General features: G+C 47.5%; 4 protein-coding genes across 6 annotated transcripts; all 4 read right to left on the bottom strand.

The window, feature by feature from the left end:
• Positions 1-2,563: 2,563 nt before the first annotated feature.
• On the bottom strand, positions 2,564-66,995 carry LOC112236681 (trichohyalin). Of its 3 annotated transcripts, XM_042320063.1 has the most exons (21): positions 66,847-66,995; positions 65,909-65,958; positions 61,876-62,099; positions 61,649-61,773; positions 61,311-61,569; positions 60,831-61,034; positions 50,260-50,436; positions 49,903-50,058; positions 49,589-49,660; positions 43,985-44,136; positions 39,828-39,900; positions 39,467-39,734; positions 38,745-38,913; positions 35,159-35,273; positions 34,629-34,875; positions 33,922-34,102; positions 33,371-33,576; positions 29,864-30,036; positions 29,007-29,226; positions 12,934-13,120; positions 2,564-2,744 (listed from the first exon to the last, which is right to left on the bottom strand). In XM_042320063.1, exons 1-21 carry the CDS (start codon positions 66,949-66,951, stop codon positions 2,739-2,741), a joined length of 3,369 nt encoding a protein of 1,122 aa, XP_042175997.1. In that variant the 5' UTR covers positions 66,952-66,995; the 3' UTR covers positions 2,564-2,738. The 3 variants fall into 3 exon arrangements, with proteins under 3 accessions (XP_042175997.1, XP_042175995.1, XP_042175996.1); XM_042320061.1 differs by lacking the exon at positions 2,564-2,744 and having other exon boundaries at positions 12,738-13,120; XM_042320062.1 differs by lacking the exon at positions 2,564-2,744 and having other exon boundaries at positions 12,738-13,120; positions 38,745-38,910.
• Positions 66,996-70,046: 3,051 nt separating this feature from the next.
• LOC112236678 (uncharacterized protein KIAA2012-like) lies at positions 70,047-83,512 on the bottom strand. The gene is made up of 4 exons (XM_024405277.2): positions 82,600-83,512; positions 82,113-82,403; positions 70,356-70,559; positions 70,047-70,184 (listed from the first exon to the last, which is right to left on the bottom strand). The coding sequence occupies exons 1-4, from the start codon at positions 82,702-82,704 to the stop codon at positions 70,047-70,049; spliced, it is 738 nt and encodes a 245-aa protein (XP_024261045.1). The 5' UTR covers positions 82,705-83,512.
• A 13,873-nt stretch (positions 83,513-97,385) lies between these two features.
• On the bottom strand, positions 97,386-98,220 carry LOC121846224 (caprin-2-like). Its single transcript, XM_042320060.1, has one exon. The coding sequence runs from the start codon at positions 98,142-98,144 to the stop codon at positions 97,476-97,478; it is 669 nt and encodes a 222-aa protein (XP_042175994.1). The 5' UTR covers positions 98,145-98,220; the 3' UTR covers positions 97,386-97,475.
• Positions 98,221-113,722: 15,502 nt separating this feature from the next.
• On the bottom strand, positions 113,723-114,636 carry LOC112236679 (caprin-2). Its single transcript, XM_024405278.2, has one exon. It carries the CDS (start codon positions 114,548-114,550, stop codon positions 113,882-113,884), a length of 669 nt encoding a protein of 222 aa, XP_024261046.1. The 5' UTR covers positions 114,551-114,636; the 3' UTR covers positions 113,723-113,881.
• Between the last annotated feature and the right edge of the window lie 5,486 nt (positions 114,637-120,122).

Here is a 120,122-nt window from a genome sequence, read left to right as displayed (position 1 = left end):
CCGTCTCTCACAGTTGAAGTGTACCTATGATAAAAAAATTACAGGCCTCTACATGCTTTGTAAGTAGGAAAACCTGCAAAATCGGCAGTGTATCAAATACTTGTTCTCCCCACTGTATATCCTGTTCCATTATAAATGCTGTTCCATTATAAATACTGTTCCATTATATATGCTGTTCCATTATATATGCTGTTCCATTACATATCCTTCACCATTATATTATGTATATATATTTTACAGTGCCTTGCAAAAGTATTCACCCCCTTGGCATTTTTCCTATTTTGTTGCATTACAACCTGGAATTAAAATGTATTTTTATTTGGATTTCATGTAATGGACATACACAAAATAGTCCAAATTGGTGAAGTGAAATGAAAAAAATGACTTGTTTCAAAAAAACAAAAAAAAATACAAAATGGAAAAGTGGTGCATATGTATCCACCCCCTTTGCTATGAAGCCCCTAAGTAAGATCTGGTGCAACCAATTACCTTCAGAAGTCACATAATTAGTTAGTTTGCACACAGGTGGACCTTATTTAAGTGTCACATGATCTCAGTATATGTACACCTGTTCTGAAAGGCCCCAGAGTCTGCAACACCACTAAGCAAGGGGCACCACCAAGCAAGCAGCACCATGAAGACCAAGGAGCTCTATAAACAGGTCAGGGACAAAGTTGTGTAGAAGAACAGATCAGGGTTAGGTTATAAAAGAATATCAGAAACTTTGAACATCCCACGGAGCACGATAAAATCCATTATTTAAAAAATGTAAGAATATAGCACCACAACAAACCTGCCAAGAGAGGGCCGCCCACCAAAACTCACCGACCAGGCAAGGAGGGCATTAATCAGAGAGGCAACAAAGACACCAAAGATAACGCTGAAGCCATTGCTTAAAGAAAAAAACAACAAACACATTTGGTTTTTGCCAAAAGGCATGTGGGAAACTCCCCAAACATATTTGTAGAAGGTACTCTGGTTAGATGAGACTAAAATGTAGCTTTTTGGCCATCAAGGAAAACACTATGTCTGGTGCAAACCCAATACCTCGCATCACCCCGAGAATACCATCCCCACAGTGAAGCATGGTTTTGGCCGCTGTGGGTATGTTTTTCATCGGCAAGGACCGGGAAACTGGTCTGAATTGAAGGATGGCACTAAATACAGGGACATTTTTGAGGGAAACCTGTTTCGGTCTTCCAGAGATTTGAGACTGGGACGGAGGTTCACCTTCCAGCAGGACAATAACCCTATGCATACTGCTACAGCAACACTCAACTGGTTTAAGGGGAAACATTTAAATGTCTTGGAATGGCCTAGTCAAAGCCCATACCTCAATCCAATTGAGAATCTTTGTTATGACTTGCTGTACAGAAAGATTGCTGTACACCAGCGGGACTCATCCAACTTGAAGGAGCTGGAGCAGTTTTGCCTTGAAGAATGGGCAAACATCCCAGTGGCTAGATGTGCCAAGCTTATAGAGACATACCCCAAGAGACTTGCAGCTGTAATTGCTGCAAAAGGTGGCTCTACAAAGTATTGACTTTGCGGGGGGGGGGGTGAATAGTTATGAACGCTCAAGTTTTCTGTTTTTTTTGTCTTGTTTTTTGTGTGTTTCACAAGAAAAAAATATTTTGCATGTTCAAAGTGGTTCAAAGTGGTTCAAAGTGGTTCAAAGTGGTAGGCCCGTTGTGTAAATCAAATGATACAAACCTCCAAAAAATATAATTTAAAATTCCAGGTTGTAAGGCAAAAAAATAGGAAAAATGCCAAGGGGGTGAATACTTTCGTAAGCCACAGTATGCTGTTCCATTATATTGTGTGTAGATTGATGAGGGGGGTAAAACGATTGAATTAATTTTAGCTTAAGACTGTAACGTAACAAAATGTGGAAGTGGTCTGGAAACATTCTGAATGCACCGTATATGCTGGTCCATTATATTTGTTGAGGCACTTTTTTACAAGGTTATAAAATAATCACCTAGTGAAGTCGATGTGTGATCAGGTTAAAGAGAGGTCTTAAAACAGGAAGAGAAGAGAGAAGAAGAAAATGGATTGATCTAACGATCAGTAATAACATGCATCCCAAATGGAACCCTATTCCCTATATAGTGCCTTAGGGCTCTGGCCAAAAGTAGTGCACTATATAGGGAATAGGGTGCCATAGGGCTCTGGCCAAAAGTAGTGCACTATATAGGGAAAAGGGTGCCATAGGGCTCTGGCCAAAAGTAGTGCACTATATAGGGAAAAGGGTGCCATAGGGCTCTGGCCAAAAGTAGTGCACTATGTAGGGAATAGGGTGCCTTAGGGCTCTGACCAAAAGTAGTGCACTATGTAGGGAATCGGATGCCATTTGGGAAGCATATATAGACTGCTCCTGTGGACTTCTATGGATACTGTATAAAACAGCAGATTGACAATAGAGAATGTCTTTGACACTGGGTTGGCTGCACATTGTTTTTCAATACGTTTATAGTACATTTATAATTTTTATGTATTTGTTTCAACTAATCTGTATATTCTACATTTTTGTATGAAATAAAAACGTGCAATAGGCTTTAGCTTTTTCAACTTCATTTTTATTGTGGTTTTAAAAAAAAAATCCTGCGTTTTTTTGTTTGTTATGATATTGTAAACACTTATTGTTATTACTATCAGTAGGGGTCCTACTTCCTGTCACATGTCCTTGAATGAGACGTTTCATTGAACAACAATCCTTTACTTTCTCACCAACCCCATCAAACCTGAGAAGGAAAAGCAACCAATCAAATCAAGAAGAAGTGGGTGGACAGAAAGGACAGTGCTGTGTTAGTATGTCCAATCAGAGTAAAGCAGGAAGTGTTTTAGCAGGAAGTGGTGCCAACTAGTCGATATATCTAATCTAATGTTATTAGTCACATGCTTCATAAACAACAGCTGTATTCAAACAGTGAAATGCTTACTTACAGGTCCTTTTCCAACAATGCAGAGTTAAAAATAAAAAATACAATTGAAATAGTGACAATACAGTGAATAAGGAATAAAAAGAACATGAATACAGGGAGTACCAGTATCAAGTCAATGTGCAGGGGTACGAGGTACTTCAGGTAGATATCTACACATAAGTTGGGGTAAATTATAGATAATAGACAGTAACAGCAGTATACTGTAGGTAGAGGTAAAGGATAGATAATAGACAGTAACAGCAGTATACTGTAGGTAGGGCTAAAGTGACTAGACAACAGGATAGATAATAGACAGTAACAGCAGTGTACTGTAGGTAGAGGTAAAGGATAGACAGTAACAGCAGTATACTGTAGGTAGGGATAAAGGATAGATAATAGACAGTAACAGCAGTATACTGTAGGTAGGGATAAAGGATAGATAGTAGACAGTAACAGCAGTATACTGTAGGTAGGGCTAAAGTGACTAGACAACAGGATAGATAATAGACAGTAACAGCAGTATACTGTAGGTAGGGGTAAAGGATAGATAATAGACAGTAACAGCAGTATACTGTAGGTAGGGGTAAAGGATAGATAATAGAAGGAGATAATAGACAGTAACAGCAGTATACTGTAGGTAGGGATAAAGGATAGATAGACAGTAACAGTAGTATACTGTAGGTAGGGATAAAGGATAGATAATAGACAGTAACAGCAGTATACTGTAGGTAGGGATAAAGGATAGATAGTAGACAGTAACAGCAGTATACTGTAGGTAGGGGTAAAGGATAGATAATAGACAGTAACAGCAGTATACTGTAGGTAGGGATAAAGGATAGATAATAGACAGTAACAGCAGTATACTGTAGGTAGGGATAAAGGATAGATAATAGACAGTAACAGCAGTATACTGTAGGTAGGGATAAAGGATAGATAGTAGACAGTAACAGCAGTATACTGTAGGTAGGGATAAAGGATAGATAGTAGACAGTAACAGCAGTATAGAGGTAGGGATAAAGGATAGATAATAGTCAGTAACAGCAGTATACTGTAGGTAGGGGTAAAGGATAGATAATAGACAGTATCAGCAGTATACTGTAGGTAGGGGTAAAGGATAGATAATAGACAGTAACAGCAGTATACTGTAGGTAGGGATAAAGGATAGATAATAGACAGTAACAGCAGTATACTGTAGGTAGGGGTAAATGATAGATAATAGACAGTAACAGCAGTATACTGTAGGTAGGGGTAAAGGATAGATAATAGACAGTAACAGCAGTATACTGTAGGTAGGGGTAAAGGATAGATAATAGACAGTAACAGCTGTGTGTGTGTGTGTGTGTGTGTGTGTGTGTGTGTGTGTGTGTGTGTGTGTGTGTGTGTGTGTGTGTGTGTGTGTGTTCACCTCTCGTTCTGCAGTGTGGTGGTCTGAAGGTGGTGTGACTGAAGGGATGTGACTGAAGGGACTGTAGGATGTGACTGAAGGGACTGAAGGGACGTGACTAAAGGGACTGAAGGGATGTGACTGAAGGACATGACTGAAGGGACGTGATTGAAGGGACGTGACTAAAGGGACATGACTGAAGGGACGTGAATGAAGGGGCTGAAGGACGTGACTAAAGGGACGTGCCTGAGGGGACGTGACTGAAGGGACTGAAGGGATGTGACTGAAGGACATGACTGAAGGGACGTGATTGAAGGGACGTGACTGAAGGGACTGAAGGACATGACTAAAGGGACGTGACTGAAGGGACGTGACTGAAGGGACTGAAGGGATGTGACTGAAGGACGGGACTGAAGGGACGTGACTAAAGGGACTGAAGGGATGTGACTGAAGGACATGACTGAAGGGACGTGACTGAAGGGATGTGACTGAAGAACATGACTGAAGGGACGTGATTGAAGGGACGTGACTAAAGGGACATGACTGAAGGGACGTGAATGAAGGGACTGAAGGACGTGACTAAAGGGACGTGCCTGAGGGGACGTGACTGAAGGGACTGAAGGGATGTGACTGAAGGACATGACTGAAGGGACGTGACTGAAGGGACGTGACTAAAGGGACACGACTAAAGGGACATGACTGAAGGGACGTGACTGAAGGGACTGAAGGGATGTGACTGAAGGACATGACTGAAGGGACGTGATTGAAGGGACGTGACTGAAGGACGGGACTGAAGGGACGTGACTAAAGGGACTGAAGGGATGTGACTGAAGGACATGACTGAAGGGACGTGATTGAAGGGACGTGACTGAAGGGACGTGACTAAAGGGACACGACTAAAGGGACATGACTAAAGGGACACGACTAAAGGGACATGACTGAAGGGACGTGACTGAAGGGACGTGACTGAAGGGAAAGAAGGGCGTGACTGAAGGGACGTGACTGAAGGGAAAGAAGGACGTGACTGAAGGGACGTGACTGAAGGGAAAGAAGGACGTGACTGAAGGACGTGACTGAAGGGACATGACTAAAGGGACACGACTAAAGGGACATGACTAAAGGGACACGACTAAAGGGACATGACTAAAGGGACACGACTAAAGGGACATGACTGAAGGGACGTGACTGAAGGGACGTGACTGAAGGGAAAGAAGGGCGTGACTGAAGGGACGTGACTGAAGGGAAAGAAGGACGTGACTGAAGGACGTGACTGAAGGGACATGACTGAAGGGACGTGACTGAAGGGACGTGACTGAAGGGATGTGACTGAAGGGATGTGACTGAAGGGATGTGACTGAAGGGACGTGACTGAAGGGACGTGACTGAAGGAACGTGACTGAAGGGAAAGAAGGGCGTGACTGAAGGGACGTGACTGAAGGGATGTGACTGAAGGGACGTGACTGAAGGGAAAGAAGGGCGTGACTGAAGGGACGTGACTGAAGGGAAAGAAGGACGTGACTGAAGGACGTGACTGAAGGTCGTGACTGAAGGATATGACTGAAGGGACGTGACTGAAGGGATGTGACTGAAGGACATGACTGAAGGGACGTGATTGAAGGGACGTGACTAAAGGGACATGACTGAAGGGACGTGACTAAAGGGACTGAAGGGATGTGACTGAAGGACATGACTGAAGGGACGTGACTGAAGGGATGTGACTGAAGAACATGACTGAAGGGACGTGATTGAAGGGACGTGACTAAAGGGACATGACTGAAGGGACGTGAATGAAGGGGCTGAAGGACGTGACTAAAGGGACGTGCCTGAGGGGACGTGACTGAAGGGACTGAAGGGATGTGACTGAAGGACATGACTGAAGGGACGTGATTGAAGGGACGTGACTAAAGGGACTGAAGGACGTGACTAAAGGGACGTGACTGAAGGGATGTGACTGAAGGACGGGACTGAAGGGACGTGACTAAAGGGACTGAAGGGACGTGACTGAAGGACGCGACTGAAGGGACGTGACTGAAGGGACGTGACTGAAGAACATGACTGAAGGGACGTGATTGAAGGGACGTGACTAAAGGGACATGACTGAAGGGACGTGAATGAAGGGACTGAAGGACGTGACTAAAGGACGTGCCTGAGGGGACGTGACTGAAGGGACTGAAGGGATGTGACTGAAGGACATGACTGAAGGGACGTGATTGAAGGGACGTGACTGAAGGGACGTGACTAAAGGGACACGACTAAAGGGACATGACTGAAGGGACGTGACTGAAGGGACTGAAGGGATGTGACTGAAGGACATGACTGAAGGGACGTGATTGAAGGGACGTGACTGAAGGACGGGACTGAAGGGACGTGACTAAAGGGACTGAAGGGATGTGACTGAAGGACATGACTGAAGGGACGTGATTGAAGGGACGTGACTGAAGGGACGTGACTAAAGGGACACGACTAAAGGGACATGACTAAAGGGACACGACTAAAGGGACATGACTGAAGGGACGTGACTGAAGGGACGTGACTGAAGGGAAAGAAGGGCGTGACTGAAGGGAAAGAAGGACGTGACTGAAGGACGTGACTGAAGGGACATGACTGAAGGGACGTGACTGAAGGGACATGACTGAAGGGACGTGACTGAAGGGATGTGACTGAAGGGAAGTGACTGAAGGGACTGAAGGAACGTGACTGAAGGGAAGGGACTGAAGGGAAAGAAGGACGGGACTGTAGGGTGTGACTAAAGGGACTTGACTGAAGGGACGTGACTGAAGGGAAAGAAGGGCGTGACTGAAGGGACGTGACTGAAGGGAAAGAAGGACGTGACTGAAGGACGTGACTGAAGGGACGTGACTGAAGGACGTGACTGAAGGGACATGACTGAAGGGACGTGACTGAAGGGATGTGACTGAAGGGACTGTAGGATGTGACTGAAGGGACTGAAGGGACGTGACTAAAGGGACTGAAGGGATGTGACTGAAGGACATGACTGAAGGGACGTGACTGAAGGGATGTGACTGAAGAACATGACTGAAGGGACGTGATTGAAGGGACGTGACTAAAGGGACATGACTGAAGGGACGTGAATGAAGGGGCTGAAGGACGTGACTAAAGGGACGTGCCTGAGGGGACGTGACTGAAGGGACTGAAGGGATGTGACTGAAGGACATGACTGAAGGGACGTGATTGAAGGGACGTGACTGAAGGGACTGAAGGACATGACTAAAGGGACGTGACTGAAGGGACGTGACTGAAGGGACTGAAGGGATGTGACTGAAGGACGGGACTGAAGGGACGTGACTAAAGGGACTGAAGGGATGTGACTGAAGGACATGACTGAAGGGACGTGACTGAAGGGATGTGACTGAAGAACATGACTGAAGGGACGTGATTGAAGGGACGTGACTAAAGGGACATGACTGAAGGGACGTGAATGAAGGGACTGAAGGACGTGACTAAAGGGACGTGCCTGAGGGGATGTGACTGAAGGGACTGAAGGGATGTGACTGAAGGACATGACTGAAGGGACGTGACTGAAGGGACGTGACTAAAGGGACACGACTAAAGGGACATGACTGAAGGGACGTGACTGAAGGGACTGAAGGGATGTGACTGAAGGACATGACTGAAGGGACGTGATTGAAGGGACGTGACTGAAGGACGGGACTGAAGGGACGTGACTAAAGGGACTGAAGGGATGTGACTGAAGGACATGACTGAAGGGACGTGATTGAAGGGACGTGACTGAAGGGACGTGACTAAAGGACACGACTAAAGGGACATGACTAAAGGGACACGACTAAAGGGACATGACTGAAGGGACGTGACTGAAGGGACGTGACTGAAGGGAAAGAAGGGCGTGACTGAAGGGACGTGACTGAAGGGAAAGAAGGACGTGACTGAAGGGACGTGACTGAAGGGAAAGAAGGACGTGACTGAAGGACGTGACTGAAGGGACATGACTAAAGGGACACGACTAAAGGGACATGACTAAAGGGACACGACTAAAGGGACATGACTGAAGGGACGTGACTGAAGGGACGTGACTGAAGGGAAAGAAGGGCGTGACTGAAGGGACGTGACTGAAGGGAAAGAAGGACGTGACTGAAGGGATGTGACTGAAGGGACGTGACTAAAGGGACATGACTGAAGGGACGTGACTGAAGGGACGTGACTGAAGGGAAGTGACTGAAGGGACTGAAGGGACGTGACTGAAGGGAAGTGACTGAAGGGATGTGACTGAAGGGAAAGAAGGACGTGACTGAAGGGACTGTAGGATGTGACTAAAGGGACTTGACTGAAGGGACGTGACTGAAGGGAAAGAAGGGCGTGACTGAAGGGACGTGACTGAAGGGAAAGAAGGACGTGACTGAAGGACGTGACTGAAGGTCGTGACTGAAGGACATGACTGAAGGGACGTGATTGAAGGGACGTGACTAAAGGGACATGACTGAAGGGACGTGAATGAAGGGGCTGAAGGCGTGACTAAAGGGACGTGCCTGAGGGGACGTGACTGAAGGGACTGAAGGGATGTGACTGAAGGACATGACTGAAGGGACGTGATTGAAGGGACGTGACTGAAGGGACGTGACTAAAGGGACACGACTAAAGGGACATGACTGAAGGGACGTGACTGAAGGGACTGAAGGGATGTGACTGAAGGACATGACTGAAGGGACGTGATTGAAGGGACGTGACTGAAGGACGGGACTGAAGGGACGTGACTAAAGGGACTGAAGGGATGTGACTGAAGGACATGACTGAAGGGACGTGACTGAAGGGACGTGACTAAAGGGACACGACTAAAGGGACATGACTAAAGGGACACGACTAAAGGGACATGACTGAAGGGACGTGACTGAAGGGACGTGACTGAAGGGAAAGAAGGGCGTGACTGAAGGGACGTGACTGAAGGGAAAGAAGGACGTGACTGAAGGGACGTGACTGAAGGGACGTGACTGAAGGGATGTGACTGAAGGGACGTGACTAAAGGGACATGACTGAAGGGACGTGAATGAAGGGACTGAAGGACGTGACTAAAGGGACGTGCCTGAGGGGACGTGACTGAAGGGACTGAAGGGATGTGACTGAAGGACATGACTGAAGGGACGTGACTGAAGGGATGTGACTGAAGAACATGACTGAAGGGACGTGATTGAAGGGACGTGACTAAAGGGACATGACTGAAGGGACGTGAATGAAGGGACTGAAGGACGTGACTAAAGGGACGTGCCTGAGGGGACGTGACTGAAGGGACTGAAGGGATGTGACTGAAGGACATGACTGAAGGGACGTGACTGAAGGGACGTGACTAAAGGGACACGACTAAAGGGACATGACTGAAGGGACGTGACTGAAGGGACTGAAGGGATGTGACTGAAGGACATGACTGAAGGGACGTGATTGAAGGGACGTGACTGAAGGACGGGACTGAAGGGACGTGACTAAAGGGACTGAAGGGATGTGACTGAAGGACATGACTGAAGGGACGTGATTGAAGGGACGTGACTGAAGGGACGTGACTAAAGGGACACGACTAAAGGGACATGACTAAAGGGACACGACTAAAGGGACATGACTGAAGGGACGTGACTGAAGGGACGTGACTGAAGGGAAAGAAGGGCGTGACTGAAGGGACGTGACTGAAGGGAAAGAAGGACGTGACTGAAGGGACGTGACTGAAGGGAAAGAAGGACGTGACTGAAGGACGTGACTGAAGGACGTGACTGAAGGGACATGACTAAAGGGACACGACTAAAGGGACATGACTAAAGGGACACGACTAAAGGGACATGACTGAAGGGACGTAACTGAAGGGACGTGACTGAAGGGAAAGAAGGGCGTGACTGAAGGGACGTGACTGAAGGGAAAGAAGGACGTGACTGAAGGACGTGACTGAAGGGACATGACTGAAGGGACGTGACTGAAGGGACGTGACTGAAGGGATGTGACTGAAGGGACGTGACTGAAGGGATGTGACTGAAGGGATGTGACTGAAGGGACGTGACTGAAGGGACGTGACTGAAGTGACGTGACTGAAGGGAAAGAAGGGCGTGACTGAAGGGACGTGACTGAAGGGATGTGACTGAAGGGACGTGACTGAAGGGAAAGAAGGGCGTGACTGAAGGGACGTGACTGAAGGGAAAGAAGGACGTGACTGAAGGACGTGACTGAAGGACGTGACTGAAGGTCGTGACTGAAGGACATGACTGAAGGGACGTGACTGAAGGGATGTGACTGAAGGACATGACTGAAGGGACGTGATTGAAGGGACGTGACTAAAGGGACATGACTAAAGGGACATGACTGAAGGGACGTGACTAAAGGGACTGAAGGGATGTGACTGAAGGACATGACTGAAGGGACGTGACTGAAGGGATGTGACTGAAGAACATGACTGAAGGGACGTGATTGAAGGGACGTGACTAAAGGGACATGACTGAAGGGACGTGAATGAAGGGGCTGAAGGACGTGACTAAAGGGACGTGCCTGAGGGGACGTGACTGAAGGGACTGAAGGGATGTGACTGAAGGACATGACTGAAGGGACGTGATTGAAGGGACGTGACTGAAGGGACTGAAGGACATGACTAAAGGGACGTGACTGAAGGGACGTGACTGAAGGGACTGAAGGGATGTGACTGAAGGACGGGACTGAAGGGACGTGACTAAAGGGACTGAAGGGATGTGACTGAAGGACATGACTGAAGGGACGTGACTGAAGGGATGTGACTGAAGAACATGACTGAAGGGACGTGATTGAAGGGACGTGACTAAAGGGACATGACTGAAGGGACGTGAATGAAGGGACTGAAGGACGTGACTAAAGGGACGTGCCTGAGGGGACGTGACTGAAGGGACTGAAGGGATGTGACTGAAGGACATGACTGAAGGGCGTGATTGAAGGGACGTGACTGAAGGACGGGACTGAAGGGACGTGACTAAAGGGACTGAAGGGATGTGACTGAAGGACATGACTGAAGGGACGTGATTGAAGGGACGTGACTGAAGGGACGTGACTAAAGGGACACGACTAAAGGGACATGACTAAAGGGACACGACTAAAGGGACATGACTGAAGGGACGTGACTGAAGGGACGTGACTGAAGGGAAAGAAGGGCGTGACTGAAGGGACGTGACTGAAGGGAAAGAAGGACGTGACTGAAGGACGTGACTGAAGGGACGTGACTGAAGGGACGTGACTGAAGGGATGTGACTGAAGGGCGTGACTGAAGGGATGTGACTGAAGGGATGTGACTGAAGGGACGTGACTGAAGGGACGTGACTGAAGGGACGTGACTGAAGGGAAAGAAGGGCGTGACTGAAGGGACGTGACTGAAGGGATGTGACTGAAGGGACGTGACTGAAGGGAAAGAAGGGCGTGACTGAAGGGACGTGACTGAAGGGAAAGAAGGACGTGACTGAAGGACGTGACTGAAGGACGTGACTGAAGGACGTGACTGAAGGGACATGACTGAAGGACGTGACTGAAGGGATGTGACTGAAGGACGTGACTGAAGGGACGTGATTGAAGGGACGTGACTAAAGGGACATGACTGAAGGGACGTGACTGAAGGGACTGAAGGACATGACTAAAGGGACGTGACTGAAGGGACGTGACTGAAGGGATGTGACTGAAGGGACGTGACTGAAGGGAAAGAAGGACGTGACTGAAGGACGTGACTGAAGGGACATGACTGAAGGGACGTGACTGAAGGGACGTGACTGAAGGGACGTGACTGAAGGGACGTGACTGAAGGGAAAGAAGGGCGTGACTGAAGGGACGTGACTGAAGGGAAAGAAGGACGTGACTGAAGGACGTGACTGAAGGGACATGACTGAAGGGACGTGACTGAAGGGACGTGACTGAAGGGACGTGACTGAAGGGAAAGAAGGGCGTGACTGAAGGGACGTGACTGAAGGGAAAGAAGGACGTGACTGAAGGGACTGTAGGATGTGACTGAAGGGACGTGACTGAAGGGAAAGAAGGGCGTGACTGAAGGACGTGACTGAAGGACGTGACTGAAGGGACATGACTGAAGGACGTGACTGAAGGGACGTGACTGAAGGGACGTGACTGAAGGGACGTGACTGAAGGGAAAGAAGGGCGTGACTGAAGGGACGTGACTGAAGGGAAAGAAGGGCGTGACTGAAGGGACGTGACTGAAGGGAAAGAAGGACGTGACTGAAGGCGTGACTGAAGGACGTGACTGAAGGACGTGACTGAAGGGACATGACTGAAGGGACGTGACTGAAGGACATGACTGAAGGGCGTGATTGAAGGGGGACTAAAGGGACATGACTGAAGGGCGTGACTGAAGGGACTGAAAGACGTGACTAAAGGGCGTGACTGAAGGGATGTGACTGAAGGACGGGACTGAAGGGAGGTGACTGAAAGGACGTGACTGAAGGACGTGACTAAAGGGACTGAAGGGACGTGACTGAAGGACGCGACTGAAGGGACGTGACTGAAGGACGTGACTGAAGGACGTGACTGACTAGCATCCCATTGACAGCCCGACCTAAACGTACCCTTACCTTAAACATAACCTCATTTTAACCCATTTGGAAATTCAACACTGGTTTGCTGGTCAGCCACATCCCCTAGTTTTCCCCTTACATTCTTGGACATGTCTTTGGGTGAGTCTTCCTGTGCTGTGGGGACCTCAGCCAGCCCCAGTAGTTGTATGAGCTGGAAGTAAGAGTAGACCCAGGCTCGAGAGATGTCCTGAGTCTGTCCCAAAGCCCCGGCCTCCGTCAGCAGGCCTCGTCTGAACTGCAGCTGCTGCTCTAGTAAAGCCCTCTGCCTGTGGACGGGAGAGAGCGATGAAGAGATGGGACAAAAATATATGTACTTTTCTTGGCGACAATCTCCATTGCCTTGATTCATCACATCCTCTCGCCTCCTTCTCAAAACCCAATTTGGAGGGGCGGGACCTCTGACCTTCTCATCCAATGGGTTTTGAGGAGAGAGGCGAGAGGATGTGATGAATCAAGGCAATGGAGATTGCACTAAATGCAACAGAATAGGCGTAATGAATACACTCCTGTCCACTTCCTCTTACTGACACACCTTCATGTTATGGACCTCTTAGCCAGGCCTACCACCCTGGACCCTGTTAGCTAGGCCTACAACCCTGGAACCCTGTTAGCCTAGCCAGGCCTACCACCCTGGACCCTGTTAACCTAGCCAGGCCTACCACCCTAGACCCTGTTAGCCAGGCCCATCACCCTGGACCCTGTTAACCTAGCCAGGCCTACCACCCTAGACCCTGTTAGCCTAGCCAGGCCTACTACCCTAGAACCTGTTAGCCGGGCCTACCACCCTGGACCCTGTTAGCCCGGCCTACCACCCTGGACCCTGTTAGCCTAGCCAGGCCTACCACCCTGAACCCTGTTAGCCAGGCCTACCACCCTGGACCCTGTTAGCCAGGCCTACCACCCTGGACCCTGTTAGCCTAGCCAGGCCTACCACCCTGGACCCTGTTAGCCTAGCCAGGCCTACCACCCTGGACCCTGTTAGCCTAGCCAGGCCTACCACCCTGGACCCTGTTAGCCTAGCCAGGCCTACCACCCTGGACCCTGTTAGCCAGGCCTACCACCCTGGACCCTGTTAGCCAGGCCTACCACCCTGGACCCTGTTAGCCAGGCCTACCACCCTAGACCCTGGTAGCCTAGCCAGGCCTACCACCCTGGACACTGATAGCCAGGCCTACCACCCTGGACCCTGTTAGCCAGGCCTACCACCCTGGACCCTGTTAGCCAGGCCTACCACCCTGGACCCTGTTAGCCAGGCCTACCACCCTGAACCCTGTTAGCCAGGCCTACCACCCTGGACCCTGTTAGCCAGGCCTACCACCCTGGACCCTGTTAGCCAGGCCTACCCTGGACCCTGTTAGCCAGGCCTACCACCCTGGACCCTGTTAGCCAGGCCTACCACCCTGGACTCTGTTAGCCTAGCCAGGCCTACCACCCTGGACCCTGTTAGCCAGGCCTACCACCCAGGACCCTGTTAGCCAGGCCTACCACCCTAGACCCTGTTAGCCTAGCCAGGCCTACCACCCTGGACCCTGATAGCCAGGCCTACAACCGTGGACCCTGTTAGCCAGGCCTACCACCCTGGACCCTGTTAGCCAGGCCTACCACCCTGGACCCTGTTAGCCAGGCTTACCACCCTGAACCCTGTTAGCCAGGCCTACCACCCTGGACCCTGTTAGCCAGGCCTACCACCCTGGACCCTGTTAGCCAGGCCTACCACCCTGGACCCTGTTAGCCAGGCCTACCACCCTGGACCCTGTTAGCCAGGCCTATCACCCTGGACCCCGTTAGCCAGGCCTACCACCCTGGACCCTGTTAGCCAGGCCTACCACCCTGGACCCCGTTAGCCAGAACTACCACCCTGGACCCCGTTAGCCAGGCCTACCACCCTGGACCCTGTTAGCCAGGCCTACCACCCTGGACCCTGTTAGCCAGGCCTACCACCCTGGACCCTGTTAGTCAGGCCTACCACCCTGGACCCTGTTAGCCAGGCCTACCACCCTGGACCCTGTTAGCCAGGCCTACCCTCCTGGACCCTGTTAGCCTAGCCAGGCCTACCACCCTGGACCCTGTTAGCCTAGCCAGGCCTACCACCCTGGACCCTGTTAGCCTAGCCAGGCCTACCACCCTGAACCCTGTTAGACAGGCCTACCACCCTGAACCCTGTTAGACAGGCCTACCACCCTGGACCCTGTTAGCCAGGCCTACCACCCTGGACCCTGTTAGCCAGGCCTACCACCCTGGACCCTGTTAGCCAAGCCTACCACCCTGGACCCTGTTAGCCTAGCCAGTCCTACCACCCTGGACCCTGTTAGCCTAGCCAGGCCTACCACCCTGGACCCTGTTAGCCTAGCCAGGCCTACCACCATGGACCCTGTTAGCCTAGCCAGGCCTACCACCCTGGACCCTGTTAGCCTAGCCAGGCCTACCACCCTGGACCCTGTTAGCCTAGCCAGGCCTACCACCCTGGACCCTGTTAGCCTAGCCAGGCCTACCACCCTGGACCCTGTTAGCCAGGCCTACCACCCTGGACCCTGTTAGCCAGGCCTACCACCCTGGACCCTGTTAGCCAGGCCTACCACCCTAGACCCTGGTAGCCTAGCCAGGCCTACCACCCTGGACACTGATAGCCAGGCCTACCACCCTGGACCCTGTTAGCCAGGCCTACCACCCTGGACCCTGTTAGCCAGGCCTACCACCCTGGACCCTGTTAGCCTAGCCTACCACCCTGAACCCTGTTAGCCAGGCCTACCACCCTGGACCCTGTTAGCCAGGCCTACCACCCTGGACCCTGTTAGCCAGGCCTACCACCCTGGACTCTGTTAGCCTAGCCAGGCCTACCACCCTGGACCCTGTTAGCCAGGCCTACCACCCTGGACCCTGTTAGCCAGGCCTACCACCCTAGACCCTGTTAGCCTAGCCAGGCCTACCACCCTGGACCCTGATAGCCAGGCCTACAACCGTGGACCCTGTTAGCCAGGCCTACCACCCTGGACCCTGTTAGCCAGGCCTACCACCCTGGACCCTGTTAGCCAGGCCTACCACCCTGAACCCTGTTAGCCAGGCCTACCACCCTGGACCCTGTTAGCCAGGCCTACCACCCTGGACTCTGTTAGCCTAGCCAGGCCTACCACCCTGGACCCTGTTAGCCAGGCCTACCACCCTGGACCCTGTTAGCCAGGCCTACCACCCTAGACCCTGTTAGCCTAGCCAGGCCTACCACCCTGGACCCTGATAGCCAGGCCTACAACCGTGGACCCTGTTAGCCAGGCCTACCACCCTGGACCCTGTTAGCCAGGCCTACCACCCTGGACCCTGTTAGCCAGGCTTACCACCCTGAACCCTGTTAGCCAGGCCTACCACCCTGGACCCTGTTAGCCAGGCCTACCACCCTGGACCCTGTTAGCCAGGCCTACCACCCTGGACCCTGTTAGCCAGGCCTATCACCCTGGACCCCGTTAGCCAGGCCTACCACCCTGGACCCCGTTAGCCAGGCCTACCACCCTGGACCCTGTTAGCCAGGCCTACCACCCTGGACCCTGTTAGTCAGGCCTACCACCCTGGACCCTGTTAGCCAGGCCTACCACCCTGGACCCTGTTAGCCAGGCCTACCCTCCTGGACCCTGTTAGCCTAGCCAGGCCTACCACCCTGGACCCTGTTAGCCTAGCCAGGCCTACCACCCTGGACCCTGTTAGCCTAGCCAGGCCTTCCACCCTGGACCCTGTTAGCCTAGCCAGGCCTTCCACCCTGGACCCTGTTAGCCAGGCCTACCACACTGAACCCTGTTAGCCAGGCCTACCACACTGAACCCTGTTAGCCTAGCCAGGCCTACCACCCTGGACCCTGTTAGCCAGGCCTACCACACTGGACCCTGTTAGCCAGGCCTACCACACTGAACCCTGTTAGCCAGGCCTACCACACTGAACCCTGTTAGCCAGGCCTACCACACTGGACCCTGTTAGCCAGGTCTACCACCCTGGACCCTGTTAGCCAGGCCTACCACCCTGGACCCTGTTAGCCAGGCCTACCACCCTGAACCCTGTTAGCCAGGCCTACCACCCTGGACCCTGTTAGCCTAGCCAGGCCTACCACCCTGGACCCTGTTAGCCAGGCCTACCACCCTGGACCCTGTTAGCCAGGCCTACCACCCTGGACCCTGTTAGCCAGGCCTACCACCCTGGACCCTGTTAGCCAGGTCTACCACCCTGGACCCTGTTAGCCTAGCCAGGCCTACCACCCTGGACCCTGTTAGCCTAGCCAGGCCTACCACCCTGGACCCTGTTAGCAAGGCCTACCACCCTGGACCCTGTTAGCCAGGCCTACCACCCTGGACCCTGTTAGCCAGGCCTACCACCCTGGACCCTGTTAGCCAGGCCTATCACCCTGGACCCTGTTAGCCAGGCCTACCACCCTGAACCCTGTTAGCCAGGCCTACCACCCTGGACCCTGTTAGCCTAGCCAGGCCTACCACCCTGGACCCTGATAGCCAGGCCTACAACCGTGGACCCTGTTAGCCAGGCCTACCACCCTGGACCCTGTTAGCCAGGCCTACCACCCTGGACCCTGTTAGCCAGGCTTACCACCCTGAACCCTGTTAGCCAGGCCTACCACCCTGGACCCTGTTAGCCAGGCCTACCACCCTGGACCCTGTTAGCCAGGCCTACCACCCTGGACCCTGTTAGCCAGGCCTATCACCCTGGACCCCGTTAGCCAGGCCTACCACCCTGGACCCCGTTAGCCAGGCCTACCACCCTGGACCCCGTTAGCCAGGCCTACCACCCTGGACCCCGTTAGCCAGGCCTACCACCCTGGACCCTGTTAGCCAGGCCTACCACCCTGGACCCTGTTAGTCAGGCCTACCACCCTGGACCCTGTTAGCCAGGCCTACCACCCTGGACCCTGTTAGCCAGGCCTACCCTCCTGGACCCTGTTAGCCTAGCCAGGCCTACCACCCTGGACCCTGTTAGCCTAGCCAGGCCTACCACCCTGGACCCTGTTAGCCTAGCCAGGCCTTCCACCCTGGACCCTGTTAGCCTAGCCAGGCCTTCCACCCTGGACCCTGTTAGCCAGGCCTACCACACTGAACCCTGTTAGCCAGGCCTACCACACTGAACCCTGTTAGCCTAGCCAGGCCTACCACCCTGGACCCTGTTAGCCAGGCCTACTACACTGGACCCTGTTAGCCAGGCCTACCACACTGAACCCTGTTAGCCAGGCCTACCACACTGAACCCTGTTAGCCAGGCCTACCACACTGGACCCTGTTAGCCAGGTCTACCACCCTGGACCCTGTTAGCCAGGCCTACCACCCTGGACCCTGTTAGCCTAGCCAGGCCTACCACCCTGGACCCTGTTAGCCAGGCCTACCACCCTGGACCCTGTTAGCCAGGCCTACCACCCTGGACCCTGTTAGCCAGGCCTACCACCCTGGACCCTGTTAGCCAGGTCTACCACCCTGGACCCTGTTAGCCTAGCCAGGCCTACCACCCTGGACCCTGTTAGCCTAGCCAGGCCTACCACCCTGGACCCTGTTAGCAAGGCCTACCACCCTGGACCCTGTTAGCCAGGCCTACCACACTGGACCCTGTTAGCCAGGCCTACCACCCTGGACCCTGTTAGCCAGGCCTACCACCCTGGACCCTGTTAGCCAGGGCCTAGCCAGGCCACCACCCTGGACCCTGTTAGCCAGGCCAGGACCCTAGCCAGGCCACCACCTTGGACTCTGTTAGCCTAGCCAGGCCTACCACCCTGGGCCCTGTTAGCCAGGCCTACCACCCTGGACCCTGTTAGCCAGGCCTACCACCCTGAACCCTGTTAGCCAGGCCTACCACCCTGGACCCTGTTAGCCTAGCCAGGCCTACCACCCTGGACCCTGATAGCCAGGCCTACAACCGTGGACCCTGTTAGCCAGGCCTATCACCCTGGACCCTGTTAGCCAGGCCTACCACCCTGAACCCTGTTAGCCAGGCCTACCACCCTGGACCCTGTTAGCCTAGCCAGGCCTACCACCCTGGACCCTGATAGCCAGGCCTACAACCGTGGACCCTGTTAGCCAGGCCTACCACACTGGACCCTGTTAGCCAGGCCTACCACCTTGGACTCTGTTAGCCTAGCCAGGCCTACCACCCTGGGCCCTGTTAGCCAGGCCTACCACCCTGGACCCTGTTAGCCAGGCCTACCACCCTGGACCCTGTTAGCCAGGCCTACCACCCTAGACCCTGTTAGCCTAGCCAGGCCTACCACCCTGGACCCTGATAGCCAGGCCTACAACCGTGGACCCTGTTAGCCAGGCCTATCACCCTGGACCCTGTTAGCCAGGCCTACCACCCTGAACCCTGTTAGCCAGGCCTACCACCCTGGACCCTGTTAGCCTAGCCAGGCCTACCACCCTGGACCCTGATAGCCAGGCCTACAACCGTGGACCCTGTTAGCCAGGCCTACCACCCTGGACCCTGTTAGCCAGGCCTACCACCCTGGACCCTGTTAGCCAGGCTTACCACCCTGAACCCTGTTAGCCAGGCCTACCACCCTGGACCCTGTTAGCCAGGCCTACCACCCTGGACCCTGTTAGCCAGGCCTACCACCCTGGACCCTGTTAGCCAGGCCTATCACCCTGGACCCCGTTAGCCAGGCCTACCACCCTGGACCCTGTTAGCCAGGCCTACCACCCTGGACCCCGTTAGCCAGGCCTACCACCCTGGACCCTGTTAGCCAGGCCTACCACCCTGGACCCTGTTAGTCAGGCCTACCACCCTGGACCCTGTTAGCCAGGCCTACCACCCTGGACCCTGTTAGCCAGGCCTACCCTCCTGGACCCTGTTAGCCTAGCCAGGCCTACCACCCTGGACCCTGTTAGCCTAGCCAGGCCTACCACCCTGGACCCTGTTAGCCTAGCAGGCCTTCCACCCTGGACCCTGTTAGCCTAGCCAGGCCTTCCACCCTGGACCCTGTTAGCCAGGCCTACCACACTGAACCCTGTTAGCCAGGCCTACCACACTGAACCCTGTTAGCCTAGCCAGGCCTACCACCCTGGACCCTGTTAGCCAGGCCTACCACACTGGACCCTGTTAGCCAGGCCTACCACACTGAACCCTGTTAGCCAGGCCTACCACACTGAACCCTGTTAGCCAGGCCTACCACACTGGACCCTGTTAGCCAGGTCTACCACCCTGGACCCTGTTAGCCAGGCCTACCACCCTGGACCCTGTTAGCCTAGCCAGGCCTACCACCCTGGACCCTGTTAGCCAGGCCTACCACCCTGGACCCTGTTAGCCAGGCCTACCACCCTGGACCCTGTTAGCCAGGCCTACCACCCTGGACCCTGTTAGCCAGGTCTACCACCCTGGACCCTGTTAGCCTAGCCAGGCCTACCACCCTGGACCCTGTTAGCCTAGCCAGGCCTACCACCCTGGACCCTGTTAGCAAGGCCTACCACCCTGGACCCTGTTAGCCAGGCCTACCACACTGGACCCTGTTAGCCAGGCCTACCACCCTGGACCCTGTTAGCCAGGCCTACCACCCTGGACCCTGTTAGCCAGGCCTACCACCCTGAACCCTGTTAGCCAGGCCTACCACCCTGGACCCTGTTAGCCAGGCCTACCACCCTGGACCCTGTTAGCCAGGCCTACCACCTTGGACTCTGTTAGCCTAGCCAGGCCTACCACCCTGGGCCCTGTTAGCCAGGCCTACCACCCTGGACCCTGTTAGCCAGGCCTACCACCCTGGACCCTGTTAGCCAGGCCTACCACCCTAGACCCTGTTAGCCTAGCCAGGCCTACCACCCTGGACCCTGATAGCCAGGCCTACAACCGTGGACCCTGTTAGCCAGGCCTACCACCCTGGACCCTGTTAGCCAGGCCTACCACCCTGGACCCTGTTAGCCTAGCCAGGCCTTCCACCCTGGACCCTGTTAGCCAGGCCTACCACACTGAACCCTGTTAGCCAGGCCTACCACCCTGGACCCTGTTAGCCAGGCCTACCACCCTGGACCCTGTTAGTCAGGCCTACCACCCTGGACCCTGTTAGCCAGGCCTACCACCCTGGACCCTGTTAGCCAGGCCTACCCCCTGGACCCTGTTAGCCTAGCCAGGCCTTCCACCCTGGACCCTGTTAGCCAGGCCTACCACACTGAACCCTGTTAGCCAGGCCTACCACACTGAACCCTGTTAGCCTAGCCAGGCCTACCACCCTGGACCCTGTTAGCCTAGCCAGGCCTACCACCCTGGACCCTGTTAGCCAGGCCTACCACACTGAACCCTGTTAGCCAGGTCTACCACACTGGACCCTGTTAGCCAGGTCTACCACCCTGGACCCTGTTAGCCAGGCCTACCACCCTGGACCCTGTTAGCCTAGCCAGGCCTACCACCCTGAACCCTGTTAGCCAGGTCTACCACCCTGGACCCTGTTAGCCAGGCCTACCACCCTGGACCCTGTTAGCCAGGCCTACCACCCTGAACCCTGTTAGCCAGGCCTACCACCCTGGACCCTGTTAGCCTAGCCAGGCCTACCACCCTGGACCCTGTTAGCCAGGCCTACCACCCTGGACCCTGTTAGCCAGGCCTACCTCCCTGGACCCTGTTAGCCAGGCCTACCACCCTGGACCCTGTTAGCCAGGTCTACCACCCTGGACCCTGTTAGCCTAGCCAGGCCTACCACCCTGGACCCTGTTAGCCTAGCCAGGCCTACCACCCTGGACCCTGTTAGCAAGGCCTACCACCCTGGACCCTGTTAGCCAGGCCTACCACACTGGACCCTGTTAGCCAGGCCTACCACCCTGGACCCTGTTAGCCAGGCCTACCACCCTGGACCCTGTTAGCCAGGCCTACCACCCTGAACCCTGTTAGCCAGGCCTACCACCCTGGACCCTGTTAGCCAGGCCTACCACCCTGGACCCTGTTAGCCAGGCCTACCACCTTGGACTCTGTTAGCCTAGCCAGGCCTACCACCCTGGGCCCTGTTAGCCAGGCCTACCACCCTGGACCCTGTTAGCCAGGCCTACCACCCTGGACCCTGTTAGCCAGGCCTACCACCCTAGACCCTGTTAGCCTAGCCAGGCCTACCACCCTGGACCCTGATAGCCAGGCCTACAACCGTGGACCCTGTTAGCCAGGCCTACCACCCTGGACCCTGTTAGCCAGGCCTACCACCCTGGACCCTGTTAGCCTAGCCAGGCCTTCCACCCTGGACCCTGTTAGCCAGGCCTACCACACTGAACCCTGTTAGCCAGGCCTACCACCCTGGACCCTGTTAGCCAGGCCTACCACCCTGGACCCTGTTAGTCAGGCCTACCACCCTGGACCCTGTTAGCCAGGCCTACCACCCTGGACCCTGTTAGCCAGGCCTACCCCCTGGACCCTGTTAGCCTAGCCAGGCCTTCCACCCTGGACCCTGTTAGCCAGGCCTACCACACTGAACCCTGTTAGCCAGGCCTACCACACTGAACCCTGTTAGCCAGGCCTACCACCCTGGACCCCGTTAGCCAGAACTACCACCCTGGACCCCGTTAGCCAGGCCTACCACCCTGGACCCTGTTAGCCTAGCCAGGCCTACCACCCTGGACCCTGTTAGCCTAGCCAGGCCTACCACCCTGGACCCTGTTAGCCTAGCAAGCCTACCACCCTGGACCCTGTTAGCCAGGCCTACCACCCTGGACCCTGTTAGCCAGGCCTACCACCCTGGACCCTGTTAGCCAGGCCTACCACCCTGGACCCTGTTAGCCAGACCTACCACCCTGGACCCTGTTAGCCAGGCCTACCACCCTGGACCCTGTTAGCCAGGCCTACCACCCTGAACCCTGTTAGCCAGGCCTACCACCCTGGACCCTGTTAGCCAGGCCTACCACCCTGGACCCTGTTAGCCAGGCTTACCACCCTGAACCCTGTTAGCCAGGCCTACCACCCTGGACCCTGTTAGCCAGGCCTACCACCCTGGACCCTGTTAGCCAGGCCTACCACCCTGGACCCTGTTAGCCAGGCCTACCACCCTGGACCCAGTTAGCCAGGCCTACCACCCTGGACCCTGTTAGCCAGGCCTACCACCCTGGACCCCGTTAGCCAGGCCTACCACCCTGGACCCCTTTAGCCAGGCCTACCACCCTGGACCCCGTTAGCCAGGCCTACCACCCTGGACCCCGTTAGCCAGGCCTACCACCCTGGACCCCGTTAGCCAGGCCTACCACCCTGGACCCCGTTAGCCAGGCCTACCACCCTGGACCCCGTTAGCCAGAACTACCACCCTGGACCCGTTAGCCAGGCCTACCACCCTGGACCCCGTTAGCCAGGCCTACCACCCTGGACCCTGTTAGTCAGGCCTACCACCCTGGACCCTGTTAGCCAGGCCTACCACCCTGGACCCTGTTAGCCAGGCCTACCCTCCTGGACCCTGTTAGCCTAGCCAGGCCTACCACCCTGGACCCTGTTAGCCTAGCCAGGCCTTCCACCCTGGACCCTGTTAGCCAGGCCTACCACACTGAACCCTGTTAGCCAGGCCTACCACCCTGGACCCTGTTAGCCAGGCCTACCACCCTGGACCCTGTTAGTCAGGCCTACCACCCTGGACCCTGTTAGCCAGGCCTACCACCCTGGACCCTGTTAGCCAGGCCTACCCCCTGGACCCTGTTAGCCTAGCCAGGCCTTCCACCCTGGACCCTGTTAGCCAGGCCTACCAAACTGAACCCTGTTAGCCAGGCCTACCACACTGAACCCTGTTAGCCTAGCCAGGCCTACCACCCTGGACCCTGTTAGCCTAGCCAGGCCTACCACCCTGGACCCTGTTAGCCAGGCCTACCACACTGAACCCTGTTAGCCAGGTCTACCACACTGGACCCTGTTAGCCAGGTCTACCACCCTGGACCCTGTTAGCCAGGCCTACCACCCTGGACCCTGTTAGCCTAGCCAGGCCTACCACCCTGAACCCTGTTAGCCAGGCCTACCACCCTGGACCCTGTTAGCCTAGCCAGGCCTACCACCCTGAACCCTGTTAGCCAGGCCTACCACCCTGGACCCTGTTAGCCAGGCCTACCACCCTGGACCCTGTTAGCCAGGCCTACCACCCTGGACCCTGTTAGCCAGGCCTACCACCCTGAACCCTGTTAGCCAGGCCTACCACCCTGGACCCTGTTAGCCAGGCCTACCACCCTGGACCCTGTTAGCCAGGCCTACCACCCTGGACCCTGTTAGCCAGGCCTACCACCCTGGACCCTGTTAGCCAGGCCTACCACCCTGGACCCTGTTAGCCTAGCCAGGCCTACCACCCTGGACCCTGTTAGCCTAGCCAGGCCTACCACCCTGGACCCTGTTAGCCTAGCAAGCCTACCACCCTGGACCCTGTTAGCCAGGCCTACCACCCTGGACCCTGTTAGCCAGGCCTACCACCCTGGACCCTGTTAGCCAGGCCTACCACCCTGGACCCTGTTAGCCAGGCCTACCACCCTGGACCCTGTTAGCCAGGCCTACCACCCTGGACCCTGTTAGCCAGGCCTACCACCCTGAACCCTGTTAGCCAGGCCTACCACCCTGGACCCTGTTAGCCAGGCCTACCACCCTGGACCCTGTTAGCCAGGCCTAGCACCCTGGACTCTGTTAGCCTAGCCAGGCCTACCACCCTGGACCCTGTTAGCCAGGCCTACCACCCTGGACCCTGTTAGCCAGGCCTACCACCCTAGACCCTGTTATCCTAGCCAGGCCTACCACCCTGGACCCTGATAGCCAGGCCTACAACCGTGGACCCTGTTAGCCAGGCCTACCACCCTGGACCCTGTTAGCCAGGCCTACCACCCTGGACCCTGTTAGCCAGGCTTACCACCCTGAACCCTGTTAGCCAGGCCTACCACCCTGGACCCTGTTAGCCAGGCCTACCACCCTGGACCCTGTTAGCCAGGCCTACCACCCTGGACCCTGTTAGCCAGGCCTACCACCCTGGACCCTGTTAGCCAGGCCTACCACCCTGGACCCCGTTAGCCAGGCCTACCACCCTGGACCCTGTTAGCCAGGCCTACCACCCTGGACCCCGTTAGCCAGAACTACCACCCTGGACCCCGTTAGCCAGAACTACCACCCTGGACCCTGTTAGCCAGGCCTACCACCCTGGACCCTGTTAGCCAGGCCTACCACCCTGGACCCTGTTAGCCAGGCCTACCACCCTGGACCCTGTTAGTCAGACCTACCACCCTGGACCCTGTTAGCCAGGCCTACCACCCTGGACCCTGTTAGCCAGGCCTACCCTCCTGGACCCTGTTAGCCTAGCCAGGCCTACCACCCTGGACCCTGTTAGCCTAGCCAGGCCTTCCACCCTGGACCCTGTTAGCCAGGCCTACCACACTGAACCCTGTTAGCCAGGCCTACCACACTGAACCCTGTTAGCCTAGCCAGGCCTACCACCCTGGACCCTGTTAGCCAGGCCTACCACACTGAACCCTGTTAGCCAGGCCTACCACACTGAACCCTGTTAGCCAGGCCTACCACACTGGACCCTGTTAGCCAGGTCTACCACCCTGGACCCTGTTAGCCAGGCCTACCACCCTGGACCCTGTTAGCCTAGCCAGGCCTACCACCCTGAACCCTGTTAGCCAGGCCTACCACCCTGGACCCTGGACCCTGTTAGCCAGGCCTACCACCCTGAACCCTGTTAGCCAGGCCTACCACCCTGGACCCTGTTAGCCTAGCCAGGCCTACCACCCTGGACCCTGTTAGCCAGGCCTACCACCCTGGACCCTGTTAGCCAGGCCTACCACCCTGGACCCTGTTAGCCAGGCCTACCACCCTGGACCCTGTTAGCCTAGCCAGGCCTACCACCCTGGACCCTGTTAGCCTAGCCAGGCCTACCACCTTGGACCCTGTTAGCCTAGCCAGGCCTACCACCCTGGACCCTGTTAGCAAGGCCTACCACCCTGGACCCTGTTAGCCAGGCCTACCACCCTGGACCCTGTTAGCCAGGCCTACCACCCTGGACCCTGTTAGCCAGGCCTACCACCCTGGACCCTGTTAGCCAGGCCTACCACCCTGGACCCTGTTAGCCAGGCCTACCACCCTGTACCCTGTTAGCCAGGCCTACCACCCTGGACCCTGTTAGCCAGGCCTACCACCCTGGACCCTGTTAGCCAGGCCTACCACCCTGGACCCTGTTAGCCTAGCCAGGCCTACCACCCTGGACCCTGTTAGCCTAGCCAGGCCTACCACCTTGGACCCTGTTAGCCTAGCCAGGCCTACCACCCTGGACCCTGTTAGCAAGGCCTACCACCCTGGACCCTGTTAGCCAGGCCTTCCACCCTGGACCCTGTTAGCCAGGCCTACCACCCTGGACCCTGTTAGCCAGGCCTACCACCCTGGACCCTGTTAGCCAGGCCTACCACCCTGGACCCTGTTAGCCAGGCCTACCACCCTGGACCCTGTTAGCCAGGCCTACCACCCTGGACCCTGTTAGCCAGGCCTACCACCCTGGACCCTGTTAGCCAGGCCTACCACCCTGGACCCTGTTAGCCAGGCCTACCACCCTGGACCCTGTTAGCCAGGCCTACCACCCTGGACCCTGTTAGCCAGGCCTACCACCCTGGACCCTGTTAGCCAGGCCTACCACCCTGGACCCTGTTAGCCAGGCCTACCACCCTGGACCCTGTTAGCCAGGCCTACCACCCTGGACCCAGTTAGCCAGGCCTACCACCCTGGACCCTGTTAGCCAGGCCTACCACCCTGGACCCCGTTAGCCAGGCCTACCACCCTGGACCCCTTTAGCCAGGCCTACCACCCTGGACCCCGTTAGCCAGGCCTACCACCCTGGACCCCGTTAGCCAGGCCTACCACCCTGGACCCCGTTAGCCAGGCCTACCACCCTGGACCCCGTTAGCCAGAACTACCACCCTGGACCCCGTTAGCCAGGCCTACCACCCTGGACCCCGTTAGCCAGGCCTACCACCCTGGACCCTGTTAGTCAGGCCTACCACCCTGGACCCTGTTAGCCAGGCCTACCACCCTGGACCCCGTTAGCCAGAACTACCACCCTGGACCCCGTTAGCCAGAACTACCACCCTGGACCCGTTAGCCAGGCCTACCACCCTGGACCCTGTTAGCCAGGCCTACCTCCCTGGACCCTGTTAGCCAGGCCTACCACCCTGGACCCTGTTAGTCAGGCCTACCACCCTGGACCCTGTTAGCCAGGCCTACCACCCTGGACCCTGTTAGCCAGGCCTACCCTCCTGGACCCTGTTAGCCTAGCCAGGCCTACCACCCTGGACCCTGTTAGCCTAGCCAGGCCTTCCACCCTGGACCCTGTTAGCCAGGCCTACCACACTGAACCCTGTTAGCCAGGCCTACCACACTGAACCCTGTTAGCCTAGCCAGGCCTACCACCCTGGACCCTGTTAGCCAGGCCTACCACACTGAACCCTGTTAGCCAGGCCTACCACACTGAACCCTGTTAGCCAGGCCTACCACACTGGACCCTGTTAGCCAGGTCTACCACCCTGGACCCTGTTAGCCAGGCCTACCACCCTGGACCCTGTTAGCCTAGCCAGGCCTACCACCCTGAACCCTGTTAGCCAGGCCTACCACCCTGGACCCTGGACCCTGTTAGCCAGGCCTACCACCCTGAACCCTGTTAGCCAGGCCTACCACCCTGGACCCTGTTAGCCTAGCCAGGCCTACCACCCTGGACCCTGTTAGCCAGGCCTACCACCCTGGACCCTGTTAGCCAGGCCTACCACCCTGGACCCTGTTAGCCTAGCCAGGCCTACCACCCTGGACCCTGTTAGCCTAGCCAGGCCTACCACCTTGGACCCTGTTAGCCTAGCCAGGCCTACCACCCTGGACCCTGTTAGCAAGGCCTACCACCCTGGACCCTGTTAGCCAGGCCTACCACCCTGGACCCTGTTAGACAGGCCTACCACCCTGGACCCTGTTAGCCAGGCCTACCACCCTGGACCCTGTTAGCCAGGCCTACCACCCTGGACCCTGTTAGCCAGGCCTACCACCCTGTACCCTGTTAGCCAGGCCTACCACCCTGGACCCTGTTAGCCAGGCCTACCACCCTGGACCCTGTTAGCCAGGCCTACCACCCTGGACCCTGTTAGCCTAGCCAGGCCTACCACCCTGGACCCTGTTAGCCTAGCCAGGCCTACCACCTTGGACCCTGTTAGCCTAGCCAGGCCTACCACCCTGGACCCTGTTAGCAAGGCCTACCACCCTGGACCCTGTTAGCCAGGCCTTCCACCCTGGACCCTGTTAGCCAGGCCTACCACCCTGGACCCTGTTAGCCAGGCCTACCACCCTGGACCCTGTTAGCCAGGCCTACCACCCTGGACCCTGTTAGCCAGGCCTACCACCCTGGACCCTGTTAGCCAGGCCTACCACCCTGGACCCTGTTAGCCAGGCCTACCACCCTGGACCCTGTTAGCCAGGTCTACCACCCTGGACCCTGTTAGCCAGGCCTACCACCCTGGACCCTGTTAGCCAGGCCTACCACCCTGGACCCTGTTAGCCTAGCCTACCACCCTGGACCCTGTTAGCCTAGCCTACCAGCCAGGCCTACCACCCTGGACCCTGTTAGCCTAGCCAGGCCTACCACCCTGGACCCTGTTAGCCAGGCCTACCACCCTGGTCTTGATGTAAATCCACTATTGTAGTTCAAAAACCCAATAAAACAATTCAAACCCAAGGTATCATGCCATAGATGAAACCCACTTCTTTCTGAAGACATCTTTGAATCTTAGTTCGAAGCAGACATTTAAGAGTTTCTGGAAAATGTAAAATACTGAGGGAGATGTTATTGTAATTCTTTTACTAAAGTTTGCATCTGCACAGTTCTTTCAGTAAATGCGTTTTTGTGTAAATTTGTGTAAATTGTTCAAAGTAGTACTTGTGTATAGAGTTGGTTTCTTAAACTTTTAAGTTTTGTTTGGCATACATTTTAAAGTGAAAATCTGAGTCAAAGAGTAATTCTGTTACAGTGGAACTGCCCATTTTGAAGATAGAAGATGGGTGAAAATGTATCTATGCCTTCATTTCCCAAAAATGTTAGCTGTCATTTGACACCCAATTTGACATGCTCCTATGCACTTCACATGTTGATGCTCATGGGTCATGTTTTCAGGGAACTACTGGCACTACACGTCCCTTCTGCTGTAAAGGATTGGACATGGCAGCAACGATGAAGAGATTGAGATACCTGGCAAACAGTTCAGCTTGTAGTCGTGCCTCTTCTTTTGCCCACTGCGCTGCCTCCTCCTCTCTGCTTTTTCTCTCCTCCACTGCCTTCTTCCTCTCCTCTTCCTCCTCCTTCTGTTTCTGCAGGTACTCCCTCTTCTCATGGTCCTCCATCGCTGCCAGCCTCCTCCTCTCCTCTTCCTTACTCATCGCCTCCTCTAGTCGCTGCAGCTCCAACTCAGCTGTCGTAGAGTGGAGGGGACACACTTGTTATATTCAGGTCTGTGTGTGTGTGTGTTTGCAGGGCTGGCCCTAGCCTTTTGGGCCCTAAGCGAGATTTGTTTGGGGGGCCCCGTACCTCGTGGCAAAATGTTTTAGTGGCCCCACTCTTGATGGCGGAGAGAACAATGATAGTTTTTATGTTCATTTCCTGCAACTCGACTCATTTTGCCATGGGGCAGAGATAATTTCTTTGAAGGTCTACAGCCACATACCTGCAATTCTACAAGACTTATGCTGTGTTACTATGATATCTGAGTTAATGACTAAGAAAATCAATGGGGGGGTCCCCTGGTGCCCCTGGACACGTGCCCGGTCGGTATGCGACCATGATTATTACAAGTTTAGATAGCTGGCTAGACTAACTACCAATCTAAAAATTGTTTGCTGACGTGGCTATTTGAGTGAGTGTCAGTGAGTGACATAACAAGAAAAAAACTGCAGATGCACAACCAGATTTAGCACCTGTTGTATTCTACTGTTCTTACTATCAGTAAGTAGTAAGTTGAGACCCCAACTGAGTTCCTAAAAAAGCCTAGCAGCCGGGGGCCCTAAGCTACCGCTCTTATACCTGGGACAGGTGTGTGTGGAGTCATTCACCTGCCCTGCGTTCCTCCTCCTCCTGTCTGATCTTCTGAATCATCTCCAACTGTCGTCTCTTCTGCTCCTTCTTCCTCCACTCCTTCTCTTTCTCCGCCTGCTCCCTTCTTCTCCTCTCAGTCTCCTTCTCCTCTAACCTTTGTCTCTCTTCCTCCTCAGCCAGTCTCCTCAGCCTGCAGGAACAGATCATTACTATAAAAAACATTTACATTTATATTTTAATAATTTAGCAGACGCTCTTATCCAGAGCAACTTACAGGAGCAACTAGAGTTAAGTGCCTTGCTCAAAGGCACATTGACAAATTTGTCAACAAGTCGGCTCGGGGATTCATATCGGCAAACTTTCGGTGAGTGATCCAGTGCTCTTAACAGCTAGGCTACCTGCACAGGCAAGGCGCCACAAGGAGGGACCCTTAGTTGGAATAGTGTCCTCCATCAGTTTTGTATCCCTATTCTGTCTGACAATCTACCTACTCCGTCATGCCCAGCCAATTTGTTGCTTCATTTATGAAACTCCCTTGCATGCATCATATGTACGTCATACACAATTTACCACTTGAAAACAAAAAGTGGGTTAGTTTTCAAAGTTACGTACTACCGGAAAAAAAAAAAATCACAGTGCAGCTGGATGGAATTTAGCTAATGTTAACAGTTAGGTAGGTAGCATGATGGATATTAGAAAGTGGCTTCGCCAGGGCACAATGACAGCATCGGATCAAAGTGGCGGGGAGAAGTCTGCCACAGAGTCCAAAGCTGCTGAGCCGACGCTAATCACCTAGTCCAAGGCCGCTGAGCCGACGCTAATCACCTAGTCCAAGGCCGCTGAGCTGACGCTAATCACATAGTCCAAGGCCGTCGAGCCTACGCTAATCACCTAGTCCAAAGCTGCTGAGCCGACGCTAATCACCTCGTCCAAGGCCGTCGAGCCTACGCTAATCACCTAGTCCAAAGCTGCTGAGCCGACGCTAATCACCTCGTCCAAGGCCGCTGAGCCGACGCTAATCACCTAGTCCAAGGCCGCTGAGCCGATGCTAATCACATATTCCAAGGCCGTCGAGCCTACGCTAATCACCTAGTCCAAAGCTGCTGAGCCGACGCTAATCACCTCGTCCAAGGCCGCTGAGCCGACGCTAATCACATAGTCCAAGGCCGCTGAGCCGACGCTAATCACCTAATCCAAGGCCGCTGAGCCGACGCTAATCACCTCGTCCAAGGCTGCTGAGCCGACGCTAATCACCTCGTCCAAGGCTGCTGAGCCGACGCTAATCACCTCGTCCAAGGCCGCTGAGCCGACGCTAATCACCTAGTCCAAAGCTGCTGAGCCGACGCTAATCACCTAGTCCAAAGCCGCTGAGCCGACTCTAATCACCTAGTCCAAGGCCATCGGGCCGACGCTAATCACCTAGTCCAAAGCCGCTGAGCCGACGCTAATCACCTAGTCCAAAGCCGCTGAGCCGACGCTAATCACCTAGTCCAAGGCCGCTGAGCCGACGCTAATCACCTAGTCCAAGGCTGCTGAGCCGACGCTAATCACCTCGTCCAAGGCTGCTGAGCCGACGCTAATCACCTCGTCCAAGGCCGCTGAGCCGACGCTAATCACCTAGTCCAAAGCTGCTGAGCCGACGCTAATCACCTAGTCCAAAGCCGCTGAGCCGACTCTAATCACCTAGTCCAAGGCCATCGGGCCGACGCTAATCACCTAGTCCAAGGCCGCTGAGCCGACGCTAATCACCTAGTCCAAGGCCATCGAGCCGCCGCTAATCACCTAGTCCAAGGCCGTCGAGCCCAGTAGCACCTGCACAACCGTCTTGCAGCCTGGTGGCCAACCCGAGGAGGGGCCTGCAGCCTCCAAGAGGCAGAGAGTGGCAGAGAGTGGCTGGAATTTTAAAGGCAGAGAGTGGCTGGAATATTCCTGGAAGGAAATACATGCACACGGACACAGCCGCTCCAAGCACAAGGCAAAGAGTAGTGAGTAGTAATCTGATAGAATATGTGGTGAAACAACAAGGGGTTAGCAAGAAGAGGATAACTGTTTTTCAGCACTCTGGATGCTGTACTGGGAGAAAGGTCAGCACGATTTAACCAACCAAACAGCCAACTTGTTGAGGCCCTGTGTGCCTTGCACCCAGAGAAGGAATCCTTTATGGAAAAGGTGAAACCACTGCTGGTCTTAACCTCAGGAGACTTTGTGGAAGTTGAGTTTACTGTCGCACGCCAGTTTATACGGACTGAAATGGCCCGATCTGGAGAAAAAAAATGGACTAAAGTTATGCAGAGCATTTTGGATAAATACTCCAGGCCTCTAACAACTAAGCCTACTGTGATGATGGCATTGAAGCTGGGATTAACATTTTGGAACATCCAAGGCAACTTGCAAGAACTCTTTTTCAACATTGAAAATATGTGTTCAGTGAGCGTAGACGAAGCACAGGAGGAAAGATGATTCAACTGGCATTTGGAGAGGGATCTTACAAGCAAGTTCCGTGAGGAACGAGAGACTGCTGAGGAGGTTCAAACACAGCGTCAAGGAGGCTGCAAATCTTTTGAATCTGGGTACGAACAGGCAGCCTAACTTGCAATTTCTCGAGACGGTTATGAATTGTCCATGTTTGTAAAGCGGTGCAGTAGCCTGTATTCTTGTGGCAAGACAGCCGTGCTGCAAACACATTGTGTGTAATTGTACTATCATCCATCCTGTATTATCAGCAAGCGATTATAGTTGTACCCCCCTTAGTCATTTCTAATGCCCCCTTGCCAAGTTAATCCTGCCGCCGGGCCTTTGCCTTCCGCCTAGGTAGTCATTTTGTTACACTCTTTTACAAAAAGATTGGTAGGAACAGCCTTGATTACATTCTCTTTCTCTGTGTCTCATTAATAGTGCCAGAAGTTTTCCCCAGCCAGGTGACCAGGAAGAGCCCTGGGTCCTAGACCAAGTGACTAGGAAAAGCCCTGGGTCCTAGACCAAGTGACTAGGAAAAGCCCTGGGTCCTAGACCAAGTGACTAGGAAAAGCCCTGGGTCCTAGACCAAGTGACTAGGAAAAGCTCTGCATCCTAGACCAAGTGACTAGGAAAAGCTCTGCGTCCTAGACCAAGTGACCAGGAAAAGCTCTGCGTCCAAGACCAAGTGACTAGGAAAAGCTCTGCATCCTAGACCAGGTGACTAGGAAAAGCCCTGGGTCCTAGACCAAGTGACTAGGAAAAGCCCTGGGTCCTAGACCAAGTGACTTGGAAAAGCTCTGTGTCCTAGACCAAGTGACTAGGAAAAGCTCTGTGTCCTAGACCAAGTGACTTGGAAAAGCTCTGTGTCCTAGACCAAGTGACTAGGAAAAGCTCTGTGTCCTAGACCAAGTGACCAGGAAAAACTCTGAGAAATTCTTATCATATCCACTAGAGGGCGGTGCTGAGCCCCATCACATATTTCAGAGGTAATTCATATCATATCCACTAGAAGGCGGTGCTGAGGCCCCATCCCAGCCCATATCAGGGAGTTAGAATAGACAGTCTACCTGAGTTCCTCGGCTCTCTGATTCTGCTCCTCTTCCAGCTCCAGCCTCATGCACTCCTCTCTTTCCTCCCGCTCCTGCTGCCTCCTCCTCTCCTCCTCTCTCTCCTTCCTCTTCCTCTCCACCTCTAGTCGGCGACGCTCTGCCTTCTCAGCCAACACATTCTTCTGTTGCTCCATATGGGCTGCTGCCTCTCCTCTGTTCTTGTCCTTATTACCCACAGATCATGTATAATGTAGTGAATTCAAGGGTAGCACCGACCAGGACTCAAAACCGGGTCCCTGCACCCATCAGTCCAACAACTTAACCGTTACGCCCAGAGGTCTGAACCTCTGTACGAAGTCGCTAGGTGTTGTACTGAGGTCACGACTATATCAAAATAACATTGGGTAAAAACAATGTTGAGAATGTGTTTGTCCGAAGTGATGTCATATTCCCTACATAGTGCATTACTTCTGACTAGAGTCATTTTACTAGGGGCCCTAGTCAATAGTGGTGCACTATATAGTGAATAAGGGGCCATTTCCAATGCAGACTATGTCCTCCATACTCACAGTACTGATGCTGGCGTCAGATATGACCAGATTTAATGGTTGTGTTTCTGCTGTCATGACAACCGAGCAGGATGACAGTTGGTCATGAGAGGACCGTCGTTGTCCGCACGGTAAAACCTCGTCCTCACAGGAGTTAGATCTGTGTGAACTCTGACCTGACTGCCCATTGGATGAGGAGCTCCTGAAGACAAAAGGGAATTCAGCAACTCTTGGAAGACAGTGGAAGTGTTTACAGAGCTATGATGGGATAAAACCAACCCATCTGTTTACAGAGCTGTGATTGGATAAAACCAACCCATCTGTTTACAGTGCTGTGATGGGATAAAACCAACCCATCTGTTTACAGAGCTGTGATTGGATAAAAACCAACCCAGCTGTTTACAGTGCTGTGATTGGATAAAACCAACCCACCTGTTTACAGTGCTGTGATTGGATAAAACCAACCCACCTGTTTACAGTGCTGTGATGGGATAAAACCAACCCACCTGTTTACAGTGCTGTGATTGGATAAAACCAACCCATCTGTTTACAGAGCTGTGATTGGATAAAACCAACCCACCTGTTTACAGTGCTGTGATTGGATAAAACCAACCCACCTGTTTACAGTGCTGTGATTGGATAAAACCAACCCACCTGTTTACAGTGCTGTGATGGGATAAAACCAACCCACCTGTTTACAGTGCTGTGATTGGATAAAACCAACCCACCTGTTTACAGTGCTGTGATGGGATCTCGGGGATTGGACGAGGTCACTATGTTCCTCTTCATGTGTGTTTAGTGCAGCACTATCGTCTTTGGTGTCCTTCACATCTCCATCAGGACTCAGAGCAGATGGAGACGTCTCAGATAAGCCTTTAGTCTCTTTGGTCTTCTTCGTCCTCTCCACGTCCACGTGGCCATTAGTCTCTTTGGTCTTCTTTGTCCTCTCCATGTCCACGTGGCCTTTAGGTTTTCCTATAAGACAGGGAGGGAATCAGTGGAGATGGGTCTCAAACACCATGGGTCCCAAATGGCTCCCTATTCCCTATTATAGTGCACTAATTTAGACCAGGGCCCTAAGGCACCCTATTGCCTATATAGTGCACTACTTTAGACCAGGGCCCCAAGGTACCCTATTCCCTATATAGTGCACTACACTAGACCAGGACCTATAGGGAATAGGGTGCAATTTGGGATGTAATTCATATCAGATATCAGCTCCATTCAACATGTCATCCTGACAGAGACAGATACTCACCGACAACAAACTCAGCTTGATCTTTGACCCGGTCCTTTTTCTTCTTCCTCAAGACCTTCCCCGCCTCCTTGGAGAGGACTTCCTGGTTCTGCCCTTCATTCACTTTTCTCTTTTTCTGGAAAACAGGAATGACAGCAATGAAGCTGCACCTCTGGTTTTTAATAAACTACAGTATTATGTGTTGGATACAGGGGGGGTATTAAACTACAGTATTATGTGTTGGATACAGGGGGGGTATTAAACTACAGTATTATGTGTTGGATACAGGGGGTTATTAAACTACAGTAGTATGTGTTGGATACAGGGGGGTTTATTAAACTACGGTATTATGTGTTGGATACAGGGGGGATACAGTATTATGTGTTGGATACAGGGGGTATCAAACTACAGTATTATGTTTTGGATACAGGGGGTATTAAACTACAGTATTATGTGTTGGATACAGGGGGTTATTAAACTACAGTAGTATGTGTTGGATACAGGGGGGTTTATTAAACTACGGTATTATGTGTTGGATACAGGGGGATATCAAACTACAGTATTATGTTTTGGATACAGGGGGTATTAAACTACAGTATTATGTGTTGGATACAGGGGGGTTATTAAACTACGGTATTATGTGTTGGATACAGGGGGGGTATTAAACTACATTATTATGTGTTGGATACAGGGGGGTTATTAAACTACAGTATTATGTTTTGGATACGGGGGGTTATTAAACTACAGTATTATGTGTTGGATACAGGGGGTTATTAAACTACGGTATTATGTGTTGGATACAGGGGGGTATTAAACTACATTATTATGTGTTGGATACAGGGGGGTTATTAAACTACAGTATTATGTTTTGGATACGGGGGGTTATTAAACTACAGTATTATGTGTTGGATACAGGGGGGGGTATTAAACTACAGTATTATGTGTTGGATACAGGGGGTTATTAAACTACATTATTATGTGTTGGATACGGGGGGTTATTAAACTACAGTATTATGTGTTGGATACAGGGGGTTTATTAAACTACAGTATTATGTGTTGGATACGGGGGGTTATTAAACTACAGTATTATGTGTTGGATACAGGGGGTGGGGGTATTAAACTACAGTATTATGTGTTGGATACAGGGGGGGTATTAAACTACAGTATTATGTGTTGGATACAGGGGGATATCAAACTACAGTATTATGTTTTGGATACAGGGGGTATTAAACTACAGTATTATGTGTTGGATACAGGGGGTATTAAACTACAGTATTATGTGTTGGATACAGGGGGATATTAAACTACAGTATTATGTTTTGGATACAGGGGGTATTAAACTACAGTATTATGTGTTGGATACGGGGGGTTATTAATCTACTGTATTATGTGTTGGATACATGGGGGGTTATTAAACTGCAGTATTATGTGTTGGATACAGGGGGTTGTTAAACTACAGTATTATGTGTTGGATACAGGGGGGATTAAACTACAGTATTATGTGTCGGATAGAGGGGGGTTATTAAACTACAGTATTATGTGTTGGATACAGGGGGTATTAAACTACAGTATTATGTGTTGGATACAGGGGGTATTAAACTACAGTATTATGTGTTGGATACAGGGGGTATTAAACTACAGTATTATGTGTTGGATACAGGGGTTAATAACCTCAGTATTATGTGTTGGATACAGGGGGATTAAACTACAGTATTATGTGTCGGATAGAGGGGGGTTATTAAACTACAGTATTATGTGTTGGATACAGGGGGGTATTAAACTACAGTATTATGTGTTGGATATGGGGGGTTATTAAACTACAGTATTATGTGTTGGATACAGGGGGGTATTAAACTACAGTATTATGTGTTGGATACAGGGGGTTAATAACCTCAGTATTATGTGTTGGATACAGGGGGTATTAAACTACAGTATTATGTTTTGGATACAGGGAGGGTATTAAACGACAGTATTATGTGTTGGATACAGGGGGGGATATTAAACTACAGTATTATGTGCTGGATACAGGGGGTTATTAAACTACAGTATTATGTGTTGGATACGGGGGGTTATTAAACTACAGTATTATGCGTTGGGTACAGAGGGGGGGTATTAAACTACAGTATTATGTTTTGAATACGGGGGGTTATTAAATGACAGTATTATGTGTTGGATACAGGCCAGGGGGTTATTAAACTACAGTATTATGTGTTGGATACAGGGGGTATCAAACTACAGTATTATGTTTTGGATACAGGGGGTTATTAAACTACTGTATTATGTGTTGGATACAGGGGGGTTGTTAAACTACAGTATTATGTTTTGGATACGGGGGGTATTAAACTACAGTATAATGTGTTGGATACAGGGGGGTTATTAAACTACAGTATTATGTGTTGGATACAGGGGGTATTAAACTACAGTATTATGTGTTGGATACAGGGGGTATTAAACTACAGTATTATGTGTTGGATACAGGGGGTTATTAAACTACAGTATTATGTGTTGGATACAGGGGGGTTATTAAACTACTGTATTATGTTTTGGATGCAGGGGGGTTGTTAAACTACTGTATTATGTTTTGGATACAGGGGGTTATTAAACTACTGTATTGTGTGTTGGATACAGGGGGTTGTTAAACTACAGTATTATGTGTTGGATACAGGGGGATTAAACTACAGTATTATGTGTTGGATAGAGGGGGGTTATTAAACTACTGTATTATGTGTTGGATACATGGGGGGGGTTATTAAACTACAGCATTATGTGTTGGATACAGGGGGTATTAAACTACAGTATTATGTGTTGGATACAGGGGGTATTAAACTACAGTATTATGTGTTGGATACAGATGGGGGGTTATTAAACTACAGTATTATGTGTTGGATACAGGGGGTATTAAACTACAGTATTATGTGTTGGATACAGGGGGTTAATAAACTACAGTATTATGTGTTGGATACAGGGGGGTTATTAAACTACAGTATTATGTGTTGGATACAGTGGGGTTATTAAACTACAGTATTATGTGTTGGATACAGGGGGTTAATAAACTACAGTATTATGTGTTGGATACAGGGGGATTAAACTACAGTATTATGTGTTGGATACAGGGGGGTTATTAAACTACAGTATTATATGTTGGATACAGGGGGTTATTAAACCACAGTATTATGTGTTGGATACAGGGGGGTTAATAAACTACAGTATTATGTAGTATTATCTCATGTATATACTGTATTCTATACTATTCTACTGTATCTTAGTCTATACATTACTCATCTCATATGTATATACTGTACTCTATACTATTCTACTGTATCTTGGTCTATGCCGCTCTGACATTGCCCGTCCATATATTTATATTTATATATTCTAATTCCATTCCTTTACTTAGATTTGTGTGTATTGGGTAGTTGTTGTGTAATTGTTAGATATTATTGCGATATTATCGGAACTAGAAGCACAAGCATTTCACTTGTATATAATCTTCTAAACAAGTATATTTATTTATCGAACCTTTACTTAACTAGGCAAGTCACTTCAGAACAAATTCTTATTTACGTGTATGTGACCAAAGAAATTAGATTTGAACACCTTGACGTACCATTTTCTGTACAGGAGGAGAGTCCTGGGATCCCACCTCTTTATTCAATGTGTCCTCCAGCTTCTCTCTGCTGGCTTGTTCCCCTGTTTCCTGTGTCTGTCCTTCTGCCTGCTGTGGATTCTGCTCATCTACTGCCACGTTTGTTTTCTTAGAATGGCCTCCTTTCCTGCTAAAAAGAGAGAAGAAGCAGGATAAAAGGTAATGATCGATAAAGATGGAGATACTCGAGGCAGGCACTGATGAGAGGGGAGAGGAAGGAGAGACAGAGGGAGGGAGAGAGAAGGAGAGACAGAGGGAGGGAGAGATGGGGTGGACAGGGAGAGGGGCTGAGGGAGGGAGGGAGGGAGGGAGGGAGGGAGGGAGGGAGGGAGGGAGGGAGGGAGGGAGGGAGGGAGGGAGAGAGAAGGAGAAGAGAAGGAGAAGGAGAAGGAATGCAAACAGCAATTAGACAGGATATGAATGAGGACTAGAACTCTGTGGAGCTTTACACTGTGACCTATGACCTATAACTGCTACGCAGGACCCTGTCAACCTGCAGCCCAGATAGTAGATCTGAGATAGAATGGACAGGACTTTGATTTGATTTGACGGAAAATTTGATTCAGAAATTTGATTTGATTTGACAGGACCCGATTAAGGTCTGTCTAAGTCCCAAATGGGTCAACAGCAGTACACTATGTAGGGCGTAGGATGCTATGTGGGATACAGTCTCTTTCACTCACCCACTGGGTGTAAGGGGTCCCTCTGAGTGTTTGGGACTTCTGTTCTGAGAGAAGGCCCATTCTGTAGAGTGGCCTGTGGGGATGGGCTGTGAAGGTTTGTGGGGGTTGATGTTTTGGGTATCTTCTTCTTCTGTGGTAGGTAAGGAGGATACCCCACTCCTCTGTGGACCTGGCTTTTCCCGATCCTGGCTCCTCTTCCTTGTTGTAGACTTCTCCTCAGCTTCCTCCCTCCTCACCTCCTTCCCTTCCTCCTGTCTTGGTATCTCCACTGGTGCAACAAGCAGAGTGTGTATAGTTGAGGTCCTTGCAGATCCAGATACTGACCTAGCAGAAGGCTAACAGCTGCTGGGGGTTTCTTTACCTGTCCTGCTGTTGTAGCTGACAGCAGCCATGTGTTTATCGCTTCCTCCACGTCTCTGAGTGTCTGGGTGCAGCTGGCCAGGGGAGGGACACACCACAGGGTCAGATGAGACGACATCAGCCATCAGATCAGACTCATTTATCAGATCAGACTAAGTGTACTAGATCAGACTCAATTATCAGACCAGACTAAGTGCATTAGACCAGACTAAGTGTATTAGACCAGACTAAGTGTATTAGACCAGACTAAGTGTATTAGACCAGACTAAGTGTATTAGACCAGACTAAGTGCATTAGACCAGACTAAGTGCATTAGATCAGTGTATTAGATCAGACTAAGTGTATTATATCAGACTAAGTGTATTAGATCAGTGTATTAGACCAGACTAAGTGTATTAGATCAGACTAAGTGTATTAGACCAGTGTAATAGATCAGACTAAGTGTATTATATCAGACTAAGTGTATTAGACCAGTGTAATAGATCAGACTAAGTGTATTAGATCAGTGTATTAAACCAGACTAAGTGTAGTATATCAGACTAAGTGTATTAGATCAGTGTATTATATCTGACTAAGTGTATTAGACCAGTGTATTAGATCAGACTAAGTGTATTAGATCAGTGTATTAGACCAGACTAAGTGTATTATTCTGAGATTTCCATACCCAACTATAACATTTTCCATCAAGATAGAACTGCCAAAGGGGGAGGAGTTGCAGTTTACTGCAGAGATAGCCTGCAAAGTAATGTCATACTTTCCAGGTCCATACCCAAACAGTTCGAACTACTAATTTGGAAATTACTCTCTCCAGAAATAAGTCTCTCACTGTTGCCGCCTGCTACCGACCCACCTCAGCTCCCAGCTGTGCCCTGGACACCATTTGTGAATTGATCGCCCCCCATCTAGCTTCAGAGTTTGTTCTGTTAGGTGACCTAAACTGGGATATGCTTAATACCCCGGCAGTCCTACAATCTAAGCTAGATGCCCTCAATCTCACACAAATCATCAAGGAACCCACCAGGTACAACCCTAAATCTGTAAACAAGGGCACCCTCATAGACGTCATCCTGACCAACTGGCCCTCCAAATACACCTCCGCTGTCTTCAACCAGGATCTCAGCGATCACTGCCTCATTGCCTGTATCCGCTACGGAGCCGCAGTCAAACGACCACCCCTCATCACTGTCAAACGCTCCCTAAAACACTTCTGTGAGCAGGCCTTTCTAATCGACCTGGCCCGGGTATCCTGGAAGGACATTGACCTCATCCCGTCAGTTGAGGATGCCTGGTCATTCTTTAAAAGTAACTTCCTCACCATTTTAGATAAGCATGCTCCGTTCAAAAAATGCAGAACTAAGAACAGATATAGCCCTTGGTTCACTCCAGACCTGACTGCCCTCGACCAGCACAAAAATATCCTGTGGCGGACTGCAATAGCATCGAATAGTCCCCGCGATATGCAACTGTTCAGGGAAGTCAGGAACCAATACACGCAGTCAGTCAGGAAAGCTAAGGCCAGCTTCTTCAGGCAGAAGTTTGTATCCTGTAGCTCCAACTCCAAAAAGTTCTGGGACACTGTGAAGTCCATGGAGAACAAGAGCACCTCCTCCCAGCTGCCCACTGCACTGAGGCTAGGTAACACGGTCACCACCGATAAATCCATGATTATCGAAAACTTCAACAAGCATTTCTCAACAGCTGGCCATGCCTTCTGCCTGGCTACTCCAACCTCGGCCAACAGCTCCGCCCCCCCCGCAGCTACTCGCCCAAGCCTCTCCAGGTTCTCCTTTACCCAAATCCAGATAGCAGATGTTCTGAAAGAGCTGCAAAACCTGGACCCGTACAAATCAGCTGGGCTTGACAATCTGGACCCTCTATTTCTGAAACTATCCGCCGCCATTGTCGCAACCCCTATTACCAGCCTGTTCAACCTCTCTTTCATATCGTCTGAGATCCCCAAGGATTGGAAAGCTGCCGCAGTCATCCCCCTCTTCAAAGGGGGAGACACCCTGGACCCAAACTGTTACAGATCTAAGGTCTTCGAAAGCCAAGTCAACAAACAGGTCACTGACCATCTCGAATCCCACCGTACCTTCTCCGCTGTGCAATCTGGTTTCCGAGCCGGTCACGGGTGCACCTCAGCCACGCTCAAGGTACTAAACGATATCATAACCGCCATCAATAAAAGAGAGTACTGTGCAGCCGTCTTCATCGAACTTGCCAAGGCTTTCGACTCTGTCAATCACCATATTCTTATCGGCAGACTCAGTAGCCTCGGTTTTTCGGATGACTGCCTTGCCTGGTTCACCAATTACTTTGCAGACAGAGTTCAGTGTGTCAAATCGGAGGGCATGCTGTCCAGTCCTCTGGCAGTCTCTATGGGGGTGCCACAGGGTTCAATCCTCGGGCCGACTCTTTTCTCTGTATATATCAATGATGTTGCTCTTGCTGCGGGCGGTTCCCTGATCCACCTCTACACAGATGACACCATTCTATATACTTCCGGCCTGTCCTTGGACACTGTGCTATCTAACCTCCAAACGAGCTTCAATGCCATACAACACTCCTTCCGTGGCCTCCAACTGCTCTTAAACGCTAGTAAAACCAAATGCATGCTTTTCAACCGTTCGCTGCCTGCACCCGCACGCCTGACCAGCATCACCACCCTGGATGGTTCCGACCTTGAATATGTGGACATCTATAAGTACCTAGTACCTATAAGTATCTATAAGTGTCTGGCTAGACTGTAAACTCTCCTTCCAGACTCATATCAAACATCTCCAATCGAAAATCAAATCAAGAGTCGGCTTTCTGTTCCGCAACAAAGCCTCCTTCACTCAAGCCGCCAAACTTACCCTAGTAAAACTGACTATCCTACCGATCCTTGACTTCGGCGATGTCATCTACAAAATTGCTTCCAACACTCTACTCAGCAAACTGGATGCAGTTTATCACAGTGCCATCCGTTTTGTCACTAAAGCACCTTATACCACCTACCACTGCGACTTGTATGCTCTCGTCGGCTGGCCCTCGCTACATATTCGTCGCCAGACCCACTGGCTCCAGGTCATCTACAAGTCCATGCTAGGTAAAGCTCCGCCTTATCTCAGTTCACTGGTCACGATGGCAACACCCATCCGTAGCACGCGCTCCAGCAGGTGTATCTCACTGATCATCCCTAAAGCCAACACCTCATTTGGCCGCCTTTCATTCCAGTTCTCTGCTGCCTGTGACTGGAACGAATTGCAAAAATCGCTGAAGTTGGAGACTTTTATCACCCTCACCAACTTCAAACATCTGCTATCTGAGCAGCTAACCGATCGCTGCAGCTGTACATAGTCTATCGGTAAATAGCCCACCCATTTTTACCTACCTCATCCCCATACTGTTTTTATTCATTTACTTTTCTGCTCTTTTGCACACCAATATCTCTACCTGTACATGACCATCTGATCATTTATCACTCCAGTGTTAATCTGCAAAATTGTAATCATTCGCCTACCTCCTCATGCCTTTTGCACACAATGTATATAGACTCTCTTTTTTTTCTACTGTGTTATTGACTTGTTAATTGTTTACTCCATGTGTTACTCTGTGTTGTCTGTTCACACTGCTATGCTTTATCTTGGCCAGGTCGCAGTTGCAAATGAGAACTTGTTCTCAACTAGCCTACCTGGTTAAATAAAGGTGAAATAAATAAAATAAATAAAAATTAGATCAGACTAAGTGTATTAGATCAGTGTATTAGATCAGACTAAGTGTATTAGATCAGTGTATTATATCAGACTAAGTGTATTGGATCAGTGTATTAGATCAGACTAAGTGTATTAGATCAGTGTATTAGATCAGACTAAGTGTATTAGATCAGTGTATTATATCAGACTAAGTGTATTAGATCAGACTCAGTGTATTATTTATTTTATTAATTGATTAAACCTTTACTTAACCAGGAAGGGCTCATTGAGATTTTAAATCTCTTTTTAAAGAGCGCCCTGGCCAAGATAGGCAGCACCAAGTCATTACAGAAACATTAGACAGACAACATGAAAAACTACAAGTAATCTAGTAAAAACCATAGAATTCACAAGAGTATAAAACAGCAATTTAAAAACATTGGATCAGACTAAGAAGTGTAGTATAATAAATGTAGTGCCAGACCTGTTTCCCTGTAGTTCTGTTCCTGGAAGATTCAGGTCCCTGTCTGTGTCTCTGGCCACCAGACAGGACAGTTTGTTCATCAGATCCTACCGTTTGGACTAATTCAGATTGTTCCATGTTGGTTGGGGGTACTTCGGGATTACTGGCTTCCCCTGGAACAAGAAGGAAAAGCAATCAGATATATAATTGATCCACTTTTATATAAGCTGTGGGTACGTCATGAAACCTAATCAAAACACCCACTACATACCCTGCCATCACCGCCAATTGAGATATGACGATGGCTGGGTATGTCAATTTCAAACTGCAACTACCACTTCCATGTAGAGAGAGAATAGTGTAATCTGTCTTTAAATCTGTTCATAAAGAACTCCCAATCATATGTCTCTCTGAGACATACGTGTTTCCTCTTGAGTATGTCTCAACAGGTTCTAGTTAAACTCCTACATCTCCTTGTTATCTCGGTGAGTGTACCAGGCGCCGAAGAGGTTAGTTTGGGTTAGTCCTGTCAGCACCGGCCAAAAACAAAACCATCAGCTGGCTTCTCCTAAACTGTGTATCGTGATTGGGAGAGAGAATTCCTCTTTGAAATATATATCCCATGACGCTCTGGCCCACTCACCTCCTTGACCTCCCTGTGACCCTAACTGATTCCTAACCCTTGACCCCTGACCCACAGAGCAGACCAATAACACACCACAACAACACCTACAGACAGTCAAACCATCAACCCACTACACTAAGGGCAGAGTCATTCAACCCACTACACTAAGGGCAGAGTCATTCAACCCACTACACTAAGGGCAGAGTCATTCAACCCACTACACTAAGGGCAGAGTCATTCAACCCACTACACTAAGGGCAGAGTCATTCAACCCACTACACTAAGGGCAGAGTCATTCAACCCACTACACTAAGGGCAGTCATTCTACCAAGGGCAGAGTCATTCAACCCACTACACTAAGGTCAAAGTTATTCTACTAAGGGCAGAGTCATTCAACCCACTACACTAAGGTCAGAGTCATTCAACCCACTACACTAAGGGCAGAGTCATTCAACCCACTACACTAAGGGCAGAGTCATCCAACCCACTACACTAAGGTCAGAGTCATTCTACTAAGGGCAGAGTCATTCAACCCACTACACTAAGGTTAGAGTCATTCAACCCACTACACTAAGGGCAGAGTCATTCTACCAAGGGCAGAGTCAGTCAACCCACTACACTAAGGGCAGAGTCATTCAACCCACTACACTAAGGTCAGAGTCAGTCAACCCACTACACTAAGTTCAGAGTCAGTCAACCCACTACACTAAGGGCAGAGTCATTCAACCCACTACACTAAGGGCAGAGTCATTCAACCCACTACACTAAGGGCAGAGTCATTCTACCAAGGGCAGAGTCATCCAACCCACTACACTAAGGGCAGAGTCATCCAACCCACTACACTAAGGGCAGAGTCATTCAACCCACTACACAAAGGGCAGAGTCATTCAACCCACTACACTAAGGTCAGAGTCATTCAACCCACTACACTAAGGGCAGTCATTCTACCAAGGGCAGAGTCATTCAACCCACTACACTAAGGTCAAAGTTATTCTACTAAGGGCAGAGTCATTCAACCCACTACACTAAGGTTAGAGTCATTCAACCCACTACACTAAGGGCAGAGTCATTCTACCAAGGGCAGAGTCAGTCAACCCACTACACTAAGGGCAGAGTCATTCAACCCACTACACTAAGGTCAGAGTCAGTCAACCCACTACACTAAGTTCAGAGTCAGTCAACCCACTACACTAAGGGCAGAGTCATTCAACCCACTACACTAAGGGCAGAGTCATTCAACCCACTACACTAAGGGCAGAGTCATTCTACCAAGGGCAGAGTCATCCAACCCACTACACTAAGGGCAGAGTCATCCAACCCACTACACTAAGGGCAGAGTCATTCAACCCACTACACAAAGGGCAGAGTCATTCAACCCACTACACTAAGGTCAGAGTCATTCAACCCACTACACTAAGGGCAGTCATTCTACCAAGGGCAGAGTCATTCAACCCACTACACTAAGGTCAAAGTTATTCTACTAAGGGCAGAGTCATTCAACCCACTACACTAAGGTCAGAGTCATTCAACCCACTACACTAAGGTCAGAGTCATTCAACCCACTACACTAAGGGCAGAGTCATTCAACCCACTACACTAAGGGCAGAGTCATCCAACCCACTACACTACGGTCAGAGTCATTCTACTAAGGGCAGAGTCATCCAACCCACTACACTAAGGGCAGAGTCATCCAACCCACTACACTAAGGGCAGAGTCATTCAACCCACTACACTAAGGGCAGAGTCATTCAACCCACTACACTAAGGTCAGAGTCATTCAACCCACTACACTAAGGGCAGAGTCATTCAACCCACTACACTAAGGGCAGAGTCATTCAACCCACTACACTAAGGGCAGAGTCATTCAACCCACTACACTAAGGGCAGTCATTCTACCAAGGGCAGATTCATTCAACCCACTACACTAAGGTCAAAGTTATTCTACTAAGGGCAGAGTCATTCAACCCACTACACTAAGGTCAGAGTCATTCAACCCACTACACTAAGGGCAGAGTCATTCAACCCACTACACTAAGGGCAGAGTCATTCAACCCACTACACTAAGGGCAGAGTCATCCAACCCACTACACTAAGGTCAGAGTCATTCTACTAAGGGCAGAGTCATTCAACCCACTACACTAAGGGCAGAGTCATTCAACCCACTACACTAAGGTTAGAGTCATTCAACCCACTACACTAAGGTCAGAGTCATTCTACCAAGGGCAGAGTCAGTCAATCCACTACACTAAGGGCAGAGTCATTCAACCCACTACGCTAAGGTCAGAGTCATTCAACCCACTACACTAAGGTCAGAGTCAGTCAACCCACTACACTAAGGTCAGAGTCAGTCAACCCACTACACTAAGGGCAGAGTCATTCAACCCACTACACTAAGGGCAGAGTCATTCTACCAAGGGCAGAGTCATCCAACCCACTACACTAAGGGCAGAGTCATCCAACCCACTACACTAAGGGCAGAGTCATTCAACCCACTACACTAAGGGCAGAGTCATTCAACCCACTACACTAAGGTCAGAGTCATTCTACCAAGGGCAGAGTCATCCAACCCACTACACTAAGGGCAGAGTCATTCAACTCTCTACACTAAGGGCAGAGTCATTCAACCCACTACACTAAGGGCAGAGTCATCCAACCCACTACACTAAGGGCAGAGTCATTCAACCCACTACACTAAGGGCAGAGTCAGTCAACCCACTACACTAAGGGCAGAGTCATTCAACCCACTACACTAAGGGCAGAGTCATTCAACCCACTACACTAAGGGCAGAGTCATTCAACCCACTACACTAAGGTCAGAGTCATTCTACCAAGGGCAGAGTCATCCAACCCACTACACTAAGGGCAGAGTCATCCAACCCACTACACTAAGGGCAGAGTCATTCAACCCACTACACTAAGGTCAGAGTCATTCAACCCACTACACTAAGGGCAGAGTCATTCAACCCACTACACTAAGGGCAGAGTCATTCAACCCACTACACTAAGGGCAGAGTCATTCAACCCACTACACTAAGGGCAGAGTCATTCAACCCACTACACTAAGGTCAGAGTCATTCAACCCACTACACTAAGGTGGTTGGAAGACAACACTTAGACAGGAGGAGTGAAACTGTCCAATCGGGATAGAGAAGTGAGAACTCCCACCAACGGGAGAGCCCGTCTGAATTGTGATCAGTCGCTCAATAGGAAGTCAACAGGTATCACAAGGTGTGTATCCAGTGGAGGCTGGTGAGGGGAGGACGACTCATAATAATGGCTGGAACGAGTCAATGGAATGGTATCAACCATATCAAAGACGTGGTCTCCATGTGGTTGATATAATTCCACTCCATTCCCGCCATTATAATGAGCCGTACTCCCCTCACCAGCCTCCACTGGATGGATCCCAAACCACCCCCTCACCCCTACCAACTTGCTCGCAGGACCCTCCGTTGACCGGTGTTGCTGATAAAACTCAGAGGGTGACTTCCAGAGAGTGGTTAGGGGTTCACTAACCATATCATGTTTGGGACACACCCGTGACTAGAATATGATGCAATTAATTCATGTTACACTTTTAAATAATAAAATGAGAAATTAAAATGAACAAATCCACCCTGTCGTTTTAAAAGATACATACAATGGCTTGCGAAAGTATTCACCCCCCCTTTTCACATTTTTCCTATTTTGTAGCCTTTACAACCCGGAATTAACATTTATTTTTTGTGGGTTTGTATCATTTGATATACACTGAAAACTTGAGCGTGCATAATTATTCACCCCCCCAAAGTCAATACATTGTAGAACCACCTTTTGCAGCAATTACATCTGCAAGTCTCTTGGGGAATGTCTCTATAAACTTGGCACATCAAGCCACTGGAATGTTTTGCCCATTCTTCAAGGCAAAACTGCTCCAGCTCCTTCAAGTTGGATGGGTCCTGCTGGGTCCTGCTGGTGTACAGCAATCTTTAAATCCTACCACAGATTCTCAATTGGATTGAGGTCTGGGCTTTGACAAGGCCATTCCAAGACATTTAAATGTTTCCCCTTAAACCAGTTGAGTGTTGCTTTAGCAGTATGCTTAGGGTCATTGTCCTGCTCGAGGGTGAAACGCCGTCCCAGTCTTAAATCTCTGGAAGACTGAAACAGGTTTCCCTCAATAATTTCCCTGTATTTAGCGCAATCCGTCATTCCTTCAATTCTGACCAGTTTCCCTGCCGATGAAAAACATCCCCACAGCATGATGCTGCCACCACCATGCTTCACTGTGGGGATGCTGTTCTCGGGGTGATGAGAGGTGTTGGGTTTGCGCCAGACATAGCGTTTTCCTTGATGGCCCAAAAAGCTCAATTTTAGTTTAATCTGACCAGAGTACCTTCTTCCATATGTTTTGGGAGTCTCCCAAATGCCTTTTGGCGAACACCAAACGTGTTTGCTTAATTTTTTCTTTAAGCTATTTTTTTCTTGCCACTCTTCTGTAAAACCCAGCTCTGTGGAGTGTACAGCTTAGTGGTGCTATGGACAGATACTCCAATCTCCGCTGTGGAGCTTTGCAACTCCTTCAGGGATATTGTTTTCAGGGTTAGGGGTTAGGGTTAGGTACTGGCATGTGGCTGTAGGCTCTGTTTGTATCAGTAGGACCCAGGGTTAGGGGTAGGGGTTAGGATTAGGGGTTAGGGTTAGGGTTAGGTACTGGCCTGTGGCTCTAAGCTCTGTTTGTATCAGTAGGATCCAGGGTTAGGGGTTAGGGTTAGGGTTAGGGGTAGGGTTTAGGATTAGGGGTTAGGAATAAGGGTTAGGTACTGACCTGTGGCTATAGGCTGTGTTTGCATCAGTAGGACCCAGGGTTAGGGTTAGGGGTTAGGGGTAGGGGTTAGGATTAGGGGTTAGGGTAAGGGTTAGGTACTGACCTGTGGCTATAGGCTGTGTTTGCATCAGTAGGACCCAGGGTTAGGGGTAGGGGTTAGGATTAGGGGTTAGGGTAAGGGTTAGGTACTGACCTGTGGCTATAGGCTGTGTTTGCATCAGTAGGACCCAGGGTAGCTCCCCCTCTGAGGTTAGGACCTGGAGAGCTGGTGACACAGTGTAGAGGGCAAAGTAAAGGTGTTGTATGAGTGAGTTTACCTTGGCATTCAATCTGTTTAATTTGGATGCAAACAAATATAATGATTTATTATGGAAATGTTAAGTCTAAACATTAGCTGAGACTAATACACCACCACTGCTGTATGTTTCCAACCACCACCAACCTCCTTGTCATTGGCCCGATGACCTCAGTGTCAATGATATAGTCAATAACCCCCACAGTACATACCATGGTCTCGTGTGACCTGGTCCAGAGCAGAGGTAAGGGCGGGCTGGTCCTCAGTGGCAGACATATTATTAGGGTCCCACGGGGACATCTGTATAACCTCACCATCAGGACCCAAGATCAAGGTGCCCTGGGATCTGCCTGTCTGCTGCTGCCACTCTGAGAACACACAGAGGCTGTGTCTGAAATGGCACCCTATTCACTATATCAGTAATTTGGACCAGAATATGGTGCCAATGGACTCTGGTCAAATGCAGTGCACTATATAGGGAATAGTGTGCCTAACTGAGCATCTAGAAGGGCCTTATCAACATACCAGACATCTACTGAACACAGCGTCCTATGATGTGGGCCGGTTACCTCTGAGCTCCAGGGGTAGGCTGCCTCTGACCATGACCCTCCCAGGATCGGAGGGGTCCCAGGGGGCATGGACATCAGATCTGTCTTTGTAGATGGCCATGGAGCTCTGTTTGCCTGGGCCTCTGAGCCGACCAGCCAGGGGGCCAGCCAGGGGACCAGCCAGGGGGACAGCAGCTTCTGGAGGAGAAATAGTAAGTATCAGAATAGTGAAAGAAAGATGAATACCTGGTATGGTGCCACAGAGCAGAGTCCTGTACTATGTATCTGGTACCACAGTCCTGTACTATGTATCTGGTACCACAGAACAGAGTCCTGTACTGTGTAAGGGAATACCCCCCTGAAATGGACAAAAATGAATGGGAAGTCATTGGCACTGGACAAACCATATACACGGTGTCCAATACCACTCAATTCGGTGTCATTTCGTGAAAAGTTGATTGCAAATGCCATATGGCAAATGCCAGTTGTAACACTTTAAAAATCCAACAGGTGGCGAGTGCGTTCCACCTTGGTTTTTCATATTGGAAATGTAACTCAAGTCAACATCCAAAAGCAACATTTTGAAAAAGTGAATTTTTTTTCAAAAACTTATCACCCCCCAAAAAAGTGCTTTCTGGACCGTTTTTCGAAATTCTTTCGATTTTTTTGTTGTCAATTACACATGTGTAAGAACTGTATGAATATACTTTTGTCCAATTTTATTATCATATTTTTTTTTTTAAATTTTACTTGCGCATAAGGAATATGTTTTGTCCATTTGCAATATGATTTCATAGGAAGTCAAAAGTCAAAAGTCAAAAATAGCAAAATTTTATAAAAAACTTCACACACCCTTAAAAAAGTGCTTTCTGGACCGTCTTTCGGAATTTTTTCAAATTTTGTGTCAATTTTGTGTCAAATTTTGTGTTAATCAATATAAGAACTGTATCAACATAGTTTAGTTGTATTTTACTATCATATTTTTTTATTTTTTTTACTTGTGGATAAGGCATATGTTTTGTCCATTTGCAATATGATTTCATAAGAAGTCAAAAGTCGAAAATGTGAACTTTAAAAAAAAAACTTATCACCCTCATAAAAAAGTGCTTTCTGGACCGTTTTTCGAAATTGTTTCGAATTTTATGTCAATTAATCATGTGTAAGAACTGTATGAATATACTTTTGCAAGATTGTATTACCATAAAAAAAATTGCACGTGCATTTGCAATATGGTTCAATGGGCATTTACCATCACGAATTTGTCATGCTCAAAAATCCTGCAGAAATGCAACATTGACTGGCCTGATGAACACAGGATGGCCGGGCATTGATAGTGGGTCTTCTCCATCGCTCGTTGTGTTGATTTCATTATGTCCATTTGTTTATGTTTTCTCACTTTTGCTAAGTCACTGTGCATTTGCAATATGGTTCAATGGGCATTTACCATCACGAATTTGTCATGCTATAAAAATCCTGCAGGAATGCGAAATTGACTGGCCCGATGAACTCGGGATGGCTGGGCAGTGATTCTGGTTCATCTCAATCGCTCGTTAGGGTTGATTTCAGAATGTCACTTTGGTGATGGTACATCACTGTTTAAACATATTGAAAATGGACAAGAGTCACCAGCAAGTCACCGTCTATTAGTCAATTAGATATCATTCTGACACCAAACTGATACAAACTGACACCAAACTGACTTTTTCCAACTCGTTTAGTAGCCAACTATCACATACTTCAGAGCTGGCCCAAAATTCACAACGCCTTCGGTTCAAACCATAAAAAAAACATAAAACACGTAGTTACGTTCTAGCTGCGGGTCCATTTCTTATGTTATGTGTAGGCCTAGCTGAGGCGACCCCGAATCCCAAGTTTCGGCTCGATAGGTCATTTGGTGTCCGAGCAAAACCCTAATTGGTGCTGAAAATCCACTTTTTTCCATGACTTGCTACATGACTTGCTACGTCCTTGAATGAGCTATCGGACAGAAACATTGGGGTCTGTCTATATGGGCCGAGATGGTTTCAATGCACCTAGCCTTGCGTCTCTGAGACTTTTCTAAATGTCGTCATTTTCGTAATGGTCAAAATGAATTGAAGTCATTGCAAATGTACGAGGCTGTTTCTCGGTCCGAGAACCTTCTAGAGCCACCTAACTCACCACGCACTATCGAACTGAGGTCTAGAACAGGTTTCTAAAGTTTCGGAACTCTAGGTCTGACGGTTCTTTTTTAGCTCGAACAAAGCCAACTATTGCAGGCACTGTCTGTCTCTACGCACCCCAATACGTCCCTCCTTCCAAGTCGTGTGTCTGTGTGATTTAGTTTTCCTTTGAAATTTTATGGGAAAAATGACTGATTTACAGTTCATGGGGGTTGCCTAATCACATATATGAAGTTTTGGAAAGATCTGACTTTTTTAACTCCTCGAAACAGCCCTAGAGACACCAATTATGGCACTTCGGGTTGGCACAGGAAGCTATAAGTCAACACAAATCCTCATTGGGGTATGCTTTTACAGAATCCTGAGTTTTAAATCTTTATGTTAAGAACTGACTGATTTACACTGGGTTGATGCACTATTTCTATCAAACTGCAGGCAGGGTATGGATATACACTTTTAGGGGGATTTTAACCACTTCCGGTTAGTCCAGGAAGCTTAGAATCAACACAAGTAGACCTCATAGTGGCCTGATGGACTGTTACCGAAGACAGGTTCATACGGCATTCATAACCCATATAGGCTTCAGGTTGAATTTAGGGGTGCAGGCAATGTATTCCTATGGGGAGAGAAGTCAATGCAAACTGTTTGATGTAAACACCTTCTTTTAACTGTTAAGGGTTCATGCCACACGGTCAAGGTTAGGCTTGCACGGATCGGAAGGACCTTAGGAGCGTACCCGAGGTCAAATTGTGCTTCTCACCCTAACGGTTCTCTCACTGTCACCCAAAAGCAAATGACATTGTGGGGCAGGCTTAATTTTGGGCCTACTTTTCTAATGGTCGCTGCGCTTAGACCGAGTGAGCTACGGTCAAGCGGGATATCTCGTTGAACTCGGCACGGCCTAGGGATTATGGTAATGCCATTGCCTGCTCTCTGTGTCTTTAAGCACCGCACTTTGTCACTCCATCCTTGCTGTGTGTGTGTGTGAGAGCTTTTATTTGACATCTGTTGGGAGAAATGATTGACTTACAGTTTATGGGGGTTGCCTAATCACACATATGAAGTTTTGAAAAGACCCTTGGAAACTGCCACTCTGACACCATTTAAGGCACTTCCGGTTGGCACAGGAAGCTATAAATAAAATCATATCCTGATTCGGGTATGCCTTTACAGAATCCTGAGTTTTAAGTCTTTACGTTAAGAACTGAGTTATTTACGGAGGGTTTAGTGAGTGTGTGTTATTTCAGAAAATCATAGAAAATCACAGAAATCTCGCAGAGCTCCGCAGCACACTTTTTCATACAAAAAGATTTGTATGAACACCCTGCAACTGGATCTGTAACTGTTGAAAAAAAAACCCACCTATCTTTGAACATCACCAATTTGTCATTGTACGATTTCTCTTAAATGACGATAGATAAATGTCTGGTTCTTTTTTTATTGACACCGGAGGCTCCTTGACTTTGACGTGAAGTGGAAAAATAATTTCTCTATTTTCATTTTGGACCTTTAATCCCAGAGAAATGGCCATAACTCAAAAACCGTTGAGGCCTAGACGCCATCTTGTTCGGGGCCAACTGCCCATTATGCCAAACCTACGCTCACCGAGTTTCGGCTTCGAAATATATTACGTTTTGGAGACAAGGCCCCGTCGTGATTCGTGACGTTTTGTCCAATTGCAATATGATTGCTTATGCCCTCTTGTGGGATTTTCCGGGACAGCGGAAAAATGACCAAAATTTGAATATTTTATCAAACGGAAACCGAATGTCCGACAAAGTTCATTTGATGACTTCCCGGTAGGTCCGGCCCTACCGCACGGCCCGACGCCGACCGCGAATTTTACAAACGTTTTCGGACGTCTAGTAAGGGACCGTACATTTGCAATATGGACTTTCTCACTAACCATACAGCAAATGTCAAAATGTTCCCTTAAGGTATGTAGCTGGTACCACAGAGCCCTGTACTATGTATCTGGTACCACAGAGTCCTGTACTATGTATCTGGTACCACAGAACAGAGTCTTGTACTGTGTAGCTGGTACCACAGAGTCCTGTACTATGTAGCTGGTACCACAGAGAAGAGTCCTGTACTATGTATCTGGTACCACAGAGTCCTGTACTACGTATCTGGTACCACAGAGTCCTGTACTACGTATCTGGTACCACAGAGTCCTGTACTATGTATCTGGTACCACAGAGTCCTGTACTATGTATCTGGTACCACAGAACAGAGTCCTGTACTATGTATCTGGTACCACAGAGTCTTATACTATGTAGCTGGTACCACAGAGTCTTATACTATGTATCTGGTACCACAGAGTCCTGTACTATGTATCTGGTACCACAGAGAAGAGTCCTGTACTATGTATCTGGTACCACAGAGTCCTGTACTACGTATCTGGTACCACAGAGTCCTGTACTACGTATCTGGTACCACAGAGTCCTGTACTATGTATCTGGTACCACAGAGTCCTGTACTATGTATCTGGTACCACAGAACAGAGCCCTAAACTACGTAGCTGGTACCACAGAAGAGAGCCCTAAACTACGTAGCTTGTACCACAGAACAGAGTCCTAAACTACGTAGCTGGTACCACAGAACAGAGCCCTAAACTACGTAGCTGGTACCACAGAACAGAGTCCTAAACTATGTAGCTGGTACCACAGAACAGAGCCCTAAACTACGTAGCTGGTACCACAGAGCCCTAAACTACGTAGCTGGTACCACAGAGCCCTAAACTACATAGCTGGTACCACAGAACAGAGCCCTAAACTACGTAGCTGGTACCACAGAACAGAGCCCTAAACTACGTAGCTGGTACCACAGAACAGAGCCCTAAGCTACGTAGCTGGTACCACAGAACAGAGCCCTACACTATGTATCTGGTACCACAGAGTCTTATACTATGTATCTGGTACCACAGAGTCCTGTACTACGTATCTGGTACCACAGAGTCCTGTACTATGTATCTGGTACCACAGAGTCCTGTACTATGTATCTGGTACCACAGAGTCCTGTACTATGTATCTGGTACCACAGAGTCCTGTACTATGTATCTGGTACCACAGAGTCCTGTACTATGTATCTGGTACCACAGAACAGAGTCCTGTACTATGTATCTGGTACCACAGAACAGAGTCCTGTACTATGTATCTGGTACCACAGAACAGAGTCCTGTACTATGTATCTGGTACCACAGAACAGAGTCCTGTACTATGTATCTGGTACCACAGAACAGAGCCCTAAACTACATAGCTGGTACCACAGAAGAGAGCCCTAAACTACGTAGCTTGTACCACAGAACAGAGCCCTAAACTATGTAGCTGGTACCACAGAACAGAGCCCTAAACTACGTAGCTGGTACCACAGAGCCCTAAACTACGTAGCTGGTACCACAGAGCCCTAAACTACATAGCTGGTACCACAGAACAGAGCCCTAAACTACGTAGCTGGTACCACAGAACAGAGCCCTAAGCTACGTAGCTGGTACCACAGAGCCCTAAACTACGTATCTGGTACCACAGAACAGAGTCCTGTACTATGTATCTGGTACCACAGAACAGAGTCCTGTACTATGTATCTGGTACCACAGAACAGAGCCCTATACTACGTAGCTGGTACCACAGAACAGAGCCCTAAACTACGTAGCTTGTACCACAGAACAGAGCCCTAAATTACGTAGCTGGTACCACAGAACAGAGCCCTAAACTACGTAGCTGGTACCACAGAACAGATCCCTAAACTACGTAGCTGGTACCACAGAACAGAGCCCTAAACTACATAGCTGGTACCACAGAACAGAGTCCTAAACTACGTAGCTGGTACCACAGAACAGAGCCCTATACTACGTAGCTGGTACCACTGAACAGAGCCCTATACTACGTAGCTGGTACCACAGAACAGAGCCCTAAACTACGTAGCTGGTACCACAGAACAGAGTCCTAAACTACGTAGCTGGTACCACAGAACAGAGTCCTAAACTACGTAGCTGGTACCACAGAACAGAGCCCGACTCTCTTTATCACTTTCTCTCTCTTACTCAGGCCCAGAAGCTAGGATATGCATATAATAACGATTAAAATTGACTGCTACTGATGTTAAATATTACTAGGTCTTTAAGAGTTTATTCGGAAGATAACAGCTCTATAAACACTCTTTCGTGGTGCCCCAATTTCTAGTTAATTATTTACCTGATTAGCTTAATCAGGTAATATTAATTACAGAGAAATTATTTTATAGAATATCCTGTCATGTCACCTAACCCGGCATAGCCAAAGACACGACATCACATTACAAGACAGTACCGTACCGAAGAGCCCTTACTGCTGCTCGATCGTCCTATTTTTCCAACTTAATTGAGGAAAATAAGAACAATCCGAAATTCCTTTTTGATACTGTCGCAAAGCTAACTAAAAAGCAGCATTCCCCAAGAGAGGATGGCTTTCACTTCAGCAGTAATAAATTCATGAACTTCTTTGAGGAAAAGATCATGATTATTAGAAAGCAAATTACGGACTCCTCTTTAAATCTGCGTATTCCTTCAAAGCTCAGTTGTCCTGACTCTGCGCAACTCTGCCAGAACTCAAGTGTTTTAGTACTATATCTCTTGACACAATGATGAAAATAATCATGGCCTCTAAACCTTCAAGCTGCATACTGGACCCTATTCCAACTAAACTACTGAAAGAGCTGCTTCCTGTGCTTGGCCCTCCTATGTTGAACATAATAAACGGCTGTCTATCCACCGGATGTGTACCAAACTCACTAAAAGTGGCAGTAATAAAGCCTCTCTTGAAAAAGCCAAACCTTGACCCAGAAAATATAAAAAACTATCGGCCTATATCGAATCTTCCATTCCTCTCAAAAAATGTTCTCTGTGAATGGTTCGTCCTCTGACAAATCAACTGTAAATTTCGGTGTTCCTCAAGGTTCCGTTTTAGGACCACTATTGTTTTCACTATATATTTGACCTCTTGGGGATGTCATTTGAAAACATAATGTTAACTTTCACTGTTATGCGGATGACACACAGCTGTACATTTCAATGAAACATGGTGAAGCCCCAAAATTGCCCTCGCTAGAAGCATGTGTTTCAGACATAAGGAAGTGGATGGCTGCAAACTTTCTACTTTTAAACTCTGACAAAACAGAGCTTGTTCTAGGTCCCAAGAGACAAAGAGATCTTCTGTTGAATCTGACAATTAATCTTGATGGTTGTACAGTCGTCTCAAATAAAACTGTGAAGGACCTCGGCGTTACTCTGGACCCTGATCTCTCTTTTGAAGAACATATCAAGACTGTTTCAAGGACAGCTTTTTTCCATCTACGTAACATTGCAAAAATCAGAAACTTTCTGTCCAAAAATGATGCAGAAAAATTAATCCATGCTTTTGTCACTTCTAGGTTAGACTACTGCAATGCTCTACTTTCCGGCCACCCAGATAAAGCACTAAATAAACTTCAGTTAGTGCTAAATACGGCTGCTAGAATCCTGACTAGAACCAAAAAATTGGATCATATTACTCCAGTGCTAGCCTCCCTACACTGGCTTCCTGTCAAGGCAAGGGTTGATTTCAAGGTTTTACTGCTAACCTACAAAGCATTACATGGGCTTGCTCCTACCTATTTCTCTGATTTGGTCCTGCCGTACATACCTACACATACGCTACGGTCACAAGACGCAGGCCTCCTAATTGTCCCTAGAATTTCGAAGCAAACAGCTGGAGGCAGGGCTTTCTCCTATAGAGCTCCATTTTTATGGAATGGTCTGCCTACCCATGTGAGAGACGCAAACTCGGTCTCAACCTTTAAGTCTTTACTGAAGACTCATCTCTTCAGTGGGTCATATGATTGAGTGTAGTCTGGCCCAGGAGTGTGAAGGTGAACAGAAAGGCTCTGGAGCAACGAACCGCCCTTGATGTCTGTGCCTGGCCGGTTCCCCTCTTTCCACTGGGATTCTCTGCCTCTAACCCTATTACAGTGGCTGAGTCACTGGCTTACTGGGGCTCTCTCATGCCGTCCCTGGAAGGGGTGCGTCACCTGAGTGGGTTGATTCACTGTTGTGGTCATCCTGTCTGGGTTGGCGACCCCCCTTGGGTTGTGCCGTGGCGGAGATCTTTGTGGGCTATACTCTGCCTTGTCTCAGGATGGTAAGTTGGTGGTAGAAGATATCCCTCTAGTGGTGTGGGGGCTGTGCTTTGGCAAAGTGGGTGGGGTTATATCCTTCCTGTTTGGCCCTGTCCGGGGGTGTCATCGGATGGGGCCACAGTGTCTCCTGACCCCTCCTGTCTCAGCCTCCAGTATTTATGCTGCAGTAGTTTATGTGTCGGGGGCTAGGGTCAGTTTGTTATATCTGGAGTACTTCTCCTTTCCTATCCGGTGTCCTGTGTGAATTTAAGTGTGTTCTCTAATTCTCTCTTTCTCTCTTTCTTTCTCTCTCTTGGAGGACCTGAGCCCTAGGACCATACCTCAGGACTACGTGGCATGATGACTCCTTGCTGTCCCCAGTCCACCTGGCCATGCTACTGCACTAGTTTCAACTGTTCTGCCTGTGATTGTTATTATTTATTAACATTTATGGTCATTTATGAACATTTGAACATCTTGGCCATGTTCTGTTATAATCTCCACCCGGCACAGCCAGAAGAGGACTGGCCACCCCTCATAGCCTGGTTCCACTCTAGGTTTCTTCCTAGGTTTTGGCCTTTCTAGGGAGTTTTTCCTAGCCACCGTGCTTCTACACCTGCATTGCTTGCTGTTTGGGGTTTAGGCTGGGTTTCTGTACAACACTTTGAGATATCGGCTGATATAAGAAGGGCTGTATAAATACCTTTGATTTGATTTGATTATTGCCCTCTGCATTACCTTTTACACTGAAGGGAACTGACTTTCCCTAGCCTGGATTCCAGTCTGTGTCTTTGTAACTTACTTTCCCTAGCCTGGATTCCAGTCTGTGTCTTTGTAACTTACTTTCCCTAGCCTGGATTCCAGTCTGTGTCTTTGTAACTTACTTTCCCTAGCCTAGATGCCATTGTGCTTCTGGTAACTGACATTCCATAGCCTGGATGCCATTCTGTTTCTGAGTAACTTACTTCCCCAGGTGTTCCCTAATCTGGGTTCCAGTCTGTTTCTTGGTATTTGACTTTCCCTTGCCTGGTTGCCAGTCTGTTTCTGGTTGACTAACATTCCCTAGCCTGGATGCAAGTCTGTTTCTGGATATATTACTTTCCCTTGCCTGGATGCCAGTCTGTTTCTGGTTGACTAACATTCCCTAGCCTGGATGCCAGTCTGTTTCTGGTTGACTAACATTCCCTGGCCTGGATGCCAGTCTGTTTCTGGTTGACTAACATTCCCTGGCCTGGATGCCAGTCTGTTTCTGGTTGACTAACATTCCCTAGCCTGGTTGCCAGTCTGTTTCTGGTTGACTAACATTCCCTAGCCTGGATGCCAGTCTGTTTCTGGTTGACTAGCATTCCCTAGCCTGGATTCCAGTCTGTTTCTGTGTAACTGACTTTCCCTAGCCTGGATGCCATTCTGTTGTTGTGTAACTTACTTACAGTCTGTTTCTGCTCTCTTACCTATTTCCCAACTCCATTTAGTTTCTTAGGGAATTGTCATACCAACTCAATGCTTGGCTTGACAATGACAGCAATGGAGTTGGCAAGAGCACAATCAGATCTGGGACCAGGCTATAGGAGGAGACAACCGATCTGGGACCAGGCTATAGGAGCCAAGTGATCTGGGACCAGGCTATAGGAGCCAAGTGATCTGGGACCAGGCTATAGGAGGAGACAACCGATCTGGGACCAGGCTATAGGAGGAGACTACAGATCTGGGACCAGGCTATAGGAGGAGACTACAGATCTGGGACCAGGCTATAAGAGGAGACAACAGATCTGGGACCGGGCTATAGGAGGAGACTACAGATCTGGGACCAGGCTATAGGAGGAGACTACAGATCTGGGACCAGGCTATAGGAGGAGACAACCGATCTGGGACCAGGCTATAGGAGCCAAGTGATCTGGGACCAGGCTATAGGAGGAGACAACCGATCTGGGACCAGGCTATAGGAGGAGACTACAGATCTGGGACCAGGCTATAGGAGGAGACTACAGATCTGGGACCAGGCTATAAGAGGAGACAACAGATCTGGGACCGGGCTATAGGAGGAGACTACAGATCTGGGACCAGGCTATAGGAGGAGACTACAGATCTGGGACCAGGCTATAGGAGGAGACAATCAGATCTGGGACCAGGCTATAGGAGGAGACAATCAGATCTGGGACCAGGCTATAGGAGGAGACTACAGATCTGGGACCAGTATAATCCCCTCAGCCCAGTGAATACCTTCCCCAGGCTGTAGTAGAGAGAGACCGTTCTGCTCAGGCACGGTGTGCTTAGAGCCTTTCATCTTAGTGATCAGAATACCTTCCCCAGGCTGTAGTAGGGAGAGACCGTTCTGCTCAGGCCAGGTCTGCTTAGAGCCTTTCTCAGGGAGACCCCTTCCTCCTCCTACTCCCCCTCCTCCTCGTCCTTCTCCTTCCCCTCTTCTAGTGCTCTCTCTTTTGTGTCCCGTCTCTCCACAGTGAGGCTCCCCTCTCTCCTCCTCTGATGGCTTGTAGTGGACACCAGCTGAGAGACACAGAAGAGACCGACAAGACAACAGGATGAATATCGTTAGTGGAAAACAAAATGTGTGTTTTAATGACTTACCTGGTTAAATAATACAATCAAATCAATAAGAATGTCCTAGTAGGTATTAGTCAGCATGTCAAATATTAAAATACACAGAGAAAATAAAGGGATTGTGGGGGGGGGGGAGGCAGTGTAACTGACTGTTACTGGGCCATCATTGAAAATAAGAATTTGTTCTAGTTAAATAAAGGTCAAACATTTGTATTTAAATACCACACGGAGCCTGCACCCCCTCCTCTTCTGTATGTCCAAGGGGTAGTATCACTGACAGCAGCAGCCTCCTGGGCCCTGGCTTCTCCAGGTGGGCCCTCTCTGGATGGGCTTGGGGCTCTAGGATGGTGTGGGCTGGATGGACAGGATAGGTCTGGGTCAACCTCTCTGGCTGGGTCTGGGCTGGATCCTCAGAGCTGACATACGCCTCATGTATGAGTGGCAGGAACTTCCCCCCCAGCCCACCTGGACTCCTTGGTTTCTGCCATATGACGATTTAGAGTTATTATGTTGGAATTCTATGAAGCTCAAAGCTAGTGTCATTAGATTGCCTTACTTACCCTCCTACTACTGTCCTGGTCCAGACTGACCACTGAGCCAGAAAAAAGGGGAGGGAGATGCAATCTGGAGAAGCTGGGGTCCGAGGATGTGTTGTCCTTTTTTGTGTCTGTGCTGCCTTGTTTCACTGACCGAAGAAACAAAAAAGTTTGACTCGGTGAAACATGAGAACACACACTTACAATCCTTCTTCATTCTTCACAACTGAACTGAAGGAAGGTAAACTCACGTGTCCGTCCCTGCTGGGCCCCACCCAGGTAACCACCATAGTAGTTGACGTGTGATAGCTGGCTGCTTCTCCAGGAGGAATCTACTGAGGCCGTCTTCAGAGGGCAGGGTCTCTCTCCTCTCTGTAGAGGCCAGGTTCTCTCTCCTCTCTGTAGAGGGCAGGGTCTCTCTCCTCTCTGTAGAGGCCAGGGTCTCTCTTCTCCAACCTCCTCACAGTCTTTCACACTGAATCATTATAATTTATTCAACTTCTATAGTGCTTTTCATAACATAAAGAAATCTCAAAGCAATGTACCATGCAAACATGCAAAATATCATGAGTAGCCAAGCTATAGCTAACTACGCTGAACAAAAATATCATGAGTAGCCAAGCTATAGCTAACTACGCTGAACAAAAATATCATGAGTAGCCAAGCTATAGCTAACTACGCTGAACAAAAATATCATGAGTAGCCAAGCTATAGCTAACTACGCTGAACAAAAATATCATGAGTAGCCAAGCTATAGCTAACTACGCTGAACAAAAATATCATGAGTAGCCAAGCTATAGCTAACTACGCTGAACAAAAATATCATGAGTAGCCAAGCTATAGCTAACTACGCTGAACAAAAATATCATGAGTAGCCAAGCTATAGCTAACTACGCTGAACAAAAATATCATGAGTAGCCAAGCTATAGCTAACTACGCTGAACAAAAATATCATGAGTAGCCAAGCTATAGCTAACTACGCTGAACAAAAATATCATGAGTAGCCAAGCTATAGCTAACTACGCTGAACAAAAATATCATGAGTAGCCAAGCTATAGCTAACTACGCTGAACAAAAATATCATGAGTAGCCAAGCTATAGCTAACTACGCTGAACAAAAATATCATGAGTAGCCAAGCTATAGCTAACTACGCTGAACAAAAATATCATGAGTAGCCAAGCTATAGCTAACTACGCTGAACAAAAATATCATGAGTAGCCAAGCTATAGCTAACTACGCTGAACAAAAATATCATGAGTAGCCAAGCTATAGCTAACTACGCTGAACAAAAATATCATGAGTAGCCAAGCTATAGCTAACTACGCTGAACAAAAATATCATGAGTAGCCAAGCTATAGCTAACTACGCTGAACAAAATATCATGAGTAGCCAAGCTATAGCTAACTACGCTGAACAAAAATATCATGAGTAGCCAAGCTATAGCTAACTACGCTGAACAAAAATATCATGAGTAGCCAAGCTATAGCTAACTACGCTGAACAAAAATATCATGAGTAGCCAAGCTATAGCTAACTACGCTGAACAAAAATATCATGAGTAGCCAAGCTATAGCTAACTACGCTGAACAAAAATATCATGAGTAGCCAAGCTATAGCTAACTACGCTGAACAAAAATATCATGAGTAGCCAAGCTATAGCTAACTACGCTGAACAAAATATCATGAGTAGCCAAGCTATAGCTAACTACGCTGAACAAAAATATCATGAGTAGCCAAGCTATAGCTAACTACGCTGAACAAAAATATCATGAGTAGCCAAGCTATAGCTAACTACGCTGAACAAAAATATCATGAGTAGCCAAGCTATAGCTAACTACGCTGAACAAAAATATCATGAGTAGCCAAGCTATAGCTAACTACGCTGAACAAAAATATCAACTCAACATGTAAAGTGTTGGTCTCATGTTTCATGAGCTGAAATAAAATACACCAGAAATGTTCCATATGCTCAAAAAGCTTAATTCTCTCAAATGTTGTGCACAAATTTGTTTACATCCCTGTAAGTGAGCATTTCTCCGTGGCCAAGATAATCAATCCATCTAACAGGTGTGGCATATCAAGAAGCTGATTAAACAGCATGACCATTACACAGGTGCACCTTGCGCTGGGGACAATAAAAGACCATGTCCAACAGAGCTGTTGACAGAGGATTGAACATTCATTTCACGGGGCTCCACTACAGCCCCGTCCATGTTGGGCTCCACTACAGCCCCGTCCATGTTGGGCTCCACTACAGCCCCGTCCATGTTGGGCTCCACTACAGCCCCGTCCATGTTGGGCTCCACTACAGCCCCGTCCATGTTGGGCTCCACTACAGCCCCGTCCATGTTGGGCTCCACTACAGCCACGTCCATGTTGGGCTCCACTACAGCCCCGTCCATGTTGGGCTCCACTACAGCCCCGTCCATGTTGGGCTCCACTACAGCCCCGTCCATGTTGGGCTCCACTACAGCCCCGTCCATGTTGGGCTCCACTACAGCCCCGTCCATGTTGGGCTCCACTACAGCCCCGTCCATGTTGGGCTCCACTACAGCCACGTCCATGTTGGGCTCCACTACAGCCCCGTCCATGTTGGGCTCCACTACAGCCCCGTCCATGTTGGGCTCCACTACAGCCCCGTCCATGTTGGGCTCCACTACAGCCCCGTCCATGTTGGGCTCCACTACAGCCCCGTCCATGTTGGGCTCCACTACAGCCCCGTCCATGTTGGGCTCCACTACAGCCCCGTCCATGTTGGGCTCCTTTGTCTTGCTCACATTGAGAGAGAGGTTGTTGTCCTGGCACCACACTGCCAGGTCTCTGACATGAGTGCTACCGACATGAGTGCTACGGGGCGGGAATTATTTTGGCAGGTTACCTTTACTTTTCTGGGGACAGAGACTATGGTGGTCTGTTTGAAACATGCAGGTATTACAGACGCGGTCAGGGAGAGGTTGAAAATGTCAGTGAAGACACTGGCCCCGTGGCTTTGCGAATGTTGACCTGTTTAAAGGTCTTGCTCACATCTGTTACCAAGAGCGTGATCACACAGTAATCCGGGACAACTGGGGCTTTCATGCATGCTTCAGTGTTTCTTGCCTCGAAGCCAGCATGTCAGGCATTTAGCTCATCTGGTAGGCTCACGTCACTAGGCAACTCGCGGCTGGGTTTCCCTTTGTAGGCCGTAATAGTTTGCAAGGGCTGACACATCCGACGAGCCGGTGTAGTAGGATTCAATCATAGTCCTGTATTGACTCTTTGCCTTTTTGATCGTTTGTCTGAGGGCATTGTACGTACAGTCACTGTGGGGATGATGTCGATGATGCACTTATTAATGAAGCCAGTGACTGATGTGGTATATTCCTTATCATGAGGTATTCTATAGAAAGAGCTTTGCTTCCAGAAGGTATCAGAATTGTCAGTAAATGTTCCACCCACAGAGCTGTAATAGTCTGGTAGTCAGTTATGGAAGTCTGCTGAACCGCTCAATGCCACCATTTAGGGAGGGCAGAGGACAGATATTATGGGGCGTTTGTTGGTGTCAAGCAGAGACCCAATCAGTTCTTTAAAATCCATCTTCAGCTGTTCTGAGCTGCCCTTCATAATGTATTTGAGATCCCACATGAACTATGATAGACTCAATTTCCTGATATTGGTTTAAAATGTTTGGGAGCATCTTAATGATGTCCTGTACTCATGCTCCTGTATAGCACAATGTTTTCGCTCCAGGGACTGAGACATTTCTCACCATCGAACTGAACAATACAATGGCCGGAGAAGGGAATGGATAAATCGGGGCATTTCTACCCCTCACACAATTCGGTGAACCACGGGAAGCAGGAAAGCATGCGACATTAGGGCCTAATGCATTTATTTCAATAGACTGATTTCTTTCTATAAACTATAAACTCAGTAAAATCTTTGAAATTGTTGCATGTTGCGTTTTGTTCAATATAAGTCAACCAATAGGGGCCAAGTGTTTGAGTGCATGCATCATTCAAAGGTCTAGAGTACGTGTCCAACTCATTCCACGGAAGGCAGTGTGTCTGCAGGATTTCACTCCTCCCTTGTCCTTGATTGATGAAATAAGGTCACTAATTAGTAAGGAACTCACCTGGTTGTCTAGGGCTTAATTGAAAGGAAAAAACAAAAACCCGCAGACCCTCCATGGAAGGAGTTTGACAGACCTGCTCTAGAGGGTCAGAGAGATACTGTACCTGTCGTCAGACCCTCCATGGAAGGAGTTTGACAGACCTGCTCTAGAGGGTCAGAGAGATAATGTACCTGTCGTCGGGGTATGTAAACACAGGCCTCCCAACCTCCTGATGTGCAGCCTGGAATATACAAAAAAGATTATCAGTTATGTTGAAATTGTTGAGACTAGTCCAGGGCATGTAATACTACATCTAGCTGCCTCACACTACAGAATATAGGGCCCTGTCCTATGGGTCGTTCTGACTGTCTCACACTACAGAAACAGGAGATAGACCCCTGTCCTATGGGCCGTTCTGGTCAACACTACAGAAACAGGAGATAGACCCCTGTCCTATGGGCCGTTCTGGTCCACACTACAGAAACAGGAGATAGACCCCTGTCCTATGGGTCGTTCTGACTGTCTCACACTACAGAAACAGGAGATAGACCCCTGTCCTATGGGTCGTTCTGGTCCACACTACAGAAACAGGAGATAGACCCCTGTCCTATGGGCCGTTCTGGTCCACACTACAGAAACAGGAGATAGACCCCTGTCCTATGGGCCGTTCTGGTCCACACTACAGAAACAGGAGATAGACCCCTGTCCTATGGGTCGTTCTGACTGTCTCACACTACAGAAACAGGAGATAGACCCCTGTCCTATGGGTCGTTCTGGTCCACACTACAGAAACAGGAGATAGACCCCTGTCCTATGGGTCGTTCTGACTGTCTCACACTACAGAAACAGGAGATAGACCCCTGTCCTATGGGTCGTTCTGACTGTCTCACACTACAGAAACAGGAGATAGACCCCTGTCCTATGGGTCGTTCTGACTGTCTCACACTACAGAAACAGGAGATAGACCCCTGTCCTATGGGCCGTTCTGACTGTCTCACACTACAGAAACAGGAGATAGACCCCTGTCCTATGGGCCGTTCTGGCTCGGACATGGCTTACTTATCGTGAAACCAAAAGCGTATGACAAAAATGTATTTCGACAGAAAAGTCTATTAGTTTCTGTTATCACCTGTCCGTGAGGTGGATCTCCAGGGAGGTGTCTTGTACTCTCTACCCGCCAAAGAGGCTCTGTCTCTGGGATGGGACTCCTCTGAACCCTGGGTGTCTCAACCATGACCTCAAACTTCACTCCCCTCAGTAGCCTAGCCTCCTGCTCCTCCAAACCTTTTAGAAACAACAATAATAACAACAACAACAAACATAACAATTAAAATAGAAGAGCCTTGCTCCACACCACTCTGACATGCTGTGTACACAAACTGTGTGACGTCTCCTGTGGTTTAAAAAACAACGGCTCAAAAGAAGGTCATGAGCATGGCACATGGCCAAGGGTTGTGGGTTCAATTCCTGGAGGCACCCATATGGGGGTTGTGGAGTCACCCATATGGGAGTTGTGGGTTCAATTCCCGGAGTCAACCATATAGGGGTTGGGGAGTCACCCAAATGGGGACTGTGGAGTCACCCATATGGGGGTTGTGGAGTCACCCATATTGGGGTTGTGGAGTCACCCATATGGGGGTTGTGGAGTCACCCATATGGGGACTGTGGAGTCACCCATATGGGGTTGTGGAGTCACCCATATTGGGGTTGTGGAGTCACCCATATGGGGGTTGGGGAGTCACCCAAATGGGGACTGTGGAGTCACCCATATGGGGGTTGTGGAGTCACCCAAATGGGGACTGTGGAGTCACCCATATGGGGGTTGTGGAGTCACCCAAATGGGGACTGTGGAGTCACCCATATGGGGGTTGGGGAGTCACCCAAATGGGGACTGTGGAGTCACCCATATTGGGGTTGGGGAGTCACCCAAATGGGGACTGTGGAGTCACCCATATGGGGGTTGTGGAGTCACCCATATTGGGGTTGTGGAGTCACCCATATTGGGGTTGTGGAGTCACCCATATGGGGGTTGTGGAGTCACCCATATGGGGGTTGTGGAGTCACCCATATGGGGGTTGTGGAATCTCCCATATGGGGGTTGTGGAATCACCCATATGGGGGTTGTGGAATCACCCATATGGGGGTTGTGGAATCACCCATATGGGGGTTAAATCCTCATATCCTCATGACGTCTCGACCTCACACTAACACATCACAGGGAGTGTCTTCTAAAACCTAGCAGCACTTCCTTCTCTAAAATACCTCCCGTTAACTCACAGGTGAGTCCCAATAACATCTCGTTCCTCTCTCTCTGAAGTGTGTCTTATTAAAGTTCAGACTGTTGTCCCTGTCCTTCATTCTAACCTTCTGGCTGTTGTCCCTGTCCTTCAGTACTAACCTTCTGACTGTTGTCCCTGTCCTTCAGTCTAATCTTCTGGCTGTTGTCCCTGTCCTTCAGTACTAACCTTCTGGCTGTTGTCCCTGTCCTTCAGTCTAACCTTCTGACTGTTGTCCCTGTCCTTCAGTACTAACCTTCTGGCTGTTGTCCCTGTCCTTCAGTCTAACCTTCCCACTGTTGTCCCTGTCCTTCAGTACTAACCTTCTGACTGTTGTCCCTGTCCTTCAGTCTAATCTTCTGACTGTTGTCCCTGTCCTTCAGTACTAACCTTCTGGCTGTTGTCCCTGTCCTTCAGTCTAACCTTCCCACTGTTGTCCCTGTCCTTCAGTACTAACCCTAATCTTCCCACTGTTGTCCCTGTCCTTCAGTACTATCCCTAACCTTCCCACTGTTGTCCCTGTCCTTCAGTACTAACCCTAATCTTCCCACTGTTGTCCCTGTCCTTCAGTACTAACCCTAACCTTCCCACTGTTGTCCATGTCCTTCAGTACTAACCTTCTGACTGTTGTCCCTGTCCTTCAGTACTAACCCTAACCTTCCCACTGTTGTCCCTGTCCTTCAGTACTAACCTTCTGACTGTTGTCCCTGTCCTTCAGTACTAACCCTAACCTTCTGACTGATGTCGCTGTCCTTCAGTACTAATCTTCCCACTGTTGTCCCTGTCCTTCAGTCCTAGCCTTCCCACTGTTGTCCCTGTCCTTCAGTACTAACCTTCCCACTGTTGTCCCTGTCCTTCAGTACTAACCTTCTCACTGTTGTCCCTGTCCTTCAGTACTAACCTTCCCACTGTTGTCCCTGTCCTTCAGCACTAACCTTCCCACTGTTGTCCCTGTCCTTCAGTACTAACCTTCTGACTGTTGTCCCTGTCCTTCAGTACTAACCTTCTGGCTGTTGTCCCTGTCCTTCAGTCTAACCTTCCCACTGTTGTCCCTGTCCTTCAGTACTAACCCTAATCTTCCCACTGTTGTCCCTGTCCTTCAGTACTATCCCTAACCTTCCCACTGTTGTCCCTGTCCTTCAGTACTAACCCTAATCTTCCCACTGTTGTCCCTGTCCTTCAGTACTAACCCTAACCTTCCCACTGTTGTCCCTGTCCTTCAGTACTAACCCTAATCTTCTCACTGTTGTCCCTGTCCTTCAGTACTATCCCTAACCTTCCCACTGTTGTCCCTGTCCTTCAGTACTAACCCTAACCTTCCCACTGTTGTCCCTGTCCTTCAGTACAAACCTTCTGGCTGTTGTCCCTGTCCTTCAGTACTAACCTTCTGACTGTTGTCCCTGTCCTTCAGTACAAACCTTCTGGCTGTTGTCCCTGTCCTTCAGTACTAATCTTCTGACTGTTGTCCCTGTCCTTCAGTACAAACCGTCTGACTGTTGTCCCTATCCTTCAGTACTAACCTTCTGACTGTTGTCCCTGTCCTTCAGTACTAACCTTCTGACTGTTGTCCCTGTCCTTCAGTACTAACCTTCCCACTGTTGTCGCTGTCCTTCAGTACTAACCTTCTGACTGTTGTCCCTGTCTTTCAGTACTAATCTTCCCACTGTTGTCCCTGTCCTTCAGTACTAATCTTCCCACTGTTGTCCCTGTCCTTCAGTACTAACCTTAACCCTAACCTGGTGGGAGTTTCCACCATAAAGCATTGGATTGGTGGAGGCATGGGCTAGTGGGAGTTTCCACCATAAAGCATTGGATTGGTGGAGGCATGGGCTAGTGGGAGTTTCCACCATAAAGCATTGGATTAGTGGAGGCATGGGCTAGTGGAAGTTTCCACCATGCTTGTTCCCTTCATTCACCTCAATCCCTTTAAAAACAGTGAAGGGAAGGGACCAAGTACGCACTTTTGGACAAAGGAAAGATAATTGGGACAGTATGTTGGTCAACATGCTGAGTTTACCTGATGCTGGATGAGATATGTCTCTTGTGTAGCAGTTCACCTCTGGTATAGGAACTTGAGGTTGCCTGTAGGGATTGTGGGAGACTGCCTGGCCAGGCCTGGGGAGGTAAAGGCCACCTGTAGCTGGAGTGGGGCGTGGGGTCTTGACATGGCCCCTACACAGCTCTGGATCATCTGGTTGAACAGAGGCAAGCGATGGACAGTAAAAGTCTTCTTTTTCAGTGAACTACTCATAGACATGCTGAGCCCGTCTATATTCAGACTTTCATCCCAACTGCCATTATTGACAGAAGGTGGACAAACAGACACGTTTCATGTTCCCCTATTATGCCTGTTACCTTTGACCTTTGGCCTGTCCTGTGTGTTACCTGTGAGCTGCTCCAGGTGGGTGGGAGCTGCCTGGCGGTTCCAGGTAGACCTGAAGGGAGTCCAACCCTTGGTGGGGTGTCTGGGGTAGGAGGGCTTGATGGGAGGATAGTATGTCTCATGACTGGAGGGGAGAGGGAGGACAGGCTGGTTGGTGTCTTCGCCTTCTCCTTCCTCACGAAGCTGAGGGAGAGACAAAGACAAACCATTATTAATGAGAATCATAACAGATGCATTATAACAAATACTAGATAATTCCCAGTGTAGGAAAAGGGCTTTAGCAATATGTTTAGAATGTCAGAGGTAAAAAAAATAACTACAGACAGAAAGCTGCTATATATGGCCGTGTCCTGCCATAGTTCAAATACAGCTTGTTTCTGAATGGGTGTGTTTTTAAAAATGTGAATTCACCTTTATTTAACCAGGTAGGCTAGTTGAGAACAAGTTCTCATTTACAACTGTGACCAGGCCAAGATAAAGCAAAGCAGTGCGACACAAACAACAACACAGAGTTACACATGAACATGAACAAACGTACAGTCAATAACACAGTAGAAAAGTCTATATACAGTGTGTGCAAATTAAGTAAGATAAGGGAGGTAACGCAATTAATAGGCCATAGTGGCGAAACAATTACAATTTAGCAATTAAACACTGGAGTGATAGTTGAGCAGAAGACGAATGTGCAAGTAGAGATACTGGGGTGCAAAGGAGCAAAATAATAAATACAATATGGGGATGAGGTAGTTGGGTGGGCTATTTACAGATGAGCTATGTACAGGTGCAATGATCTGTAAGCTGCTCTGACTGCTGGTTAGCTTCAGTGATTTTTGCAATTGGTTCCAGTCATTGGCAGCAGAGAACTGGAAGGAAAGGCGGCCAAAGGGAGAGTTGGCTTTGGGGGTGACCAGTGAAATATACCTGCTGGAGCGTGGGCAGTTGGTTTTGGGGGTGACCAGTGAAATATACCTGCAAGAGCGTGCCACGGGTGGATGCTGCTATGGCGACCAGTGAGCTAAGATAAGGCGGGGCTTTACCTAGCAAAGACTTATAGATGACCTGGAGCCAGTGGGTTTGGGGATGAATATGAAGCGATGGCCAGCCAACGAGAGCGTACAGGTCGCAGTTGTGGGTAGTATATGGGGCTTTGGTGACAAAACGGATGGCACTGTGATAGACTGCATTCAATTTGCTGAGTAGAGTGTTGGAGGCTATTTTTTAAGTGACATCGCCGATGTCGAGGATCGGTAGGATGGTCAGTTTTACGAGGGTCTGTTTGGTAGCATGAGTGAAGGATACTTTGTTGCGAAATAGAATGCCGATTCTAGATTTGAGTTTGGATTCGAGATGCTTGATATGAGTCTGGAAGGAGAGTTTACAGTCCAGCCAGACACCTAGGTATTTATAGTTAGTCCACATATTCTAAGTCAGAACCGTCCAGAGTAGTGATCCTAGGCTGGCGGCTGGTGCGGGAAGCGATCTGTTGAAAAGCATGCATTTAGTTTTACTAGCGTTTAAAAGCACTTGGAGGCCATGGAAAGTGTTTTATGGCATTGAAGCTCGTCTGGAGGTTTGTTAACACAGTGTCCAAAGAAGGGCCAGAAGTATACAGAATGGTGGCGTCTGCGTAGAGGTGGATCAAAGGATCACCCACAGCAAGAGCGACATCATTGATATATACAGAGAAAAGAGTCGGCCCGACAATTGAACCCTGTGGGACCCCCATAGAGACTGCCATAAGTCCGGACAACAGGCCCTCCGATTTTACACACTGAACTCTATCAGAGAAGTAGTTAGTGAACCAGGCGAGGCAGTCATTTGAGAAACCAAGGCTGTTGAGTCTGCCGATAAGAATACGGTGATTGACGAAATCCAAAGCCTTGGCCAGGTCGATGAAGACGGCTACACAGTACTGTTATTTATCGCTGGCGGTTTTGATATCGTTTAGGACCTTGAGCGTGGCTGGGTTGCACCCGTGACCTGCAAGGAAACCGGATTGCATAGCGGAGAAGGTTTGGTGGTATTCGAAAAGGTTGGTGATCTGTTTGTTCACTTGGCTTTCGAAGACTTTAGAAAGGCAGGTCAGGATGGATATAGGTCTGTAACATTTTGCGTCTAGAGTGTCTCCTCTTTTGAGGAGGGGGATGACCGTGGCAGCATTCCAATCTTTAGGACTCTCGGATGATATGAAAGAGAGGTTTAACAGACTAGTAATAGGGGTTGCGACAATGGCGGAAGATAATTTTAGGAAGAGCGGGTCCAGATGTCTAGCCCAGCTGATTTGTAGGGGTCCAGATTTTGCAGTTCTTTCAGGACATCAGTTGTCTGGATTTGGGTGAAGGAAAAGCGGGGGGCTTGGGCCAGTTGCTGCGGGAGGTCCAGAGCTGTTGGCTGGGGTTGGTGTAGCCAGGTGGAAAGCGTAGCCTGCTGTAAAGAAATTCTCATTGAAATTCTCGGTTATCGTGGATTTATCGGTGTTGACAGTGTTTCCTAGCCCAGTGCAGTGGGCAGCTGGGAGAAGGTGCTCTTGTTCTCCATGGACTTTACAGTGTCCCAGAACTTTTTGGAATTAGTGCTGCAGGATGCAAATTTCTCTTTGAAAAAGCTAGCCTTTGGTTCCTGACTTCCCTGAAAAGTTGCTTATCGCGGAGACTATTCGAAGCTAATGCAGAACGCCACAGGATGTTTTTGTGCTGGTCAAGGGCAGACAGGTCTGGAGTGAACCAAGGGCTATAGCTGTTCTTAGTTCTTAATTTTTTGAAAGGGGCATGCTTATTTAAGATGGAGAGGAAGGCACTTTTGAAGAACAACCAGTCATCCTCTACAGACGGGATGAGGTCGATATCCTTCCAGGATATCTGGGCAAGGTCGATTAGAAAGACCTGCTCGCAGAAGTGTTTTGGGGAGCGTTTGACAGTGATGAGTGGAGGTCATTTGACCGCGTCCCATAACGGATGCAGGCAATGAGGCAGTGATCGCTGAGATCCTGGTTGAAAAAACAGCAGAGGTGTCTTTAGAGGTCAAGTCGGCCAGCATGATATCTATGAGGGTGCGCATGTTTAAGGATTGGGGTTGTACCTGGTAGGTTCCTTGATAATTTGTGTGAGATTGAGGGCATCAAGTTTAGATTGTAGGACTGCCGAGGTGTTGATCATGTCCAAGTTTAGGTCACCGAACAGTACGAACTCTGAAGAACATGGGGGGCAATCAATTCACAAATGGTGTTCAAGGCACAGCTGGGAGCTGAGACGGGTCTTAACAAACGGCAACAGTGAGAGACTTTTTTCTGGATTTTTAAAATTAGTAGCTCAAACTGTTTGGATATAGACCTGGATAGTAGGACAGAACTCTGCAGGCTATCTCTACAGTAGATTGCAACTCCGCCCCCTTTAGCAGTTCTATCTTGACGGAAAATGTTGTAATTGGGGATGTAAATTTCAGAATTTTTGGTGGCCTTCCTAAGCCAGGATTCAGACACAGCAAGGACATTAGGGTTGGCAGAGTGTGCTAAAGCAGTGAATAAAGTAAACTTAGGGAGGAGGCTTCTGATGTTAACATGCATGAAACCAAGGATTTTCCAGTTACAGGAGTCAACAAATGAGAGCTCCTGGGGACACACAGGGCCTGGGTTAACATCTACATCACCAGAGGAACAGAGGAGGAGTAGGATAAGGGTATGGCTAAAGGCTATAAGAACTGGTCGTCTAGTGCGTTTGGAACAGAGAGTAAAAGGAGCAGACTTCTGGGCGTTGTAGGATAGATTTAGAGCATAATGCACAAACAAGGGCATGGTAGGGTGCGAGTACAGTGGAGGTAGAGCATTAGCCACAAGAGCATTAGCGAGGTCGGGCACTGATGGCGTGTAATTACACTTGGCTCGCAGTCAGCATTCCAATTCATCCCAAAGGTGTTTGATGGGGTTGAGGTCAGGGCTCTGTGCAGGCAAATCAAGTTCTTCCACACCGATCTCAACAAACCATTTCTGTAAGAACCTCGCTTTGTGCACGGGGGCATTGTCATGCTGAAACAGGAAAGGTCCTTCCCCAAACTGTTGCCACAAAGTTGGAAGCACAAAATCGTCTAGAATGTCATTGTATAATGTAGCGTTAAGATTTCCCATCACTGGAACTAAGGGGCCAGAACCATGAAAAACAGCCCCAGACCATTATTCCTCCTCCACCAAACATTACAGTTGCCACTACGCATTCGGGCAGGTAGGGTTCTCTTGGCATCCGCCAAACCCAGATTTGTCGATCGAACTGCCAGATGGTGCAGCATGATTCATCACTCCAGAGAACACGTTTCCACTGCTCCAGAGTCCAATGGCAGCGAGCTTTAAACCACTCCAGCCGGCGCTTGGCATTGCGCATTGTGATCTTAGGCTTGTGTGCGGCTGCTCGGCCCTGGAAACCCATTTCCTTAAGCCCCCTGATGAACAGTTCTTGTGCTGACGTTGTCTCCAGAGGCAGTTTGGAACTTGGTAGTGAGTGTTGCAACCAAGGACAGACGATATTTATGTGCTTCACGCTTACGAAAAACGATTGCAGTTATAGTGCAGTATAACTCTGGTACGCTGCAGTTATTCTGCAATTACTGCGTCCTAAATACCATTCGACTGTAGTTACCACGCTTTTACTGCAGTTTCAAAACTGCAATCTTTTTTGGAAGGGCAGCGCTCGGCAGTCCTGTTCTGTAAGCTTGTGTGGCCTACCACTTGGGGCTGAACCGTTGTTGCCCCAAAACATTATCACTTCACAATAACAGCCCTTACAGTTGATGGGGGCAGCTCTAGCAGGGCAGAAATGTAAGGAACTGACTTGTTGGAAAGATGGCATCTTATGAAGGTGCCACCTTGAAAGTCACTGAGCTCTTTGATCAGTAAGGCCATTCTACTGCCAGTGTTTTTTTAAAATGGAGATTGCATGGCTGTGTGCTCAATATATATGGTGTAGTCTAGTTTCTAATTGCCACTGAATGGTTATTTAACTTGTCAGTAAAGCAATTCCGCTTCTGAAGCGAGACTAAAATCCGTCACTAGGCAACTAGAACTGTCAATCAAATTAAATTCGAGCTGCCTGCGCACAAACAACTCCCTCCTGAGAAAAGCACTTTGAAGTTCATTAAATACAATGACTTACGAAAACATTTAGTAGAAAACACATCTATCTACCCTACCATTAAAAAAAGACAAAAAAAACAACATCACATCACAATCAGAACGTTTATTGTAGTCTTGGAAACAATACCGAACATTCTATACCGGAGCAGGATTCGACTGAAAAGGTACAGAGGCTTCTGATGCGGCACTTTAAAAAAAAATTGTTTAAAAGGTTATCAATTGTAGCTATCGACAAACGGCGTGCTATGTATGGAAATTGGTCGGTTTCTTCCTGGGTCTCCAGGCTTCTCTCCTTCAGACCATTCATCCCCTTTCGGGTCTGAATCCAGTGAGCGTTATGCGACCTCAGCATTCCGAAGGAAGGCATCATATTCGGTGCAGTCCGACTGATTTGCGGTCTGTCGTTCCCGTCTGTAGATGTAGCCTTCATGCGCCAAAATATATCTAGACCAGTATAGCCTAACCTTTAATCATAGGCTGTTGTTACTTTGTGTCTTTAAAATCACAATGTTATTTTTTTTATTTTATTGAAATGTCCTTCTTTAATAAGATCCAATTTGGTCTGCTATAAAACCTATATAACATTCTGCCCAAATGAACACATTTATTTAGGCCATATAAAGAACAGCATGACACAACAGTGTTTCACATTCTTCAATAAAATACTCTTAAGCAGAAAAAGACAGCAGGCTTCACAGTTTCCTTGGCGAAATAGGCCTACAAGGAAACTCTACATCTCTCTATGACGTTGAGTGGGGGAAGGGGTCTGTGTGCGGAGCAGTACCTCACGCAAAAAGATTAGCTCTACAAAAACACACCTAATTGTCTGATTTAACCCTCATGGTGCAGATATAAACCCAAAGATCCTCAGCATGTATAATCCCATCAGTTTTTTCATGTGGGTGTCTTCTCTTTTCTCAGTCTCTAGCCATTCCACGTCAGCTATACACAAATATCTATAAACCTGTCCCACTACGACCGTCAGCTATACACACAGATATCTATAAACCTGTCCCACTACGACCGTCAGCTATATACACACAGATATCTATAAACCTGTCCCACTACGACCGTCAGCTATATACACACAGATATCTATAAACCTGTCCCACTACGACCGTCAGCTACATACACACAGATATCTCTAAACCTGTCCCACTACGACCGTCAGCTATACACACAGATATCTCTAAACCTGTCCCACTACGACCGTCAGCTATACACACAGATATCTCTAAACCTGTGACCACTACGGCCGTCAGCTACATACACACAGATATCTCTAAACCTGTCCCACTACGACCGTCAGCTATACACACAGATATCTCTAAACCTGTCCCACTACGACCGTCAGCTACATACACACAGATATCTCTAAACCTGTCCCACTACGACCGTCAGCTACACACACAGATATCTCTAAACCTGTCCCACTACGACCGTCAGATATATACATACAGATATCTATAAACCTGTCCCACTACGACCGTCAGCTACATACACGCAGATATCTCTAAACCTGTCCCACTACGACCGTCAGATATATACACACAGATATCTCTAAACCTGTCCCACTACGACCGTCAGCTACATACACACAGATATCTCTAAACCTGTCCCACTACGACCGTCAGCTACATACACACAGATATCTATAAACCTGTCCCACTACGACCGTCAGCTACATACACACAGATATCTCTAAACCTGTCCCACTACGACCGTCAGCTATATACACAGATATCTCTAAACCTGTCCCACTACGACCGTCAGCTATATACACACAGATATCTCTAAACCTGTCCCACTACGACCGTCTATACAAACAGATATCTCTAAACCTGTCCCACTACGACCGTCAGCTACATACACACAGATATCTCTAAACCTGTCCCACTACGACCGTCAACTATATACACACAGATATCTCTAAACCTGTCCCACTACGACCGTCAGCTATACAAACAGATATCTCTAAACCTGTCCTACTACGACCGTCAGCTACATACACACAGATATCTCTAAACCTGTCCCACTACGACCGTCAGCTACATACACACAGATATCTCTAAACCTGTCCCACTATGACCGTCAGCTACATACACACAGATATCTCTAAACCTGTCCCACTATGACCGTCAGCTACATACACACAGATATCTCTAAACCTGTCCCACTACGACCGTCAGCTACATACACACAGATATCTATAAACCTGTCCCACTACGACCGTCAGCTACAGTTGAAGTCTGAAGTTTACATACACCTTAGCCAAATACATTTATACTCAGTTTTTCACAATTCCTGACATTTAATCCTAGTAAAAATTCCCTGTTTTAGGTCAGTTAGGATCACCACTTTATTTTAAGAATGTGAAATGTCAGCATAATAGTAGAGAGAATGATTTATTTCAGCTTTTATTTCTTTCATCACATTCCCAGTGGGTCAAAAGTTTACATAGTCAATTAGTATTTGGTAGCATTGTTCCTGTTCCCAAGAAAGCTAAGGTAACTGAGCTAAACGACTACCGCCCGTAGCCCTCACTTCCGTCATCATGAAGTGCTTTGAGAGACTAGTCAAGGCCCATATCACCTCCACCCTACCTGACACCCTAGACCCACTCCAATTTGCTTACCGCCCAAATAGGTCCACAGACGATGCAATCTCAACCACACTGCGCACTGCCCTAACCCATCTGGACAAGAGGAATACCTATGTGAGAATGCTGTTCATCGACTACAGCTCGGCATTCAACACCATAGTACCCTCCAAGCTCGTCATCAAGCTCGAGACCCTGGGTCTCGACACCGCCCTGTGCAACTGGGTACTGGACTTCCTGACGGGCCGCCCCCAGGTGGTGAGGGTAGGCAACAACATCTCCACCCCGCTGATCCTCAACACTGGGGCCCCACAAGGGTGCGTTCTGAGCCCTCTCCTGTACTCCCTGTTCACCCACGACTGCGTGGCCACGCACGCCTCCAACTCAATCATCAAGTTTGCGGACGACACAACAGTGGTAGGCTTGATCACCAACAACGACGAGACGGCCTACAGGGAGGAGGTGAGGGCCCTCGGAGTGTGGTGTCAGGAAAATAACCTCACACTCAACGTCAACAAAACTAAGGAGATGATTGTGGACTTCAGGAAACAGCAGAGGGAACACCCCCCTATCCACATCGATGGAACAGTAGTGGAGAGGGTAGCAAGTTTTAAGTTCCTCGGCATACACATCACAGACAAACTGAATTGGTCCACTCACACAGACAGCATCGTGAAGAAGGCGCAGCAGCGCCTCTTCAACCTCAGGAGGCTGAAGAAATTCGGCTTGTCACCAAAAGCACTCACAAACTTCTACAGATGCACAATCGAGAGCATCCTGGCGGGCTGTATCACCGCCTGGTACGGCAACTGCTCCGCCCACAACCGTAAGGCTCTCCAGAGGGTAGTGAGGTCTGCACAACGCATCACCGGGGCAAACTACCTGCCCTCCAGGACACCTACACCACCCGATGTTACAGGAAGGCCATAAAGATCATCAAGGACATCAACCACCCGAGCCACTGCCTGTTCACCGCGCTATCATCCAGAAGGCGAGGTCAGTACAGGTGCATCAAAGCTGGGACCGAGAGACTGAAAAACAGCTTCTATCTCAAGGCCATCAGACTGTTAAACAGCCACCACTAACATTGAGTGGCTGCTGCCAACACACTGACACTGACACTGACTCAACTCCAGCCACTTTAATGATGTAAAATGATGTAAAATATATTACTAGCCACTTTAAACAATGCTACCTTATATAATGTTACATCCCCTACATTATTCATCTCATATGCATACGTATATACTGCACTCTATATCATCTACTGCATCCTTATGTAATACATGTATCACTAGCCACTTTAACAATGCCACTTTGTTTACATACTCATCTCATATGTATATACTGTACTCGATACCATCTACTGTATCTTGCCTATGCTGCTCTGTACCATCACTCATTCATATATCTTTATGTACATATTCTTTATCCCCTTACACTTGTGTGTATAAGACAGTAGTTTTGGAATTGTTAGTTAGATTACTTGTTGGTTATTACTGCATTGTCGGAACCAGAAGCACAAGCATTTCGCTACACTCGCATTAACATCTGCTAACCATGTGTATGTGACAAATAAAATTTGATTTGATTTGATTTAAATTGTTTAACTTGGGTCAAACGTTTCAGGTAGGCTTCCACAAGCTTCCCACAATAAGTTGAGTGAATGTTGGCCCATTCCTCCTGACAAAGCTGGTATAACTGAGTCAGGTTTGTAGGCCTCCTTGCTCGCACACACTTTTTCAGTTCTGCCCAAACATTTTCTATAGGATTGAGGTCAGGGCTTTGTGATGGCCACTTCAATACCTTGACTTTGTTGTCCTTAAGCCATTTTGCCACAATTTTGGAAGTATGCTTGGAGTCGTTGTCCATTTGGAAGACCCATTTGCGACCAAGCTTTAACTTCCTGACTGATGTCTTGAGATGTTGCTTCAATATATCCACATAATTTTCCTTTCATCATGAGGCCATCTATTTTGTGAAGTGCACCAGTCCCTCCTGCAGCAAAGCATCCCACAATATGATGCTGCCACCCCTATGCTTCACGGTTGGGATGGTGTTCTTCGGCTTGCAAGCCTCCCCCTTTTTCCTCCAAACATAACAATGGTCATTATGGCCAAACAGTTCTATTTTTGTTTCAACAGACCAGAGGATATTTCTCCAAAAACTACGATCTTTATCCCCATGTGCAGTTGCAAACCGTAGTCTGGCTTTTTATGGAGGTTTTTGAGCAGTGGTTTCTTCCTTGCTGAGCGGCCTTTTAGGTTAGGTCGATATAGGACTCGTTTTACTGTGGATATAGATACTTTTGTACCTGTTTCCTCCAGCATCTTCACAAGGTCCTTTGCTGTTGTTCTGGGATTGATTTGCACCAAAGTACGCTCATATCTAGGAGACAAAATTAATCTCCTTCCTGAGTGGTATGACGGCTGCATGGTCCCATGGTGTTTATACTTGCGTACTATTGTTTGTACAGATGAACGTGGTACCTTCAGGCATTTGGAAATTGCTCCCAAGGATGAACCAGACTTGTAGAGGTCAACAATTTGTTTTCTGAGGTCTTGGCTGATTTCTTTTCATTTTCCCATGATGTCAAGTAAAGAGGCACTGAGTTTGAAGGTAGGCCTTGAAACACATCCACAGGTACACCTCCAATTGACTCAAATGATGTCAATTAGCCTATCAGAAGCTTCTAAAGCCATGACATCCTTTTCTGGAATGTTCCATGCTGTTTAAAGGCACAGTCAACTTAGTGTATGTAAACTTCTGACCCACTGGAATTGTGATACAGTGAATTATAAGTGAAATAATCTGTCTGTAAACAATTGTTGGAATAATGATTTGTGTCATGTACAAAGTAGATGTCCTAACTGACTTCCAAAACTATAGTTTGTTAACAAGAAATTTGTGGAGTGGTTGAAAAACAAGTTTTAATGACTCCAACCTAAGTGTATGTAAACTTCCGACTTCAACTGGATATACACACAGATATCTACAAACCTGTCCGACTACGACCGTCAGCTACATACACACACATATCTATAAACCTGTCCCACTACGACCGTCAGATATATACACACAGATATCTATAAACCTGTCCCACTACGACCGTCAGCTATATACACACAGATATCTATAAACCTGTCCCACTACGACCGTCAGCTACATACACACAGATATCTATAAACCTGTCCCACTACGACCGTCAGCTATATACACACACGTATCTATAAACCTGTCCCACTAGTACAATCAGTCACTTCCCTTTACGGATTCTAATTTCACAAATATCTTTGCAAAAGGGAGTGAGAGAGAGAGAGGGAGAGTGAGAGAGAGTGAGATTGAGAGAGAGTGAGAGAGAGTGAGAGAGAGTGAGAGTGAGAGAGAGTGAGAGAGAGTGAGACAGAGTGAGAGAGAGTGAGAGAGAGTGAGAGTGAGTGAGAGTGAGAGAGAGAGAGAGAGAGAGAGAGAGAGTGAGAGAGAGTGAGAGAGAGAGTGAGAGAGAGTGAGAGAGAGTGAGAGTGAGAGAGAGTGAGAGAGAGTGTGAGAGAGTGAGAGAGAGTGAGAGTGTGAGAGAGTGTGAGAGAGTGAGAGAGAGTGAGAGAGAGTGAGAGAATTATTTTACCAGGCCCAGGTACTGTACCATAGTGCACTATGTAAAGAATAGTGAGCCATTTGGGATTGTAAGACATGAATGAGAAATACAACTCCACTCTCCATTTCTCCCTATGGGCTAAACACTGGTCAGTATGACAATGGGGCTATGGTTGAACTCTATCTGGTTCCTTATGAGAAGAGTTCAATGGAAATGAGTAGAGAGATGAGAACCTCTTTGTGTGTGAGTTCCAAAACAAAAATGATTCCATTTGAATTGATGGACAATGTGAAACTAAATGATCCATGCTAGCACAGAACGTTTCTGGTTGGCCCGACAGTGTGAATCAGGGATCAGACGTCTCCTATTGGCTGATCTCTACCCGCTTGTTGCCCCAAACTCTTCCTATTGGCTGAGCTCTACCTGCTTTTTCCCATAAGCCAGTATGGCTCCCGTCAGGTCCCGCAGAGTGTTCAGCTGGAGCTCCACTTCCTGTCTGGAATGTTGGGAGGCCTGCCTCTTCCTGATGTCCTCTGACACTGAGGGGCATGATGACAGAACCGATGACATCATGGCCATTTCCTGGTAGTATAGGAAGAGGGGTCCCTGTCTTGTGCTGTACGTTTTAGGGAGCGCTGGCTCCTCCCCGCCCAGCAGACGGCCACTCTTAGATAAGCGGAGTAGGGGGGGCTGAGACTTCCAATGATAGTAGTCCTATGTAGAAATAAAACATTTGTATTGTCAACATTTTATCATAACTTCCACATTTCATTGTTATTGGAGTCTTCAATAAATTCATCAACTCACTTTATAGGGTAACACTTTAATTAAAGCCTGCAGATATAATGCTTTATAATGTGCTATAACTTGCTTTCTGACTGAATGAAGTGTAAAAGGACCTGAAATTTACCTTAGGTTCGAAGTAGACTTCCAGGCGTCCATCTTGACTGCCCAGATGTGACTGGACAACATGACCACAGCCTCGACTGAGTAGCGATAGAGCAATATCTTTCATGACTAAAACCCTGCTGCTTCTTAAAACACTATGGAATAACAGTTAGATACGGTCCTCTCAGACAAATCCTGCTCCAGTACGGTCCTCTCAGACAAATCCTGCTCCAGTACGGTCCTCTCAGGCAAATCCTGCTCCAGATACGGTCCTCTCAGACAAATCCTGCTCCAGTACGGTCTTCTCAGGCAAATCCTGCTCCAGATACGGTCCTCTCAGACAAATCCTGCTCCAGTACGGTCCTCTCAGACAAATCCTGCTCCAGTACGGTCCTCCCAGACAGATCCTGCTCCAGTACGGTCCTCTCAGACAGATCCTGCTCCAGACACTGTCCTCTCAGACAAATCCTGCTCCAGACACTGTCCTCTCAGACAAATCCTGCTCCAGACACTGTCCTCTCAGACAGATCCTGCTCCAGACACTGTCCTCTCAGACAAATCCTGCTCCAGACACTGTCCTCTCAGACAGATCCTGCTCCAGACACTGTCCTCTCAGACAGATCCTGCTCCAGACACTGTCCTCTCAGACAAATCCTGCTCCAGTACGGTCCTCTCAGACAAATCCCTGCTCCAGTACGGTCCTCTCAGACAAATCCTGCTCCAGTACGGTCCTCTCAGACAAATCCCTGCTCCAGTACGGTCCTCTCAGACAAATCCCTGCTCCAGACACTGTCCCCTCAGACAAATCCTGTTCTAGATACTGTCCTCTCAGACAAATCCTGCTCCAAACACTGTCCTATCAGACAAGTCCTGCTCTTTCGTAGAAGAAAGATCCTCAGGAGAGCAGTTTCATTCCCCTGTCTCTATAAAACAAACAAAAACAAGTATGTAATTTTACTAAAAATAACATTAAATCACACATTTCAAAGCATAAAAACTTAATGGAAAAGGCTCTCTTCTAGGAGCTTTGTACCATTCTGCTGTGGCATTAAAATAGAACTGACTGAATTTGTTAACTGGTGAATGTGAGTCGTCAAAAGCGAATAGCCTCTCTGCCCCTCTGTGTCTATCTGTCCTTAATGCTTGTGTTTGCCGAGTTGCTGTTGCTAAGTGTTGCTAGGTTCTCTAGAGTTTATCTCTATACAGGCAGAGCTCAACCACTGAGTTTCTGTTGCCGTGGTTGCAACTCAGATATTACCCCCTCCCTTCCTGTCTGACCAACAGCCCTAACCACCTTCACCCATCCTGAAACAGTAACACAGCAAAGGAGAGACCCAGGCATCTGAAATGGCACCCTCTTCCCTAGATAGTTCACTACTTGGAGCTCTGGTCATAAGTAGTGCACAATGGAGGAAAGGGGGCCATTTTGGATCTAGCTTCACGACAGGCAGATTACGCTGACCCTCAACACGGGGGCCCCACAGGAATGTGTATTTAGTCCCATTTAACCAATGACTGAGGCCGAGCATGACTCCAACACCATGATCCAAGTTTGCTGACAACACTACGGTGCAGTGGAACGGGTCGAGAGCTTCAAGTTCCTCGGTGTATTAAATACTGGTTCTCCCCACTGTAGCTACTGACCCTGGAACTGACCCTGTACAGTGGGGAGAACAAGTATTTGATACACTGCCAATTTTGCAGGTTTTCCTACTTACAAAGCATGTAGAGATCTGTAATTTTTATCATAGGTACACTTCAACTGTCAGAGACGGAATCTAAAACAAAAATCCAAAAATCACATTGTATGATTTTTAAGTAATTAATTTGCATTTTATTGCATGACATAAGTATTTGATCACCTACCAACCAATAAGAATTCCGGATCTCACAGACCTGTTAGTTTTTCTTTAAGAAGCCCTCCTATTCTCCACTCATTACCTGTATTAACTGCACCTGTTTGAACTCGTTACCTGTATAAAAGACACCTGTCCACAACCTCAATCAAACAGACTCCAACCTCTCCACAATGGCCAAGACCAGACAGCTGTGTAAAGGACATCAGGGATAAAATTGTAGACCTGCAACAAGGCTGGGATGGGCTACAGGACAATAGGCAAGCAGCTTGGTGAGAAGGCAACAACTGTTGGCACAATTATTAGAAAATGGAAGAAGTTCAAGATGACGGTCAATCACCCTCGGTCTGGGGCTCCATGCAAGATCTCACCTCGTGGGGCATCAATGATCATGAGGAAGGTGAGGGATCAGCCCAGAACTACACGGCAGGACCTGGTCAATGACCTGAAGAGAGCTGAGACCACAGTCTCAAAGAAAACCATTAGTAACACACTACGCCGTCATGGATTAAAACCCTGCAGCGGACACAAGGTCCCCCTGCTCAAGCCAGCGCATGTCCAGGCCCCTCTGAAGTTTGCCAATGACCATCTGGATGATCCAGAGGAGGAATGGGAGGAGGTCATGTGGTCTGATGAGACAAAAATAGAGCTTTTTGGTCTAAACTCCACTCGCCGTGTTTGGAGGAAGAAGGATGAGTACAACCCCAAGAACACCATCCCAACCGTGAAGCATGGAGGTGGAAACATCATTCTTTGGGGATGCTTTTCTGCAAAGGGGACAGGACGACTGCACCGTATTGAGGGGAGGATAGGGCCATGTATCGCGAGATCTTGGCCAACAACCTCCTTCCCTCAGTAAGAGCATTGAAGATGGTTCGTGGCTGGGTCTTCCAGCGTGACAACGACTCGAAACACACAGCCAGGGCAACTAAGGAGTGGCTCCGTAAAAAGCATCTCAAAGTCCTGGAGTGGCCTAGCCAGTCTCCAGACCTGAACCCAATAGAAAATCTTTTGAGGAAGCTGAAAGTCTGTATTGCCCAGCGACAGCCCCAAAACCTGAAGGATCTGGAGAAGGTCTGTATGGAAGAGTGGGCCAAAATCCCTGCTGCAGTGTGTGCAAACCTGGTCAAGAACTACAGGAAACGTATGATCTCTGTAATTGCAAACAAAGGTTTTTGTAGCAAATATTAAGTTCTGCTTTTCTGATGTATCAAATACTTTAATTAATTACTTAAAAATCACACATTGTGATTTTCTGGATTTTTGTTTTAGAGTCTGTCTCTCACAGTTGAAGTGTACCTATGATAAAAATTACAGACCTCTACATGCTTTGTAAGTAGGAAAACCTGCAAAATCAGCAGTGCATCAAATACTTGTTCTCCCCACTGTATATCGCTTACCTACTTTCCATTTCTCCTGTAACTCCTGTCAGTCCAGCCAGAGGCATTTCAGTTATCTAGCCCTTTTGCACATGTCACTTAACATGTTTGTTTCTACCTTTTTGTATTTCCTCAAATAATAAATAAACCACAAAAGTATCATGTGTCTGTGTTAATAAAACCCCCACTGTGGTGTCTTAGCTCTTATTACTTATTTATAACATCAGTAATTAACAGAACATAACACCCACTATGTGGATTCCTGCTTCATCTCATTGCATCTGCATTCTTATCGATGCGTCATCGGTGGCACTTTGATCTCTGAACCAGTCAAACCCTCCTTAAACAGTCCAGTGAAAGGCCTTAAACAGTCCACCGTTTCTATAACAACTGCATTGTTGGGAAAACATGTTTAAAGAAAGGCCTTTCACTGTGACAATGTGTCATTTCCAGCCTCCTGTCACTGTGAACTAACAATAGGTACAGGGTTTAGTAAAGCCCATCCCTCTAAGGCTGCTTTCCAAAACGACCCCCTATTCCCTGTATAGTGCATGTCTTTTCACCAGGGGCCGTAGGGAATAGGGTGCCATTTGGGAGGCAGACAAAGAGTCTGTTATTAACCCTTAGAGGTGTAGGAACAGGAGGGAGCATGTGATGCCCATCTACTGGTTTGGAAACTAATCTAGCCTACATATTTCTTTCCCCCACACTGGAGTAAAGGCCATTTCATACTTCAACCTTTTACTTTAAGGTTTGTTGAACTATAAGCAAATGTGTTACCAAGCGACCTGTCGGACTACATAAGGGAAAACATACAAATATGGAGTATTTGGGTTAAAGGTCAAAAGACTCAGCCCATCTATAGAGTCCCACAGTGGAGGTGTCATAATACCCATAAAACCTAGCACTCAAACAGGAAAATGGTTCCAATTGTTTTTCCACCGTACATTTTTCATATAGGTGATTTTAAAAACACTTAAAATAAGGGCTATGTTTCATGTAGGCTTTCCCTGGCGTGAGTCTTAATAACCATGTAAATCCCTCTGGACAAGGTGACTTTAATCAATATATTTGTCTCTATTTACTCTGATTTGAAAATGCTAATTAGTATCAAAGTAGACATCATGCAAAACTACAAATCCCAGCATGCTCCTGCACGTTGTAACGGGATTCTTCTGTTGAAGTAGAGGCGGACCAAAACGCAGCGTGGTTATTGTGATACATCTTTAATAAAGATGAAACTAGAACAATATACAAAAGAAAACGTGAAAAAAACAAAAACAGCCCTATATGGTGTAACAAACACAAAGACAGGAACAATCACCCACAAAACCCCAACACCAAACAGGCTACCTAAATATGGCTCCCAATCAGAGACAATGACTAACACCTGCCTCTGATTGAGAACCATATCAGGCCAAACATAGAAATAGACAAACCAGACACGCATCATAGAATGCCCACTCAGATCACACCCTGACCAAACATAGAACATACAAAGCAAACTATGGTCAGGGTGTGACACACGTCATCTCTAGCTGACACCGTAGCTAACAGGTATTGTGTCCATTTAAAACTTGCACAAGACAGTTCACAGAATTGTCAATTTAAAGAAATGTAGTCAATTTATTCATTAGAAAATGTAGCTAACATTAGATAGGTAATCCAGAGATTCTTACCTTTGCCTCGATTCGTCAGTCTCATCCAGATCATCGTGGCATTTATAGTTCTTAGCAGCTAATTAGCATTTAATTTTGGGGGGGTGAATACCGGTGAATATATTGACAAAAGTCACCTTGTCCAAGAGAGATTTACATGGTTATCAAAATGTCACGCCAGGGTAAACCTACACGAAACTCAGCCCTTATTTTAAGCGTTTCTTGTGTGCAAATCACATCAAATGTTTTGTCTCTGTAGCTGACAAAGGGACTGGAGAATAACGTAACTGGGACCATAACAAACCTTTTATTTTATACCTGACCTGTCAGGTTGAATCTGTTTTTATTTTTACTCTATTAGCTATTGGCCCATTTCTAACCAAGGTCAGGTCTCACGGTCAATGCGCCAAAATACCGATAGGTGGCGCCAAAGGATCAGCCAACAGATATGGAGCCGAGATGAATAATATCAAAAGACAGATATTGATCGAGGTGAGAAGTATCAGAAGACAGATATTGATCGAGGTGAGAAGTATCAGAAGACAGATATTGATCGAGGTGAGAAGTATCAGAAGACAGATATTGATCGAGGTGAGAAATCAATGTTGATTAAAACCAAATGGAGCAGTCAGAGAAGACGGCATTGGAAAGGTCAAACACCCCAGATGAAAGGTCAAACACCCCAGATGAAAGGTCAAACACACCCAAGATGAAAGGTCAAGCACACCCCAGATGAAAGGTCAAGCACACCCCAGATGAAAGGTCAAACACACCCCAGATGAAAGGTCAAACACACCCCAGATGAAAGGTCAAGCACACCCCAGATGAAAGGTCAAGCACACCCCAGATGAAAGGTCAAGCACACCCCAGATGAAAGGTCAAGCACACCCCAGATGAAAAGTCAAGCACACCCCAGATGAAAGGTCAAGCACACCCCAGATGAAAGGTCAAGCACACCCCAGATGAAAGGTCAAGCACACCCCAGATGAAAAGTCAAGCACACCCCAGATGAAAGGTCAAGCACACCCCAGATGAAAGGTCAAGCACACGCCAGATGAAAGGTTAAGCACACCCCAGATGAAAGGTCAAACACACCCCAGATGAAAGGTCAAGCACACCCCAGATGAAATGTCAAGCACACCCCAGATGAAAGGTGAAACACCCCAGATGAAAGGTCAAACACACCCCAGATGAAAGGTCAAACACCCCAGATGAAAGGTCAAACACACCCCAGATGAAAGGTCAAACACACCCCAGATGAAAGGTCAAGCACACCCCAGATGAAAGGTCAAGCACACCCCAGATGAAAGGTCAATCACACCCCAGATGAAAGGTCAAACACACCCCAGAATAAAGGTCAAACACACCCCAGATGAAAGGTCAAACACACCCCAGATGAAAGGTCAATCACACCCCAGATGAAAGGTCAAACACACCCCAGAATAAAGGTCAAACACACCCCAGATGAAAGGTCAAACACACCCCAGATGAAAGGTCAAACACACCCCAGATGAAAGGTCAAACACACCCCAGATGAAAGGTCAAACACACCCCAGATGAAAGGTCAAACACACCCCAGATGAAAGGTCAAACACACCCCAGATGAAAGGTCAAACACACCCCAGAATAAAGGTCAAACACACCCCAGATGAAAGGTCTAACACACCCCAGATGAAATGTCAAACACACCGCAGAATAAAGGTCAAACACACCCCAGATGAAAGGTCAAACACACCCCAGATGAAAGGTCAAACACACCCCAGATGAAAGGTCAAACACACCCCAGATGAAAGGTCAAACACACCCCAGATGAAAGGTCAAACACACCCCAGAATAAAGGTCAAACACACCCCAGATGAAAGGTCTAACACACCCCAGATGAAAGGTCAAACACACCCCAGAATAAAGGTCAAACACACCCCAGATGAAAGGTCAAACACACCCCAGATGAAAGGTCAAACACACCCCAGATGAAAGGTCAAACACACCCCAGATGAAAGGTCAAACACACCCCAGATGAAAGGTCAAACACACCCCAGGTGAAAGGTCAAACACACCACAGATGAAAGGTCAAGCACACCCCAGATGTATCTCCATAAATGTACGTTTCCTATGCCCATGTAGGCTGTAAGGTTTGCTTCTAACCAGCGGTGGAAAAGGTCCCCAATCGTCATACTTGAGTAAAAGTAAAGATACCTTAATAGAAAATGACTCAAGTCTAAGTGAAAGTCACCCAGTAAAATACTACTTGAGAAAAAGTCTAAAAGTATTTGGTATATTTATATATATAAGTATATTTTTTAAATATACTTAAATATCAATACTAAAAGTACAAATAGTTTCAAATTTCTTACACTGCCTTCTGAAAGTATTCAGAACCCTTGACTTTTCCGTTACAGCCTTATGTCACGCCCTGGTCAAAGTATTTTGTGTTTATCTTTATGTATTTGGTCAGGCCAGGGTGTGGCATGGGGTTTTTGTAATTGTGGTGTGTTTGTCTTGGGGTTTTGGTGGTGGTATTGGGATTGTAGCTTAGTGGGTTGTCTAGCAAGGTCTATGGCTGTCTGGAGTGGTTCTCAATCAGAGGCAGGTGCTTATCGTTGTCTCTGATTGGGAACCATATTTAGGCAGCCATATTCTTTGAGTTTGTCGTGGGTGATTGTCCTTAGTGTCCTATGTGTACTCGTTGTTAGTTTGCACCAGATAGGCTGTTTCGGTTTCGTTGGTGGTGGGTGATTCTGTAACGGTTTTCTAGTGGTGATGAAGGAGAGTCGGACCAAACTGCAGCGTGTCGATTGCGATCCATGTTTAATATAACAAAGAAACATGAACTTACAAAAAAACAATAAACGAAACCGAAACAGCCTATCTGGTGCAAACTAACAACGAGTACACATAGGACACTAAGGACAATCACCCACGACAAACTCAAAGAATATGGCTGCCTAAATATGGTTCCCAATCAGAGACAACGATAAGCACCTGCCTCTGATTGAGAACCACTCCAGACAGCCATAGACCTTGCTAGACAACCCACTAAGCTACAATCCCAATACCACCACCAAAACCCCAAGACAAACACACCACAATTACAAAAACCCCATGCCACACCCTGGCCTGACCAAATACATAAAGATAAACACAAAATACTTTGACCAGGGCGTGACACCTTATTCTAAAATGGATTACATAAATACAAATTCTCAACAATATACACACAATACCCCACAATGACAAATCAAAAACTGGTCTCTGAAAACTTTTGCAAATGTATAATAATACAAATTAAAAATAAGCTTATTTACATAAGTATTCAGACCCTTTGCTATGAGACTCGAAATTGAGCTCAGGTACATCTTGTTTCCATTGATCATCCGTGAGATGTTTCTACAACTTGATTGGAGTCCACCTGTGGTAAATTCAATTTATTGGACATGATTTGGAAAGGTGACAAAGTACCTGATTGTCACTCTTACAGAGCTCTAGAGTTCCTCTGTGAAGATGGGAGAACCTTCCAGAAGGACAACCTGCAGCACTCCACCAATCAGGGTTTTATGGTGGAGTGGCCAGGCGGAAGACACTCCTCAGGAAAAGGCACATGACAGCCCGCTTGGAGTTTGCCAAAAGGCACCTAAAGACTCTCAGACCATGAGAAACAAAATTCTCTGGTCCGATGAAACCAAGATTGAACTATTTGGCCTGAATGCCAAACGTCATGTCTGGAGGAAGCCTGGCACTATCCCTATGGTGAAGCATGGTGGTGGCAGCATCATGCTGTGGGGATGTATTTCAGCGGCAGGGACTGGGAGACTAGTCAGGATCGAGGGAAAGATGAAAAGAGTAGGACAACAACCCTATGCACACAGCCAAGACAATGCAAGAGTGGCTTCGGGACAAGTCTCTGAATGTCCTTGAGTGGCCCAGCCAGAGCCCGGACTTGAACCCGGTCAAACATCTCTGGAGAGACCTGAAAATAGCTGTGCAGCGACTCTCCCCAGCCAACCTGACAGAGCTTGAGCGGATCTGCAGAGAAGAATGGGAGAAACCTCCCAAATACAGGTGTGCCAAGCTTGTAGCGTCATACTCAAGAATACTTTTTATTTTTAATACATTTGCAAAACATTTCTAAAAACCTGTTATTGATTTGTTATTATTGGGTATTGTGTGTAGATTGATGAGAGGGAAAAAAACATTGAACCTATTTTAGAATAAGGCTGTAACGTAACAAAATGTGGAAAAGGTCAAGGAGTCTGAATACTTTCCTACGGCTCTGTATATTAAGCAAACCAGACGGCACCATTTTCTCTTTTTACGGATAGCCAGGTGTTACGTTCCCCAGTTCCTGTGTTGTGGTTTTGTTTGTATGTGTGTGTTTCAGGAAAATGGTATCCTGGATTCCGGTTAAGCGATGCTAAAGTGAATGAGTGGTTATCAGAGCAGGATGCACACACTCTACATAAACCTGTAAGAAAACAATTTCCAAGAAATAGAGTTTTTTCTACTCAACCCTTGTCCCAATTTCAGGCGGCACCATACTACCCTAACCACCATACTACCATACTACCCTAACCACCATACTACCATACTACCCTAACCACCATACTACCATACTACCCTAACCACCATACTACCATACTACCATACTACCATACCACCATACTACCCTAACCACCATACTACCATACTACCCTAACCACCATACTACCATACTACCCTAACCACCATACTACCATACTACCATACTACCATACCACCATACTACCCTAACCACCATACTACCATACTACCCTAACCACCATACTACCATACTACCCTAACCACCATACTACCATACTACCCTAACCACCATACTACCATACTACCCTAACCACCATACTACCATACTACCCTAACCACCATACTACCATACTACCATACTACCATACCACCATACTACCCTAACCACCATACTACCATACTACCCTAACCACCATACTACCATACTACCCTAACCACCATACTACCATACTACCATACTACCATACCACCATACTACCCTAACCACCATACTACCATACTACCCTAACCATCATACTACCATACTACCCTAACCACCATACTACCATACTACCCTAACCACCATACTACCATACTACCCTAACCACCATACTACCATACTACCCTAACCACCATACTACCATACTACCATACTACCATACCACCATACTACCATACTACCATACTACCATACCACCATACTACCATACTACCGTACCACCATACTACCCTAACCACCATACTACCATACTACCCTAGCCACCATACTACCATACTACCATACTACCCTAACCACCATACTACCATACTACCATACTACCATACCACCATACTACCCTAACCACCATACTACCATACTACCATACTACCCTAACCACCATACCACCATACTACCCTAACCACCATACTACCATACTACCCTAACCACCATACTACCATACTACCATACTACCATACCACCATACTACCATACTACCATACCACCATACTACCCTAACCACCATACTACCATACTACCCTAACCACCATACTACCATACTACCATACTACCCTAACCACCATACTACCATACTACCATACTACCATACCACCATACTACCCTAACCACCATACTACCACACTACCCTAACCACCATACTACCATACTACCCTAAGCACCATACTACCATACTACCATACCACCATACTACCCTAACCACCATACTACCATACTACCCTAACCACCATACTACCATACTACCATACTACCCTAACCACCATACTACCATACTACCATACTACCATACCGCCATACTACCCTAACCACCATACTACCATACTACCCTAACCACCATACTACCATACTACCCTAACCACCATACTACCATACTACCATACTACCATACCACCATACTACCCTAACCACCATACTACCACACTACCCTAACCACCATACTACCATACTACCCTAAGCACCATACTACCATACTACCATACCACCATACTACCCTAACCACCATACTATCATACTACTATACTATCCTAACCACCATACTACCCTACCCACCATACTACCATACTACTATACTACCCTAACCACCATACTACTATACTACCCTAACCACCATACTACCCTAACCACCATACTACCATACTACCATACTACCCTAACCACCATACTACCCTAACCACCATACTACCATACTACCCTAACCACCATACTACCATACTACCATACTACCATACCACCATACTACCCTAACCACCATACTACTATACTAGTATACTACCCTAACCACCATACTGCTATACTACTATACTACCCTAACCATCATACTACCATACTACTATACTACCCTAACCACCATACTGCCATACTACTATACTACCCTAACCACCATACTACTATACTACCCTAACCACCATACTACTATACCACTATACTACTCTAACCACCATACTACTATACTACCCTAACCACCATACTACTATACTACTATACTACCCTAACCACCATACTATCCTAACCACCATACTGCCATACTACTATACTGCCCTGACACCATACTACCATACTACTATACTACCCGAACCACCATACTACTATACTACCCTAACCACCATACTACCCTAACCACCGTACTACCATACTACCATACTACCCTAACCACCATACTACCCTAACCACCATACTACCATACTACCCTAACCACCATACTACCATACTACCATACTACCATACCACCATACTACCATACTACCATACCACCATACTACCCTAACCACCATACTACCATACTACCCTAACCACCATACTACCATACTACCATACTACCCTAACCACCATACTACCATACTACCATACTACCATACCGCCATACTACCCTAACCACCATACTACCATACTACCCTAACCACCATACTACCATACTACCCTAACCACCATACTACCATACTACCATACTACCATACCACCATACTACCCTAACCACCATACTACCATACTACTATACTATCCTAACCACCATACTACCCTACCCACCATACTACCATACTACTATACTACCCTAACCACCATACTACTATACTACCCTAACCACCATACTACCCTAACCACCATACTACCATACTACCATACTACCCTAACCACCATACTACCCTAACCACCATACTACCATACTACCCTAGCCACCATACTACCATACTACCATACTACCATACCACCATACTACTATACTAGTATACCACCCTAACCACCATACCGCTATACTACTATACTACCCTAACCATCGTACTACCATACTGCTATACTACCCTAACCACCATACTGCCATACTACTATACTACCCTAACCACCATACTACTATACTACCCTAACCACCATACTACTATACCACTATACTACTCTAACCACCATACTACTATACTACCCTAACCACCATACTACTATACTACTATACTACCGTAACCACCATACTACCCTAACCACCATACTGCCATACTACTATACTGCCCTGACACCATACTACCATACTACTATACTACCCGAACCACCATACTACTATACTACCCTAACCACCATACTACTATACTACCCTAACCACCATACTACCCTAACCACCATACTACCATACTACCATACTACCCTAACCACCATACTACCCTAACCACCATACTACCATACTACCCTAACCAGCATACTACCATACTACCATACTACCATACCACCATACTACCCTAACCACCATACTACTATACTAGTATACTGCCCTAGCCACCATACTGCTATACTACTATACTACCCTAACCATCATACTACCATACTACTATACTACCCTAACCACCATACTGCCATACTACTATACTACCCTAACCACCATACTACTATACTACCCTAACCACCATACTACTATACCACTATACTACTCTAACCACCATACTACTATACTACCCTAACCACCATACTACTATACTGCTATACTACCCTAACCACCATACTATCCTAACCACCATACTGCCATACTACTATACTACCCTGACACCATACTACCATACTACTATACTACCCGAACCACCATACTACTATACTACCCTAACCACCACACCACTATACTACTATACTACCCTAACCACCATACTACTATACTACCCTAACCACCATACTACTATACTACTATACTACCCTAACCACCATACTACTATACTGCCCTAACCACCATACTACTATACTACCCTAACCACCATACTACCATACTACTATACTACCCTAACCACCATACCACCCTAACCACCATACTACTATACTACTCTAACCACCACACTACCCTAACCACCATACTACCCTAACCACCATACTACTATACTACTATACTACCCTAACCACCATACTGCCCTAACCACCATACTACCCTAACCACCATACTATCATACTACTATACTACCCTAACCACCATACTACCCTAACCACCATACTACCCTAACCACCATACTACCATACTACTATACTACCCTAACCACCATACTACTATACTACCCTAACCACCATACTACCCTAACCACCATACTACCATACTACCCTAACCACCATACTACCCTAACCACCATACTACTATACTACCATACTACCCTAACCACCATACTACCATACTGCCATACTACTATTCTACCCTAACCACCATACTACTATACCACCATACTACTATACTACCCTAACCACCATACTACCATACTAACTTGTTTAAGTACACACACTCAAGTCCGCACCTGGTTCCATGACCATCCCAGGTTTACAATTCTATCTCCCACCATATTCACCATTTCTCAACCCCGTTGAGGTGTTGTTTTCGCATGGCGGAAGCTGTATGATCGCAAACCCCATGAACGTGTGGCCCTTCTCAAGGCCATGGAGGAGGCCTGTGGCGACGTTCCAGCAGAGTCCTGTCAGGGATGGATGTGTCATTCCAGAAGATATTTCCCCCGCTGTCGAGCCAAGGACCAGAACAAAAACAACAGACATGACTCATTTTGTTTTCGCAATGGAGTAGTTTTTTTCTGGACTTATGATGTTGATTTAACTGTGTTTTGACAGTTTCTTTATCTATTCTGTTCAATTGATCTTACATACAATACAGTAGTACAAATAGGCATATGTTTCTTCATTTGAATATGCAAATTATTTTTACTGTATGTTTGCATTTTTACAGTATGTGTGCTGTTTGACATCTATTGAGTCATATTGAAATATAAAACTTACATTTGTGCATTTGTGTTCCTTTCTTGTTTTCAGTACACACCAACGAAATACAGTAAAACAACAAAATCTTCATCTTTACACTGAAATAGTAGTGTTTTGAATATGTCACATTAGCGTGATCTCGTTTGTCACCAAGTTAGATTAATTTGATGTTTAGCTGTGTCTCATTAGTAAGCAGAGTTTCATTTTGAGCTGAGAGTGAAGGATTTAGATTGCTGTGTTTCATTTTGCAAGACATCTGTGGGGTTTGTGGGAAATTGTCTAACTGTTTTGGGATTTGAATGTATAGTTTAGAGAACCTGAAATGTAGTTTCAGCCAACGTGTGTTAATTAACAATTGTGAAAACCTGGAATCAGGCAGAAATGATTTCCATCTCTTTTTTTAAAGACTTTATTGCTTTTCAACAATGGTGATAAACAAGAGTGCAACAACATCAACACACAGTAATCACATCAGAAACAAAAGAAGATAATAGATGCAATCACTCAACCTACAAAATAGAGAACAGCGCTAGACTACCAATGTATTTTACGAACAATGCCTGAATACATCAAAAAAGGACATATAGACTACATGATGATGGATTAGATGGTTATATTGAATACACTATGATGGATATATAGATTACATTATGAATTAGGATACAGGAGTTACAGTATGTGAGAAAGATTAGCTGTTCACAATAATAACATCACCAAAAGTAGAAAGCAGAGGACGGAGCTACCAATGTATTTCGTCACACTTGTTTGAGCAGGAACCCATTGAAGGTGGTGTGGTTTACAGAGTCCCACACGTGAGTGTTAGCCATTAGGCGTATGAACACTTGGTCTCCCACCTCCAGCTGTAGAGTGACTGCATTAGCCCCGTTGTCAGCTCCATCACCGCTAGACTGGTGATCAGAGGAAGTGACCATGCGCTGTCCATTCTTGAACAATGAAATGTATTTAGTCTGACTTCCTCCGGCATGGTAGAAGAAACTGAAGTAGTAGACCCCTGCAATAGGGGCAGCAAATACCCCTGTACTTGGATTGTAGGCACTGCCGATGTTGGTGATGATATTTTTGAAGATCAGGGTAGTGTCATGGTCGATTGGCCCGATGTGCCCATTCCCGCCCAGGGCAGCCGAAAAGATCACCTTCCTCCTCTCGTTATTTTTCAGTTCCTCAAGTTGATTCTCGCTAACTTTGAGCTGGGTTTCCATGACTCCCAGTTTTTCCACCGTGGTTCGCAGTTTCTCCTCCATGACACCGAAGTCTTTCAGCAGCTTGCACAAGTCAGGGTAGCATGAGCCTTGTGATGTCTGGCATTCTTTACCTTCATTTTCAGTCTTTTTCGTCTCTTGTTGAGCCGCAGACAGCCAGCAGCAGCAGCACAGCGAAACCAACAGAAATGCAGCAGTGTTCATTTCTCCCTGTATTTAGGAACCTGTGTTGATTCTGGAGTTTTCTCAGCCTGTTTTTATTCAGCTAGGATGTAGATGCTGTTTCAGACACTCCTTGTACATTCCATTTATTTTGCAATTCTTTATCGCTAGTGTTGCGAAATGTGGGAAAAAAATATTTGGACAGTGTTTGTCTCCAGTACATGGAGTAGCCAGTCGCTTAAGTAAGAGAACAATAAACCTTATTTAACATTTAACTTGTCTTCAGATTAAAGTATCTTGCTGCCAAATATGAATTTCCACCATTATGTTTGTTATTCAAATGATGTATTTTATTGAAACAGAAAAGTTCAGTAAGTAGCCTTGAAAAAAATGTATATCTAAAATTTCTAACCAAACAAATTGTGTAATGGGCACTTTTTCAAATGACAAAATTGGTCTTTAAAGGGGAATGTCACCCTGGGGGGGATCTGGGCTTGTTTTCATCATGTCTGAGGCATTTCTATGACAGTGAGATGTGTTTCACACATATTTTCCCAGGAGGGAGTCAGGTCAGGGCTTATAGCGCTGAACGATACACCCTATGACAGCTTCTGGTGTATTGATGGGGGTGTTTACCTATAGTCCTGCTTCGTGGCACTTCTCCAAGGCTCTGTTTTATACTGACACTATGAGTTTGTGTGGGTGTAAGATGAGGTTGTCGATGTTTCATCACGCCGTTGGACGTCTTTCTGAAAGACTACAACTTGCTTCCTGCTCTGGCCCCTCCTCCAAGGCGGGCTTATTTGAAAAGGAGGCGGACACTAACAGCAAAACTGAAAGAACTGACCAGACGCAATGGCTTCAAGTGATTCCTCTCGTCAACATGAATTCAATGATGGAGCATCTATTAGCTCCATGGTGACATTCAACCATACATGTTTCAACCAGAATATAGCCAGCTAGACAGGCCTCCCCAGCTAGACAGGCCTCCCCAGTTAGACAGGCCTCCCCAGACAGACAGGCCTCCCCAGACAGACAGGCCTCCCCAGCTAGACAGGCCTCCCCAGCTAGACAGGCCTCCCCAGCTAGACAGGCCTCCCCAGCTAGACAGGCCTCCCCAGACAGACAGGCCTCCCCAGACAGACAGGCCTCCCCAGACAGACAGGCCTCCCCAGCTAGACAGGCCTCCCCAGTTAGACAGGCCTCCCCAGCTAGACAGGCCTCCCCAGACAGACAGGCCTCCCCAGACAGACAGGCCTCCCCAGACAGACAGGCCTCCCCAGCTAGACAGGCCTCCCCAGTTAGACAGGCCTCCCCAGCTAGACAGGCCTCCCCAGACAGACAGGCCTCCCCAGTTAGACAGGCCTCCCCAGCTAGACAGGCCTCCCCAGACAGACAGGCCTCCCCAGACAGACAGGCCTCCCCAGACAGACAGGCCTCCCCAGACAGACAGGCCTCCCCAGCTAGACAGGCCTCCCCAGTTAGACAGGCCTCCCCAGTTAGACAGGCCTCCCCAGCTAGACAGGCCTCCCCAGTTAGACAGGCCTCCCCCAGGCCTCCCCAGTTAGACAGGCCTCCCCAGTTAGACAGGCCTCCCCAGACAGACAGGCCTCCCCAGCTAGACAGGCCTCCCCAGTTAGACAGGCCTCCCCAGTTAGACAGGCCTCCCCAGCTAGACAGGCCTCCCCAGTTAGACAGGCCTCCCCAGTTAGACAGGCCTCCCCAGTTAGACAGGCCTCCCCAGTTAGACAGGCCTCCCCAGACAGACAGGCCTCCCCAGACAGACAGGCCTCCCCAGCTAGACAGGCCTCCCCAGTTAGACAGGCCTCCCCAGCTAGACAGGCCTCCCCAGCTAGACAGGCCTCCCCAGACAGACAGGCCTCCCCAGACAGACAGGCCTCCCCAGCTAGACAGGCCTCCCCAGACAGACAGGCCTCCCCAGCTAGACAGGCCTCCCCAGACAGACAGGCCTCCCCAGCTAGACAGGCCTCCCCAGCTAGACAGGCCTCCCCAGCCAGACAGGCCTCCCCAGTTAGACAGGCCTCCCCAGACAGACAGGCCTCCCCAGCTAGACAGGCCTCCCCAGCTAGACAGGCCTCCCCAGCCAGACAGGCCTCCCCAGCTAGACAGGCCTCCCCAGACAGACAGGCCTCCCCAGTTAGACAGGCCTCCCCAGTTAGACAGGCCTCCCAGACAGACAGGCCTCCCCAGCTAGACAGGCCTCCCCAGACAGACAGGCCTCCCCAGACAGACAGGCCTCCCCAGCTAGACAGGCCTCCCCAGACAGACAGGCCTCCCCAGCCAGACAGGCCTCCCCAGCCAGACAGGCCTCCCCAGCCAGACAGGCCTCCCCAGCTAGACAGGCCTCCCCAGCCAGACAGGCCTCCCCAGCCAGACAGGCCTCCCCAGCCAGACAGGCCTCCCAGCTAGACAGGCATGTCTCCCCTGGCAGAACTCCCCAGCCAGACAGGCCTCCACAGCCAGACAGGCCTCCCAGCTAGACAGGCATGTCTCCCCTGGCAGAACTCCCCAGCCAGACAGGCCTCCACAGCCAGACAGGCCTACCCAGCTAGAGTCTATATACAGGCAATAAATAAGCCATAGTGGTGAAGTAATTGCAATTTAGCAATTTAACACTGGAGTGATAGATGTGCAGAAGATGAATGTGCAAGTAGAGATACTGGGGTGCAAAGGAGCAAAAAAAAACAACAACATGGGGATGAGGTAGTTGGGTAGGCTATTTACAAATGCACTATGTACGGGGCGGCAGGGTAGCTTAGTGGTTAGAGCGTTGGACTAGTAACCGGAAGGTTGCAAGTTCAAACCCCTGAGCTGACAAGGTACAAATCTGTTGTTCTACCCCTGAACAGGCACTAACCCACTGTTCCTAGGTCGTCATTGAAAATAAGAATTTGTTCTTAACTGACTTGGCTAGTGAAATAAAGATTTTAAAAAGTACAGTGATCGGTAAGCTGCTCTAACAGCTGACGACAGTTTCTGAGGGAGATATAAGTCTACAGCTTCAGTGATTTTTGCAATTGGTTACAGTCATTGGCAGCAGAGAACTGGAAGGAAAGTCTGCCAAATGAAGAGTTGGCTTTGGAGGTGACCAGTGAGATATACCTGCTGGAGCACATGATATGGGTGGGTTCTGCTATGGTGACCAGTGAGCTGAGATAAGGCAGGGCTTTACCTAGCAAAGACTTATAGATGACCTGGAGCCAGTGGGTTTGGCGACGAACATCTAGCCAACAAGACCATACAGGTTGCAGTATATGGGGCTTTAGTGACAAAAGGGATGGCACTGTGATAGACTGCATCCAATTTGCTGAGAGTGTTGGAGGCTATTTTGAAAATGACATCGCCAAAGTCAAGGATCGGTAGGATAGTCAGTTTTACGAGGGTATGTTTGGCAGCATGAGTGAAGGATGCTTTGTTGTGAAATAGCAAGCCGATTCTAGATTTAATTTTGGATTGGAGATGCTTGATGTGAGTCTGGAAGGAGAGTTTACAGTCTAACCAGACCCCTAGGTATTTGTAGTTGTCCACATATTCTAAGTCAGAACCATCCAGAATAGTGATGCTAGACTGGCAGGCGGGTGCGGGCAGCAATCTGTTGAAGAGCATGCATTTAGTTTTACTTGCATTTAAGAGCAGTTGGAGGCCACGGAAGGAGTGTTGTATGGCATTGAAGCTCGTCTGGAGGTTTGTTAACACAGTGTCCAAAGAAGGGCCAGATGACATCATTGATTGATACGGAGAAAAGAGTCGGCCTGAGAATTGAACCCTGTGGCACCCCCATAGAGACTGCCAGAGGTCCGGACAACAGGCCCTCCGTTTTGACACACTGAACTCTATCTGAGAAGTAGTTGGTGAACCAGGCGAGGCATTCATTTGAGAAACCAAGGCTGTTGAGTCTGCCGATAAGAGTGTGATGATTGACAGAGTCGAATGCCTTGGCCAGGTCGATGAATACGGCTGCACAGTATTGTCTTTTGTCGATGGCGTTTATGATGTCGTTTAGGACCTTGAGCGTGACTGAGGTGCAGAGTTGGAGTTAACATTAGCTAGTGTTAGAAGCTCAGCTACAGCCGATGCCAGAACCAAGAGGGCAGATAACAAATACGGTGCCTTGCTAAGTAAGTTATTTTTTCCTGCAAGCCATCAATCTAGTAAACGTTGCTGGCTAACATACTATTGTTTTACAGTTAGGGGAAATCAAATGATATTTCTGTTTGATAGCTTAACTAGCTATGTAGCTAACTACATTATCCATATCTATGACTAAAAAGAGAAGAGGTTTTACAATCTGAGATCTTGTTTATTTCGATTGTAAAACCTTGTTTCTTTTTAGTCATAGATATGGCTAGCTACTAAACAGCAAGATATAACGTTATAACCAGCCACCACCTATAGCTAGGTTTACCAGCAAATGCTTAACACATGAATGGAGTTGGCTAGCTAGTTAGACTGGCCCCTGCTAACTTGTTATGCACCACGCCTCGCATTTGTAACTTGTTAGCAAACATGTGTAGCTAGCTAGCGATGTAAAAAGCATGAGCTGGTGCACACCCATAGAAAATGATTTAGTGTAGAGGTGCTGACTAGCTAGCTTTGTTACATCATTGGTTAACTTTGGTTATGGATTATGACCTTACAAAACAAGATAGGATTCAAACAGATGTAAATAACAAGTATTGTATATCCAGCTAGCTAGCTAAGTTTACTAGCAAACAGTGAGGAGAAACAATAATACGACAATATACTGTTGTAAATCTCTAAAACTGAAGCTGGTTTTGCAATAAACAAATATTTGCCTGATAGACATGGCTGTAGGAAGATACTGTCTCCCTACCTACCTAGGCTCATTTATAAGTTCTGGTCACTGTGCAAAGGTCGAGGGTTATGCCATATTTCTTTCTATATATAGATAAGGTTGTTAATGTAGTCTCTATGCCTGTGCAGAGTCTCTCCTCTACCTACTGCTGCCTATCAGCACAGTGTCTGCCTTCGACAGGTAAGGTCCTACCCTGCCCAGTCTCTCCTCTACCTACTGTTGGCTATCAGCACAGAGTCTGCCTTCGATAGGTAAGGTCCTACCCTGCTCAGTCTCTCCTCTACCTACTGTTGGCTATCAGGGTTAGGGTTAGGGGTTGACTTAGGGTTGACTTAGGAAGATGTCAAACTACCCTCAGACTTAGGAAGATGTCAAACTACCATCAGACTTAGGAAGATGTCAAACCACCAACAGACTCAGGAAGATGTCAAAGTACCCTCAGACTTAGGAAGGATCAAATCACCCTCAGACTTTGGAAGGTTCAAATCACCCTCAGACTTTGGAAGGTTCAAATCACCCTCAGACTTTGGAAGGTTCAAACCACCCTCAGACTTTGGAAGGTTCAAATCACCCTCAGACTTTGGAAGGTTCAAATCACCCTCAGACTTTGGAAGGTTCAAATCACCCTCAGACTTTGGAAGGTTAAAACCACCCTCAGACTTAGGAAGGTTCAAATCACCCTCAGACTTTGGAAGGTTAAAACCACCCAGATTTAGGAAGGTTAAACCACCCAGACTTAGGAAGGTTAAAACTGCCCTCAGACTTAGGAAGATGTCAAACCACTCTCAGACTTAGGAAGGTTAAAACCACCCAGACTTAGGAAGGTTCAAATCACCCTCAGACTTAGGAAGGTTAAAACCACCCAGACTTAGGAAGGTTAAAACCACCCAGACTTAGGAAGGTTAAAACTACCCTCAGACTTAGGAAGGTTAAAACTACCCTCAGACTTAGGAAGGTTAAAACTACCCTCAGACTTAGGAAGGTTAAAACTACCCTCAGACTTTGGAAGGTTAAAATCACCCTCAGACTTAGGAAGATGTCAAACCACTCTCAGACTTAGGAAGGCTAAAATCACCCAGACTCAGGAAGATGTCAAACTACCCTCAGACTTAGGAAGGTGTCAAACCACTCTCAGACTTAGGAAGGCTAAAATCACCCAGACTTAGGAAGATGTCAAACTACCCTCAGACTTAGGAAGATGTCAAACCACCCTCAGACTCAGGAAGATGTCAAACTACCCTCAGACTTAGGAAGGATCAAACCACCCTCAGACTCAGGAAGATGTCAAACTACCCTCAGACTCAGGAAGGTTAAAACTACCCTCAGACTTTGGAAGGTTCAAATCACCCTCAGACTTAGGAAGATGTCAAACCACCCTCAGACTCAGGAAGATGTCAAAGTACCCTCAGACTCAGGAAGATGTCAAACCACCCTCAGACTTAGGAAGGTTAAAAAAAAACAGCCTCAGACTTAGGGAGATGTCAAACCACCCTCGGACTTAGGAAGGATAAAACCACCCTCAGACTCAGGAAGGATAAAACCAGCCTCAGCCTCAGGAAGGTTAAAACTACCCTCAGACTACACATGTCCCTCAACAGGTTGGTCTAGTGGTTAGTGGTCAACACAGTCCCCTCTGGACTACACATGTCCCTCAACAGGTTGGTCTAGTGGTTAGTGGTCAACACAGTCCCCTCTGGACTACACATGTCCCTCAACAGGTTGGTCTAGTGGTCAACACAGTCCCCTCTGGATACACATGTCCCTCAACAGGTTGATCTAGTGGTTAGTGGTCAACACAGTCCCCTCTGGACTACACATGTCCCTCAACAGGTTGGTCTAGTGGTCAACACAGTCCCCTCTGGACTACACATGTCCCTCAACAGGTTGATCTAGTGGTTAGTGGTCAACACAGTCCCACAGTGTTTCTATCCTGTAGTCTAGTTTCTGTTCCTGTAGTCTAGTTTCTATACTGTTCCTGTAGTCTAGTTTCTATACTGTTCCTGTAGTCTAGTTTCTATCCTGTAGTCTAGTTTATATACTGTTCCTGTAGTCTAGTTTCTATACTGTTCCTGTAGTCTAGTTTCTATCCTGTTCCTGTAGTCTAGTTTCTATACTGTTCCTGTAGTCTAGTTTCTATACTGTTCCTGTAGTCTAGTTTCTGTTCCTGTAGTCTAGTTTCTATCCTGTAGTATAGTTTCTGTTCCTGTAGTCTAGTTTCTATACTGTTCCTGTAGTCTAGTTTCTGTTCCTGTAGTCTAGTTTCTATCCTGTAGTCTAGTTTCTGTTCCTGTAGTCTAGTTTCTATCCTGTTCCTGTAGACTAGTTTTTATACTGTTCCTGTAGTCTAGTTTCTGTTCCTGTAGTCTAGTTACTATACTGTTCCTGTAGTCTAGTTTCTATCCTGTAGTCTAGTTTCTATACTGTTCCTGTAGTCTAGTTTCTATACTGTTCCTGTAGTCTAGTTTCTATACTGTTCCTGTAGTCTAGTTTCTATCCTGTAGTCTAGTTTATGTTCCTGTAGTCTAGTTTCTATACTGTTCCTGTAGTCTAGTTTCTATCCTGTAGTCTAGTTTCTATACTGTTCCTGTAGTCTAGTTTCTATACTGTTCCTGTAGTCTAGTTTCTATACTGTTCCTGTAGTCTAGTTTCTGTACTGTTCCTGTAGTCTAGTTCTTATACTGTTCCTGTAGTCTAGTTTCTATACTGTTCCTGTAGTCTAGTTTCTGTACTGTTCCTGTAGTCTAGTTCTTATACTGTTCCTGTAGTCTAGTTTCTATACTGTTCCTGTAGGCTAGTTTCTACACTGTAGTCTAGTTCTTATACTGTTCCTGTAGTCTAGTTTCTATACTGTTCCTGTAGTCTAGTTCCTACACTGTAGTCTAGTTCTTATACTGTTCCTGTAGTCTAGTTTCTATACTGTTCCTGTAGTCTAGTTCCTACACTGTAGTCTAGTTTCTATACTGTTCCTGTAGTCTAGTTTCTATACTGTTCCTGTAGTCTAGTTTCTATACTGTTCCTGTAGTCTAGTTTCTATACTGTGGTCTAGTTTCTATACTGTTCCTGTAGTCTAGTTTCTATACTGTTCCTGTAGTCTAGTTTCTATGCTGTTCCTGTAGTCTAGTTTCTATACTGTTCCTGTAGTCTAGTTTCTATACTGTTCCTGTAGTCTAGTTTCTATACTGTTCCTGTAGTCTAGTTTCTATACTGTTCCTGTAGTCTAGTTTCTATACTGTTCCTGTAGTCTAGTTTCTATACTGTGGTCTAGTTTCTATACTGTTCCTGTAGTCTAGTTTCTATACTGTTCCTGTAGTCTAGTTTCTATACTGTTCCTGTAGTCTAGTTTCTATACTGTTCCTGTAGTCTAGTTTCTATACTGTTCCTGTAGTCTAGTTTCTATACTGTTCCTGTAGTCTAGTTTCTGTTCCTGTAGTCTAGTTTCTATACTGTTCCTGTAGTCTAGTTTCTATACTGTTCCTGTAGTCTAGTTTCTGTTCCTGTAGTCTAGTTTCTATCCTGTAGTCTAGTTTCTGTTCCTGTAGTCTAGTTTCCATACTGTTCCTGTAGTCTAGTTTCTGTTCCTGTAGTCTAGTTTCTATCCTGTAGTCTAGTTTCTGTTCCTGTAGTCTAGTTTCTATACTGTTCCTGTAGACTAGTTTCTATACTGTTCCTGTAGTCTAGTTTCTGTTCCTGTAGTCTAGTTACTATACTGTTCCTGTAGTCTAGTTTCTATACTTTTCCTGTAGTCTAGTTTCTATCCTGTAGTCTAGTTTCTATACTGTTCCTGTAGTCTAGTTTCTATACTGTTCCTGTAGTCTAGTTTCTATACTGTTCCTGTAGTCTAGTTTCTATACTGTTCCTGTAGTCTAGTTTCTATACTGTTCCTGTAGTCTAGTTTCTATACTGTTCCTGTAGTCTAGTTCCTATACTGTTCCTGTAGTCTAGTTTCTACACTGTTCCTGTAGTCTAGTTTCTATACTGTTCCTGTAGTCTAGTTTCTATACTGTTCCTGTAGTCTAGTTTCTATACTGTAGTCTAGTTTCTATACTGTTCCTGTAGTCTAGTTATTATACTGTAGTCTAGTTTATATACTGTGGTCTAGTTTATATACTGTTCCTGTAGTCTAGTTTCTATACTGTTCCTGTAGTCTAGTTCTTATAATGTTCCTGTAGTCTAGTTCCTATACTGTTCCTGTAGTCTAGTTCTTATACTGTTCCTGTAGTCTAGTTTCTATACTGTTCCTGTAGTCTAGTTTCTATACTGTTCCTGTAGTCTAGTTTCTATTCCTGTAGTCTAGTTTCTATACTGTTCCTGTAGTCTAGTTCTTATACTGTTCCTGTAGTCTAGTTTCTATACTGTTCCTGTAGTCTAGTTTCTATACTGTTCCTGTAGTCTAGTTCCTACACTGTAGTCTAGTTTATATACTGTTCCTGTAGTCTAGTTTCTATACTGTTCCTGTAGAATAGTTTCTATCCTGTTCCTGTAGTCTAGTTTCTATACTGTTCCTGTAGTCTAGTTTCTGTTCCTGTAGTCTAGTTTCTATCCTGTAGTCTAGTTTCTATACTGTAGTCTAGTTTCTATACTGTTCCTGTAGTCTAGTTTCTACACTGTAGTCTAGTTTCTATACTGTAGTCTAGTTTCTATACTGTTCCTGTAGTCTAGTTCCTATACTGTTCCTGTAGTCTAGTTTCTATACTGTTCCTGTAGTCTAGTTCTTATACTGTTCCTGTAGTTTAGTTTCTATACTGTTCCTGTAGTCTAGTTTCTACACTGTAGTCTAGTTTCTATACTGTAGTCTAGTTTCTATACTGTTCCTGTAGTCTAGTTTCTATACTGTTCCTGTAGTCTAGTTTCTATACTGTTCCTGTAGTCTAGTTTCTATACTGTTCCTGTAGTCTAGTTTCTATACTGTAGTCTAGTTTCTATACTGTTCCTGTAGTCTAGTTTCTATACTGTAGTCTAGTTTCTATACTGTTCCTGTAGTCTAGTTCCTATACTGTTCCTGTAGTCTAGTTTCTATACTGTTCCTGTAGTCTAGTTCTTATACTGTTCCTGTAGTCTAGTTTCTATACTGTTCCTGTAGTCTAGTTTCTGTACTGTTCCTGTAGTCTAGTTTCTATTCCTGTAGTCTAGTTTCTATACTGTTCCTGTAGTCTAGTTCTTATACTGTAGTCTAGTTTATATACTGTTCCTGTAGTCTAGTTCTTATACTGTAGTCTAGTTTATATACCGTGGTATAGTTTATATACTGTTCCTGTAGTCTAGTTTCTATACTGTTCCTGTAGTCTAGTTTCTATACTGTTCCTGTAGTCTAGTTCTTATACTGTTCCTGTAGTCTAGTTTCTATACTGTTCCTGTAGTCTAGTTTCTATACTGTTCCTGTAGTCTAGTTTCTATACTGTTCCTGTAGTCTAGTTTCTATACTGTTCCTGTAGTCTAGTTTCTATACTGTTCCTGTAGTCTAGTTTCTATACTGTTCCTGTAGTCTAGTTCTTATACTGTTCCTGTAGACTAGTTTCTACACTGTAGTCTAGTTTATATACTGTTCCTGTAGTCTAGTTCCTACACTGTAGTCTAGTTTATATACTGTTCCTGTAGTCTAGTTTCTATACTGTTCCTGTAGACTAGTTTCTATCCTGTTCCTGTAGTCTAGTTTCTATACTGTTCCTGTAGTCTAGTTTCTGTTCCTGTAGTCTAGTTTCTGTTCCTGTAGTCTAGTTTCTATCCTGTAGTCTAGTTTCTATCCTGTTCCTGTAGTCTAGTTTCTATACTGTTCTATACGGCAGGGACTGGGAGACTAGTCAGGATCGAGGGAAAGATGAAAAGAGTAGGACAACAACCCTATGCACACAGCCAAGACAATGCAAGAGTGGCTTCGGGACAAGTCTCTGAATGTCCTTGAGTGGCCCAGCCAGAGCCCGGACTTGAACCCGGTCAAACATCTCTGGAGAGACCTGAAAATAGCTGTGCAGCGACTCTCCCCAGCCAACCTGACAGAGCTTGAGCGGATCTGCAGAGAAGAATGGGAGAAACCTCCCAAATACAGGTGTGCCAAGCTTGTAGCGTCATACTCAAGAATACTTTTTATTTTTAATACATTTGCAAAACATTTCTAAAAACCTGTTATTGATTTGTTATTATTGGGTATTGTGTGTAGATTGATGAGAGGGAAAAAAACATTGAACCTATTTTAGAATAAGGCTGTAACGTAACAAAATGTGGAAAAGGTCAAGGAGTCTGAATACTTTCCTACGGCTCTGTATATTAAGCAAACCAGACGGCACCATTTTCTCTTTTTACGGATAGCCAGGTGTTACGTTCCCCAGTTCCTGTGTTGTGGTTTTGTTTGTATGTGTGTGTTTCAGGAAAATGGTATCCTGGATTCCGGTTAAGCGATGCTAAAGTGAATGAGTGGTTATCAGAGCAGGATGCACACACTCTACATAAACCTGTAAGAAAACAATTTCCAAGAAATAGAGTTTTTTCTACTCAACCCTTGTCCCAATTTCAGGCGGCACCATACTACCCTAACCACCATACTACCATACTACCCTAACCACCATACTACCATACTACCCTAACCACCATACTACCATACTACCCTAACCACCATACTACCATACTACCCTAACCACCATACTACCATACTACCCTAACCACCATACTACCATACTACCCTAACCACCATACTACCATACTACCCTAACCACCATACTACCATACTACCCCAACCACCATACTACCATACTACCATACTACCATACCACCATACTACCATACTACCATACCACCATACTACCCTAACCACCATACTACCATACTACCCTAACCACCATACTACCATACTACCCTAACCACCATACTACCATACTACCATACTACCATACCACCATACTACCATACTACCATACCACCATACTACCCTAACCACCATACTACCATACTACCCTAACCACCATACTACCATACTACCATACTACCCTAACCACCATACTACCATACTACCATACTACCATACCACCATACTACCCTAACCACCATACTACCATACTACCCTAACCACCATACTACCATACTACTATACTATCCTAACCACCATACTACCCTACCCACCATACTACCATACTACTATACTACCCTAACCACCATACTACTATACTACCCTAACCACCATACTACCCTAACCACCATACTACCATACTACCATACTACCCTAACCACCATACTACCCTAACCACCATACTACCATACTACCCTAACCACCATACTACCATACTACCATACTACCATACCACCATACTACCCTAACCACCATACTACTATACTAGTATACTACCCTAACCACCATACTGCTATACTACTATACTACCCTAACCATCATACTACCATACTACTATACTACCCTAACCACCATACTGCCATACTACTATACTACCCTAACCACCATACTACTATACTACCCTAACCACCATACTACTATGCCACTATACTACTCTAACCACCATACTACTATACTACCCTAACCACCATACTACTATACTACTATACTACCCTAACCACCATACTATCCTAACCACCATACTGCCATACTACTATACTGCCCTGACACCATACTACCATACTACTATACTACCCGAACCACCATACTACTATACTACCCTAACCACCATACTACCCTAACCACCATACTACCATACTACCATACTACCCTAACCACCATACTACCCTAACCACCATACTACCATACTACCCTAACCACCATACTACCATACTACCATACTACCATACCACCATACTACCATACTACCATACCACCATACTACCCTAACCACCATACTACCATACTACCCTAACCACCATACTACCATACTACCATACTACCCTAACCACCATACTACCATACTACCATACTACCATACCGCCATACTACCCTAACCACCATACTACCATACTACCCTAACCACCATACTACCATACTACCCTAACCACCATACTACCATACTACCATACTACCATACCACCATACTACCCTAACCACCATACTACCATACTACTATACTATCCTAACCACCATACTACCCTACCCACCATACTACCATACTACTATACTACCCTAACCACCATACTACTATACTACCCTAACCACCATACTACCCTAACCACCATACTACCATACTACCATACTACCCTAACCACCATACTACCCTAACCACCATACTACCATACTACCCTAGCCACCATACTACCATACCACCATACTACCCTAACCACCATACTACTATACTAGTATACCACCCTAACCACCATACCGCTATACTACTATACTACCCTAACCATCGTACTACCATACTACTATACTACCCTAACCACCATACTGCCATACTACTATACTACCCTAACCACCATACTACTATACTACCCTAACCACCATACTACTATACCACTATACTACTCTAACCACCATACTACTATACTACCCTAACCACCATACTACTATACTACTATACTACCCTAACCACCATACTACCCTAACCACCATACTGCCATACTACTATACTGCCCTGACACCATACTACCATACTACTATACTACCCGAACCACCATACTACTATACTACCCTAACCACCATACTACTATACTACCCTAACCACCATACTACCCTAACCACCATACTACCATACTACCATACTACCCTAACCACCATACTACCCTAACCACCATACTACCATACTACCCTAACCACCATACTTCCATACTACCATACTACCATACTACCCTAACCACCATACTACTATACTAGTATACTGCCCTAACCACCATACTGCTATACTACTATACTACCCTAACCATCATACTACCATACTACTATACTACCCTAACCACCATACTGCCATACTACTATACTACCCTAACCACCATACTACTATACTACCCTAACCACCATACTACTATACCACTATACTACTCTAACCACCATACCACTATACTACCCTAACCACCATACTACTATACTGCTATACTACCCTAACCACCATACTATCCTAACCACCATACTGCCATACTACTATACTACCCTGACACCATACTACCATACTACTATACTACCCGAACCACCATACTACTATACTACCCTAACCACCACACCACTATACTACTATACTACCCTAACCACCATACTACTATACTACCTAACCACCATACTACTATACTACTATACTACCCTAACCACCATACTACTATACTGCCCTAACCACCATACTACTATACTACCCTAACCACCATACTACCATACTACTATACTACCCTAACCACCATACCACCCTAACCACCATACTACTATACTACTCTAACCACCACACTACCCTAACCACCATACTACCCTAACCACCATACTACTATACTACTATACTACCTAACCACCATACTGCCCTAACCACCATACTACCCTAACCACCATACTATCATACTACTATACTACCCTAACCACCATACTACCCTAACCACCATACTACCCTAACCACCATACTACCATACTACTATACTACCCTAACCACCATACTACTATACTACCCTAACCACCATACTACCCTAACCACCATACTACCATACTACCCTAACCACCATACTACCCTAACCACCATACTACTATACTACCATACTACCCTAACCACCATACTACCATACTAACTTGTTTAAGTACACACACTCAAGTCCGCACCTGGTTCCATGACCATCCCAGGTTTACAATTCTATCTCCCACCATATTCACCATTTCTCAACCCCGTTGAGGTGTTGTTTTCGCATGGCGGAAGCTGTATGATCGCAAACCCCATGAACGTGTGGCCCTTCTCAAGGCCATGGAGGAGGCCTGTGGCGACGTTCCAGCAGAGTCCTGTCAGGGATGGATGTGTCATTCCAGAAGATATTTCCCCCGCTGTCGAGCCAAGGACCAGAACAAAAACAACAGACATGACTCATTTTGTTTTCGCAATGGAGTAGTTTTTTTCTGGACTTATGATGTTGATTTAACTGTGTTTTGACAGTTTCTTTATCTATTCTGTTCAATTGATCTTACATACAATACAGTAGTACAAATAGGCATATGTTTCTTCATTTGAATATGCAAATTATTTTTACTGTATGTTTGCATTTTTACAGTATGTGTGCTGTTTGACATCTATTGAGTCATATTGAAATATAAAACTTACATTTGTGCATTTGTGTTCCTTTCTTGTTTTCAGTACACACCAACGAAATACAGTAAAACAACAAAATCTTCATCTTTACACTGAAATAGTAGTGTTTTGAATATGTCACATTAGCGTGATCTCGTTTGTCACCAAGTTAGATTAATTTGATGTTTAGCTGTGTCTCATTAGTAAGCAGAGTTTCATTTTGAGCTGAGAGTGAAGGATTTAGATTGCTGTGTTTCATTTTGCAAGACATCTGTGGGGTTTGTGGGAAATTGTCTAACTGTTTTGGGATTTGAATGTATAGTTTAGAGAACCTGAAATGTAGTTTCAGCCAACGTGTGTTAATTAACAATTGTGAAAACCTGGAATCAGGCAGAAATGATTTCCATCTCTTTTTTTAAAGACTTTATTGCTTTTCAACAATGGTGATAAACAAGAGTGCAACAACATCAACACACAGTAATCACATCAGAAACAAAAGAAGATAATAGATGCAATCACTCAACCTACAAAATAGAGAACAGCGCTAGACTACCAATGTATTTTACGAACAATGCCTGAATACATCAAAAAAGGACATATAGACTACATGATGATGGATTAGATGGTTATATTGAATACACTATGATGGATATATAGATTACATTACGAATTAGGATACAGGAGTTACAGTATGTGAGAAAGATTAGCTGTTCACAATAATAACATCACCAAAAGTAGAAAGCAGAGGACGGAGCTACCAATGTATTTCGTCACACTTGTTTGAGCAGGAACCCATTGAAGGTGGTGTGGTTTACAGAGTCCCACACGTGAGTGTTAGCCATTAGGCGTATGAACACTTGGTCTCCCACCTCCAGCTGTAGAGTGACTGCATTAGCCCCGTTGTCAGCTCCATCACCGCTAGACTGGTGATCAGAGGAAGTGACCATGCGCTGTCCATTCTTGAACAATGAAATGTATTTAGTCTGACTTCCTCCGGCATGGTAGAAGAAACTGAAGTAGTAGACCCCTGCAATAGGGGCAGCAAATACCCCTGTACTTGGATTGTAGGCACTGCCGATGTTGGTGATGATATTTTTGAAGATCAGGGTAGTGTCATGGTCGATTGGCCCGATGTGCCCATTCCCGCCCAGGGCAGCCGAAAAGATCACCTTCCTCCTCTCGTTATTTTTCAGTTCCTCAAGTTGATTCTCGCTAACTTTGAGCTGGGTTTCCATGACTCCCAGTTTTTCCACCGTGGTTCGCAGTTTCTCCTCCATGACACCGAAGTCTTTCAGCAGCTTGCACAAGTCAGGGTAGCATGAGCCTTGTGATGTCTGGCATTCTTTACCTTCATTTTCAGTCTTTTTGGTCTCTTGTTGAGCCGCAGACAGCCAGCAGCAGCAGCACAGCGAAACCAACAGAAATGCAGCAGTGTTCATTTCTCCCTGTATTTAGGAACCTGTGTTGATTCTGGAGTTTTCTCAGCCTGTTTTTATTCAGCTAGGATGTAGATGCTGTTTCAGACACTCCTTGTACATTCCATTTATTTTGCAATTCTTTATCGCTAGTGTTGCGAAATGTGGGAAAAAAATATTTGGACAGTGTTTGTCTCCAGTACATGGAGTAGCCAGTCGCTTAAGTAAGAGAACAATAAACCTTATTTAACATTTAACTTGTCTTCTCTTCAGATTAAAGTATCTTGCTGCCAAATATGAATTTCCACCATTATGTTTGTTATTCAAATGATGTATTTTATTGAAACAGAAAAGTTCAGTAAGTAGCCTTGAAAAAAATGTATATCTAAAATTTCTAACCAAACAAATTGTGTAATGGGCACTTTTTCAAATGACAAAATTGGTCTTTAAAGGGGAATGTCACCCTGGGGGGATCTGGGCTTGTTTTCATCATGTCTGAGGCATTTCTATGACAGTGAGATGTGTTTCACACATATTTTCCCAGGAGGGAGTCAGGTCAGGGCTTATAGCGCTGAACGATACACCCTATGACAGCTTCTGGTGTATTGATGGGGGTGTTTACCTATAGTCCTGCTTCGTGGCACTTCTCCAAGGCTCTGTTTTATACTGACACTATGAGTTTGTGTGGGTGTAAGATGAGGTTGTCGATGTTTCATCACGCCGTTGGACGTCTTTCTGAAAGACTACAACTTGCTTCCTGCTCTGGCCCCTCCTCCAAGGCGGGCTTATTTGAAAAGGAGGCGGACACTAACAGCAAAACTGAAAGAACTGACCAGACGCAATGGCTTCAGGTGATTCCTCTCGTCAACATGAATTCAATGATGGAGCATCTATTAGCTCCATGGTGACATTCAACCATACATGTTTCAACCAGAATATAGCCAGCTAGACAGGCCTCCCCAGCTAGACAGGCCTCCCCAGTTAGACAGGCCTCCCCAGACAGACAGGCCTCCCCAGCAGACAGGCCTCCCCAGCTAGACAGGCCTCCCCAGCTAGACAGGCCTCCCCAGCTAGACAGGCCTCCCCAGTTAGACAGGCCTCCCCAGACAGACAGGCCTCCCCAGACAGACAGGCCTCCCCAGACAGACAGGCCTCCCCAGCTAGACAGGCCTCCCCAGTTAGACAGGCCTCCCCAGCTAGACAGGCCTCCCCAGACAGACAGGCCTCCCCAGACAGACAGGCCTCCCCAGACAGACAGGCCTCCCCAGCTAGACAGGCCTCCCCAGTTAGACAGGCCTCCCCAGCTAGACAGGCCTCCCCAGACAGACAGGCCTCCCCAGTTAGACAGGCCTCCCCAGCTAGACAGGCCTCCCCAGACAGACAGGCCTCCCCAGACAGACAGGCCTCCCCAGACAGACAGGCCTCCCCAGACAGACAGGCCTCCCCAGCTAGACAGGCCTCCCCAGTTAGACAGGCCTCCCCAGTTAGACAGGCCTCCCCAGCTAGACAGGCCTCCCCAGTTAGACAGGCCTCCCCAGTTAGACAGGCCTCCCCAGTTAGACAGGCCTCCCCAGTTAGACAGGCCTCCCCAGACAGACAGGCCTCCCCAGCTAGACAGGCCTCCCCAGTTAGACAGGCCTCCCCAGTTAGACAGGCCTCCCCAGCTAGACAGGCCTCCCCAGTTAGACAGGCCTCCCCAGTTAGACAGGCCTCCCCAGTTAGACAGGCCTCCCCAGTTAGACAGGCCTCCCCAGACAGACAGGCCTCCCCAGCTAGACAGGCCTCCCCAGCTAGACAGGCCTCCCCAGCTAGACAGGCCTCCCCAGCTAGACAGGCCTCCCCAGCTAGACAGGCCTCCCCAGACAGACAGGCCTCCCCAGACAGACAGGCCTCCCCAGCTAGACAGGCCTCCCCAGACAGACAGGCCTCCCCAGCTAGACAGGCCTCCCCAGACAGACAGGCCTCCCCAGCTAGACAGGCCTCCCCAGCTAGACAGGCCTCCCCAGCCAGACAGGCCTCCCCAGTTAGACAGGCCTCCCCAGACAGACAGGCCTCCCCAGCTAGACAGGCCTCCCCAGCTAGACAGGCCTCCCCAGCCAGAGAGGCCTCCCCAGCTAGACAGGCCTCCCCAGACAGACAGGCCTCCCCAGTTAGACAGGCCTCCCCAGTTAGACAGGCCTCCCCAGACAGACAGGCCTCCCCAGCTAGACAGGCCTCCCCAGACAGACAGGCCTCCCCAGACAGACAGGCCTCCCCAGCTAGACAGGCCTCCCCAGACAGACAGGCCTCCCCAGCCAGACAGGCCTCCCCAGCCAGACAGGCCTCCCCAGCCAGACAGGCCTCCCCAGCTAGACAGGCCTCCCCAGCTAGACAGGCCTCCCCAGCCAGACAGGCCTCCCCAGCCAGACAGGCCTCCCCAGCCAGACAGGCCTCCCAGCTAGACAGGCATGTCTCCCCTGGCAGAACTCCCCAGCCAGACAGGCCTCCACAGCCAGACAGGCCTACCCAGCTAGAGTCTATATACAGGCAATAAATAAGCCATAGTGGTGAAGTAATTGCAATTTAGCAATTTAACACTGGAGTGATAGATGTGCAGAAGATGAATGTGCAAGTAGAGATACTGGGGCGCAAAGGAGCAAAAAAAAAGAACAACATGGGGATGAGGTAGTTGGGTAGGCTATTTACAAATGCACTATGTACGGGGCGGCAGGGTAGCCTAGTGGTTGGAGCGTTGGACTAGTAACCGGAAGGTTGCAAGTTCAAACCCCTGAGCTGACAAGGTACAAATCTGTTGTTCTACCCCTGAACAGGCACTAACCCACTGTTCCTAGGTCGTCATTGAAAATAAGAATTTGTTCTTAACTGACTTGGCTAGTGAAATAAAGATTTTAAAAAGTACAGTGATCGGTAAGCTGCTCTAACAGCTGACGACAGTTTCTGAGGGAGATATAAGTCTACAGCTTCAGTGATTTTTGCAATTGGTTACAGTCATTGGCAGCAGAGAACTGGAAGGAAAGTCTGCCAAATGAAGAGTTGGCTTTGGAGGTGACCAGTGAGATATACCTGCTGGAGCACATGATATGGGTGGGTTCTGCTATGGTGACCAGTGAGCTGAGATAAGGCAGGGCTTTACCTAGCAAAGACTTATAGATGACCTGGAGCCAGTGGGTTTGGCGACGAACATCTAGCCAACAAGACCATACAGGTTGCAGTATATGGGGCTTTAGTGACAAAAGGGATGGCACTGTGATAGACTGCATCCAATTTGCTGAGTAGAGTGTTGGAGGCTATTTTGAAAATGACATTGCCAAAGTCAAGGATCGGTAGGATAGTCAGTTTTACGAGGGTATGTTTGGCAGCATGAGTGAAGGATGCTTTGTTGTGAAATAGCAAGCCGATTCTAGATTTAATTTTGGATTGGAGATGCTTGATGTGAGTCTGGAAGGAGAGTTTACAGTCTAACCAGACACCTAGGTATTTGTAGTTGTCCACATATTCTAAGTCAGAACCGTCCAGAGTAGTGATGCTAGACGGGCGGGCAGGGGTGGGCAGCGATTGGTTGAATACCATGCATTTAGTTTTACTTGCATTTAAGAGCAGTTGGAGGCCACGGAAGGAGTGTTGTATGGCATTGAAGCTCGTCTGGAGGTTTGTTAACACAGTGTCCAAAGAAGGGCCAGATGACATCATTGATTGATACGGAGAAAAGAGTCGGCCTGAGAATTGAACCCTGTGGCACCCCCATAGAGACTGCCAGAGGTCCGGACAACAGGCCCTCCGATTTGACACACTGAACTCTATCTGAGAAGTAGTTGGTGAACCAGGCGAGGCATTCATTTGAGAAACCAAGGCTGTTGAGTCTGCCAATAAGAATGTGATGATTGACAGAGTCTAATGCCTTGGCCAGGTCGATGAATACGGCTGCACAGTATTGTCTTTTGTCAATGGCGTTTATGATGTCGTTTAGGAGTTGGAGTTAACGTTAGCTAGTGTTAGAAGCTCAGCTACAGCTGATGCCAGAACCAAGAGGGCAGATAACAAATACGGTGCCTTGCTAAGTAAGTTATTTTTTCCTGCAAGCCATCAAACTAGTAAACGTTGCTGGCTAACATACTATTGTTTTACAGTTAGGGGAAATCAAATGATATTTCTGTTTGATAGCTTAACTAGCTATGTAGCTAGCTAGGTAGCTAACTACATTATCCATATCTATGACTAAAAAGAGAAGAGGTTTTACAATCTGAGATCTTGTTTATTTCGATTGTAAAACCTTGTTTCTTTTTAGTCATAGATATGGCTAGCTACTAAACAGCAAGATATAACGTTATAACCAGCCACCACCTATAGCTAGGTTTACCAGCAAATGCTTAACACATGAATGGAGTTGGCTAGCTAGTTAGACTGGCCCCTGCTAACTTGTTATGCACCACGCCTCGCATTTGTAACTTGTTAGCAAACATGTGTAGCTAGCTAGCGATGTAAAAAGCATGAGCTGGTGCACACCCATAGAAAATGATTTAGTGTAGAGGTGCTGACTAGCTAGCTTTGTTACATCATTGGTTAACTTTGGTTATGGATTATGACCTTACAAAACAAGATAGGATTCAAACAGATGTAAATAACAAGTATTGTATATCCAGCTAGCTAGCTAAGTTTACTAGCAAACAGTGAGGAGAAACAATAATACGACAATATACTGTTGTAAATCTCTAAAACTGAAGCTGGTTTTGCAATAAACAAATATTTACCTGATAGACATGGCTGTAGGAAGATACTGTCTCCCTACCTACCTAGGCTCATTTATAAGTTCTGGTCACTGTGCAAAGGTCGAGGGTTATGCCATATTTCTTTCTATATATAGATATGGTTGTTAATGTAGTCTCTCTGCCTGTGCAGAGTCTCTCCTCTACCTACTGCTGCCTATCAGCACAGTGTCTGCCTTCGACAGGTAAGGTCCTACCCTGCTCAGTCTCTCCTCTACCTACTGTTGGCTATCAGGGTTAGGGTTAGGGGTTGATTTAGGGTTGACTTAGGAAGATGTCAAACTACCCTCAGACTTAGGAAGATGTCAAACCACCATCAGACTTAGGAAAGTGTCAAACCACCAACAGACTCAGGAAGATGTCAAAGTACCCTCAGACTTAGGAAGATGTCAAACCACCAACAGACTCAGGAAGATGTCAAAGTACCCTCAGACTTAGGAAGATGTCAAACTACCCTCAGACTTAGGAAGATGTCAAACCACCAACAGACTCAGGAAGATGTCAAAGTACCCTCAGACTTAGGAAGGATCAAATCACCCTCAGACTTTGAAAGGTTCAAATCACCCTCAGACTCAGGAAGATGTCAAATCACCCTCAGACTTAGGAAGGTTCAAATCACCCTCAGACTTTGGAAGGTTAAAACCACCCTCAGACTTTGGAAGGTTCAAATCACCCTCAGACTTTGGAAGGTTAAAACCACCCAGACATAGGAAGGATAAAACCACCCTCAGACTTAGGAAGGTTAAAACCACCCAGACTTAGGAAGGTTCAAATCACCCTCAGACTTAGGAAGGTTAAAACCACCCAGACTTAGGAAGGTTAAAACCACCCAG

This window comes from Oncorhynchus tshawytscha, linkage group LG03 (assembly GCF_018296145.1).
Source record: "Oncorhynchus tshawytscha isolate Ot180627B linkage group LG03, Otsh_v2.0, whole genome shotgun sequence".
Taxonomy (NCBI): Eukaryota; Metazoa; Chordata; class Actinopteri; order Salmoniformes; family Salmonidae; genus Oncorhynchus; species Oncorhynchus tshawytscha.
The sequence above is the reverse complement of the archived record's forward strand: the minus strand, read 5'-3'. Positions and strand labels throughout refer to the sequence as shown.

What these genes read in the sequence shown, in the direction of transcription:
- LOC112236681 (XM_042320061.1), bottom strand. Translation starts at nt 66,951, where the DNA reads ATGGTTGAGACACCCAGGGTTCAGAGGAGTCCCATCCCAGAGACAGAG. An exon ending in CTCCTCCTGTACAGAAAATG is followed by an intron (nt 35,274 to 38,744) that starts GTACGTCAAGGT and finishes CCTGTTTTCCAG; the next exon opens with AAAAAGAGAAAAGTGAATGA. An exon ending in CAAGCTGAACTGTTTGCCAG is followed by an intron (nt 13,121 to 29,006) that starts GTATCTCAATCT and finishes TCCCGTCCACAG; the next exon opens with GCAGAGGGCTTTACTAGAGC.
- LOC112236678 (XM_024405277.2), bottom strand. Translation starts at nt 82,704, where the DNA reads ATGAAAGATATTGCTCTATCGCTACTCAGTCGAGGCTGTGGTCATGTT. An exon ending in TGGCTTATGGGAAAAAGCAG is followed by an intron (nt 70,560 to 82,112) that starts GTAGAGCTCAGC and finishes TCTCTCCCTCAG; the next exon opens with CTTCGTGAGGAAGGAGAAGG. An exon ending in ACACACAGGACAGGCCAAAG is followed by an intron (nt 70,185 to 70,355) that starts GTCAAAGGTAAC and finishes CTGTTCAACCAG; the next exon opens with ATGATCCAGAGCTGTGTAGG.
- LOC121846224 (XM_042320060.1), bottom strand. Translation starts at nt 98,144, where the DNA reads ATGAACACTGCTGCATTTCTGTTGGTTTCGCTGTGCTGCTGCTGCTGG.
- LOC112236679 (XM_024405278.2), bottom strand. Translation starts at nt 114,550, where the DNA reads ATGAACACTGCTGCATTTCTGTTGGTTTCGCTGTGCTGCTGCTGCTGG.